The sequence below is a fragment of the Pseudophryne corroboree genome, chromosome 1 (assembly GCF_028390025.1).
Source record: "Pseudophryne corroboree isolate aPseCor3 chromosome 1, aPseCor3.hap2, whole genome shotgun sequence".
Lineage (NCBI taxonomy): Eukaryota > Metazoa > Chordata > Amphibia > Anura > Myobatrachidae > Pseudophryne > Pseudophryne corroboree.
Window position 1 is genome coordinate 191,121,255 of NC_086444.1, and position 144,179 is coordinate 191,265,433.

Here is a 144,179-nt window from a genome sequence, read left to right on the forward strand (position 1 = left end):
AAGTTATACTTTCATATGAAATATAATGAATTTTCAAAACCATATGTTTTTTACTGCTTTTTTCTTATCATTGATTACAAAGAGAAAAGAGCTACTAAATTTAATGATTGACTAAGTTTTTTTTTATTTCTCTGAGGATGATTTCTCTTGACGGGAAGAAAATAATGTATTATCCTGTGTTTTGAAAGTCTGAACAATTTTTGTGATTTTTTTGCAGTTGTCTGTATGGGATATTGGAGAGAGAGAGTTAAATTTAATTGAGTGTCTCTGAAAAAGAGACATATCCCACAAATTACTTATTACAATATAATTAAATGTATCATTAGATATAATACTAGGATTTGTATTTTGCTACTGGCAGGAAATAGGCACATTCCACTATGTTAGACGTAATGTAGCCCATACACTTGTGAGATACCAGGTACAATCCTTCGATTTTGACAGCATCTGTGAGATAAATCAAAGGATTGCATGCACATTTTAGGTACCATGCGACGCGATGCGCGGGCACGTCGGTCAACTGTCACGTTGCAAGATATTAAGTGTTGCACTTAATATTTATCGCATTGCAGTGTGATTGCATGTGTTTGTAAAAATACATGCGATATATTGCACTGCGATGCACGGTGGTCACCCACCCCGCTCCCATTCAGCAGTGACATGTCCAACACATGATTACCATGGAATCTATCACATGATCGCATGGTAATCACTTTGGCAGTTCAGGTGTTATTTCATCGCACCTGCACTGCCTGTGCGATGCCCCGTGATGTCACGTTGCGGGGCATCACACAAGTGTATGGGCACCATTACTGGAGTAGACGCTAGATGGCAGAAGCTACTTGATGGGAATTCAATTAAAAAATCCATGTAGCAGTGGCATGTGGCTCTTTTCCACTGAGCCTCACTTTTGTTACACCCAAAATGAGTATAGCTAAGTGTCCACCAGTTTACAATATGTTAACATGACAATAGACCCATCTGAGTCTACAAGGGTGATATCCATTAAGTTGATATAATGAGAATCAAATTGCTCATGAAATTTAGGCCATGTGAATCAGGATTCATGTGTTGAATGCAACCATACAAAAGAACTAGAATCCTCTTTCCAAATAAAAATCACAGATGAATCGTGCATACAGGATGAACTTGCTCTGAATTCACTTGTCCAAAGATATTGATTTAAAAAATTTCCCATATTTTTTTTTTATAAATCTCTGAGTGAATCTTGTCCCCATTGCAGTGCCTTGTGTATACAACTTAAACATTTTTATTACACAAAAAATAATTGTAAGATAAAATGAAGTGAGTTGCGTGTAAAATAAATTCCCGGTGTGGGCCTTATATCCTACAATTGGTAGATAAAGCAGTTTTTGCTACCTTCATGGTCTATATTGATTTATAAGGCCTGTACATCTAACATGAAAAATGTATAGCCATCCTACTGTACTATACAACATTTTGGATTCAATTCAGAAAATGAGTTGTAACTTGAATATGTGATCTCAAGCCCACTTTGTATGCTTGTGAAAAGTGATCTATGTATTTTAAAACAAAGGATGCTAAAGAGCCCACTTCCAAAATAATAGGATAACCCGGTGGTTTTGATAGACATTTGTGTATCTTGGTCAGCTGATAGGGTGCTGGGGAACCAAACAATCATCATTTTTCCTGTATTTCACCACTTGTCAAAATCCCTTATTTTAGAATACCTTACGTTTTTTTCTGGAATTCCTCTATGGTGTCATTTCATAGAGTCATGTAAAAATGAGTATCTCCAAGTTGGCAATAGGCCTCATCCATATAATCACTAACATTTTGTATGACCAAGATTCATAGTCCAACCCAATCTTATCTGCTAGCTTGATTATTACATTTCTTTCCTTTGTTAGTATCTACAACACAGTGCATTCATCTTTACAGATTTTTTTTCTGTGATTCTCTATCTCACATAGTGGTATATTCAATTAGGGTCGGATCCATTCCGACATGCATTTGTCGGAATGGATCCGACAACCCCTATTCAATTCCATCTCAATTTGACTTTAAAAAAAGTTGAATTGAGATGAGACCTGTGAGCTGAGGAGAGGGGGAGACCAGCGGGGACAGCCGCGGGCAGACAGGGGAGGGCAGCGCTACAGCAACACTGCAGAAGGATTTCTCACAGCCGCCAGACCTCACGGCAGCGTCCACCCGGCTCCAGCAAGCGTGACCTCACTTGCTGGAGCCAGGTGGTCGCTGCCGTGAGCGGCGCGGCTGTGACACATCCTCCTGCAGCGCTGTGCTTTAGCGCTGCTCTCCCCTGTCTGCCCGCGGCTCTCCGCCCCCTCCTCCTCTCGGGACCCACATCTCAGTCCGACATTTTTTTATGTCGGACTGAGATGGTCGGAAACAGGTCCAAATCCTGCTGAATTTGGCCCCGTTTCACTCAAAAGTACGTGAATCGGCAGCTATACCGCCAATTCACTTACTAATCGACAAGTCGAATTCCCCGACTTGTCAAATAAAAACAGCTGGGATTGAATAGGTCGATCACGATTCGACCTTAAAAAGTCGAAAACTGCTGTCTTTTCGACAGACGGCAGCTTTCGACCCTAATTGAATATACCCCATAATGTCGTAAAAGCTATGGGGGATTTATAGAATGCATCTATAAAAGTGATTTTTGAATGAGTGGAAAAAAAAGGACAACTTCCTCTTAAATTTAGAATTTAGTTCCTATTTGCAAATCAAAGATATATACTAGTGAATCATTATATGTCTCAGAGTCATTTCCCTTCAATAGACTTCCCATATCTTAAATACATTCATTTATGTATTATTAAGAAACATAGGTTGCACATTTATTTATTTATTTTTTATTTTTCTGTACATTGTTAATAAAGCATCACTTCAGAGACCTCTGATTTATTTATTCATATTGAAATAGTCTTGTTTGGATTTGGGGCAAAGTTGAGACTGTTTGACAACAGCTTGAGTTCAGCTACAAATGGTGTTTTTTTAAATATTAAATATACCAGTGGGTCTACAGTATTTCCTTTTTTTTTGTAAGTTGATCTTTTGGAATTTTTTTCTTCCTCCTTTTGTTCCCCAAAATCAACGTTTCTTTCTCTATTTGGTGTATTGCTGGTGAGTGGTTGATAGTGGTTTCAAGTTCTTAGTGGTTTTATTGACTGGTGATTTAAGTCCACTTAGTCTCATCTGAGAAAGGACAAATTCTATTAATGCATATCTGTTGTGGGCGGGAGTCTTCATGATTTATAAAGGTACAGTAAAGGGGAGATGTATCAAACATCTATAGAGGGCAAGTGGAGAAGTTGCTTATAGCAACCAATCAGATTTTCGCTATCATTTTATAGAATGACCTTGCTAAATGATAGCTAGAAGCTAATCAGTTGCTTCGGGCAACTTCTCCACTTGTCCTGTTTAGAAGGTTTGGTACATCTCCCCCCATCATAATCTCCATAAGAGCCACTATGCATTCTCATTGGTTAAATGTGGGAAGGAGAAGTGTAAATAGATCTTTGTAGCTGACTCTGTATTCTACAGGTTCTTCACTTACTTTATTTTCTCTAATGCCGCATTCATATCGCAATGCCAGAATGCACCCGGGATCTGGAAACGGATCCTTCCAGGGTGCAACCTGGCATTGGACCCTTTCACATTGGCTTCCCGATCTGGCAATAATCGTGTTGCCATCACGGGCGGGGAGTGGAGCCGGTACTGATGACATCGGGGGCGGGTGTGGAGATGGTGCAGGGAGATGAGATCATCTCCACGCCGCCTCTGCCTATACTGTGAACGGATCCCAGGTCACTTCAACCCAGCAACCCGTTCACACTGCACCTGACCTAGGAATAACCCTTCTTTATTCCCAGGCTGAAATACAGAGTCAAGCGACCCGGGAATTTGGGATTGACCCGTTTCACACCGCACAGCGACCCGCGTCAACCCAGCAATATGCCTGAGTCGATACCGGGTTATTTGCGTGGTGTGAAAGGGGTATAGGTAAATCACTCTGAATGGCTACTATAATAATGTGGTTTCTGTTTGTCATAAATGCCAAACTAATTTTCCTGAAAATCTTTCATCAGTTTGTTGATTTTCCTACCAATAAGTTACTGTATTTTCAAAAGTTTCAAGTCTCCTATTTATAAGTGTAGTAAAGAATGGATGATCTATACACTTCTCTTATTTATGTTGTATTAAAACAAACTCCTGTTATATATCACTTATGTAATGAGTATAATATTCTATAAAATGTTCCACCAGTGGATGAGTGAGATGATCATGGCAGGTTCAAAGTATCGAGAAACCTGCCACTGTGGTATACGGATGATAAATTCTCAATCCTCATGACATATAACAACTTTTTAAATATATTTTCAATACAGGTTGAGTCTCCCATAATTTTAGACAATATTTTCAATAATTCTGTGCATGAAACAGTTTGTGTAGATTGAACCATCACAAAGCAAAGGTTTCGCTATCTCAGTCATGCTAAAAAAAAATCCATATTTGGACATTTTGGATATGGGAGACTCAACCTCTACAATCTTGCCCCTTAGGAGGCGAGGGATCACAAAGAAGACATTATTGTAAGTCTCTTTGAACATCGAGTGTTCAAACCTTTACTGATAAGAACCATTTTGCATCACTGTATTCATCAGGGACTACTTTTGCTGAAGGACCAGAATCCTGGAAACAGTTTATAAGTTTTCTCCCATGCTTCATTACCACAGGAATACTCCACAAACATCATGAGAACCTTTGCAATTTGGTGGCCCATTATGCAACGAATTGCACATACCCTTGAGTCTCAATGCCTATTTCCCTATAGATTGTAAGCTTGCAAGCAGGGCCTTTCTATCACTATGACTGTCTGTTATACCCAGTTTTGTTTTATCACTGTTGTTTCCAATTGTAAAGGGCAACGGATTCTGCTGCGCTATTTAAGAAACTGTAAAAATATAATAAATAATTACCTCTTCCACAGTACAGAGTTCCACATGGAGTCATTACTAACATCTCTAACCAGTTGGATGCAGCAGTATTTATGTTTACATTCAGCGCTTTTTTTTTTTACAATAGTGAATGTGTGCACCAGTATTGGATAATGTTTGATAAGTGTATGCTCAATATACTTTTATGACATTGAATTATTAATATTTCTGATTGTCTATATACTTATTTACCATTATTTTTTATTTTTAAAAATCAGTCTTTTTAAGCCAGTTCTCCATTCAGATCAATAAACAGATCAATCAAAACTAACAACACTACTGTATCCACAATAGGATTGTTTGAAAGTTATTTTTTTTTCTTTGCCCTCTATTTGGTACAGCAGAGTCATGTGATACTTTACAAATCTAAGATAAAATTACTAATGAGTCATTTGGATCAATTGTACACTAGATCACCCCAGCTACGCATCACCCCACCCCCTGGCACTGGAACTGTTATTACACTACCCTATTTGCAGATTACTGGGTACCCAGCTCTCCTCCACCCATCCCCAGCTGTTGGTGCTCCCATTGCACATCAGAGATGTGACAGATCTTGTAAAATTGTTATTGTAATATGAGTCACAGGTGTGATAATCACGCGTTGGTGGTTTTAGAGGAGGGTGGCTTCCATACTCAGAAGCTCAGTCTGAGGAGTGCGGCAGTCCGGACTATCCCACACTCCAGGTCTGTGGTTGAGTAACACCTTTTTCTTCTTGAGTTGGAGCTTTCCCTCTTTTTATTCAGCTGCACTTTTTATGTCAATTTTATTCAATAAATGGATATACTTTTATAAGCTCCTTTCTTTTTTCTGGTTATTCTGTCATTATATACCACTACTGAGATGGAATATGAAGAAAGAAAGGAGGAACGTTTAAAGAAACCTTGATATGCATATCCTACATCTTCTGAACGTGAGTTGGGGTACGCCTTATCCTTTGAATATTCTTGTATATATGGTTGATTTTATAAAAGATACCTTTATAGGAATTGGTTTTTACGTACTTACGTAAGTACGGTACGTTTTGAGCATTTACAGGATTTTCATTGGGGGATGCAATTACATTGAACATATTACACTATTGGTTCCTATCTTTTTTCCTCCCCCTTTTTGCTTAGTACTACATGAGACACAGTCTACGGTGAAGAACACGTACACCAAGATCCTACAGGATCATCGAGATAAAGATACCTTTATGAATTGATCACACGCATCGTACATGTAAGTACGGTACGTACATCCTGATAACTGAAAATTTACCATTGAACTTTATCATCAACAAGAACATTTGAATCATATGGGACATTATATCATCATATACTTACCTTGGAAATTTATTGTTTTCACGGACCCTTGTTTAGTGCGATAGAGGGTGGTACCCTTTTTTTCTTTCTGCTTAGCATTTGTTGGAGATTGAGTGACTTCTCTGTACACACCTTGTTGCAGCCATTCATCAGCGCAGTGATCCTTCCCCATCCATTTTGTACATTGCAGAAGAGCTGAAGGCCGCTATTGAAGTATCCTGGTCTTCCATAACACCTCAGCAGTGCCACAGGCTGATAGAATCCATGCCACGCTGCATTGAGGCAGTAATTCATGCAAAAGGGGTTCAGTGGGCTGACATTTCTGTATTTAAAATCCTTTTTAAATTGATTTTATGTAATATTCTAACTTTCTGAGGTTTTGGATTTGGGGTTTTCTTGAGCTGTAAGCCACAATTATCACAATTTTAACAAGTAAAGGCTTGAAATATCTCACTTTGCATGTAATGAGTCTATATAATAAATCAGTTTCCTCTTTTAAGTTGAATTACTGAAATAAGTGAACTTTTGTTTGGGTAATGGAATAAGAAGATAGATGAGCGTGGCTACATCTGTAAGTGGGACTTATACTACCTACATGGGATTTAGGGGACACATGGAATTTATTTCTGACCTGTCTGTGAGTATCAAGTTGTCTGTGTATTGAAGTATGAAAAGTGTCACATTTTAGTGTTAATGCTAATGTGGAGGAGCAAAGGTGTGTGTGGGGGGAATGAGTATTCCTAGTATTGCTGTGAGGAAGACTACATCTCTTTAGTTATATACAGTGGCAGCTCCTACCTTTTATCTTTGGGGTGCTGGCCGAGCTGTTGGCGGCAATCTGATCCACTTGTCTACCCTATTTATTGCACATGCAGCTGCCAATCAATATTCATGCATTCACATTAAAACAACTTCTAGGGACTACATGGGAGCAATGTAAACCTGGGGAGTTAGCTTTGTGGGCTTCCTGCTGGAAGCTCTTGCTTTTACTCACACACCAGTCTGGCATTCCCAGGGGAGGAGTTGCCGACTGTCAGTCCGGCAACTGAATAGCATGAAGTACTTCCAGTGGGGAGCCTCTACTAGGCCCTCATTCTGACCTGATCGCTAGCAGGCTACTTTTAGCACTGCTGCGATCAGGTAGTCGCCGCCTACAGGGGAGGGGGAATCGCTGTGAAGGGCTGCACTCGCTTGTGCAGAGAGCTGCACAAACAAATGTTTGTGCAGTTTCTGCACAGCTCAGGACTTACTCACCCGCTGAGATCATCCAGGACGGAGCTGACGTCAGGATCCCTCCCTGGAAATGGCTGGGCATGCCTGCATTTCGGACGGACACTCCCTGAAAACGGTCAGTTGACGCCTCTGGCCGGCCTCTTCCTGTCAATCTTCTTACGGTCGCGGGTGCGATCGCTTTCTTCGTTAGTTCTGTCGCTCCCTGGCAATGGCCGTCGCCAGGGAGCAACGTGCCTGCGCATTGTGACCCATGCGCAGGTGCACAACAGACCTGTTTGCACCGCTGCGAAAAACGGCAGCATGTGATCAGGTCGGAATGACCCCCCTAGTCCAGTTCTCCACATGTAGGGATGCTCTTTACATCAATCATATGCAAGGTCCAGGACCATCTCATGCTGTAATACCAATTAGTGATTGTAATCACTGTGTAAGAAAGATAGGGGGTTGGGTAGCAGCATATTTTTAATGGGGGGAAAATCCATCATATGTGTTATAATGATGAATATGATGGAGAAATCATGTGGGAACATGATAAGTACTGTATCTAGGGTGGTATGTTGAAAAGATATTGGGCAGTGTTACGGGAAAGTCATTTGGCATGGTTGGAGTGGATGGCAAGTGTTATCATGCTAAGTGCATCATGTGGTCTTAATGTGGCAGTCAATTGAATTCTCCAATTCTTTCAAACATCTTTTCGGTAATCACTACATATAATGTAGCAGCATTTACCGGAAGTGTCCAACAGGTTTTTCATTATTTATACAATGTTACATTTTGTGTAATGGAAGCTGGTCTGATGTCCTCAACAGATATTCTGTGTTCTTTATGCTAAAGGAAAACAATATTGGAAATGCTAAAATCATCAATTATATTCTGCTCTTCAGGTAGCTCCTGGAAAATCAGGGGTTCAGGAAGAGCCAGTAATCCAACTGTATTGAAGATGATTGTGTTTAAGAAGTGTCTTTATACTGCAAAGGATGGAGATTTTCTTTAAGACACATTCAGGTAGACACAATTTTATAAGTGGGGTGATAGGTTCAGTTTTCTATAGTATATATAAAAGCAATGCCTGCCTGGAATTAAAGAAAACTGAAATTTAAAAATATTTGGAACTCCTGCAACGCATCATAATGAATGCTAAAGGAATTTAAGATGTTTATATGAAAACTGCTGAAATGAGATTGAGTTATTCAGCTCATTTTATCACACTGAATTAGATATATGCTTAGAAAAATAATGGGAACATTAATTTGTAATACATGTACACACCTATAGCACATAAAATGGCAAAATGAAGAGTTGATTTGGAACTGGCGGGAGGCTGTAGATGTTTTGCAGGTTGGGTATGATTAGAAAGTGAAATCCTCTGTGGTGCTCTCAGTCTGCCCTTTGCAATCAGTCTTTAGACTCATGAGGGTCTGATTGTAGGACTTGCCTTATTTGCATTGATGAGGCTAAGGCAGCTGCTGAAGCATACAGAACTGCACCTGACACAATCACTAAACTCTGGATTAGCACAGGGAATCCAGAGCACTCTGTTCTGTGTGGCAGGAAGTTCATCCCTTTATTAGACTCACTCATGCAAAATGACCCAAATTTCCTATCAACCCAATTATGAATGCAGAGATGCATATTAATTAATATAGAATTTTACCATGTTTTGCATGTTGATTATAATGGCATAAAAAGCATTCATTTGAAAATATGATCAGCTCTGTTATTTTGTCGCATTTACTACCAATTAAAATGGATGCTTGCATTATTCTAATACAGTCTTGCAATGACGTTCATGAAGATTGTAATGAAATGTAATGTGAGCAATTGCAGACAAAGATCACTAATAAAATATTGGAGACTGATCCAGACTTAGGAAACAAGGGTAGAAATGTCAAAGTTAGGCGCTTTTTACGCTAAATATACTTAACATGTGTCTTTTATAAAAAAAACTACCTTGTATTTAGCAAATAGATACGCTATAGAGATAATATATTTACTTATTAAGGGTTTATAGTACTAATTAAGTACAAAATGATAAAGCCTTCCATACTAAATTTTGTAAAGTATTTAATTCTCATGACAAAAATGGTGCACATTTATTGCCACCTGATAAACACACTGAACAATGAAAAGTACAATGTACAGTACAACCTACTGTGCTGAAATAATTGAAAATACACCTTTGTCATATATTTATTCTGCTATGATGATTTACGATTAGACAGTAAAGCCAGGTACTGAACACACCTAAAGTTTTATCTGTCCAATCTTTCTTGTGAGAACAAAAAAATCTGTCCCATTAGAAATTGTATTATCTCTAAAAAACATAAAGTGTATATTAAACTATTCAATTGTCTCACTGTGTCCCAGGTGCAACAAATGAAATGACAAAGACATATGGGCTGAGAAATTGTGTCCGGGCAACTCTGTGTATAGCACTTTGTAAGTGGTGAGCATTATATATAATAAATAAAAAATATAAATAGTAGTAAAGTATTAAATCAATTCACAAGTAAATAGTGACACAATGGAGGAGTGGGACATGAAATCATGCTTTCTCAATAATATTGGTGCAGGCCACAAAATGATCACCTCCACTGTATGTGGGCAATAGATACAGTATACATTAAAGTCTAAAAATTTAGGGCAGAACCATTATAACAGTGTTTCCAACCTTGGTCCTCAAGGCACACTAACAGTCCAGGTTTTAAGGATATCCATGCTTTAGCACAGATACATAAATAAAAACAACTAAGGTGTCAATTAACTGACCAGTGCTCAAGTATGGCTAGCCTTAAAACCTGGACAGTTGGTTTGGAAAATGCTGCATTATATTTTGATCCAGCAGTTGCCCCAATGTTTGCTATAGAACATCAATGCTCTCCTCGCTTACACCAAGGTGAGCTTTTGTCATATATTATCAACAAAGGATCCCAAATAAGTTATATTTTATTTTTTGTTCTAGAAATGCGTTTCATTTAACCTCTCCTGCATAAGAACCCCAACAAAATTAATATCAATCCATACTTGTGCTTGATCCTAGTGTTTATGCTCAAACTGTGCAACACTACAGAAAGTGTTGGAACTATGGTTCAAGGCGTAATAGCCTTTGTGAATATGCGAAAATATATAATAGCAAGCATATGGTCATGATTCCAAGGCATTAAACTGTATTCCCAATCACATCCTTTCCAATCACCTTTTAAATCTTTTGCAGTTGTCATTAAGGAAAAATAGATTGCTTAGCGTATGATTATTTGTGGATCTGTAAATTTCTAGTTATTTGAAGAGAAAATACATATTTTTGTGAAAGTGAAGAGATAATTTCAGCTAAAAGAATGCATATCCAACCAGAACCCTCCCATTGGAGAAGAGAAAATTTAATGAGCTTTTAATGGAATGCAATGCTTGGAGTAGTAAATTATTTGTTAGTTCACGATGCAATCAGCATGCTGATTAAGGCTGCTTGGTGTTTTTTTTTAACTAAACATTAACTGAATGAAGACAGTTAGTCCTTGTACTTCTGCTTGGGGGCTTTTGTGAAACAAATGGACTTCAGAAAACAGAATGACAATAAAGGTGAGTGCATTCCAAATGTCATTAAAATATTTGTGATAAATATTTAAAATCATATTTATATTTGCCTAGTGCATTTTTAAACTATGTTTAAAGGAACAGTCATGCTTGAAAGGCCTTAGAATAATGCATGACATTTTATCTCTCTCCTCTCGGTTCTTTCATTGTGACTTACAGCAGTTGCTTACATATAGAATACAGCTTTACTTCATTACATGAGTATTTGTCTGAGACTCTGAATCTTATATGTAATTCCCATTAAGATAATCGCGGTCAAGATGCAGAAAAGTAGGGAGCTATTAAAAATTTGCTTCCGCTGATTTATATACTAATAAGGCTAGAAAAAAATGTTAAATTAGATTGAATAAAAAAAAAACATCTTTATGGTTGCTAAAGCATATAGCGAACCCTTTTTAAAACTTGTCACAGAAAAAGCTGCATTAATATTATAAAGGGGATCAAAATCTGCAGGCAGTTTTATTGTTCAGTTGTGTAAACACCGAACCTTTAACATAGTTCTTATTTTTTCTTAAAAAATACAAATTATTTCATTTTTATAGGGTTATACTTGCTAAAGATGTATATCATTTTCCAAGTGTCTGTATCTAAAGCTTGCAATATTTAAGCATATACTTATTTCTCATTTTATGTACATGATCATGCCATGCATTACTTGTGATCACTGGTAGCTTCTATATAGTGTTTAATAAATAAAAAGGAAACAGTAAATAAATGCACTTTAAAAGCCAATGAATAACTTGCTTTCTTTTTTAATACGTGTTCCTGTTTATGACCCAGGAGGTTAAAAGCCTCTGACTGGCATTTGACTTGTGACCTCCTATAAATGTTGTGTTATCAGTTCATGCTTGTTAACTTGTATTCACGGCTTCTCCCTGATGGCTGTCAGATAAAGGATTTTATTATATTTCCTAATGGTGCTACTGAGCCTTTGTTTTTGTTTTAGGGTGTATGTGTCATCCTACACGTTATCCTCACAATTTATTTTTCTTATTTGGCTAAGATCATAAATTTCAATCTTCATCATGATAACAAAGCCTACTCAGAATACAGTTTAGGACTACATTTAGACATAAGATATATAAAAATGATTTTACCGTAATTTTCCCTATGAGTTCTCTCTACTGTCTGTCTGTCTATCTATCTATCTATCTATCTATCTATCTATCTATCTATCTATCTATCTATCTATCTATCTATCTATCGTATACAGAATTTGACATGTGCGACAGAGGGAATTTAGATGTCATATCCTGAAATAATAGCTATAAACATGATAGATATATATATATATATATCAAAAATATGCTGTCACTTAATACAGCTTTTCATACAATGTACAAGTCACACACTACAAAATTTAAAGCATAATTGATTAATTTTTCTTACATAGCTGTCTAACATTTGTAAAATCCTAAATATCAAAATTATAAAATGAAAAATATACCAGGTTTTAAATCTAAATAGGGAACCAAATAACTGTATGTTGATAAATTGCAATTTTTAATAGTTTAAGAATGGAATACAAACATTTGTAACTGACAAAACTTACATACTTATTGATATATTTGTAAAATACACCTTTTTGTAATTCAGCTAAAGAAATCAGTGACAAGATAAAGTAATATTTATATACAAGTTTAGTCTAAAAGAGTATACATAGAGAAAAAAATGTACTGTATTAGGAATTAAATTCTGTAAATACCAATCATGATTGTATCATACAGTATATCTCTATTCATTAATTGCATTTCATTTTCTAGACATTATGTAATAAAAATTGTATTATATAATACAAAGTATTTTATGCTGCAATATAAAAAGTCTATCATGCTGAATTGTATTGAACAAATAGGATTTTTGTGTTTTACATATCATGTATATCATCATAAAATACATTTAGAAACAGTGATGCCATAGGTATGGCAAAGAATGGAGTGAAAGAAAAGTATCACAATGCTTAATTTGTGCACTAGGCATAGACAGCCTGCAACAAAATAGCCTATTAAAAATGGTGGCAGTAAGATGTAGATACAATTAATAAGTAAAGTGTATGAAAAGCAATTAAGACCGTGATTTTAATGTTTGTGATGCTATATTGCGACAGAGAAGAATTATTTTTATGTATGTATTATCTCAATGACGTTAATGAAAACTATAAAACTTGGAAGCACAAATGCGTAAAAGAGGAATATATTTATGCTTTTTGTGTTTTATAATATAGATGATGAAATGAAAGTTAAAATTATTAAATAAATACAAAACTCTATAACTATCTTTAAATGCATCTCTTTTATTGGTATTTAATTAAGAAATACACAGTATACACTTTAGAAATATCCTGGGATGTTCTTATTTATCTCTTCTTATTGCTTTGTGTCTCATAGGTAGATATGCCAATTGGCATTATCCATTTCCATTTTTCACACTTCAGGTGAATAATGGAATTCATTAAAAGAGGACCAAACAAATAAACAATTGATACATTAGCGCTCATTGGTTATATAATGGTGCAATGTTAGTTATTTTTTTCATAGCCAATATTATTATGTTAGTTATTTTACCTGTTAATGACATAATACAAACATGGACCTTATGTTCTGTAATGTGTACTAACCAGGTATCTATCTATCTATCTATCTATCTATCTATCTATCTATCTATCTATCTATCTATCTACCTATCTATCTATCTATCTATGTGTTTCCATGTATGTATATATATATATGTGTGTGTGTGTGTGTGTGTGTGTGTGTGTGTGTGTGTGTGTGTGTGTGTGTGTATACTTATACTTTTTGGATTTCTAAATATGTTTTGAATTCAAAAAGTATGGGTGTATTTATTTCATTTTTAATTTTTTTTGTAAATGTCATATTCTTTCCTGCAATCAATGAAATTGCATGCACATTATTTTTATTTCTCTCTGATGTCAATGTTGGGGATTAATTAGTATGCCTCTCCCTTTCATCTTTTCTTTTTACTAGCCCAGAATGAAAACAGCACTTTCTTATAGAGCAATTTATTTCTAGAAGTATTGTTAACCCTTTCCTCTCTGCATCTATATCTCAATATAGTGTGCACTTCCTAAAATTTAATTTCATTCACATGAACCCATATATAGACCTCCAATAGGTAAGATCTCATCTGATGCTGTATTGTTACATTATACTGTAATTATCTTTGTATTTCATTATACTATAGATGCATCTTGTAGTAGACTCATGTTTGCCATTAAAACTCTGGGATACCTTTTTTTTCCCAGTATGCAAATGATGTAAATCACAAGCATGGGAACAGAATGCAGTCTAGACCTAGATGGGGTGCTGTCTAGATTGTGACTGATATTTTATGACCTCTCTTCCTCACAGGAGGGGAGTCATGTTCTTTGCAAAACAAGACACCCCCCCCCCCAACCATCCACCCCTCAAAAAAAATATTTCCTTTAAGTTTTTTATTACTATTTATTTTGCATAATAAAATTGGACTTGGAGGGATTTTAGGCATTTTCCTTGAAATTAGTTTTGAAACCAGATATTTAATCAGCAGACCAGCAATAATGATAAAACAGAGTTTGCAATAAATGATCAGACTGTCCTGGTATTTGGTGAGGAAAAATGACAACTTATTGGAAGTTCTCAAGGAATCATTTATATTTTACACTCCACTTGGCAGCTGATTTGAGATTGTCTGTTAGCATAACAAAGGCTTTGAGCATGTGAACTTCAGAAACCTTTCGACCTCTGCTGCTTGTATGAATAGCTCCCAGTCTTTCCTATACAGATTTCCCAAAGCTCCCCTGTTCGTGGCTAAATTGTTAATCAGGGTAATTTAATATAGTTTTCAATATGCCTCATCTCTTATTGGGAAGGTATTCAGAGCTTCATTCCCTCCCCCTTAAAAAAAAGTCCCGTCCCCCCCTCTATTCAAATTCTAAGAAGGGCAGCTGCAGACAAACCCCCATGAACTGTATATGAAGACAGGGCAGGAGACGAAATTCTCAAAACTAACACTTTTCCTCATACTTCAATGAATCCCAGACTATTTACCATCGCACAAAACAACAAAAAGTGCATGTCATTGTCAGATAGCAAATATAATAGCCCAAGCTTCCACAGACGTTACATAGAAAACAACAGCATCTCCTCTCCTTTACACTGCACCACACACACACACACACACACACACACACTTCCCAGACATAAAACCATCTTATTGTAATTTATCACACACAAAACAACTTTGTATCAATTCAAATGCACATTAGTTGGCTGGAAAAAAAGAAGAAAAACCTTTTGCAAATATATTCATTTTAATCCAGTTAATACCTAAAAGCCCTCATAGGGAGACATTCAGTGTGCTGAAAACATCTATAAGGTTCCGATTTGAGGAAAAATTGATTGATGACAAAGACGGTGAAACACGTATCTTTCATTTTTTTAATGCTGATATAAAGACGGCTGCTGGCAGCTGTTCTCTGAGATGTAGATCTTTAGAAAATGGATTTTTAGGATAAATCAGGTTTACTCTTAATACAATCAATTTAGAGAAGCCATTTTAGAAAACAAAATTTTTAAATGACTGTTTGCATTGTATAAATGTGGTAATCCAGGCTCCTAACTGCGTTGATGATCTGGAAACTAAACCATATTCATAGCTTGCGAGCAGGGCCTTCCTACCTCTGTCTGTCTGTCTGTCTGTCTTTGCCCAGTTTTGTTCTATAATTGTTGTTCTAATTGTAAAGCGCAACGGAATATGCTGCGCTATATAAGAAACTGCTAATAAATAAATAAATAATAAATTCATAATGTTTGTTCACTTACATGCTTTGACCATAAGAGAGTTTAAGTGCTTATTTGTATACCTTTCTTCTTTTTAACTTTGCAATTTTACATTTGGTCCCTTTGTATTCATTTAGAAGCTGGGGCCGCTTTCATTGGGTTACATAAAAAATTACATCCATTTCAAGTTTGCTTTCTTTGATATGATTAATATTTCTTGAGATTTGCCTGAGAAGGGGAAGAACATAAAAGCTTAGATTCCATACTGACTTGTATTTTTTTTATGTTGGCCCAACTTAAAATAATTTTAATTCCTGCAGGACCAACAAAATGACTACAAAAATATCCCTCTGAAGATATATATTGCTGGAATTTTAGTCCTACGTGGTTAAAATCAACAGCTTTGATGTGGGATCAGCAAGAAATACACACTTTCTCTGAAAGTTTTTACATTAAAATTACTATTAACCAATTTCTTCAGAGCTAGCATTTCCTAAATCCTTGTACAAGCCAAAAAAGCATTTATGCGTAAAAATTAGGCCTACCGGCAAATTCTAAAGGACGGACCTAATTCACAGTTTTTGCCATTCAGTTGATTACTTTCTTTACTCAAAACAGGTAGTTGCTCCTTAACTTTGATGCGCATAATAAAACAATTTGTCCTCTGTGTTGTAAGCTCCTGTGAACAGAACTGTCTCTGCCTATTAGTCTTGATGCACATCTGTCAATCCATGTAGCGTGTTATTTTACATTGTTACAGAATATGCCTTACATGAGGCCCACTGTGTATTCATTGTTGCATCTAACTGTAAATACAAAAGTAAATGCAGCTATTATCTTTTTAAACCAAACAGCTGTCATAATTACAAATTTATTTTATAATAGGAAGATTTTCTTCAGCGATGAGCAACTTTTTCAAATGCGTGTGCAATTTTTTTGCGTTTTTCTGTGAAATCTTTCATGTTTCATTGGCATATTTTGGATCTACTTAACATTATATACCAAGAGGAATTGCCCCTACACAAAATGTTGAAGCAGAGGTAGAATGGCAACTAACTTGGCCACAGTTTGCTTATCTCCAGTTCTTGTGAATACTTTTCACTGTAAATCACGCCCTCTATGGTTGATTTTTTTGCTCCTCCAGGAAGGCAGACTATTATCTGTCTAAATCGTATTTAAACACCTTTTGTCTGTTATTAGATTTATTTTCTACATAGAGTACATGCTGTTTGTGCAATGGTTTATGTACCACTGGTTTAGAGTGTTTCCGCATTTGTTTTGTATATATTTTGCTCTTTTGTGTGGCAAGTTTCTGGTGTTTATTGTTTATTTGTTTACTAAGGTTTTTGATATACTATCATTTACAGAAAGCTTAAATATATGAACAGAAAAATGTAGGGCTGGGCTTAGTATATTTAAATAAAAGGTTGCCTATTTAGAATACCATTCGACAAGGAGAATGAACACAGACACCAGAACAATTATATTATGATCCCTTTGGGACTGCCAGCACCAAATTTAGCCAGACTGATAGAGCCCTGTCTAGACGCTTTCTTTTGTGTATCAGCTGTGTCTTTCTTGTTTTATTGTCCCGCTTGAATGTGTCAGTTCAAACTGCATATGGATCCCAAGCATTACTATCCCTAGAACCATATTTTACAATGAAAAAAAACTTTGTTGTCAAGGTGATAATTAAAAGCTGTCTCTTTCGGTGTAATATATTACAGTATTATTTTGGAATGATCCAAATGAATCAGTCATTGTACTTTCCCTCTTTATAATTACAGGTTACAAAGGCGCTGTCTGAGATTGCATTTCCTACTAAAGGAATTAACAAAATAAAAATGCATCTTATTTTTGTCACCTTTAAAATTAGAGAAATTTATAGAAAAGAAAACATGTAAATAAAAATAGGCACATTTGATTACATTATTATTATTATTATTATTATTATTATTATTTATAGTCTATATAACTTAAAATATTAACTCTCTGAAAAAAACATTTCAATGTGTAGTCTATATTCATAGAAATATGTTTACTTATTTATGCTTATGAATAGCCTTTGCTATATTTTAATTTGTCATATATGTGTATTACATACAGCATACGGTACATATTTTTCAGTCTACAGTCTAAACGCCAATTCTCAACAGCGACAAAGCAGGTATTGTATTGCTTATTCAGATATTAACATTACTAAGGGATTTTGTCAACATGGGATGACAAATAGTACACATTAATAGTAATGCTACATATTGATATGTAGTTTAGTGGTATCAAGCTCCCCACTAAGTAATGTAGCTCTTATCATACACTGGATCATAATATGAAATTCCTCCTGTGCTAATGATAGAAAATGTGATAGCTACTTTGGTGTTGAGGTCGCTCAACATTTCAAGTATTCCTGGCCAAACCAGAATCAGTGCAATAAGAATAATACTGTATGATGTATCTGATAATTACAATCCCGCCCTACCCCCTCCCCCCCAAAAAAAATAATAATAACAATAATTATATATATTTCTTTTTGACCATATGAATGGGTACCCGATTGGTAGTAATTGTTCACTATTCAATCAGGACATAATATCTGTGGATTTCAAGCTGGGATCATGTATGATTTCTGTATCACAACAGATTCTGGCATTTGCAACATGTCTTATGACATGTTTGTCATATATGTATATATATGTGTGTCATATATTGTTTTTTTTGTATGTTAAGTGTTAGTCTGTCTAGGTCTATACCCACATGTTGTGTTGCTTTGTGGGCCTCTCGTGAATTCTGACCAGTAATCTGACCAGTACCTACATTAGTTTGATTAATGAGTATAGTGAGTCCGTTGGACACTTCTCTTGAATTTGTGTATTTATATGATAAATGTAGGCAAGCACTAGTTGGATATGTGGTTGCCCTTATTGCTATATACTTAAATCCTGTTTTTATTAGTACCTAGGGACTGAAGGGTCATATTATCTGTTTAATACTCATTGTCTATATAGGCTTCTGTTGTACGGGGCGTGGCTTCACGGGGATCCGTGGAACGCACGGACTTCTGGTGAATGAAATGCATATATGCGGTGTTGTTTACTTCCGCTTATCTAGTTGGAACGCAGAGTGGCGTCACTTCCTGTCCTGTGAACTGCATCATGTGTTGGACAGCATGGGACAACGTGGCTGTACCTCTGAGCGCCTATATTGTGTCTCGTATACTGGGATAGCCAGAGAGAGTATTTCCCTGATGGGCATGGTAATTCATGTTTGCGACTGAGTGAACTCCTTTTGAGTGACTTCCGGTCACGGAGGCCACTTCCGGCAGGCACACTCTAAATAGCTCGGCATTTGCTTGTTGATCTATACAGCTACTAATGGGATGTGACCTGACCCATGTAAGTACTCAGTGCAGTATAGTTTTTTATGGATTGTTATATATCTTTGACCGTTTGATATGTGGCTGTTATTAGATTGGTACTTGATTCTATTATAGAAGGCATCGCTTGCTTCTGTTGATGTGAGTAGCTGTATCCATCTACTGGAGAAAAACTTATCAGGTAACTGCTGGTGGTGGTGATCTTACAGGTGTGCTGGTTTTTGGAAGTTAGCATTTCTATAATCTTCTTACACTATTAATGTAAATTATGTGTTTTTGGCAGCAGGCAGTATGTTCTGTCTCCACTTCCATATGGCTAGCGAGTTGGTTTCTCCATGACTGTTAAGTCCCGCAGGTACTTATGTTTTGGGGCTGAGGGATTGATGATCACATGAAACTAATAGGATGCACCACTCTTATCTATGTTAAGGTGGTGGGTCTGTTTTACTGTGGGTTAGCATTCACGTAGGGGCCGGCAAGGCTTGTGATTGTAATTGTAAAGATTGTCCTTTGAAGATGAACCCATGTATGTGTATTTAACTCTAGTGGAAAATTGATCCGATGTATCACCTGTCTTGAGAAAGGTCTGTGAACAGACCGAAACGTCGACAATAAAGTAACCGGTGGTAAAGAAGAAACTATGGCTCATTGAATATTTACCAGCGAGAGTGCACCCTCCACAGTGTGGAACTTTTTGTGATTTATGAGTGGACCTGCCACAGCCCATTGGGAGCACCCGCCATCTTCTTTCCTGAATACTAGATGAGAGTGCAGGATTACAAACGTATATATATATATATATATATATATATATATATACGTATATATATATATATATGTATATATATATACATATATATATATATATATATATTTCAACTCAGGATATTAAAATGAGCTTCAAAGGGCTTTGTCCTACACAAATCTCAAGCTTTTTCATTGTAAGTAAGCCAAATGTTTACACAAGCTTGGAGGTGGCATACCGTAAATGCATACTGTAAATACCAACTTATACACTCTTTTCATTGGGATTCTATTTTCTCATTTGAGGCACATAAATATAAACTGCACATGATTATGCAAATGTAAATCAATGTGTTTTTAATTAAAATAATTTACATTTTAACACTTGAAATGCAGAAATCCCCAAAGATACAATTAAAGTCGATTATCCACATTTGGAAGAAGGCAATACTTCTAGAAGCCATTTTTATTTTGTGGACAATTTGCATTTTAATGTCCAAAGTCAGCACATGTGGAGCAAAGTGTCCCAGAAGAATAGCGATATTGCGGTTTGAAGTCCTGCACCCATTTATGTGTTTTTACATAAATGGGCAGTTGGACATATATATAGATGTAATAAACCAACAAGTTCTCCTTCTTATAAATTATCCCAAGTGAAGGTCATTTATGAAGAAAAGAAAGTGAGGACAACCTGGGACAGTAGGCAGGATTTTCAAGAGATGTTTTTATGGCATGCGTATTCCCATCTCATTGTCCCAAATATTCCTGCAAAACATTTGCACAAAAATGCTACCCAAATTAAAAAATGAACTTGCACATACAGTATATAAGTGGTCTAATAGGTTCATCAACAAAGGTGTTCAAGTAGGTATATTCGAAAAAAGGAGCACCCAAATTTTCTGTGGTCCATAAATTCACCCTTATTGTTCTTACAAACACAGTGTTGAGGCACGCATAGAATTCATAATTGTCTTGTTTTCTGCTTCTGTAAAGCCAATAACTATTGGTAGATTACAGGTCCAAACAAAGTTTTGCTATGGTTTATAAATTCAAAATAATCATATCAATCATACTTTTTTTAGTTTAGTTTCCTGAGATACTATTTGCACTTTAACACATGTGTGTGTTATTGCTCTAAATCATAGGCTCTCAAACTCGGTCCTCAGAACCATACATGTTTTCCAGGTAACCCAGCAGGTGAACAGGTGTATTTATTGCTCACTGAAACTTTTTGAAAGGTCCACAGGTGGAGTTCATTATTTCACTTGTGATCCTGTGAGGAGACCTGCAAAACATGCACTTTGTGGGGTCCTGAGGACCGAGTTTGACAACCTGTGGCCTAAATCAGTGGTTCCCAACCTATTCAACTGCTAGGTGACCTGGAAAGCATGAACTGTTGGGGGTACTTGAAGACCGAGGTCTGGAATCACTGCTCTAAATTACATACTTTGTTATGGCTAATGGGCCGGATTCAGATTGAGGTACAAAAAACGCAGCAATTTGCCAAACCATGTTGAAATGCAATTGGTGCAATGGCATTTATGTTTTTTGAATGCAGGTAAAATATTGACTGTTTTTGCATGTGGCATACAATACTGCATTTTTACACTGAAATTTAGGACACACCCCATCCCTTCTGCATACCTCCAAACTGTCCTGATTTTGTCGGGAAAGACCCATTTTTTGCACCCGTCTTGCTGTCCCACCTGTGGCCTGCAGTGTCCTGCAGTAAAGGAGTAGTTTGGAGGCCCCCTCTTACTCACCGCACTGCTTAGCAGAGCAGCGGTGAATAGATGGTGTGCGCATGCGCACTTCATTTATTCACGGAAGAGAGAGACTGAGGGCATGTCCAGTAGCTCCTGGAGATTCCCTCGCAGTGTTTCCAGCAAAGTTATGCCACTAATTTCAGGGTGTACGGATGTCCCTCTTCATACAGGCGGAGACTTGTGAGGTATGCTACTGTAAATCCACTCTAACCCACCTGCATTACAATACGGTTTTGCCAAGCTGAAAATTGCTCAGTTTTTTCTCCATTTTCTTTTCCTTACTCCCAACTCTGCATCAGGCTCAAGACTTTATCCCTCTGAGAAAGAACACATTGTTCTTTTGTACAATCTGGGACAGATCAGAAGAACTGGTATGATTTTTACAGCAAATGTCCCAAATAACAGAAATGCCCTGCAGAGATGATAGAAGTGGATTCATACAGTACTCATGGACATACCCCAATAGTGCCACAGCAAGTATAACTGACATGCTATGAGTTAGCATTTAAGCCTTTTCACCTACATCAGCATAGAACCAATTTAATTAGTCTTTACTGTACCAAATTTGTGTGATGTAAAGTCAGGATAAAACTGATTCTTTTTGTTATTTTTCTTTCATGTGTCATCTGTCATTTTCAGGATAAGTTGACTTTTAATTGAAAGAGAGTCTCTGGCTTTGTGGATTTTAGAAGGTTCCTTGTTCACAAAAGCATGTTATTGGCTCACTGTTTAACACAACATATTATGAACTTTCTAAATGATTTCTTAAGGAAAAGAATGTTTTTATGATATAACAATACATCATTGAAGATCAAAATTATTTTCATAGCACATTATTTATTTAGTCCATATGTTCGATTACATTTAGGTCCATTTAGAACATGGGTCTTCAACCTGCGGCCTTCCAGCTGCTATGGAACTACACATACCAGCATGCCCTGCCACAGGTTTGCTATTAAGGCATGCTAAAACTAAGGTAGGGCATGCTAGGATGTGTAGGTCCACAGCAGCTGGAGGTCGTCAGGTTAAAGACTCATGATTTAGTACATCACATTCATCATATATATGCCTGTTATTTTTCTGGTAGTGATAATGGGCATAATGTCATGCAAGGATTATATGATGTATTTAGAAAGGACAGAATGGGAAGAATCGGAGGAGGGGTAGCAATGTATGTGAAAAATAAGCATAAATGCTACTTTAATACCAAATATTTAAGACAAAACAGAGGCCCTTTGGGTCACTATAGAAACTGGGGAGAAGGACATTATTCACACTGGGGTGATCTATAGACCACCAGGCCAGGGGCAGGATTTGGACAGGAACCTATTGCTGGACATCACTAAAATGGCTTTACAAGGAGAGGTCATAATCATGGGTGACTTTAATCTACCTGATGTAAATTGGGAAATTGGGAGGGGTCTTTTGTTCAACAACAAGTAGCAAATTTCTAAATTCCCTACAGGGATTATCTCTCTAGCAACTGGTGAGGAAGCCCACTTGCAAAGACTCAATATTAGATTTAATACTCACAAATGGTAATAGGATAACAGACATATATGTGGGTGAGAACATTGGGGTAAATGTAAGAACTGTCGATATGGGGAGGAAGTGGTATCAGTGCACGTTATGTGTGCTATACCGCTTCCCCCCATGTATGATAGCCATGGTCTGCGCCCCTGTCTATATCGGCGCTGCTATCTTTGAGATAGCAGACTGGTATGCTTTGGCAATGTATGCCCAATCGATGCTGAACATTCCAACACCCACAGTTGTCGATTTTGACAGCTGCATGGTGTCGATGCCCATACACCACAGTAGGAGCAGAGCTGTCTCTGGCTGTGATGGGTGCCTGCTCCGGACTGCGCTAGGAATCTCACATGAGTAGTGAGATCCCACGCATGCGCAGAGGAGCCAGCCGGGCAGGGAGACACAGTGCATCAGCACTAAACTGATGCACTGTGTGCTCAGGGGGCATTGCCGGAGGGGGGAACTTTTGCTCCCCCACTTCGGCAGACAGGATGTTAATAAATCTTGTCAATGTCCCTTCCTGCTTCACATCATTACTGAGGCGAAGCAGGAGGGGACATCGACAAGATATATTAACATCCCATCTGCCGAAATGGGGGAGCAAAAGTTTGATACATTCCGCTATGATACATTTACCCCATAGGATCCAGTGATCATCAAGCAGTATGGTTTAAAATATAAAGACAGTGTCCAACTCCTGTCACACAAAACAAAGATGTTGGAATTTAGAAATGCTGACTTTGCAAAAATGGGGAGATGTTTAAGCAACTCATTGGCGGATTGAAGGAGCTTGAAAGGCATGCAAGAGAGGTGGGAAAAACTAAAAAGTGCAATACTAAAGGCAACCGACTCTTGTATCAAAAGAGTTACTTAGACTTTAGTAAAGCAGTAGACAGTGTCCCACATCGCAGACTGCTAAATAAACTTGAAAGCTTAGGATTGCATCATAAAACAGTTAAATGGATAAGAACCTGGTTGCAGGATATAGAATAGACAGTTGTAATAAATGGAGTGCATTCTATGGAGAGAAATGTTACCAGTGGAGTACCCCAGGGATCTGTACTTGGACCAGTGCTCTTTAAGATCTTTGTTGGTGACATTGCAAATGGTATTGAAAGGAAAGTATGCCTTTTTGCAGATGATACAGAGATATGCAACAGGGTAGACACACCGGGAGGGGTAAAACAAATGATTGATGACCTAGGTAGACTTGAGAAATGGTCATGAACGTGGCAACTGGCAACTACAGTTTAATGCCAAAAAAATGCTTAATCATGCACTTGGGTTTCAAAAATCCAAAGACTAAATATAGTTTCAAGAGTACTATAAAGGAAACTACTGAGGAGTAGAGGGATTTAGGAGTCACTATTTCAAATGACTTGAAGGAAAGCAGTGCAACAAAGCAATGAAAAAGGCAAATCAGATGTTTGGTTGCATAGGGAGAGGAATCAGTAGCAGGAAAAAAGAAGTAATAATGCCATTGTATAGGTCATTGATAAGGCCTCATCTGAAATACTGTAGCCAGTTCTGGAGACCATCTCCATAAGTTTATAAATACATTAGAGTGTACAAAGAAGGGTAACTAAAATGCTGCATGGCCTACATCACAAAACTTACCCAGAAAGACCAAAAGATCTTAACATGTATAGTCTGGAGCAGAGAATGGAAAGGGTGGACATGGTAGAAACTTTTAAATATAATAAGGGTTTTAATAAAGTACATGAGGGAAACAGTCTTCAAAGGAATAGAAGTTGAGGCAGATTTGAGCTGCCAGAGGTTTGATATGTTTGCAAACACAGATTCACTGGAATTTGAATTTTTTTTCAAGTTTTAACATATCAATTTCTGTTAAACTTAACACAAAGAAGTTATTTTTTTTTAAAAGATGGACTTAAAATCAAAGTGCCTAATTAGTAGTGATGTGCACCGGACATTTTTCGGGTTTTGTGTTTTGGTTTTGGATTCGGTTCCGCGGCCGTGTTTTGGATTCGGACGCGTTTTGGCAAAGCCTCCCTGAAATTTTTTTGTCGGATTCGGGTGTGTTTTGGATTCGGGTGTTTTTTTTTTAAAAACCTCAAAAACAGCTTAAATCATAGAATTTGGGGGTCATTTTGATCCCATAATATTATTAACCTCAATAACCATAATTTCCACTAATTTCCAGTCTATTCTGAACACCTCACACCTCACAATATTATTTTTAGTCCTAAAATTTGCACCAAGGTCGTTGGATGACTAAGCTAAGCCGACACAAGTGGCCGACACAAACACCTGGACCATCTAGGAGTGGCACTGCAGTGTCAGACAGGATGGCACTTCAAAAAATAGTCCCCAAACAGCACATGATGCAAAGAAAAAAAGAGGTGCACCAAGGTCGCTGGATGGCTAATCTAAGCGACCCAAGTGGCCGACACAAACACCTGGCCCATCTAGGAGTGGCACTGCAGTGTCAGACAGGATGGCACTTAAAAAAATAGTCCCCAAACAGCACATGATGCAAAGAAAAAAAGAGGTGCACCAAGGTCGCTGGATGGCTAAGCTAAGCGACACAAGTGGCCGACACAAACAACTGGCCCATCTAGGAGTGGCACTGCAGTGTCAGATAGGATGGCACTTCAAAAAATAGTCCCCAAACAGCACATGATGCAAATAAAAAAAAGAGGTGCACCAAGGTTGCTGGATGGCTAAGCTAAGCGACCCAAGTGGCCGACACAAACACCTGGCCCATCTAGGAGTGGCACTGCAGTGTCAGACAGGATGGCACTTCAAAAAATAGTCCCCAAACAGCACATGATGCAAAGAAAAAATGAGGTGCACCAAGGTTGCTGGATGGCTAAGCTAAGCGACCCAAGTGGCCGACACAAACACCTGGCCCATCTAGGAGTGGCACTGCAGTGTCAGACAGGATGGCACTTCAAAAAATAGTCCCCAAACAGCACATGATGCAAAGAAAAAAAGAGGTGCACCAAGGTCGCTGGATGGCTAATCTAAGCGACCCAAGTGGCCGACACAAACACCTGGCCCATCTAGGAGTGGCACTGCAGTGTCAGACAGGATGGCACTTAAAAAAATAGTCCCCAAACAGCACATGATGCAAAGAAAAAAAGAGGTGCACCAAGGTCGCTGGATGGCTAAGCTAAGCGACACAAGTGGCCGACACAAACAACTAGCCCATCTAGGAGTGGCACTGCAGTGTCAGATAGGATGGCACTTCAAAAAATAGTCCCCAAACAGCACATGATGCAAATAAAAAAAAGAGGTGCACCAAGGTTGCTGGATGGCTAAGCTAAGCGACCCAAGTGGCCGACACAAACACCTGGCCCATCTAGGAGTGGCACTGCAGTGTCAGACAGGATGGCACTTCAAAAAATAGTCCCCAAACAGCACATGATGCAAAGAAAAAATGAGGTGCACCAAGGTTGCTGGATGGCTAAGCTAAGCGACCCAAGTGGCCGACACAAACACCTGGCCCATCTAGGAGTGGCACTGCAGTGTCAGACAGGATGGCACTTCAAAAAATAGTCCCCAAACAGCACATGATGCAAAGAAAAAAAGAGGTGCACCAAGGTCGCTGGATGGCTAAGCTAAGCGACCCAAGTGGCCGACACAAACACCTGGCCCATCTAGGAGTTGCACTGCAGTGTCAGACAGGATGGCACTTCAAAAAATAGTCCCCAAACAGCACATGATGCAAAGAAAAAAGAGGTGCACCAAGGTCGCTGGATGGCTAAGTTAAGCGACCCAAGTGGCTGACACAAACACCTGGCCCATCTAGGAGTGGCACTGCAGTGTCAGACAGGATGGCACTTCAAAAAATAGTCCCCAAGCAGCACATGATGCAAAGAAAAATGAAAGAAAAAAGAGGTGCAAGATGGAATTGTCCTTGGGCCCTCCCACCCACCCTTATGTTGTATAAACAGGACATGCACACTTTAACAAGCCCATCATTTCAGCGACAGGGTCTGCCACACTACTGTGACTGAAATGACTGGTTGGTTTGGGCCCCCACCAAAAAAAGAAGCAATCAATCTCTCCTTGTACAAACTGGCTCTACAGAGGCAAGATGTCCACCTCCTCCTCATCGTCCGATTCCTCACCCCTTTCACTCTGTACATCCCCCTCTTCACAGATTATTAATTCGTCCCCACTGGAATCCACCATCTCAGGTCCCTGTGTACTTTCTGGAGGCAATTGCTGGTGAATGTCTCCACGGAGAAATTGATTATAATTCATTTTGATGAACATCATTTTCTCCACATTTTCTGGAAGTAGCCTCATACGCCGATTGCTGACAAGGTGAGCGGCTGCACTAAACACTCTTTCGGAGTACACACTGGAGGGGGGGCAACTTAGGTAGAATAAAGCCAGTTTCTGCAAGGGCCTCCAAATTGCCTCTTTTTCCTGCCAGTATACATACGGACTGTCTGACGTGCCTACTTGGATGCGGTCACTCATATAATCCTCCACCATTCTTTCAATGGTGAGAGAATCATATGCAATGACAGTAGATGACATGTTAGTAATCGTTGGCAGGTCCTTCAGTCCGGACCAGATGTCAGCACTCGCTCCAGACTGCCCTGCATCACCACCAGCGGATGGGCTCGGAATTCTTAGCCTTTTCCTCGCAGCCCCAGTTGCAGGAGAATGTGAAGGAGGAGCTGTTGACGGGCCACGTTCTGCTTGACTTGACAAATGTCTCACCAGCAGGTCTTTGCACCTCTGCAGACTTGGGTCTGACAGAAAGAGAGATACAACGTAGGATTTAAACCTAGGATCGAGCACGGTGGCCAAAATGTAGTGCTCTGATTTCAACATATTGACCACCCATGAATCCTGGTTAAGAGAATTAAGGGCTCCATCCACAAGTCCCACATGCCTAGCGGAATTGCTCCATTTTAGCTCCTCCTTCAATCCCTCCAGCTTCTTCTGCAAAAGCCTGATGAGGGGAATGACCTGACTCAGGCTGGCAGTGTCTGAAGTGACTTCACGTGTGGCAAGTTCAAAGGGTTGCAGAACCTTGCACAACGTTGAAATCATTCTCCACTGCACTTGAGTCAGGTGCATTCCCCCTCCTTTGCCTATATCGTAGGTAGCCGTATAGGCTTGAATGGCCTTTTGCTGCTCCTCCATCCTCTGAAGCATATAGAGGGTTGAATTCCACCTCGTTACCACCTCTTGCTTCAGATGATGGCGGGGCAGGTTCAGGAGTGTTTGCTGGTGCTCCAGTCTTCGGCATGCGGTGGCTGAATGCCGAAAGTGGCCCGCAATTCTTCGGGCCACCGACCTCATCTCTTGCACGCCCCTGTCGTTTTTTTAATAATTCTGCACCACCAAATTCAATGTATGTGCAAAACATGGGACGTGCTGGAATTTGCCCACATGTAATACACGCACAATATTGGTGGCATTGTCCGATGTCACAAATCCTCAGGAGAGTCCAATTGGGGTAAGCCATTCTGCGATGATGTTCCTCAGTTTCCGTAAGAGGTTGTCAGCTGTGTGCCTCTTCTGAAAAGCGGTAATACAAAGCGTAGCCTGCCTAGGAACGAGTTGGCGTTTGGGAGATGCTGCTACTGGTGCCGCCGCTGCTGTTCTTGCTGCGGGAGGCAATACATCTACCCAGTGGGCTGTCACAGACATATAGTCCTGAGTCTGCCCTGCTCCACTTGTCCACATGTCTGTGGTTAAGTGGACATTGGGTACAACTGCATTTTTTAGGACACTGGTGACTCTTTTTCTGATGTCTGTGTACATTCTCTGTATCGCCTGCCTAGAGAAGTGGAACCTAGATGGTATTTGGTACCGGGGACACAGTACCTCAAGCAATACTCTAGTTCCCTGTGAATTAACGGTGGATACCGGAAACACGTTTAACACCGCCCAGGCTGCCAAGGCCTGAGTTATCCGCTTTGCAGCAGGATGACTGCTGTGATATTTCATCTTCCTCGCAAAGGACTGTTGGACAGTCAATTGCTTACTGGAAGTAGTACAAGTGGTCTTCCGACTTCCCCTCTGGGATGACGATCGACTCCCAGCTGCAACAACAGCAGCGCCAGCAGCAGTAGGCGTTACACTCAAGGATGCATCGGAGGAATCCCAGGCAGGAGAGGACTCATCAGACTTGCCAGTGACATGGCCTGCAGGACTATTGGCGTTCCTGTGTAAGGAGGAAATTGACACTGAGGGAGTTGGTGGTGTGGTTTGCAGGAGCTTGGTTACAAGAGGAAGGGATTTAGTTGTCAGTGGACTGCTTCCGTTGTCACCCAAAGTTTTTGAACTTGTCAATGACTTTTGAAGAGTGCGCTCCAGGTGACGTATAAGGGAGGATGTTCCTAGGTGGTTAACGTCCTTACCCCTACTTGTTACAGCTTGACAAAGGCAACACACGGCTTGACAAATGTATTTTTTTTGTCATTTTACCAGGCATGTCAATGGCCATATTTGTCCCACGAACAACAGGTGTCTCCCCGGGTGCCTGACTTAAACAAACCACCTCACCATCAGAATCCTCCTTGTCAATTTCCTCCTCAGCGCTAGCAACACCCATATCCTCATCCTGGTGTACTTCAACAGTGACATCTTCAATTTGACTATCAGGAACTGGACTGCGGGTGCTCCTTCCAGTACTTGCAGGGGGCGTGCAAATGGTGGAAGGCGCCACCTCTTCCCATCCAGTGTTGGGAAGGTCAGGCACCGCAACTGACACAATTGGACTCTCCTTGGGGATTTGTGATTTAGAAGAACGCACAGTTCTTTGCTGTGCTTTTCCCAGCTTAAGTCTTTTCATTTTTCTAGCGGGAGGATGAGTGCTTCCATCCTCATGTGAAGCTGACCCACTAGTCATGAGGAACATAGGAGAGGGCCTCAGCCATTCCTTGCCACTCCGTGTCGTAAATGGCATATTGGCAAGTTTACGCTTCTCCTCAGACGCTTTTAATTTAGATTTTTGGGTCATTTTACTGAACTTTTGTTTTTTGGATTTTACATGCTCTCTACTATGACATTGGGCATCGGCCTTGGCAGACGACGTTGATGGCATTTCATCTTCTCGGCCATGACTAGTGGCAGCAGCTTCAGCATGAGGTGGAAGTGGATCTTGATCTTTCCCTATTTTACCCTCCACATTTTTGTTCTCCATTTTTTAATGTGTGGAATTATATGCCAGTAATATATCAATAGCAATGGCCTACTGTACCGTACTGCTATATATTATATACTGGTGGTCAGCAAAATTATGCACTGTCCTCCTACTATATATACTGCGCACAACAACTAAAATGCACCACAGGTATGGATGGATAGTATACTTGACGACACAGAGGTAGGTAGAGCAGTGGCCTACTGTACCTTACTGCTATATATTATATACTGGTGGTCAGCAAAATTATGCACTGTCCTCCTACTATATATACTGCGCACAACAACTAAAATGCAGCACAGGTATGAATGGATAGTATACTTGACGACACAGAGGTAGGTAGAGCAGTGGCCTACTGTACCGTACTGCTATATATTATATACTGGTGGTCAGCAAAATTATGCACTGTCCTCCTACTATATATACTGCACACAGCAACTAAAATGCACCACAGGTATGGATGGATAGTATACTTGACGACACAGAGTTAGGTAGAGCAGTGGCCTACTGTACCGTACTGCTATATATTATATACTGGTGGTCAGCAAAATTATGCACTGTCCTCCTACTATATATACTGCGCACAACAACTAAAATGCACCACAGGTATGGATGGATAGTATACTTGACGACACAGAGGTAGGTAGAGCAGTGGCCTACTGTACCGTACTGCTATATATTATATACTGGTGGTCAGTAAAATGATGCATGGTCCTCCTACTATATATACTGCGCACAACAACTAAAATGCACCACAGGTATGGATGGATAGTATACTTGACGACACAGAGGTAGGTAGAGCAGTGGCCTACTGTACCGTACTGCTATATATTATATACTGGTGGTCAGCAAAATTCTGCACTGTCCTCCTACTATATACTGCGCATAACTAAAATGCAGCACAGGTATGGATGGATAGTATACTTGATGACACAGAGGTAGAGCAGTGGACTACTGTACCGTAATGCTATATATATATACTGGTGGTCAGCAAAATTCTGCACTGTCCTACTATATACTGCGCACAACTAAAATGCAGCACAGGTATGGATGGATAGTATACTTGACGACACAGAGGTAGGTAGAGCAGTGGACTACTGTACCGTACTGATATAATACTGGTGGTCACTGGTCAGCAAAATTCTGCACTGTCCTCCTACTATATACTACAATGCAGCACAGATATGGAGCGTTTTTCAGGCAGAGAACGTATAATACTGGTGGTCACTGGTCAGCAAAACTCTGCACTGTCCTCCTACTATATATTACTGGTGGTCCCCAGTCCCCACAATAAAGCACACTGAGCACAGATATTTGCAGCACTCTGAGCACAGATATGGAGTGTTTTTCAGGCAGAGAACGTAGATATTTTCAGCACACTGAGCACAGATATTTGCAGCACACTGAACACAACTGAGAGAACGCTGCACGTCCTCTCCCTATCATCTCCAATGCACGAGTGAAAATGGCGGCGACGCGCAGCTCCTTATATAGAATACGAATCTCGCGAGAATACGACAGCGGGATGATGACGTTCGGGCGCGCTCAGGTTAACCGAGCAAGGCGGGAGGATCCGAGTCTGCCTCGGAACCGTGTAAAATGGGTGAAGTTCGGGGGGGTTCGGATTCCGAGGAACCGAACCCGCTTATCACTACTAATTAGCTTATTTTTAAGATAGGAGAAAAATGTCTCCATTATACCCAACACAATATCACAAAATGTAGTTGTCACATATGGGACAAGACAAGTCCACCACCAAAATTCTAAGGCCTACACCATAATTCAGCATTGCTCCAGTGCAGGATAGCTGATCAGAAAACTTTGGATGAATACTAGACGATCCCATCAAGTCCCAAATATAGAACTAGCTCATTATTAATAACGTATGGAAACTAGTGCTTATGCATATGTAAGATGGCCAATCAGGGATCATGAATAGGCCTCTTAAACACTTTGAGAGCAGCATACCAACAGAAACTCTTGGATGTTGGGCAGCAGAATTCTGCTTTCTGGATGCTTTGGAGTTGGCATGTAAAAATTTAGGGAAATATGGATCATGTTATTCACAGGCACAGAGGGAATCCCATTCTACCAAAAAACTGTGGTAAAGTAATGGATAAAAATCAATTCATATGACCATTAAGTGGTATGATTCAAATTTTCAAGGAAATAATTCAATTTTAAATTTAGAAAACATGATAATTATGATAATTAAATCTTTACACATAAAAGTCACTAGTGAATCTCCAAATGAGTATTGTACAAGAAGGCATGTGCAGGAAAATGGCACATGTGCTGTGTATAAACTAAAGCACTCATATAATTCAATGAAAGGTCAGATATGTAGACAACTGTGCTTTGGCCATCAGGTTGTGACTCAGGTGTATATTTTTATGTGTCTTTTATGGTTATTTCCTCATTATTTCTATATGTTGTGGTCTAATAAATCCTTCTAAAGATGGATCTGTTCATATAATGTATATTTGTACCATAAACATTTTTCCTACCTCCTATTTACATTAGTCACAGAGAGATAGTAAGATTTCTCTGAGGGTGGAGTAAACTCACATGACAGAAATTACATTTTAGCCCCCAAATCAATAAGAATAGTTGACACATTAAATTTTGTGTGATTCAATCATCTCTAAGCCTGGAAAGTATTACCTGACTTAACTCTTAGGGGAAACATAATATATCATAGGGGAGAAATCGGACACTTTACATATTTGTACTACCAGCTACGTACTGACAATCCCTTAAGACAACCCCCTGGTGGCTGTACATCCTGGAGTGTGAGCAGGAGGATCAATCACAAGTTACAATCTCTGATACTTCATTCCACCCCAACACAATTTTAGGCCTGGGGTCCTACAGGAATAGAAATTTTCAAAAACAAATGCACATAGCAGCTCCTTGAATTATGAGTCAACTTTAGTAAAAAAATGTTTTCCTAGGCGATAATGCAACTTTAAGTTATGGACTTTTGATGCTAATGGTGGTTAAAACCATCAATTTTGTCATTTACACCATCTATCAGTTTACGTAACATTACATATAAAGTAAGAACTGTCATATACTGATGGGTATATATGCTGACTGAATGTATGCTTACTTCGGTACAGTGTCGGACTGGGGCATGAAGGGCCCACCGGGGGATGCAGTGATAGGGGGCCATACTTAGGGGTGTGGCTGAGCTTGGCTAACCATTAGAGTGTGCATAACCTGGACCCCTTTATAAATATAACATATACAGTATATAGTAAATACTTCTAGTGCACGCATGAAAATATACCAAATTAATAACAGGAATGCCCTTTAGAAATACGATAAAAGTCCTGTGCAGTACATGTAAATGTAACATATGTATAACTAAAGTGCACAGTCTGAATCCTGATTCCTAGAGGATGGATGGGGCCCCCGGGCAGTGGGGCCCACAGGGGGTTTTCCTCTCTGGTGCTTTGGGCCAATCTGACCCTGTTTTGGAATAATATGCCTTGTTTAATTTGACATACCCAATTCATATAATAAATAGCTAAGCCTCACTCTTTCCAGTGACCCTCATAATAACTGAAAGGTTACTAAAACTAAACTAGAGTTTTTTTTTTCATTAAGAACAATTTACATTTCACTAATTTACGTGTGTATAAGAAAATCTATATATTTTCTCTCTCTCTCCTTTTGGCATAAGTCTTTAGAGGGTAATATACTCTGTGTCCTAATTGTGTTTTTTAAAGTTCCGTTCCAATGAAGTAATGATCAGCTACACATCCAATTCCGCAATTTACGCAGCAAGCAAACTTTAATATTTATAATTTGACTGAAATAGAAAGATCATCACTCACAGACCTTGGTGAAATACACAGAAAAGCAATCGCTCTCATCCATACTGGCTGATTACACACACGCCCACTGATCAAACCGACAACTGAGAGATAGACAGGGAGAGAGAGAGAGGCTGAGGAGGACATAAAGGATAAAATGACATGGAAGTTGGAAAATTACAATGGTAGATAGAGTGCTATTGGAACTATATTAACTTTCAAATATTGCTTTCAAGCAGATGTAATTTTCTTGCTGTTGATATTTACTAAGCTGCCCCCCCTTAAATGGAAAGTCTAGATGTACCTGTTTATAAACATTTTTTTAAATGTAAGTCAGAATTAAAAGGTCTCAGTAAGAAATGTGTATAAGCAAAGTTCAATAATAAAAAAAAGTCAATAAATATGTGAAGGATACAATTAGCAGAATAATAAATTCCTACCTTTCTGTTTTTGAATGGAGCTTTGTGTTAGCAATAGTTCATTTTAGTGATTTTAAAGCTGATATAGCACATATCAGAAAATAAAGATTTCAGGCACATTTCACAACTAATATTCAGGTTAGTATAACATAAACAATTCGATTTGTTGCCACTCTTTTATAATGGAACATAAAAAAACTTTTGCAGGGGTCAAAAATTTTCTCAGGAAAAACAGGGGGATCGGCAAGAATTTGAAAAGTAAAATGTTCTTTCTCAAATGTAACTCTTTTTAGAATATGATAAGTTATCTACATAGCCGATGTTTTTGAATTTTTATATCAATACTACTAAAAATATATTGTGTGGATTGGAGTCATTCAGACAATTTATATCTTGAAATTCATTGATAAGTTTTGCGTATATCCTTCATTTAATTTACATTTCTTGTAGACATGCCATTTGTCAAGGGAGGCTCTTTTGAATTAATTTGTCATTGCAATAGTGCATACAATGTTACTGCCATTTATCAAGATTTTTATGAGCACTGATATTTAGCTTGGATGCCCACTTGTATATGTTTTACAGAGGAAGAAATATGGGAACCTTATTGATGAACTGTAAATTAAAGGACAGTCAATCTTTCTCAAACTACAGTACTTTGTAATGTAACATGTATGAGCATATTCATATATTGGCTCACAAGTTGGCCTTTCTTGTAGAATGCCAAACTATTAAATAAGCACAAAACTTGGGAGCAACGGACATTGGTCCATGGCACTGGTGTGCTGATTTATTTTAGGCACCATTTATTGAATAGCAAGACATGCACCTCTGAGTTTGTGATGGTTTAGCTTATTAGCTATGGGAAAGATTGATATGCAGCATTTCAGTAATATGCATTTAACTTTTAGTTTACTTTTTAATAGATTCTTTATTTTTGACCCTTTTTCAAATTGTAAATTTCAACCATAACAGAAGAACATATCAATGGTTAAAAATATAAAAGGCATTCAACTAATAAGTACACATGTATCAAGTACAACAACAGTTTGCAGTAATTGGCATATAAATGAACCTCTTTGTCTCTTTGTAACATAAAATTCATAAATAGATAACAGTTTGTTCAATTCATCTGAGACATATAGTGTTACCATTTTAAAATCATGTGAATGTATTATATTACAGTATGTTTACCTTTGTAAGGTGAGAAAAGGCATTTTTTCAATCAATATCAATCATGATGTCTTTTTTATATAAATTCTTTATTTTCAGGTACAAAAAAGAATAAAAACGGGTATACAAAAAACAAAACAAAACCAAAAAAACAATAATAAAGCCAAACATCAAAGCCTTTAACACAAAGTGTTCTTTTTATCCAAATAGTTAAACACATATATGGTGTAATACTCTTTGCTTTAGTATGGAAATTCAACTTGCTATAATTTTTCTCACCTGAAACGGCAGATTTTCAAGAATAATAAATAATGGTCTTAAATGTCTTTCATTCAAAAGTTATCTATTTACTGCCTTTCTGGTGAACAGCATAAATTTTGTGAAAAATCTAGAACTGCTCTACAGATGCAGATATCTTCAGATGCACAGATAGCGAAAAAATAAATTATGTTGTTCCATTTGTGAAGTAATGTAGTTCATATACCAGACCACCCCTTATGCATGTCAGGAAAATTCTTCTCAATAATGGATTTTTCCAAAATTTACAGCATCATGGCTACAATACTAAATTACATATATACAAAATATCCCTGTTTCCTCATACTGCAACAGATTTATACTCATTAAATTGTATGTCTATGCTCCTCATAGTAACCTTAGTTGCTATGTGTATATGATTTACTAAATAACAGCAATCAGTTTTTTGTGTTGTTCCATTTGTCGTCATTTTCTTGGTAACAAATTTCCATATATGAGATCCTATGACTGTATATTGTTAAGTGATTTTTAAAAATGTTATTATTTTAAATCCACCTTATCTGATTACCAGGTTTAGTATTACTGTATATATGAATGGGACATTCACTGTTTTATTTTCAAGTAATTGTTGAAAGTGTGGATAATTAAATATTTGTGTTAACATATACGTTTAATTGTTGAATTTATCACAGGGTATTATATTTGGCACTTATAAGCCTTTCAGAGTTTTATATCATGGCATGCCATTGCTTTCTATTTTTTAAATTCTTTATTTAAAGAGTTCACATAAACAATGATGAGAAGATACAAGTACAATGAGCACAACAAATGAGCAATGTTTTGGTGAAAAAATTAATATTTTAAGATACAAAAAATGTACGTTGAACAGAAAATAAGATAGAAAGGGGATGGTAGGAAAGGGGTAAGGATATAGAGAGAACAGGACTACCAAAAAAGTGAAAGTACCATGAAGAGTACCAAATATTGGGCAGGAAATATTAGCTTGAGGAAGGAAGCACCAAAATGAAATAGAAGATAAAAGATAAGAAAAACAAAGAAAATAACCTATCCAAAGATGTTCAACAAGGAAGAGTTGGAGGAAGGAGTTCTAACCCTCCCATCATGCTTGGGTCAAACAGAGATAGTAAGTGCAGGAATCAGAGTTGATAGGGTGCCCTCGTAGGAAAGCCATGTAGCCCACACCTGACAGAACATATGGCCTCTGTCAAGAAGATAATAGGTCTTATGTTCCACTGCCGCTATTTCAGGGCAGAGAGGGAGGATGGAAGAGGGTTCTTCCCGCTGTGAGCTATCAAACGTTTAGCAGCAATTAGGATGTGGGACAACAATTTAACAAAAGGTTTACAGAAGTCAGGAGGTGGGTAACTTAGGAGGAAGATCCAGAGATCCTTTGGGACAAGAGCTTTAAATAGATTATTCAAAAGAGTATGAACTGAGGTCCAAAAAAAAGGTTCAAGGAATAGGCAGATCCACCAAACATGAACAAGGTTACCCCAAAGCCCATAGTTTATGTCAATACATTCACTCTATTCTTTGACTAAATTAAATCAGTCATCAGGGAATTTGGGAATAGCTGTAGGAGATATCTGTAATAAATGTACAGTGGCCATGAATTTCAGCTGCTTTAGATAAAGAAATCTTACCACATTACACACCTCAAAGTTTGACCATGTTTCTGCCAGGCACCATCTTACAACTGATGTTGAGACAGTATGACTGATATGAGGCGCAGTGGCCGTGAGGGGAAGCAGTAGTCTACCTGCTCTGGCCTGTTGGGAAATTAGAATGAAAGAGAGAACATTACAAATGTGAGTGGTCTTGTTACCTTCCATATTGAACCACCCTCATATATGCAAAATACATACTGTAAGTCCAATGCAACAAAAAAGTTAGTCCACAACGAAATGTATAAACTTTTACTGATAATAAATAAGGATGGATTTGTGCATACTGTATAAATCAGAGATACGTTATTCCACTCTCTTATCATCTCTGGATTTATGAACTAGACCAGCCATGTATAGACAGAATATGGAGCATCTGTGATTTACTATCACTGATCTATCCTATTTTATTATTAGCAAGAAATTATACACTTCTTCTACACTATTTTATTGTGTTGCAAGAAAGAACAAAAGCGAAAGTGCTGTCTGACAGACTATTTAATTATATATCATAATTCCATAAATAACATGAACTATTTATACCTCTATTCTACTGAATATAGCATAAAATTACAGAAAAATGATATACACAATATAACAATACAATGCAATGCAGACTATAATCATAGTGTCTGAAATGTTCTAAATAGTTGCATAAATGTGCTGCTTCCAAAGTGATTATCCAGGTATCAATGTTATTAGTGTTGTTTAGTAGGAAGCTTTAGGTCAAAGCAAGCATAACAGTAGCTGTATTAATTGGCAATAGTACCACCTTAATGCATATATCCAATCCATAGGGAAGCAAACAGTGTTTGTAATATTAGATGGAATGTTGCTGAATCTGAAGCATGTGTTGCTCTAATAATTGGAAATGCCACCTTAGGTTAGTATGAACTACAGTGTGCAGGCACTATTATAGCACATGTCCATCCTGGTCATACTGTATGACCAGTCTCTTACTCTCGGACAGCTGGGGCTCCTTATAGTGCAAATGTAAATCCAAAAAGACTGGCACTGGAACAGTACTGTAAAGCAGACTCTGATATATCCAACCCAATCCAGAATCCCACACTTAGTGCATTTCTCTGCCTATAATTCCTTTTTTTTAGCAGCTTCCGCACAATCTCTGAGAGTGTTACCTCTTTACTGGAAGCAAACTGTCCAAAGTCTTGCGCCCATTTTTTCCCTCTTTTTATTGTGTTGCACTAGTATGAGAGTTTATGATATGCATTTAAATTAGGACCTATGTATAATGGGTGCAGTGTGTGTCATGCACATGGACCCCAAGGGGACCAGAGGGGCCAACACCGCACACCCTGCAACCATTGTTTAAATAATCACCTCTCCAGAGACCCCCACCTGCGGCAGCATCTGTCGCAAATCTCCAGGTAAATAGAGCGGCAGCCATTTTCCCGGAGTTTTGTGTTTGCGCAGCAAGGCCGTCGCACCATTTACTCTGAGAATTTCACATGTGCAGTAGAGTCTGTGCTCCTCTAGTGCTCAGACTCTATTGCGGTTACCAGGCGCCGGCTGCAGATGAGGGAGCTGAGAGTGAGGAGGTTGCATGGGACTCCTATGTTAAAATGCAGCTGATTTATGTTTACATTTTTCTACTTATTGATATGAATAGGAAAATGTGATGAATAAATAGGTAGTACATTTCATTCACCAACAGAATTTTTAATTTTAGTATATTTTTTTAAAGTATATGTTTATTAAGCAATGTTATAAAAAAGAATACATTTTCATTGCTGTCTTTTAATCTCTTCTAAAAGGCAGGAGGATACAGCCTCCCGTGACAGCAGTGCTACAGTATAACCTATCATATGTTTCTACCTGATAATTACCTGTATTTATGTATTTCTTATGAAATCTGTGACATTTTATTTTCTTGTGACTTTTAGTTGAATATGGAAAATAACTTACACTGCACATTCTTTAGACCTCATTTTGGGGGTGATTCAGACTTGATCGTAGATGTGCTAAATTTAGCACATCTATGATCAGTTTCTCAGATATGCGGGTGGACGCCCAGCACAGGGCTAGTCCGTCCTGCATGTCAGGCCCTACCCTACCCCCTGCATGGGATTCTAAAGCATCGCACGGCGGTGATGCATTTGCACCTGCTGATTAGCTCCCTGCCTGCACAGCCTAGCTGTGCTGGCAGGTGGCTACCCGCCATGTTCCAGGTCGCAGCAGCTGTGACCCCGCAACGGTGTCCTAATGCCGTTGGCACGCCCTCTCCCACCCTGCGACCGCCTCTGCCTGTCAATCAGGCAGAGGCGATTGCAGCCCTGAGATGCTTTCGCATCTCACTGGGCTTCACGAGGTGCACACGCGCAGTGCGCCTTCTGCGAGAGCTCATTCCCCAAAGGGCTTCAGACTGCAATCACTGCCGTTGCAGCGATCAGGTCTCAATTAGGCCCATTGTCTATAGTGGATCAACAATAACAATTCTTAATGAAGACCTTGCAAATTAATTTATTAAATAAAGAATACTGGTCCTCCCTGTTCATTTTTGCATACTGACAACACACAGTGTTTTCTTATTTATTTAACACACACTGTACACACGTATAAACAATGATGGGAAGTGGAAAGTTCTACAAGTGTAATAGTCTAGGGTGGCCAAAACCCTTAATCAGCCCTCTAGGTAGGTAGGTAGGTACTAACACAATTATGACAGAAATCCAGAAAAACATAAGTAGGTACAGAAAATGTGCTCTGTAAGATAATGTGATATCTGTTATAAGTGTAGTACGCAGGGCCGGTGCAATATCTTTCTGCACCCTAGGCAAAGCTTCAGCCTAGCACCCCCTAACCTGTAAACCCCACCATCTCTCGGAGGGGAGGTGCTGCAGTGAATAGCCACTAGGTGGGCTGCAGTGAATAGCATCATTATACATATACAGAGAAAAGGGACGACACTCAAGGACTTTTAAAGTGATAAAGTATATTGTAAACAAAGTCACAAAAAGAGTTTATTCGGGTTTATTAGCAAACCAAAAAAACACACTAATGGACAAAATTATGCTGCCCTGCAGGTGGGGCAGATGTAATGTGTAGAGAGTCTAGATCAGTGGTCTCCAACCTTAATTGGGGTGTGGGCTACTTTCAGAAAATAAAACCTCTGAAGGAGCTACCCCCAATGCGCGTGCGTTCCTGTGAAAGTGGGTGTGGCCTCAAAAAAGTGGGTGTGGTCTCACAACTACAAATAATGCCCCCCCCACGTAGTGCCAGATACACATATAATGCCCCTCAGCAGTGCCAGATGTTCAAATAATGCCTCCCAGTGGTGCCAGATACACAAATAATGCCCCCAACAGTGCCAGATACACAAATAATGTCTCCCAGCAGTGCCAGATACAATGCCCCCACCAGTGGCAGATACAATTCCCCCGCAGTGCCATTTAAAATGCCCCCCGCAGCACCAGATAAAATGCCCCCCCCCCCTCCCCCGCAGTGTCCAATACAGTGCCCCACACAGTGCTAACCCTTGCTGGCTTCTTCTACTGCCGCCGGTGCTGCTCCTCCTGTATGAGGGACGGAAGGGGAGGAGAGCGCAGCGCACGCCTCTCCTGTGAAATCCGGAGAGCGGCTGCGGTGAGGGTGACAGAGTCTCCAGCGGCGGCGGGCATTTATAATATGGTGTCAGTAAGTGAGCCATTCAAAACTCGCGGTCCGACAGCCAATCAGGTGCCACCACTGCCGGTCCACGAGCTCTGATTGGCTGACGGCTGGCACCATATTAAAAATTAAGGTAGGATGAGTGCCAGTGATTGCCCAAGCCCGTGCGCTCTGTGAGCTAACGAAAATACTACGCTACGGGTTGGAGATCACTGGTCTAGATGCTACTATGTGGTACAGCTTGATAGCGGCAGGTGCACCTGATTAGATCTGCAGCAGCCGGCATAGCATAAAACGAGGAGGCCGCATACAGATACATCCTGCAGATTTTGCTAGATGAATTTAGTGGTGTTCTCCAGGAGCTGGCGCCCCTAGGCAGCCACCTAAAGCTGCCTAATGGTAGAGCCGGCCCTGGTAGTATGTGATAACAACGGGCCTGATTCAGACGCACATGCAATGTCATTGTTGGACGTAATGGAGTAAATTTTTGGCCACTGCACATGAGTAAAAGCCACACTGCGCATGCGATGCAATTAATTAGCGATAATGGACGCACAGAGAATTTATTCACAAAGTAAGTGACAAGTAGTGTTTGAGGGAGGTAACCAGGAGTGCTTAGAAAAACGCTGGCATGTCAGGACCATTTTATGGGTGTTCCCTAGTCAGCCACTTTAATTTTGTTTGCAGCTCTTGGGGCCCAGGTGTCTTATGTGATATGATCAGTCTGACACTACATAGGATTGCTCAGATGTCCAATGGTGTGATCGATGTGCGACCAATGTTCTCCATCCAGGCCTCCTCCTCTGTAACCAGGAGTCCGCGTGCACTGCACCCATTATAGATACGCCATTGAGTGGGCATCTCTGTGCATAAGATGACGGCTGAGTCATTAGTATATTTTTGCAAGTACCCTGCAGGCAAACTCACAACTGCACATGTAACTCTGTGCACCTCTATCTCAGGTCTAATGTCTCCAATAAATACTAGAAACAAGGTCTTAAAGCCTGACAATCAGACTTGGGGTAGGCGCACCTTGCCAAAGGCTTATATGGTTACAGAAATATCTCCCATAACATACTAACTTAACTCCAATAACAATTTCATACTTATTTTTTAATAGGTGCAAAATACATAAATATTCTCTAAGTTGTAGTGAGCTAGTGAACAAACAAACAAACAGACAAACATATACTGTATGTGTAATAAATTGTTCAGGGAGTGGATATACTGTATATGTTTCTACCACATGTGTGAAATGCAGTCATTAGAGTAATTAGGATGTCATGTAAACTGATTACTATGGGCAGGGCCATAGAGAGCAGTAGCGGGTCCAGGTATTCTGGAGGGGAGTGGTCAAAACAAGAGAGCATGCCCATATCCCCAAACATTTTTTTTCAGAAATCCTGCGCTTCACACCATTCAGATGCAAGGAGGGCAGGGGAGGCACAAGGTAGCACTGCATATTACCTTGCTTCCTTTTCAGCCGGCGCCATCTTTCCAGTGATACTTTCCAGTGCCATGCATGTGCACTAAAGAGCAAAGACTCTGTCTTAGCACCAGAGTCTTTGCTTTCAATGTGCAGTGCCATCTACCCAGATACTCAAGGGGGTAGCAACATACCCGGACCCCTTCAGTAATTAGTAACCCCCCCTATCTCGGCATCACCTACTACGAGCCTGATTCACCATTGAATGTAATACGTCTGCGGATGGATCTCCCCCTATGTTCTTTACGGACACCAATTTTACTGACATTGGTAATTGCAATACATCCATGTGCTCTCTAAGTTAGTGCCTGGGACCCCCCACATGAACTCATTGATCATATAAGGGGTTGTAGTAACTTCTGTTGCTCTGGAGTCATTTATGATTAGTGTTGCTACACAAACACCTTTCATGGCCACTAACCTCATCTTTGTAAAAGACCACTGTTATGTTGTAATAAATAAGGTATAGCATACCATATTTGAGAAATGTCCATAGTGTGTTTCACAGGACAGCCATCAGGGGGCGACTGTGGGGACTGGTGTCCCGGGTCCTTACAGAAGGGGCACCTACCCCTGGCTCCTACTGCCAATACCGGTAGAGCCAGGGCTGCCAAGAGAAATCCTGGTGCCCCCTGCCTCCCCTGGAAGGGGTGTGACCACAGCATGCTGGGGGCATGGTCACACCTCTTTGGGGCAGTGTCTAGAACATGAGAAGCACCCACTCATAGGAGCATGGCATGCCTACCAGCCAGGGCAGTAGGGAGCCTGGCTGGGCCCAGGAACTTTTCAGGGAATATAGCCTAATAACAGGAGACATGGCAATGTACCCTTAGAAAAAAAACACAGAAACAATTGTATGTGTGCTGGGCTGTGAAGAAAAGATGCAACTGTTGTGTCCAGGTAAGGGGGGGAGTGGACCTGGGCCCCTACTGGGCCCCTCCATCAGTCCTGGGCCCAGGTAATTCGTACCCTCTCCCCCTCTCTCTTGACGCCACTGGGTAGAGCTGCACCAGTCTGTAAATCAACAGTAGTCTGATGTACAATAAGGACTTCTTAAAACAAGCCTTATCTGCGCATCAGCTCTCTGTAAACCGTTCCTGTAGGTCCGCAACACTCCACCTATATGTAACATCACAATGTATGACATCACATAGTGGGGGAACAGAGCAGCAGAATCTTTTTTTTGGGAGAGAGGGCCCTGTCTATTTTGTAAGTCCCAGGACTGTCTGACGTGCCTACTTGGATGCGGTCACTCATATAATCCTCCACCATTCTTTCAATGGTGACAGAATCATATGCAGTGACAGTAGACGACATGTCAGTAATCGTTAGCAGGTCCTTCAGTCCGGACCAGATGTCAGCACTCGCTCCAGACTGCCCTGCATCACCGCCAGCGGGTGGGCTCGGAATTCTTAGCCTTTTCCTCTCAGCTCCAGTTGCTGGAGAATGTGAAGGAGGAGCTGTTGACAGGTCATGTTCCGCTTGACTTGACAATTTTCTCACCAGCAGGTCTTTGAACCTCTGCAGACATGTGTCTGCCGGAAAGAGAGATCCAACGTAGGTTTTAAATCTAGGATCGAGCACGGTGGCCAAAATGTAGTGCTCTGATTTCAACAGATTGACCACCCGTGAATCCTGGTTAAGCAAATTAAGGGCTCCATCCACAAGTCCCACATGCTTAGTGGAATCGCTCAGTTTTAGCTCCTCCTTCAATCTCTCCAGCTTCTTCTGCAAAAGCCTGATGAGGGGAATGACCTGACTTAGGCTGGCAGTGTCTGAACTGACTTCACGTGTGGCAAGTTCAAAGGGTTGCAGAACCTTGCACAACGTTGAAATCATTCTCCACTGCGCTTGAGTCAGGTGCATTTCCCCTCCTTTGCCTATATCGTAGGTAGCTGTATAGGCTTGAATGGCCTTTTGCTGCTCCTCCATCCTCTGAAGCATATAGAGGGTTGAATTCCACCTCGTTACCAGATCAGATGATGGCGGGGCAGGTTCAGGACTGTTTGCTAGTGCTCCAGTCTTCAGCACGCGGTGACTGAATGCCGAAAGTGGGCCGCAGTTCTTCGGGCCACAGACAGCATCTCTTGCATGCCCCTGTCGTTTTCTAAATAATTCTGCACCACCAAATTCAATGTATGTGCAAAACATGGGACGTGCTGGAATTTGCCCACATGTAATGCACGCACAATATTGGTGGCGTTGTCCGATGTCACAAATCCCCAGGAGAGTCCAATTGGGGTAAGCCATTCTGCGATGATGTTCCTCAGTTTCCGTAAGAGGTTGTCAGCTGTGTGCCTCTTCTGGAAAGCGGTGATACAAAGTGTAGCCTGCCTAGGAATGAGTTGGCGTTTGCGAGATGCTGCTACTGGTGCAGCCGCTGCTGTTCTTGCTGCGGGAGGCAATACATCTACCCAGTGGGCTGTCACAGTCATATAGTCCTTAGTCTGCCCTGCTCCACTTGTCCACATGTCCGTGGTCAAGTAGGCATTGGGTACAACTGCATTTTTTAGTACACTGGTGACTTCTTCTGAGGTCTGTGTACATTCTCGGCATCAGAAAGAAGGTTAATTTGGTGCCACACAGGACTATGGAAATTTCAGAACAATGGGCTCTTATAAAATTTGTCCCTTGTGAACCAACAGTGCATAAGCATAAGAAATGCCTGTATAGGTAATCAAGGAGTTACTGTTGTTGGTGGTGCACCCAGAGTCAATAGTACATATCGTAGTTACAAAGAAAAAGAGAGACTCTGTGTTGGGGCACGCTTGAAAAATAAAACTTAACTTTTAATTAGAATCTAAATAAAATCATGGTACACAGATAAACACACATAAATATATTTATGACACTATAGGAGAAGGCCATAAAATTGTTATAGCCTTACTCCACTTGTGTTCTTTGTTAAGAGAAATAATTCTCACACATGAGATAATTGGGAGTGAATAATCTCAGTTGTTAAAGCTATTAGAGGTGACAGTGACACCCAGAGTGAAAATATTAGAAATTAAATTACAGCATAACAGGGTAGTAAATTTGTTAGCCTGTGGTACATAGGCATTAGATATAGTAAAATTTGACTAAGACTTTAGTCCATATGTTAATGCCTATTATGGTGATGTGTCCTGGTAAAGGTTAATCTGCTATTTTAAATTTAAGACAACCAAGTGCAGTGAAATGAGAAAACAGAAATATTTAGAATATAAACAATAATCAGAAAATAATTTTTTTGAATAAGAAAAGAGGAATGTAGGTGAGAAATCGGTATAGGTCAAAGGTTGCTCCAACACCTCTGCTTGTCACATGAATACAGGGGTATTTATTACTACACCTGATATTCCCTAGCAGTCTCCCATCTAGGTACTGATCAGGCTGTTCACTGCTTAGCTTCCAAGATCAGGCGAGGTTGGGCGTAGCCAGTGAAATATGGCAGTAATATCACATAGATTGTGAGTACAATGGTGTATGGTTATTGGCATGTACCAAAAGAAGTACTTCTGCTATCCATTATTGTGCGCAGTCTCTCTGTTGCCTTTGCATTGCAGAGTAGTTGTATACTGGCATCAGGATGAGAAGATACTGAAAAGATAGAATCTAGGAAACGTATAGGTTCAGAGCCCGTCTTCTCCTGTCCAATGTTATATATAAAACTTATATAGTGGACATAGGATGAGAGAGGTGGGTTGTCTGGGCCTATTGAATATAAGTGTGAAATTACAGATATCTTAAGTCCTAACAACAGGAATTTAAGAGAAAGAAAGAAGAATTTATCGTGGATTCGCGGTGGCTTTAGGATGCAGTGAAGATGAATCGAGATCAGATATTAAAGATATCACATAAGCATACGTAATAAATATAATTGTAAATTTCACTGCTTGAAAATATGAAAATGAAAAGTGAAAAATATGAAAAATATGAGAATTATTTTTAGGAGTATTGAGACATTTGACATTGTAAAAATTATTGATCAATAGCAGATTGAACAAATCTTAAACAATTAAATGACAAAAAAAATTTAATGTTTTTTTATCATAGAAATATACGATACCAGGAGGTGAGTGGGCTGAGCCGTGCACTGCTCAGCACCACTAAACACAGACGGCCGTTTCACCGGAAGGTGGCTTGTTCACTGTGTGAGGAAATGGTGGAAGACAGTCTATTTAAGGCAAAAAAGGGTGGTGGTCTAGATGTAAGGACCAATCCTATGGAGGGGAAGGAGTGAGTAATATGGTGTCAGTGAACATCCTGTGCATCACTTCCGGTCTAAAAATCCGGAAGTAAGATTTATGCATATTAGTCAAAAGATAAGTATCTGGTTAAGTGGGGATTTAAGGTTTTGAATACTTAGAAAAAGATTTTGTAGAAAACGAGAATGTAGGGGCCAAGATCGGAGCAATAACTCCGTGACCGGAAGTCCATTGATCACCGGACTTCTCGGAGGTGCGTCACTGGACATTGACGCGTCACTTCCGGTTTCAAAGGCCGGAAGTCTGATGGAGCCGTCCCTTATGAATTTTATGTGCGGCTGGATAATAAATCATATAAGGCTGGGAATAGTTATATGAACTTAGAACGGGGTGTGAAAATATTCAATAAAAAGTCTTGATAACAGGATCGTAATCGGAGTAAAAAGTCCGTGGCCGGAAATGACATATGAGCATTCTCATACATGTTATACTTGTCTACATCACTTCCTGTTTTGAAAGACGCAGGCAATAGTGTGTACAACCTGATTCATATGTATTTCGTTAACGTATATTGACCATAAGGTCTATATGTAGTTAGCTAGGGATTAAAGTTTACAATATAGTTAGATGAGGAAATCTTTATTGGAACGAGAATGCTAGGACCAAAATCGGAGCATCAGCTCCGTGACCGGAAGTCTGTGAATCACCTGACTTCTTAGGGATGCGTCAGTGGGTATAGACGCATCACTTCCGGTTTCGAAGGCCAGAAGTTTAGTAGAGCCGTCATCTATGAATTTTATATGCGGCTAAGTTAGGGATCATATAATGCTGGGAAAAGTTAGGTAGACTTAGGGAGGAGTGTTGGAATACACAATGAGTGGTCCTGATAAAATGGTCACAGTTGGAGTGGAAGCTCCGTGACCGGAAGTGACGTCGGAGCATCCTTTACTGGCAATATCAGTCTATGTCACTTCCTGTTTTTGGGAAAAACAGGAAATACTGTGTGCAACCTGAATACTGGAACAAGCGATAATGTTTAAGTTAAATTGGTTGCTAGGTAACCATGAAATTAGGGAAAAATAAGGAAAAAATAATGATATTAAGGCTGAAATAAAGATTAGCGTGAAATGCTTGTCTGCATCACTTACTGTTTTAAAAGAGGCAGAGAGTAGTATGTACAACCTAAATAAAACATATTTGGTTAACGTATATTAACCACAGTGTCTGTATGTAGTTAGCTAGGGATTAAAGTTTACAATATAGTTAGATGAGGAAATTTTTGTTAGAACGAAAATGCTAGGACCAAAATCGGAGCATCAGCTCCGTGACCGGAAGTATATGAATCACCTGACTTCTTAGGGATGCATCAGTGGGTATTGATGCGTAACTTCCGGTTTTGAAGGCCGGAAATTTGATGGGGCCGTAATCTATGAATTTTGTATGCGGCTAAGTTAGGGATCATGTAATGCTGGGAATAGTTAGGTAAACTCAGGGAGGGGTGTTGGAATACACAATAAGTGGTCCTGATAAACGGGTCACAGTCGGAGTGGAAGCTCCGTGACCGGAAGTGACGTCGGAGCATCCTTATACTGGCAATATCTGTCTACGTCACTTCCTGTTTTGGAAGAAACAGGAAATGCTATGTGCAACCTGAATATAGGTTTAGAAAAGGGACCAAGTGATAATGTTTTAGTTAGATTGGTTGCTAGGTAACCATAAAATTAGGGAAACATAATGATATTAAAACTGAAATAAAGCTGAGCGTGAAATACTTAGGTTATGCATTGTGAATCTATCATTGTGAATGGCTAATTAAGGAAAAAAGAGAGGGGGAGAAAGGAGGGGGGAAGAAATAAGTAACAAGCCACCTTCCGGTGAAACGGCCGTCTGTGTTTAGTGGTGCTGAGCAGTGCACGGCTCAGCCCACTCACCTCCTGGTATCGTATATTTCTATGATAAAAAAACATTAAATTTTTTTTGTCATTTAATTGTTTAAGATTTGTTCAATCTGCTATTGATCAATAATTTTTACAATGTCAAATGTCTCAATACTCCTAAAAATAATTCTCATATTTTTCACTTTTCATTTTCATATTTTCAAGCAGTGAAATTTACAATTATATTTATTACGTATGCTTATGTGATATCTTTAATATCTGATCTCGATTCATCTTCACTGCATCCTAAAGCCACCGCGAATCCACGATAAATTCTTCTTTCTTTCTCTTAAATTCCTGTTGTTAGGACTTAAGATATCTGTGTAATTTCACACTTATATTCAATAGGCCCAGACAACCCACCTCTCTCATCCTATGTCCACTATATAAGTTTTATATATGACATTGGACAGCAGAAGACGGGCTCTGAACCTATACGTTTCCTAGATTCTATTTTTTCAGTATCTTCTCATCCTGATGCCAGTATACAACTACTCTGCAATGCAAAGGCAACAGAGAGACTGCGCACAATAATGGATAGCAGAAGTACTTCTTTTGGTACATGCCAATAACCATACACCATTGTACTCACAATCTATGTGATATTACTGCCATATTTCACTGGCTACGCCCAACCTCGCCTGATCTTGGAAGCTAAGCAGTGAACAGCCTGATCAGTACCTAGATGGGAGACTGCTAGGGAATATCAGGTGTAGTAATAAATACCCCTGTATTCATGTGACAAGCAGAGGTGTTGGAGCAACCTTTGACCTATACCGATTTCTCACCTACATTCCTCTTTTCTTATTCAAAAAAATTATTTTCTGATTATTGTTTATATTCCAAATATTTCTGTTTTCTCATTTCACTGCACTTGGTTGTCTTAAATTTAAAATAGCAGATTAACCTTTACCAGGACACATCACCATAATAGGCATTAACATATGGACTAAAGTCTTAGTCAAATTTTACTATATCTAATGCCTATGTACCACAGGCTAACGAATTTACTACCCTGTTATGCTGTAATTTAATTTCTAATATTTTCACCCTGGGTGTCACTGTCACCTCTAATAGCTTTAACAACTGAGATTATTCACTCCCAATTATCTCATGTGTGAGAATTATTTCTCTTAACAAAGAACACAAGTGGAGTAAGGCTATAACAATTTTATGGCCTTCTCCTATAGTGTCATAAATATATTTATGTGTGTTTATCTGTGTACCATGATTTTATTTAGATTCTAATTAAAAGTTAAGTTTTATTTTTCAAGCGTGCCCCAACACAGAGTCTCTCTTTTTCTTTGTAACTACGATACATTCTCGGCATCGCCTGCCTAGAGAAAAGGAACCTAGATGGTATTTGGTACCGGGGACACAGTACCTCAAGCAAATCTCTAGTTTCCTGTGAATTAACGGTGGATACCGGAAACACGTTTAACACCGCCCAGGCTGCCAAGGCCTGAGTTATCCGCTTTGCAGCAGGATGACTGCTGTGATATTTCATCTTCCTCGCAAAGGACTGTTGGACAGTCAATTGCTTACTGGAAGTAGTACAAGTGGTCTTCCGACTTCCCCTCTGGGATGACGATCGACTCCCAGCAGCAACAACAGCAGCGACAGCAGCAGTAGGCGTTACACTCAAGGATGCATCGGAGGAATCCCAGGCAGGAGAGGACTCATCAGACTTGACAGTGACATGGCCTGTAGGACTATTGGCGTTCCTGTCTAAGGAGGAAATTGACACTGAGGGAGTTGGTGATGTGGTTTGCAGGAGCTTGGTTACAAGAGGAAGGGATTTAGTTGTCAGTGGACTGCTTCCGCTGTCACCCAAAGTTTTTGAACTTGTCAATGACTTCTGATGAATGCGCTCCAGGTGACGTATAAGGGAGGATGTTCCTAGGTGGTTAACATCCTTACCCCTACTTATTACAGCTTGACAAAGGCAACACATGGCTTGACAAATGTTGTCCGCATTTCTGTTAAAATAATTCCACACCGAAGAGGTGATTTTTTTTGTAATTTGACCAGGCATGTCAATGGCCATATTCGTCCCACGGACAACAGGCGTCTCCCCGGGTGCCTGACTTAAACAAACCACCTCACCATCAGAATCCTCCTTGTCAACTTCCTCCCCAGCGCCAGCAACACCTATATCCTCATCCTGGTGTACTTCAACAGTGACATCTTCAATTTGGCTATCAGGAACTGGACTGCGGGTGCTCCTTCCAGCACTTGCAGGGGGCGTGCAAATGATTCAAGGCGCCACCTCTTCCCGTCCAGTGTTGGGAAGGTCAGGCATCGCAACCGACACAATTGGACTCTCCTTGGGGATTTGTGATTTAGAAGAACGCACAGTTCTTTGCTGTGCTTTTGCCATCTTAACTCCTTTAAGTTTTCTAGCAGGAGGATGAGTGCTTCCATCCTCATGTGAAGCTGAACCACTAGCCATGAACATAGGCCAGGCCCTCAGCCATTCCTTGCCACTCCTTGTCGTAAATGGCACATTGGCAAGTTTACGCTTCTCCTCAGATGATTTTGATTTAGATTTTTGGGTCATTTTACTGAGCTTTATTTTTTGGAATTTTACATGCTCTCTAATATTACATTGGGCATCGGCCTTGGCAGACGACGTTGATGGCATTTCATCGTCTCGGCCATTACTAGTGGCAGCAGTTTCAGCACGAGGTGGAATTGGATCTTGATCTTTCTCTATTTTACCCTCCACATTTTTGTTCTCCATTTTTTAATGTGTGGAATTATATGCCAGTAATATATCAATAGCAATGGCCTACTACTATATATACTGCGCACAACTGAAATGCACCACAGGTATGGATGGATAGTTTACTTGACGACACAGAGGTAGGTAGAGCAGTGGCCTACTGTACCGTACTGCTATATATTATATACTGGTGGTCAGCAAACTGTGCAAAACTGAAATGCACCACAGGTATGGATGGGACAGAGGTAGAGCAGTGGACTGCTTTACCGTACTGCTATATATATAGTTATACTGGTGGTCAGCAAAATTCTGCACTGTCCTACTTTATACTACAATGCAGCACAGATATGGAGCGTTTTTCAGGCAGAGAACATATAATACTGGTGGTCACTGGTCAGCAAAACTCTGCACTGTCCTCCTACTATATAATACTGCTGGTCCCCAGTCCCCACAATAAAGCAATTAGCACACTGAGCACAGATATTTGCAGCACACTGAGCACAGATATGGAGCATTTTTCAGGCAGAGAACGTAGATATTTGCACTTGCAGCACACTGAGCACAGATATTTGCAGCACACTGAGCACAGATATTTGCAGCACACTGAACATAGAAACTGAGAGGACTCCAGCCACGTCCTCTCACGATTATCTCCAATGCACGAGTGAAAAATGGCGGCGACGCGCGGCTCCTTATATAGAATACGAATCTCGCGAGAATCCGACCGCGGGATGACGTTTGGGCGCGCTCGGGTTAACCGAGCAAGGCGGGCGGATCCTTGTCTGCCTCGGACCCGTGTAAAATGGGTGAAGTTCGGGGGGGTTCGGATTCCGAGGAACCGAACCCGCTCATCACTATCAGTTACATTCGCAATCATACAATCACATGTGCATCACTGTTTGTTTGCACATACCCTCAAACAGCCACAAATGATATGGCTTGGACAGCGTATATGCATCTCTATTTACTAAGCCTTGGATGGAGATAAAGTACCAGCTAACCAGCTCCTAATGTCATTTTTCAAACACAGCCTGTTGTCAGGATTCTGATTTTGTCTGTCCCCGGCGGGGGCGCTAGTGGGTCAGTGTTGGTGTGACGTAATACACGAGGAGACCGAAGAATAGTCCTGCGCATAGGCGCTGATATTTATTATGTCACAGGGATCACAAAGCAATTGAATAACAGGTGCAATGGAATGCAATTGCAGTGGAATGCAAAACCAGAAATAACAGGAAATAAATATTCAAAAGTCACTGGTAACTATGATTGAAACAAACAGAACTCCGGTAATTGTAAAAAGCACACAGTCTCAGTATAACTCAGGATGAAATAACTTTGGAAAAACAGAACTCTGATAACTGTACAGTCTCTATGAAGCACAAGTCCAGATAACCTAACGGGCTTAAGCAGGAGACAGTCTCTAAGCAAATAGATGTTAACTGCTGAGATGCACAGATGGTAACTGATAATGAGTGCACAGGTAGATAATGATAAAACACCTGAGGAGAGTCTCTTACTGCTGGTGGATTGTAGCTGGCTGTGGCTGGAGTTTGTAGTTCCACAGGAACACTGGAACAGGGAGATGACTTGGAGATGCCAGAAATAGAAGACTGCTGGAAACAAAGGATTGAAGACTGGAACCTGGAACTGGAAACTGGAACGGAACTGCTGGGACCTGTAGTTCCACAGGTCCAATACACAGGGGTATCTCTGCAGACAGATGACTGCAAACAGGAGACGCCTGTTCACAGAATGTGACGTGTTGTCCAAGGCGATGAGACTGAGCCAGGAATTGGAGTTTATACCCCTTGGTCTGTGATGATTAGATGTTGCATCTGTGAGGACACACCCTGCTGGATTAGGTGTTCAGATCAGCTGTGGGTTAGCTGAAGCACTGTGTACTCCAGGCTGCAGTAGACTGAAAACTGGAACAGAACTGAACTGCTGGAACCTGTAGTTCCACAGTAGTGATGCGATGGAGAATGCAGATTCCTGACACCTGTGACATAACAGTTAGGAGCTGATTGGCTGGTACTTTATCACCGTCCACTTTATCTCCATCCAATGCTTAGTAAATAGTAGAGATGGGCGGGTTCGGTTCTCCGAGAACCGAACCCCGCCCCCGAACTCCACGTGGTTTACACGGGTCCGAGGCAGGCTCGGTTGTTCCCGCCTGACTCGGAAAACCCGAACGAGGGAAAACGTCATCATCCCGCTGTCGGATTCTCGCGAGATTCAGATTCCATACATAGAGCCGTGCGTCACCGCCATTTTCACTTGTGCATTGTGGAGAGAGCAGAGAGGACGTGGCTATGTTCTCTCAGTGGAAAATCTCAATATCGGTGCTCAGTATCAGTGCTTACTTATTGCTGCTCAGTAATACCCCTTTCACATCGCACAAATAACCCGGTACCGACACGGCATATTGCCGTGTCGAACCGGGTCAGTGTGCGATGTGAAAGCACACTGGGCGATTTAGCGGGTCGCCTGACCCGGTAAATCAACCCGGTAAAAAAGAAGGGTTTTACCCGGGTTGATTACCGGGTCAGGTGCGGTGTGAATGGGAGCCGTGTCGATGCGACACGGTTCCCATTCACAAGATAGGGAGAGGCGGCGCTGGAGATGAGCTCATCTCCCGACGCCGCCTCCACCCCCGCCCCTGCTGCTGCTGCGGCCTCCGTTGTCATGGCAACCGACCCGGTATATTGCCGGGTCGGGAAGCCTGCAACGGAGCGCAAATGCCGGATCCCACCCGGTAAGTACACGTTTGTCTTACCGGGTAGGACCCGGCATTTGCGGTGTGAATGCAGCATAATACTAGTAGTGTGTCTCTCTTGTGCTGCATCTTGCTGCTCAGTGTCAGTTCAACTTCTCAGTAGTATCCTCATCAGTGCTCAGTATCACTGCTCATTGTCTTGTGCTGCAGTGTGGTGCTCAGTATACTACAGTACATTACTAATAGTCCAGTGTCTTGTGCTGCATCTTGCTGCTCAGTGTCAGTTCTCAGTATTATCCTCATCAGTGCTCAGTATCACTGCTCATTGTCTTGTGCTGCAGTGTGGTGCTCAGTATACTACAGTACATTACTAATAGTCCAGTGTCTTGTGCTGTATCTTGCTGCTCAGTGTCAGTTCTCAGTATTATCCTCATCAGTGCTCAGTATCACTGCCCATTGTCTTGTGCTGCAGTGTGGTGCTCAGTATACTACAGTACATTACTAATAGTCCAGTGTCTTGTGCTGCATCTTGCTGCTCAGTGTCAGTTCTCAGTATTATCCTCATCAGTGCTCAGTATGACTGCTCATTGTCTTGTGCTGCATTGTGTGGTGCTCAGTATACTACAGTACATTACTAATAGTCCAGTGTCTTGTGCTGCATCTTGCTGCTCAGTGTCAGTTCTCAGTATTATCCTCATCAGTGCTCAGTATCACTGCTCATTGTCTTGTGCTGCAGTGTGGTGCTCAGTATACAACAGTACATTACTAATAGTCCAGTGTCTTGTGCTGCATCTTGCTGCTCAGTGCCAGTTCTTAGTATTATCCTCACCAGTGCTCAGTATCACTGCTCATTGTCTTGTGCTGCAGTGTGGTGCTCAGTAATACTACAGTACATAACTAATACTAGTCCAGTGTCTTGTGCTGCATCTTGCTGCTGTTGGGTGCTGTGGTAGTGTCCTGTCACTGTGCATAGGTCATCATCATTCCAGTCACAGTGGTATCTGGTATCTATCTAGTGGTATCTAATTCCAGACATTACTGCCGTCTAATTCCAGATATATTACTGGCATATAATTCCACACATTAAAAAATGGAGAACAAAAATGTGGAGGGTAAAATAGGGAAAGATCAAGATCCAATTCCACCTCGTGCTGAAGCTGCTGCCACTAGTCATGGCCGAGACGATGAAATGCCATCAACGTCGTCTGCCAAGGCCGATGCCCAATGTCATAGTAGAGAGCATGTAAAATCCAAAAAGCAAAAGTTCAGTAAAATGACCCAAAAATCTAAATTAAAATCGTCTGAGGAGAAGCGTAAACTTGCCAATATGCCATTTACGACACAGAGTGGCAAGGAACGGCTAAGGCCCTCTCCTATGTTCCTCATGACTAGTGGTTCAGCTTCACATGACGATAGAAGCACTCATCCTCCCACTAGAAAAATGAAAAGAGTTAAGCTGGCAAAAGCACAGCAAAGAATGTGCGTTCTAAATCACAAATCCCCAAGGAGAGTCTTAATGTGTCGGCGGGTGCGATGCCTGACCTTCCCAACACTGGACGGGAAGAGGTGGCTATTTCCACCATTTGCACGCCCCCTGCAAGTGCTGGAAGGAGCACCCACAGTCCAGTTCCTGATATTCAAATTGAAGATGTCACTATTGAAGTACACCAGGATGAGGATATGGGTGTTGCTAGCGCTGAGGAGGACATTGACGATGAGGATTCTGATGGTGAGGTGGTTTGTTTAAGTCAGGCACCCGGGGAGACACCTGTTGTCCGTGGGATGATTAAGGCCATTGACATGCCTGGTCAAAATACCAAAAAAATCACCTCTTCGGTGTGGAATTATTTCAACAGAAATGCGGACAAAAGGTGTCAAGCCATGTGTTGCCTTTGTCAAGCTGTAATAAGTAGGGGTAAGGACGTTAACCACCTAGGAACATCGTCCCTTATACGTCACCTGGAGCGCATTCATCAGAAGTCATTGACAAGTTCAAAAAGTTTGGGTAACAGTGGAAGCAGTCCACTGACAATTAAATCCCTTCTTCCTCTTGTACCCAAGCTCCTGAAAACCACACCACCAACTCCCTCAATGTCAATTTCCTCCATAGATAGGAACGCCAATAGTCCTGCAGGCCATGTCACTGGCAAGTCTGATGAGTCCTCTCCTGCCTGGGATTCCTCCGATGGCTCCTTGAGTGTAACGCCTACTGCTGATGGCGCTGCTGTTGTGCTGCTGGGAGTTGATCGTCATCCCAGAGGGGAAGTCGGAAGACCACTTGTACTACTTCCAGTAAGCAATTGACTGTCCAACAGTCCTTTGCGAGGAAGATGAAATATCACAGCAGTCATCCTGTTGCAAAGCGGATAACTCAGGCATTGACAACTATGTTGGTGTTAGACGTGCGTCCGGTATTCACCGTTAGTTCACAGGGACTTAGAGAATTGCTTGAGGTAGTGTGTCCCCGTTACCAAATCCCATCTAGGTTCCGCATTTCTAGGCAGGTGATACAGAGAATGTACACAGACGTTAGAAAAAGAGTCACCAGTGTCCTAAAAAATGCAGTTGTACCCACTGTCCACTTAACCACGGACATGTGGACAAGTGGAGCAGGGCAGACTAAGGACTATATGACTGTGATAGCCAACTGGGTAGATGTATTGCCTCCAGCAGCAACAACAACAGCGGCGGCACCAGTAGCAGCATCTCGCAAATGCTAACTCGTTCCTAGGCAGGCTACGCTTTGTATCACCGCTTTCCATAAGAGGCACACAGCTGACAACCTCTTACGGAAACTGAGGAACATCATCGCAGATTGGCTTACCCCAATTGGACTCTCCTGGGGATTTGTGATATCGGACAACGCCACCAATATTGTGAGCGCATTACATGCGGGCAAATTCCAGCACGTCCCATGTTTTGCACATACAATTAATTTGGTGGTGCATAATTTTTTTAAAAACGACAGGGGCGTCCAGGAGATACTGTTGGTGGCCCGAAGAATTGCGGACCACTTTCGGCATTCAGCCACCGCGTGCCGAAGACTGGAGCACCAGCAAACACTCATGAACATGCCCTGCCATCAGCTGAAGCAAGAGGTGGTAACGAGGTGGAATTCTGCCCTCTATATGCTTCAGAGGATGGAGGAGCAGCAAAAAGCCATTCAAGCCTATACATCTGCCTACGATATAGGCAAAGGAGGGGGAATGCACCTGACTCAAGCGCAGTGGAGAATGATTTCCATGTTGTGCAAGGTTCTCCAACCCTTTGAACTTGCCACACGTGAAGTCAGTTCAGAAACTGCCAGCCTAAGTCAGGTCATTCCCCTCATCAGGCTTTTGCAGAAGCAGCTGGAGAGATTGAAGGAGGAGCTAAAACAGAGCGATTCCGCTAGGCATGTGGGACTTGTGGATGGAGACCTTCATTCGCTTAACCAGGATTCATGGGTGGTCAATCTGTTGAAATCAGAGCACTACATTTTGGCCATTGTGCTCGATCCTAGGTTTAAAGCCTACGTTGTATCTCTCTTCCTGGCAGACACAAGTCTGCAGATGTTCAAAGACCTGCTGGTGAGACAATTGTCAAGTCAAGTGGAACGTGACCCGCCAACAGCTCCTCCTTCATTTTCTACTGCAACTGGAGCTGACAGGAAAAGGATATAATTTCCAAAACCACCCGCTGGTCGTGATGCAGGGCAGTCAGGAGCAAGTGCTGACATCTGGTCCGGACTGAAGGACCTGCCAACGATTACTGACATGTCGTCTACTGTCACTGCATATGATTCTGTCACCATTGAAAGAATGGTGGAGGATTATATGAGTGACAGCATCCAAGTAGGCATGTCAGACAGTCCGTACGTATACTGGCAGGAAAAAAAAGGCAATTTGGAGGCCCTTGCACAAACTGGCTTTATTTTACCTAAGTTGCCCCCCCCTACAGTGTGTACTTTGAAAGACTGTTTAGTGCAGCCGGTCACCTTTTAAGCGATCGGCATAGGAGGTTACTTCCAGAAAATGTGGAGAAGATGATGTTCATCAAAATTAATTATAATAAATTCCTCCGTGGAGACATTTACCAGCAATTGCCTCCATAAAGTACACAGGGACCTGTGATGGTGGATTCAAGTGGGGACGAATTAATACTCTGTGAGGAGGTGGATGTACACAGTGAAAGGGGTGGGGAATCGGGGGATGAGGATAAGGTGGACATCTTGCCTCCGTAGAGCCAGTTTGTGCAAGGAGAGATTGATTGCCCCCACCAAACCAACCAGTCATTTCTGCCACAGTCGTGAGGCAGACCCTGTCGCTGAAATGATTGATTTGTTAAAGTGTGCATGTCCTGTTTATACAACATAAGGGCGGGTGGGAGGGTCCAAGGACAATTCCATCTTGCACCTCTTTTTTTATTTATCTTTGCATCATGTGCTGTTTGGGGACTATTTTTTTTTAAGTGCCATCCTGTCTGACACTGCAGTGCCACTTCTAGAAGGGCCAGGTGTTTGTGCCGCCCACTTGGGTCGCTTAGCTTAGTCATCCAGCGACCTCGGTGCAAATTTTAGGACTAAAAATAATATTGTGAGGTGTGAAGTGTTCAGAATAGACTGGAAATGAGTGGACATTATGGTTATTGAGGTTAATAATACTATAGGATCAAAATTACCCCCAAATTCTATGATTTAAGCTGTTTTTGAGGGTTTTTGGAAAAAAAACTCCCGAAACCAAAACGCATCCGAATCCGACAAAAATTCGAAAGGGAGGTTTTGCCAAAATGCGTCCGAATCCAAAACACGACCGCGGAACCGAATCCAAAACCAAAACACAAAACCCGAAAAGTGTCCGGTGCACATCTCTAGTAAATAGACCCCTCAGCCTGCATATGTTACACGGATGTGCCTTTACTGTACTTGCATGAAGCTGTCCCTATCCTCCCATGTCCTGCCTCTCTATGTGTAAGCAGATGTAAGGGTCAATTCCATGCAAATATGAGTGCAACTGTATATTGGGTGTGCACAGAGCTATTTTACATATTTTATGCTATGTAAAAATAAGATTTTACTTACCGGTAAATCTATTTCTCGTAGTCCGTAGTGGATGCTGGGGACTCCGTAAGGACCATGGGGAATAGACGGGCTCCGCAATAGACATGGGCACTTTAACAAAGAATTTAGATTCTGGTGTGCTCTGGCTCCTCCCTCTATGTCCCTCCTCCAGACCTCAGTTAGAGAAACTGTGCCCGGAAGAGCTGACAGTACCAGGAAAGGATTTTGGTAATCCAGGGCAAGATTCAACTTACCCAGTCAACAGTATGAACAACAACAGAGCATCAGTTCAACCCTGATGCAACAGTAACATAGCCCTTATTGCAGCAATAACTATATACAAGAATTGCAGAAGAAGTCCGCACTTGGGACGGGCGCCCAGCATCCACTACGGACTACGAGAAATAGATTTACCGGTAAGTAAAATCTTATTTTCTCTAACGTCCTAGTGGATGCTGGGGACTCCGTAAGGACCATGGGGATTATACCAAAGCTCCCAAATGGGCCGGAGAGTGCGGATGACTCTGCAGCACCGAATGAGCAAACACAAGGTCCTCCTCAGCCAGGGTATCAAACTTGTAGAACTTTGCAAAAGTGTTTGAACCTGACCAAGTAGCCGCTCGGCACAGCTGTAATGCCGAGACCCCTCGGGCAGCCGCCCAAGAAGAGCCCACCTTCCTAGTGGAATGGGCCTTAACTGATTTTGGCAGCGGCAATCCAGCCGCAGAATGAGCCTGCTGAATCGTGTTACAGATCCAGCGAGCAATAGTTTGCTTTGAAGCAGGTGCACCAAGCTTGTTGGAAGCATACAGGATAAACAAAGAGTCTGTTTTCCTGACTCTAGCCATTCTGGCTACATGAACCTTCAAAGCCCTGACCACATCAAGCAACTCGGAATCCTCCAAGTCAGTAGTAGCCACAGGCACCACAATAGGTTGGTTTATATGAAAAGATGAAATCACTTTTGGCAGGGATTGTGGACGGGTCCGCAACTCTGCTCTATCCGCATGGAAAACCAGATAGGGGCTTTTATGTGACAAAGCCGCTAATTCTGACACACGCCTAGCCGAAGCCAAGGCTAGTAGCATGACCACCTTCCACGTGAGATATTTAAATTCCACCGTTTTGAGTGGTTCAAACCAGTGGGAGTGGGATTTCAGGAAACTCAACACCACGTTAAGATCCCAAGGTGCCACTGGGGGCACAAAAGGGGGCTGAATATGCAGCACTCCCTTCACAAACGTCTGAACTTCAGGTAGAGAAGCCAGCTCTTTTTGAAAGAAAATGGATAGGGCCGAAATCTGGACCTTAATGGAACCCAATTTTAGGCCCAAAGTCACTCCTGACTGTAGGAAGTGAAGGAAATGGCCCAGCTGGAATTCCTCCGTAGGGGCATTCCTGGCCTCACACCAAGCAACATATTTTCGCCATATACGGTGATAATGTTGAGCTGTCACGTCCTTCCTAGCCTTTATCAGCGTAGGAATGACCTCATCCGGAATGCCTTTTTCCGCTAGGATCCGGCGTTCAACCGCCATGCCGTCAAACGCAGCCGCGGTAAGTCTTGGAACAGACAGGGCCCTTGTTGCAACAAGTCCTGTCTTAGTGTTAGGCGCCGAGGGTCCGCTCGTCAGTGCGGCCCGGCGCCTAGCAACTAGGGACGCCACATGCGGACAGCCGCCGGCTCCCTAGCAACGCTAGACGCCGGGCGCCCGGAGCCGCACAGACCCTAGCAACGGGGACGCCACTGTCGGACCGCGTTCCCCGTTGCTGGGTCTAAGTTAATCACCTCACTGGTTCCTGGCCGTGCAGCATGCAGCTGCACGGCATGTTGTAATTAGCCCTGTCTGGCTCCTGATTGGAGGTCTCCCATTTAAAGGCACTCTCAGGACTTCTCACAGACGCCGGTTATAGCTTCCTGTTTGCTGTGTCAGTTGCAGAGAGTTTTCCAGTCCTGTTCTATCCGGTCGTTCCTGTCCTCAGTGGTCCAGTACTCGGAAGTTGTCATCTTTTCCTGGAGTCCAGACCGAGCACCTTTAACATCCTGTGGTGTTCGTGAGTCGCGGCGTAGCCGTGTGTTGCGGCTTGACCGCTTACTATTTATTATTTGATTATATTGTGTTTCGGAGCTTTTGCGGAGGATTCCGCTCCCACAAATCCACTCTGGTATCCAGCGGTGCTGGATAGGAGTTACGGATTAGTGGATTTTTGGTTGTCCTTTTCCCTGGCGGTTGGTCCGCACATACTTCTGGTTTAAGTTAGTTAGCTTGTAGCCCCTGGCCTGGTTGCTTAGTCAGAGGGCCCCTTGTTATCACCCTGTCTCGGATTTCCCTTTGTCTCCCATTAAGACCTGAGGGGGCATCGGAGTTGGGCAGACATAATCCGCCCTTCAAAAGCGGCTGCCATGGGCTCAAGCAACCATAGTCTCGCAGGGGATTTCTGATTACACGGGCGAGACAACGGAGTTAGGGCGCCAGGGGTTACTAGGCTTTCCCGCTCCCGTAACCAGCATTTCCTTCCAGTACTCTGGCCTCTGTCATAAGATCTCCTCTGGTCAGAAGTACTGGAATCATAACATTATAACCGGCCCGACCAAAACTTAAAATTAAACAGGGTTTGATTTTTTCCCTTATTCAGTTTAGAAGATTTGTCGGCCTCATGAATCCCACTGGTTTAGGGCCAAATCCTGGCCAGCTTCTAGTTAGCCAGATTCAAGAACTTACTCAGATGGTTCAGGATCTTTCCCTTCGGGTGAAGTCGCAGGAAGATCTTTTACGGACTTCCCCAAGGGTCGTCCCTGAACCGAAAATGCATTTGCCTGATCGTTTTTCTGGTGATAGGAAGCAGTTTTTTAATTTTAAAGAGTCTTGTAAACTTTATTTTCGTTTAAGACCAATCTCCTCAGGTACTGAAGCTCAGCGGGTCGGAATTATTATTTCTTTACTTCAGGGGGATCCCCAGACCTGGGCTTTTGGTTTAAGAACAGAGGATCCGGCATTGTTGTCGGTAGACGCCTTTCTGGGGTCGTTAGGGCTTTTGTATGATGACCCTGATAGAGAGGCATCCGCCGAGAGTCAGTTACGTGCTCTCAGACAGGGTAGGAATCCCGCAGAGATTTATTGTACGGAGTTTCGCCGTTGGTCGAACGACTGTGGCTGGAATGACCCAGCCCTGCGCAGTCAGTTTCGCCTCGGCTTATCTGAGTCTATAAAAGACAGTCTCCTTCAGTATCCCGCTCCTGAGACTCTCGATAAACTCATGGAGCTTTCTATTAAGATTGATCGTCGCCTCAGAGAGCGGAGGGCTGAAAAAGGAACACCTGTCGGATCTACTCCTTGTGTTTTTTCCATTCCTGTGGACATAGAGGAACCCATGCAGATGGGTCTCTCCAAGCTGTCTCCTGAAGAAAGAACCAGAAGGCAAAATTCTGGTCTTTGTTTGTACTGTGGGGGTAAGGGACATTTTGCCCGTAACTGTCCGAACAAGTCGGGAAACGCCTCGACCAAGTGAATTGTGAGGGGGTTCACTTTGGTCTGCAGCTTATCTCCTCGAATAATTCCCTGTTAGTCCCAGCTAAAGTTTCCTTTGGCAGCCTCTGTTCTTCGGTGTCGGCGTTTGTTGACAGTGGAGCTGCAGGGCACTTTATGGACTTAACGTGGGCCAAGGCCTTAGGTATTCCTCAGTTAATCTTGGGTAGGCGTATCACCATGCATGGTTTAGATGGGAGTCCCTTGTCCAATGGGGTTATTTCCCTCTGTACACCCCCTGTTCTACTTTCGGTAGGAGCTCTTCACTCCGAAAAGATTGAATTTTTCCTTACCCATTGCCCAGCAGTTCCGGTGGTTCTAGGTCACCCTTGGCTGGCCTTTCATAATCCCATCATTGATTGGCAGTCGGGGGAGATCTCACAATGGGGTACCATCTGTAATAAGGAATGTATTACGCTTCCCCTCAGAATTGCTGCTGTCATTCCCGCACCCATTCCTGTGGAATACCAGGATTTTGTTGATGTATTTTCCAAGGGCAATGCGGACATTCTGCCTCCCCATCGGCCTTATGATTGTGCTATTGAGCTAATTCCTGGTGCCACATTGCCAAAGGGAAGGTTATATGCATTGTCCGGACCAGAAACTGTGGCCATGAATGAGTATGTTAAAGAGAGCTTAGGGAAAGGATTTATCAGGCCATCTAAATCTCCTTTAAGTGCAGGCTTCTTCTTTGTGGAGAAGAAAGATGGATCACTCAGACCCTGCATTGACTTTAGAGCCTTGAATAAGATCTCAGTAAAGAATACTTACCCTTTGCCGCTGATTTCTGTCCTCTTTGATCAGCTACGTTCGGCTGTGATTTTTTCTAAGATTGACCTGAGAGGAGCGTATAACCTCATCCGAATCAAGTCAGGAGATGAGTGGAAAACGGCATTCAGTACTCAATCGGGTCACTACGAGTATCTGGTTATGCCATTCGGCCTGTCTAACGCTCCGGCAGTTTTCCAGGATCTCATTAACGATGTGCTCCGTGATTTTCTTGGAAGATTCGTAGTCGTCTACTTAGACGATATCTTGATCTATTCTGACTCTATTGAACTACATGTTACCCAGGTGCGTCAGGTTCTTCAAAAATTACGTGAAAATCACCTATATGCCAAGCTGGAGAAGTGTGAATTTCATGTCACGGAGGTATCCTTTTTAGGGTACATTATTTCCCCTCGGGGATTCTGTATGGAACCAAAGAAGCTCCAAGCCATCCTTAGTTGGGCGCAACCCACCAACTTAAAAGCAATTCAGCGCTTTTTAGGGTTTGCGAATTATTATAGAAGATTTATTCATTCTTTTTCCGACCTGGTTGCTCCCATTGTGGCACTGACTAAGAAGGGAGCGGATCCAACCAACTGGTCACGTGAAGCTGAAGTATCTTTTCAGGCCTTGAAACAAGCCTTCATCTCAGCCCCAGTCCTCAGACATCCCAACCCAGAATTGCCTTTCATTGTTGAGGTTGATGCCTCGGAGGTTGGAGTAGGGGCTATCCTGTCTCAGAAGGATCCGGACTCTCTATAATTACATCCTTGTGCCTTTATGTCCAGGAAATTCTCTTCTGCTGAATCCAACTACGATGTTGGTAACCGGGAATTACTGGCTATTAAATGGGCTTTCGAGGAGTGGAGGCATTGGCTTGAGGGAGCAACACATACCATTTCAGTTTTGACTGATCACAAAAATTTTCAGTACATCGAATCAGCTAAACGGCTGAATGCCCGGCAGGCTCGTTGGGCTTTATTTTTTACTCGTTTCAAGTTTTTTATCACCTTCAGGCCAGGTTCCAAGAATACCAAGGCGGATGCCCTGTCACGCAGTTTTCTTCCAGTTCATGATAACAGTCCTGTTACTCCCATACTTCCGTCTTCAGTCATTCGGGCAGGTCTCACACAAGATTTATTCACCCAGTTAAAGCAGCTTCAACATCAAGCTCCTGGAAATACTCCTGCTGGTCGTCTTTATGTCCCTGAGTTTTTGAGAGCAACTGTTTTGACTGAGTTTCATGATAGCAAAGTTGCCGGGCATCCGGGGATCTCTAAGACTTTGGAATTAGTCTCCCGCTCAGTATGGTGGCCTGGTCTTTCCAAAGACATTAAGGAGTTTGTTTTTTCTTGTCAAGTCTGTGCACAGCATAAAGTTCCCCGTTCCTTGCCTATCGGTCAACTTATGCCCTTAAATGTTCCTCTCAGGCCATGGTCTCATATTTCCATGGATTTTGTGGTAGACCTCCCTCTGTCAGCCGGATGCCGAGTCATATGGGTAGTAGTGGACCGTTTTAGCAAGATGGCCCATTTCATTGCTCTTCCCCGACTGCCATCTGCCCAGGGATTGGCAGTTTTGTTCCTCCGCCATGTTTTCAGACTCCATGGATTACCCACTGATATTGTTTCTGATCGGGGTCCACAATTCATTGCACAATTTTGGAAGTCTTTTTGTGTCTCATTAAAGATGAAATTGTCTTTAACGTCCGGCTACCATCCCCAATCCAACGGGCAGACTGAGCGAGTTAATCAATCATTAAAACAGTATTTGCGTTTGTACTCGGCCAAACTCCAAAATGATTGGTCCGAGTTTCTTCCTTTGGCGGAGTTTGCTTACAACAATGCCTGTCATTCCTCCACCAATGTGTCTCCATTTTTTACAGTTTTCGGTTTTCATCCCAGGGCTAATTCCTTTTTTCAACATTCCTCTGTCTCCTCGCTGACCTTGACCTCTCATCTCAGACTCATTTGGAGAAAAGTGCACCTTGCTCTCAGAAAAGCGGCATTTCGGGAGAAAAATTTTTCTGACAGGCTCCGGCGGCCTTGCACTTTTAAAGTAGGAGATAGGGTATGGTTGTCGACTCGCAACATTAAACTTCGACAAACCTCAGCCAAATTTATTGGACCATTTCATATTATAAAAAAGATCAATCCAGTTGCTTTCCGGTTACGTTTACCAAGAACTCTCCGGATCGGAAATACGTTCCATTGCTCCTTGTTGAAACCATACGTTTCTTCCAGTAGATTTCCTCGAAAGGTCTCTCAGGGGAAATCACCAGTAGATGTACAGGGTCAGCAGGAGTTCTTGGTGGAGAAGGTTCTCGATTCCAAGTTGTCCCGGGGTCGGCTTTATTTTCTGGTACATTGGAGAGGTTATGGTCCAGAAGAAAGGTCTTGGGTCCTGGATAAGGATCTCCATGCCCCGAGGCTCAAGAGGGCATTTTTTCGAGAATTTCCTCAGAAACCTGGCTTTAGGGGTTCCTTGACCCCTCCTCAAGGGGGGGGTACTGTTAGGCGCCGAGGGTCCGCTCGTCAGTGCGGCCCGGCGCCTAGCAACTAGGGACGCCGCATGCGGACAGCCGCCGGGTCCCTAGCAACGCTAGACGCCGGGCGCACGGAGCCGCACAGACCCTAGCAACGGGGACGCCACTGTCGGACCGCGTTCCCCATTGCTGGGTCTAAGTTAATCACCTCACTGGTTCCTGGCCGTGCAGCATGCAGCTGCACGGCATGTTGTAATTAGCCCTGTCTGGCTCCTGATTGGAGGTCTCCCATTTAAAGGCACTCTCAGGTCTTCTCACAGACGCCGGTTATAGCTTCCTGTTTGCTGTGTCAGTTGCAGAGAGTTTTCCAGTCCTGTTCTATCCGGTCGTTCCTGTCCTCAGTGGTCCAGTACTCGGAAGTTGTCATCTTTTCCTGGAGTCCAGACCGAGCACCTTTAACATCCTGTGGTGTTCGTGAGTCGCGGCGTAGCCGTGTGTTGCGGCTTGACCGCTTACTATTTATTATTTGGTTATATTGTGTTTCGGAGCTTTTGCGGAGGATTCCGCTCCCACAAATCCACTCTGGTATCCAGCGGTGCTGGATAGGAGTTACGGATTAGTGGATTTTTGGTTGTCCTTTTCCCTGGCGGTTGGTCCGCACATACTTCTGGTTTAAGTTAGTTAGCTTGTAGCCCCTGGCCTGGTTGCTTAGTCAGAGGGCCCCTTGTTATCACCCTGTCTCGGATTTCCCTTTGTCTCCCATTAAGACCTGAGGGGGCATCGGAGTTGGGCAGACATAATCCGCCCTTCAAACGCGGCTGCCATGGGCTCAAGCAACCATAGTCTCGCAGGGGATTTCTGATTACACGGGCGAGACAACGGAGTTAGGGCGCCAGGGGTTACTAGGCTTTCCCGCTCCCGTAACCAGCATTTCCTTCCAGTACTCTGGCCTCTGTCATAAGATCTCCTCTGGTCAGAAGTACTGGAATCATAACACTTAGAGGAAGAGGCCACGGGTCCTCTGTGAGCATTTCTTGCAGATCTGGATACCAAGTCCTTCTTGGCCAATCCCGAACAATGAGTATTGTTCTCACTCCTCTTTTTCTTATAATTCTCAACACCTTGGGTATGAGAGAAAGAGGAGGAAATACATAGACCGATTGGAACACCCACGGTGTCACCAGGGCGTCTACAGCTATCGCCTGAGGGTCTCTTGACCTGGCGCAATACCTCTGTAGTTTCTTGTTGAGGCGGGATGCCATCATGTCCACCGACTTGCAATCTGTGTTCCCACCGACTTGCAATCTGTGCGAAGACTTCTTGATGAAGTCCCCACTCCCCCGGGTGGAGGTCGTGCCTGCTAGGAAGTCTGCTTCCCAGTTGTCTACCCCCGGGATGAACACTGCTGACAGTGCGCTTACGTGATTCTCCGCCCAGCGAAGAATTCTGGTGGCTTCCGCCATCGCCACCCTGCTCCTTGTGCCGCCCGGTCGGTTTACATGAGCCACAGTGGTGATGTTGTGTGACTGAATCAGAACCGGTTGACCGCGAAGCAGGGTCTCTGCTTGACGTAGGGAATTGTAAATGGCCCTTAGTTCCAGGATGTTGATGTGAAGGCAAGTCTCCTGACTTGACCACAGACCTTGGAAATTTCTTCCCTGTGTGACTGCTCCCCACCCTCGGAGGCTTGCATCTGTGGTCACCAGGACCCAGTCCTGAATGCCGAATCTGCGGCCCTCGAGAAGGTGAGCACTCTGCAGCCACCACAGGAGAGACACCCTGGCCCTGGGGGATAGGGTGATTAACCGATGCATCTGAAGATGTGATCCGGACCATTTGTCCAGTAAGTCCCATTGAAAGGTCCTCGCATGGAACCTGCCGAAGGGAATGGCCTCGTATGATGCCACCATCTTTCCCAGGACTCGAGTGCAGTGATGCACTGACACCTGTTTTGGTTTTAATAGGTCCCTGACCAGTGTCATGAGTTCCTAAACTTTCTCTATCGGGAGATAAACCCTCTTCTGGTCTGTGTCCAGAATCATGCCCAGGAAAGGCAGACAAGTCGTAGGAACCAACTGCGACTTTGGAATATTTAGAATCCAGCCGTGTTGCCGTAACACTTCCAGAGAACGTGCTACGCTGATCAGCAACTGCTCTCTTGACCTCGCTTTTATGAGGAGATCGTCCAAGTATGGGATAATTGTGACCCCTTGCTTCCGCAGGAGTACCATCATTTCTGCCATTACCTTGGTAAATATGCTCGTAGCCGTGGAGAGACCAAACGGCAACATCTGAAATTGGTAATGACAATCCTGTACCACAAATCTGAGGTACGCCTGATGAGGTGGATAAATGGGGACATGAAGGTATGCATCCTTTATGTCCAGAGACACCATAAAATCCCCCCCTTCCAGGCTTGCAATGACCGCTCTCAGCGATTCCATCTTGAACCGGAACCTTTTCAGGTACATGTTCAGGGATTTTAAATTCAATATGGGTCTGACCGAACCGTCCGGTTTCGGTACTACAAACATGGTCGAATAATAACCCTTTCCTTGTTGAAGGAGGGGAACCTTGACCACCACCTGTTGAAGATACAATTTGTGAATTGCAGTTAACACTATTTCCCTTTGTAAAGGGGGAAGCTGGCAGGGCCGATTTGAGGTATCGGTGAGGGGGCATCTCCTCGAATTCCAGCTTGTATCCCTGAGACACAATATCTATTGCCCAGGGATCCAACTGGGAGTGAACCCACTTGTGGCTGAAATTTCGGAGACGCGCCCCCACCGGGCCTTTCTCCGCCTGTGGAGCCCCAGCGTCATGCGGTGGATTTAGTGGAAGCCAGGGAGGACTTCTGTTCCTGGGAACTAGCTGTGTTGTGCAGCTTCTTTCCTCTGCCCCTGCCCCTGGCAAGAAAGGACGCACCTCGGACTTTCTTGTTTTTCTGTGATCGAAAAAACTGCATTTGGTAATACGGTGCTTTCTTAGGCTGTGAGGAAACATATGGCAAAAAATTTGACTTTCCAGTCGTAGCTGTGGAGACCAGGTCCGAGAGACCCTCCCCAAACAATTCCTCACCCTTGTAAGGTAAAACCTCCATGTGCCTTTTTGAGTCGGCATCACCTGTCCATTGCCGAGTCCACAGGACCCTTCTGGCAGAAATCGACATAGCATTTATTCTAGAACCTAGTAGGCTAATGTCTCTTTGAGCATCTCTCATATAAAGGACAGCGTCTTTAATATGCCCCAGGGTCATTAATATAGTATCCTTGTCTAAGGTATCAAGTTCCTCAGATAAGGTATCCGTCCATGCTGCTACAGCACTACACACCCAGGCCGACGCGATTGCCGGCCTCAGTAAGGTACCTGAATGTGTATAAATGGACTTCAGGGTACCCTCCTGTTTTCTATCCGCAGCATCTTTGAGGGTAGCCGTATCCTGTGACGGCAGGGCCACCTTCTTGGATAAGCGTGTCAAAGCTTTTTCCACCCTAGGGGAGGATTCCCAGCGTAACCTGTCCGTTGGCGGGAAAGGATACGCCATAAGAATCCTTTTGGAAATCTGCAGTTTTTTATCTGGAGATTCCCAAGCCTTTTCACATAACTCATTGAGCTCGTGTGAGGGGGGAAAAGTTACCTGCGGCTTCTTTTCCCCATACATATGAACCCTCCTGTCAGGGACTGGGGTTTCCTCTGTGATGTGCAACACATCCTTAATAGCTATAATCATATAACGGATGGATTTAGCCAATCTTGGCTGTAACTTTGCATCATCGTAATCGACACTGGAGTCAGAATCCATGTCGGTATCCGTGTCAATAATTTGGGATAGTGGGCGCTACTGAGACCCTGTCGGCCTCTGCGACATAGGATCAGGCATGGGTTGGGACCCTGACTGTCCTGAGGCTTCAGCTTTTTCCAACCTTTTATGTAAGGAATTAACATTATCATTTAAAACCTTCCACATATCCATCCAATCAGGTGTCGGTGCCGTCGTCAGAGACACCACATTCATTTGCTCCCGCTCTGCTTCCACATAGCCTTCCTCATCAGACATGTCGACACAAGTGTACCGACACACCACAAACACAGGGAATGCCCTTTTTGAAGACAGTTCCCCCACAAGGCCCTTTGGTGAGACAGAGAGAGAGTATGCCAGCACACACCCCAGCGCTATATAACCCAGGAATAACACAGTAACTTAATGTTAACCCAGTAGCTGCTGTATATTGTGTTTTTAGCGCCTAATTATGTGCCCCCCCTCTCCTTTTACCCTTTTCTACCATGAACTGCAGGGGAGAGCCTGGGGAGCTTCTTCTCAGCGGAGCTGTGGAGAAAAAATGGCGCTGGTGAGTGCTGAGGGAGAAGCCCCGCCCCCTCGATGGCGGGCTTCTGTCCCGCTAAAATACATATCTTTGTGGCGGGGGCTCATACATATATACAGTGCCCAACTATATATATGAGTACTTTCGCCAACAGAGGTCCATATGCTGCCCAGGGCCCCCCCCCCCCCCTGCGCCCTGCACCCTTACAGTGACCGGAGTATGTGAGGTGTGTTCGGAGCAATGGCGCACAGCTGCAGTGCTGTGCGTTACCTCATGTGAAGAACGGAGTCTTCTGCCGTCGATTTCGAAGTTTTCTTGCTTCTCATACTCACCCGGCTTCTGTCTTCCGGCTCTGCGAACAAAATACTTTCTTACAGCAAGCTCAGGGGAGCTCACTGAACAGCACTCAGCTCGTCCGGGCACAGATTCAAACTGAGGTCTGGAGGAGGGACATAGAGGGAGGAGCCAGAGCACACCAGAATCTAAATTCTTTCTTAAAGTGCCCATGTCTCCTGCGGAGCCCGTCTATTCCCCATGGTCCTTACGGAGTCCCCAGCATCCACTAGGACGTTAGAGAAATGATGTACGGTTCTGCACCAGCTCCCAAATGCCAATAAGTTTGTCTCATAAAAAATATCTGACTGTGACTGTGATGTCATACTTAGTTCATGTTTGCTTTAGGGCAAGGTCTTCCTTCTCATTATCTAGATCAATTGAGGATCAAAAGCTGTGTATAACAGAATTCTGAAATAATTGGCTTTTATATATGATCCTCCAAGACAGATTACATAACTATGACACTATTCCTCGCATGCATTATCATGTAGATTCCATTATAAAGAGTTTGTCGGAGACATACAGAATGCTATAGAGGACATTTTAGCATTTCCTCTATATTATTCTGGGTTACTGTGAGATTATCTCTGTTAAAGGAATGCCCATCCCAAAAAACTAATTAGCCACTCGTTAAGGAAAATAAACCATTTCATGTTTCAGTGTCACTGTGAGATAATTACGGATAAGAAAGTTTAGCAGCCTATTCGGCAATTTCTCTTTGTTCATATGGATAAAATACAGGAAATACATTATAATTCAGGAAAAATATCTGTGTTTTTAGAAAGAAGTGACAAGGGTAACAGAAGGGAGATGACCATGCTTTAGAAAGTGTACAGTATAATTAGGTCTAAGTTATATCTAACAGGATAACAGCAGACAAGCTACACACTTAGAAGAGCAGTACAGATTGTTGAACAGATGATTAATCTGATTCTCAATGCTCTAGTACTGTCTGAAAGGCTTCGTATTTATTGAAGGGGACATCGGTGCAAGATGTTTGACATATGATAAGTTTGAGAGGTTAGAGTTCCAGGGGTAAGAAACATGGTGGGAAAAGGGTTTGATGGTGAAGGAAGGTTATAATATAAATCATATTTATGACAGTAGTAGCTTTTCAGTTTAAAAAGATTTTCTTTAGCAGAATATGGGCCCGATTCAGACCTGTTGACTGCTGTGCGTTTTCGCACAGCGGGCGATTATCGATTGACTGAGCATGCGTATGCACCTCAATGCACATGCGTTTCGCCAAACAGCACAAGCTGGTGCGAAAATTTAGATCGTACAGCCATTTGCAAGCTGATTGACAGGAAGAGGCCATTTGTGGGTGGTAACTGGCCATTTTCTTTGAGTGTCAGGAAAAACGCAGGCAGGCCCAAGCGTTTTCTGGGAGGGTATGTGACGTCAGCGCCAGACCCGATCAGCCTGTTCTCATCGCACTGTAGGAGTAAGGGCTGTGCACAGACTGCACACACCTGAAAAACCATTCGATGGTGAGAGAGTTGCAAATGGATTTGCAGCTGTCCGTTGACTGAGGGACATTTTCGCACGGCGTACAAATGCGATCGCACACTTGCACAGGGCAAATTTACACTCCCCTTGGGCGGTGACTATTTGATCACAGGGCAACAAAATTAGCAGCACAGCGATCAAGTCTGAATTAGGCCCTATGTGGTTTATTTTCCTCCCCATCTAATTCATACATGCATATTTATCACCATGTGAAAGGAAATGCACATTTGACTTTCTCATTGTGATTTTTTTACATGAGAACTAAAACATTGTTTTTTTTTCATCATAAAATATTCCTGATTAACAAAGATGGGGGGTTTGCTCTGTTAATATATCTGTGTGTGACTGTGTAGTCCACACAGTATTTATTCTAATAAATACAAAATTATGTTTTCAGGCCAAATCATCAACTATAAAGCGCCAAATTCCAGATAATTCAAAATAATCTTAAATTTTGTTTTTACTTTTACCAACTTAACTAATATTTTTTCCAAAAACCGCTCAGAAATTTTCTGGATTTTTTTAATTATTGAATTATGGTTGTCATTCCGAGTTGTTCGCTCGTTGGCAATTTTCGCTATGCTGCGATTTGTTGCTAAATGCGCATGCACATGGTACGCAGAGCGCATGCGCTAAGTTATTTAACACAAAACTTAGTAGATTTGCTGGTGTTTGTGCGGCACTTTTCAGTCGCACTGCTGATCGGTGAGTGATTGACAGGAAAGGGCATTTCTGGGTGGCAACTGAGCATTTTCTGGGAGTGTGCTAAAAAACGCAGTCGTGTCAGGCTAAAACGCGGGAGTGTCTGGAGAAACGGGGGAGTGGCTGGCCGAACGCAGGGCGTGTTTGTGACGTCAAACCAGGAACTAAACGGACTGAGCTGATCGCAATCTAGGAGTAGGTCTGGAGCTACTCAGAAACTGCAAGAAAATATTTAGTAGCAGTTCTGCCAATGTTTTGTTCGCTATTCTGCTAAGCTAAGATACACTTCCAGAGGGCGGCGGCCTAGCGTTTGCAATGCTGCTAAAAGCAGCTAGCGAGCGAACAACTCGGAATGACCCCCTATGTTAAGAACATTTATTTAAAGTATGCCCAATACAACACATGGTACAAACATCTATGGTCGTAACATCGATACCATCGCGACTTCAGTTTTGCAGCACGTGATCCTCTCTGCAGCCCCCAGAAATCCTCAAGGAAGGTGAGTGCTGCTTTTTTTTTTACATTTCCTCAGTGGCTGCTAATGTATGCTGCTGCTGGGTGAGGGTGGAGGAATGGGGGGGGGGGAGGGGGAGGGGTGGATTTAGGGGTGAAGGCACTGCTAGGCCCAACAGTAACCTGCCCCCCCCCCCCTTGACTAATTTATTATTTTCATTGATTGATTATAAGTTCTTATTTAATGATAGCCAATTTAATACAATAATAAAAAAGCCACTATGACTTTTTTATTTTTAATTATTGTACAGTATGTATACATATTTATGAAGTAGGACAGCTTACAGGGGCAGGATGTGCATGTCCTACCCGTTTACACTCCATTCAAGATAGCATGTGGTACAATACAGTGGAAATATTTTGCAGTTACAGTACTGGTAAGATTCAGGCTGACAGTACCACAACATCCACCCCCAAACAAGTACTTAAAGGGAAATGTGCCACTGATCAAAGTACGGTTTATGTCATGCAAAGGCCATAGCTGCCATTTTACTATAAATATTGTACTTAAAATGTATCTTTTTGTTTTAAAATTAGATTTAACAAAAAAAAAATATATTTTTAAGAAATATAGGGCCAGATGTACTAAGCCTCGAAAAGTGATAAAGTAGAGAGTGATAAACTCCCAGCCAATCAGCTCCTGTCATTGTTCAAACAGGACCTGTTACATGGCAGTTAGGAGCTGATTAGCTGATACTTTCTCACTCTCCACTCCTCTTTTTTTTAACCTATCATTATTTATATGCCACAACTGAATCACTGTCAAATAACAAAATATGCAGAGGCATATACTGTATATAAGCTAAGAAAGCTTAGAAAATGTTCTACAAATGTAGATGACACTACTAACTATATACTATTAATAAAGATGTGTCTAAATAAATACATAAAGAATACTCTGTGTGCAGAATTTAGAGATCTTCCCAATATAAAGGGTTCTCTGTTAACTTGTAATGAAATCCAGCATTCTCTTTACCTTTTCTTAAATTAGTTTTTTCTCCAGCACAACAATCTACGATGGATTGAATTTTCAGCTTCTTTGAACCCTGTATTCCAAATGCAAAAATGTTTATTTCTTATAGCTTTGTGCAGGGACTTTGGTTAGAGCAGTTCTATAGAATAGTGAGTGTCTGATTCATTATGGATCACTTAATTGATCCCATGTGCAGTTTCCCGATGCGTTCCCAGGCAGAGGCGTTCGCGGGGACGGACATGGCATCCAGCGTTTGGGAAAACGGGGGCGTGTCACCCCCATTTATGGGAGTGGCAAGGCCATGGACTGTGTTGCAAGACACAGTTACCTTGGCCCCCACAAGCAGCACCACGTCGGCAAAGTAAACATCGCGACTGATGGCCGAGATGTTCATCTAATAAGCAATTGCATCGGAAATGAAGGGATTAGGTGGTATGCACCTCCTCCTGGATTTGCATTGCTAAGGACTACAAATGCAGCTTTGCATTTGCAATCCTTAATGAATCAGGCTCAGAATTGGTTATCATACTATAAAGGACAAATAAAAGACTAATAAAGGGCACAGAAATAAACACACAAAAAATCTATTCGAGGCATATGAAAAACATTTTAAGAAGTTGATAGTTTATAGAGTATACAATGAGGCATGGGCCATCCGATGTAGAAATATGTAAATATACTGTAACAAATGGAGCAAATTTTCAAAATAAAAAGGAAAGAAAGTTTTAAGAAATGTGAATATCATAGCATATTATGCTTTTATACTATCACACAACAAGCCTTATAATTCGATTTATTTTTGTATTTTGGTGATGCAGCTATTGCCAAACCACAAAAAGGTGTATCTGCATTTAATACCTTGTTTAGTCAAAAGTATAAATATTATAAATATGATGGACCTCTTGAAATGGACCCGTAACCTTTCTACACCAACAACTGAGACATCTGAGCTACATAGAAAAATATAATTTGCTGTGTGCTAGAACCATATTTAAAAAAAAAATCACTTATTTATATGTCTGTATATAGTAGGCCATCTTCTGTGCATGCACAAATATTCTGGAAATGTTAATGAGAAAGTGAACAGGCTCTGTTCTATCTGGAGCATAGTCATTTTGGTCCTACATCATCATCAAACTGTGGAAAGCCTGCCAGTTCCCTGCACATTAACCCTGAATTATTACATGTGATTAGTATCACAGTATCATCAATGCAAAGAAGAGTCCACAGGTCCTAAATAATGGCAGGGACTACAGTACAAAGAAAGAAAGTTTATTTCTGTGATGGTATACTATAACTATATGTTGCAAATAGACTTTAATGCAGGTCATACTACTAATGTTTGATTTTCAGACCGTAGACAGGCATACTTTCACATCTAATCAGATATTTACTATGATCAATCTAGAGCACAGGTTCTCAAACTCGGTCCTCAGGACCCCACATGGTGCATGTTTTGCAGGTCTCCTCACAGAATCACAAGTGACATAATTAGCTCCACCTGTGACCTTTTAAAATGTGTCAGTGAGTAATTAATACACCTGTGCACTTGCTGGGTTACCTGCAAAACATACACTATGTGGGGTCCTGAGGATCGAGTTTGAGAACCACTGATCTAGAGTAAATTTTGCAATAAAAGCAATTTTTTTGTTCTTGTGGTGGTAGGTATATCCTAAGCCCTATTACTTTGTTTATAAAAGAGCTACCTCCAAGGATGACACTCACCTATTGGCTTTAAAGAAAACCAGAGAATTATCATGGTGTTGATGGTTTTATGTTAGAACCCAGAATTTGCACCACATCAGATTTTAGTGTACTTTATCCTAAAAGCAATCTAACACTGTCATCCTGTGCATTGTAGTCCCGCTGTCTGCTCAATTCCATTACCATTCCACATGCTGTCACCAAGGGTATACGGTCGTTAGGTCGACCACGCTTAGGTCAACAGTCATTAGGTTGGCACCTGAAGTAGGTTGTCACGGTCTTTAGGTTGACATGAACAAGGTGGACATGGAAAAAGGTCGACATGAGTTTTTTTAAACAATTTTGGTGTCTTTTTTTTCGTTAAGTGACTGGTTACTATTCCCAATCGTAGTCCATGTGGATCATATAGTATGAAAAAGTTCAATTTTTTTTTTAAATGTGAAAAACTCATGTCGACCTTTTTCCATGTTGACCTATAGATCATGTCGACCTAATGCATGTCGACCAATACTGTTCAACCTAATGACTGTCGACCTAAGTGTGGTTGACCTAATGACCGTAGACCCTTGGTGGCAGCATATTCCCTTGGTATGGTGAGGGAGACGTTGAAAATTTAAATCCAGGACCTGACCCCAACTCTTAACCCTAACCCACACCTCTGTATCTCTGACTGTCCCCTCCCATAGCCTAACCCTAACCGCCCCCCCCTGCAGCCTAACCCTTATCTCCCCCACATCTTGTTTCTCCCCCTAGTACCTAACCCTAACACATGTACTTACCTGCAGGATTCTGACCGTTGGCATCTTGCTCTCGGTATTGTGGCTACTGGGATCCTGACCACATCCCAAGTAGCCAAGCAATCAAGTGGAGATTGTGGAGACTTGATACTATGACTCATGCTAAGTAGTGATGAGCGGGTTCGGTTCGTAGGAATCCTAACCCCCCCGAACTTCACCCTTTTTACACGGGTCCGAGGCAGACTCGGATCCTCCCGCCTTGCTCGGTTAACCCGAGCGCGCCCGAACATCATCATCCCGCGGTCGGATTCTCGCAAGATTCGTATTCTTTATAAGGAGCCGCGCGTCACCGCCATTTTTCACTCGTGCATTGGAAATGATAGTGAGAGGACGTGGCTGGCGTCCTCTCAGTTTTATTCAGGTGGCTGCAAATATCTGTGCTCACTGCTTTATTGTGGGGACTGGGGACCAGCAGTATTATATAGGAGGAGTACAGTGCAGAGTTTTGCTGACCAGTGACCACCAGTATTATACGTTGTCTGCCTGAAAAACGCTCCATATCTGTGCTCAGTGTGCTGCATATATCTGTGCTCACACTGCTTTATTGTGGGGACTGGGGACCAGCAGTATTATATAGGGGGAGTACAGTGCAGAGTTTTGCTGACCAGTGACCACCAGTATTATACGTTGTCTGCCTGAAAAACGCTCCTAATCTGTGCTCAGTGTGCTGCATATATCTGTGCTCACACTGCTTTATTGTGGGGACTGGGGACCACCAGTATTATATAGGAGGAGTACAGTGCAGAGTTTTGCTGACCAGTGACCACCAGTATTATACGTTCTCTGCTTGAAAAACGCTCCATATCTGTGCTCAGTGTGCTGCATATATCTGTGCTCACACTGCTTTATTGTGGGGACTGGGGACCACCAGTATTATATAGGAGGAGTACAGTGCAGAGTTTTGCTGACCAGTGACCACCAGTATTATACGTTCTCTGCCTGAAAAACGCTCCATATCTGTGCTGCATTGTAGTATATAGTAGGAGTACAGTGCATAATTTTGCTGACCACCAGTATATAATATATAGCAGTACGGTACAGAAGGCCACTGCTCTACCTACCTCTGTGTCGTCAATTATACTATCCATCCATACCTGTGGTGCATTTCAGTTTTGCACAGTTTGCTGACCACCAGCAGAGCCGGCCCTGACCAATATGATGCCCTAGGCAAGATTTTGGCTGGTGCCCCCTAGCACCACCGCTGGTTCCGCCTCTGACCTTGCACCTCTTTCCCAGCACCATCACCTCTCACCCATAGGAGTCCTTATTTTGGTGTTTGTACCCTCTATATTCTATTAGGAACAGTGTGCACATTTGGCGCACAGCCCAAAAAGGGGTGTGTTTTTGCTGGCAAGGGGCATGGCCACACAATAGTAACCCAATTCCAATTACGCCACACAGTACTGCAACTTTATTCACATTTGATCATGCGATAGTGTCCATAATTCATATTACATCCCACAGTAGTATCACTTTACCTTATAAACATTACACCTCACAGTACAGCCCCTTATTCACATTACATCACACTGAATTGCTCCTTATTCACATTACACTACACCCTATTGCTCTTTATTCACATTAGACAACACAATAGTGCCCTTTCTATACGCAATGCCACATAGTAGAGTACCTTATACACATAATGCCACATTAGTAATGCATTTATACACATAATTCCACACAGTAATGCCCTTTACACATATGAGACACATTATTAATGTCCTTATAAACATAATGTGCCTTACATATTATGACAACCTTTATTAATGCCCTTTTACACATAATGTCCCTTACACATATACCGCACATTATTAATACCCTTATACACATAATGACACACATAGTGCCCCCTACACATTTGCTGCACATTATTAGTGCCCCTATACACATAATGACCACATATAGTAGTACCCTGTTACACATATGCGCACATTATTAATGCCCTTATACACATAATGACACACATAGTGCCCCTTTACATATATGTTGCACATTATTAATGCATTTTTACATGACACACATAATGCTCCTTACACATATTTTCCGAACACTACTGCACAACCAACCCACTCACATGCACACAGCACTCACACTGCCACTAACACTGGGACCTCTGCCTCTGCTTGGATACAGATATGTCCTCATAAATCCTGCCTCAATGCTAATGTTGGGCACCTTTTTTTTAATGAAAATGCATCTTATTTGCATTGCTATGTGGCTAGGATGCACAAGCAGCTTCTGCTGATTAAAATTATATGCAGCATGCCTATATACTGTGTGAGTTTGTGGCTGTATCTGCATATGAAACGGTACACATAATATAGGCATGCTGCATATCATTTTAATCAGCAGAAGCTGCTGATGCCCCTAGGCATATCAAATGCCCTAGGCAATTGCCTAGTTTGCCTATACCTATGGCCGACTCTGACCACCAGTATATAATATATAGCAGTACGGTACAGAAGGCCACTGTTTTACCTACCTCTGTGTCGTCAAGTATACTATCCATCCATACCTGTGGTGCATTTCAGTTGTGCACAGTATATATAGTAGTAGGCCATTGCTATTGATACTGGCATATAATTCCACACATTAAAAAATGGAGAACAAAAATGTGGAGGGTAAAATAGGGAAAGATCAAGATCCACTTCCACCTCGTGCTGAAGCTGCTGCCAGTGATTGGCCGAGACAATGAAATGCCATCAACGTTGTCTGCCAAGGCCGATGCCCAATGTCATAGTAGAGAGCATGTAGAATCCCAAAAAATAAAGCTCAGTAAAACTGTAAAATGACCCAAAAATCTAAATCAAAATCGTCTGAGGAGAAGCGTAAACTTGCCAATGTGCCATTTACGACACGGAGTGGCAAGGAACGGCTGAGGCCCTGGCCTATGTTCAAGGCTAGTGGTTCAGCTTCACCTGAGTATGGAAGCACTCATCCTCTCGCAAGAAAACTTAAAAGAGTTAAGATGGCAAAAGCACAGCAAAGAACTGTGCGTTCTTCTAAATCACAAATCCCCAAGGAGAGTCCAATTGTGTCGGTTGCGATGCCTGACCTTCCCAACACTGGACGGGAAGAGGTTGCGCCTTCCACCATTTGCACGCCCCCTGCAAGTGCTGGAAGGAGCACTCGCAGTCCAGTTCCTGATAGTCAAATTGAAGATGTCACTGTTGAAGTACACCAGGATGAGGATATGGGTGTTGCTGGCGCTGGGGAGGAAATTGACAAGGAGGATTCTGATGGTGAGGTGGTTTGTTTAAGTCAGGCACCCGGGGAGACACCTGTTGTCCATGGGACGAATATGGCCATTGATATGCCTGGTCAAAATACAAAAAAAATCACCTCTTTGGTGTGGAATTATTTCAACAGAAATGCGGACAACTGGTGTCAAGCCGTGTGTTGCCTTTGTCAAGCTGTAATAAGTAGGGGTAAGGACGTTAACCACCTAGGAACATCCTCCCTAATACGTCACCTGGACCGCATTCATTAGAAGTCAGTGACAAGTTCAAAAACTTTGGATGACAGCGGAAGCAGTCCACTGACCACTAAATCCCTTCCTCTTGTAACCAAGCTCCTGCAAACCACACCACCAACTCCCTCAGTGTCAATTTCCTCCTTACACAGGAAAGCCAATAGTCCTGCAGGCCATGTCACTGTCAAGTCTGACGAGTCCTCTCCTGCCTGGGAGGGATTCCTCCGATGCATCCTTGAGTGTAACGCCTACTGCTGCTGGCGCTGCTGTTGTTGCTGCTGGGAGTCGATCGTCATCCCAGAGGGGAAGTCGAAAGACCACTTGTACTACTTCCAGTAAGCAATTGACTGTCCAACAGTCCTTTGCGAGGAAGATGAAATATCACAGCAGTCATCCTGCTGCAAAGCGGACAACTCAGGCCTTGGCAGCCTGGGTGGTGAGAAACGTGTTTCCGGTATCCACCGTTAATTCACAGGCAACTACAGACTTGATTGAGGTACTGTGCCCCCGGTACCAAATACCATCTAGGTTCCATTTCTCTAGGCAGGCGATACCGAAAATGTACACAGACGTCAGAAAAAGAGTCACCAGTGTCCTAAAAAATGCAGTTGTACCCAATGTCCACTTAACCACGGACATGTGGACAAGTGGAGCAGGGCAGACTCAGGACTATATGACTGTGACAGCCCACTGGGTAGATGTATTGCCTCCCGCAGCAAGAACAGCAGCGGCGGCATCAGTAGCAGCTTCTCGCAAACGCCAGCTCGTTCCTAGGCAGGCTACGCTTTGTATCACCGCTTTCCATAAGAGGCACACAGCTGACAAACTCTTACGGAAACTGAGGAACATCATCGCAGAATGGCTTACCCCAATTGGACTCTCCTGGGGATTTGTGACATCGGACAACGCCACCAATATTGTGCGTGCATTACATCTGGGCAAATTCCAGCACGTCCCATGTTTTGCACTTATATTGAATTTGGTGGTGCAGAATTATTTAAAAAATGACAGGGGCGTGCAAGAGATGCTGTCGGTGGCCCGAAGAATTGCGGGCCACTTTCGGCATTCAGCCACCGCGTGCCGAAGACTGGAGCACCAGCAAACAGTCCTGAACCTGCCCTGCCATCATCTGAAGCAAGAGATGGTAACGAGGTGGAATTCAACCCTCTATATGCTTCAGAGGATTGAGTAGCAGCAAAAGGCCATTCAAGCCTATACATCTGCCTATGATATAGGCAAAGGAGGGGGAATGCATCTGACTCAAGCGCAGTGGAGAATGATTTCAACGTTGTGCAAGGTTCTGCAACCCTTTGAACTTGCCACACGTGAAGTCAGTTCAGACACTGCCAGCCTGAGTCAGGTCATTCCCCTCATCAGGCTTTTGCAGAAGAAGCTGGAGACATTGAAGGAGGAGCTAAAACAGAGCGATTCCGCTAGGCATGTGGGACTTGTGGATGGAGCCCTTAATTCGCTTAACCAGGATTCACGGGTGGTCAATCTGTTGAAATCAGAGCACTACATTTTGGTCACCGTGCTCGATCCTAGATTTAAAACCTATGTTGTATCTCTCTTTCTGGCAGACACAAGTCTGCAGAGGTTCTAAGACCTGCTGGTGAGAAAATTGTCAAGTCAAGCGGAACGTGACCCGTCAACAGCTCCTCCTTCACATTCTCCTGCAACTATGGCTGCGAGGAAAAGGCTAAGAATTCCGAGCCCACCCGCTGGCGGTGATGCAGGGCAGTCTGGAGCGAGTGCTGACATCTGGTCTGGACTGAAGGACCTGTCAACGATTACTGACATGTCGTCTACTGTCACTGCATATGATTCTGTCACCATTGAAAGAATGGTGGAGGATTATATGAGTGACCGCATCCAAGTAGGCACGTCAGACAGTCCGTACGTATACTGGCAGGAAAAAGAGGCAATTTGGAGGCCCTTGCAGAAACTGGCTTTATTTTACCTAAGTTGCCCCCCCTCCAGTGTGTACTCCGAAAGAGTGTTTAGTGCAGCCGCTCACCTTGTCAGCAATCGGCGTACGAGGTTACTTCTAGAAAATGTGGAGATGATGTTCATCAAAATGGATTATAATCAATTCCTCCGTGGAGACATTCACCAGCAGCAATTGCCTCCAGTAAAGTACACAGGGACCTGAGATGGTGGATTCCAGTGGGGACGAATTCATAATCTGTGAGGAGGGGGATGTACACAGTGAAAGGGGTGAGGAATCGGACGATGAGGAGGAGGTGGACATCTTGCCTCTGTAGAGCCAGTTTGTGCAAGGAGAGATTGATTGCTTCTTTTTTGGTGGGGGCCCAAACCAACCAGTCATTTCAGTCACAGTCGTGTGGCAGACCCTGTCGCTGAAATGATGGGTTCGTTAAAGTGTGCATGTCCTGTTTATACAACATAGGGTGGGTGGGAGGGCCCAAGGACAATTCCATCTTGCACCTCTTTTTTCTTTCATTTTTCTATGCATCATGTGCTGTTTGGGGACTATTTTTTTGAAGTGCCATCCTGCCTGACACTACAGTGCCACTCCTAGATGGGCCAGGTGTTTGTGTCGGCCACTTGTGATGCTTAGCTTAGCCATCCAGCGACCTTGGTGCACCTCTTTTTTTCTTTGCATCATGTGCTGTTTGGGCACTATTTTTTAAATCTGCCATCCTGTCTGACACTGCAGTGCCACTCCTAGATGGGCCAGGTGTTTGTGTCAGCCACTTGGGTCGCTTAGCTTAGTCATCCAGCGACCTCGGTGCAAATTTTAAGACTAAAAATAATATTGTGAGGTGTGAGGTGTTCAGAATAGACTGGAAATGAGTGTAAATTATGGTTATTGAGGTTAATAATACTATGGGATCAAAATGACCCCCAAATTCTATGATTTAAGCTGTTTTTGAGGGTTTTTTGTAAAAAAACACCCGAATCCAAAACACACCCGAATCCGACAAAAAATGTCCAGGGAGGTTTTGCCAAAATGCGTCCGAATCCAAAACACGGCCGCGGAACCGAATCCAAAACCAAAACCCAAAACCCAAAAAATGTCCGGTGCACATCACTAGGGAGTTTAGTAACAATGAGCCTACACAGATCATGTTCTGCTGTCATTTCTCATGGGCGAACAAATGGCTGCTTTTTCCCTAGTGCACATCTTCTCACTTAAATAGATGACCTACAGCTGGCCACCCCATTTGTAATTTGGCAAATCAATTTTGTCAATGTGTCAAAACGGTGTTATCATTCTGCTGTGCTTTAACGGGATCGATATGAAATACCTCCAATCAAAATCCCGATGGTCAAAATCCCGAAAGCAATTGACCGACGGTCAAAATCCCGACATGGACAAAATACTGACATTTAAAATACCGACAAGGTCAAAATACCGACATGTAAAATGACGACAGATCAAAATACCGACATGCGGTTTTCATTGTTTTTTGTGTATGTTGACATAGGTCAACATGGACACCATATAAGTGTGCTGCGTTCGCCATGCCTCGGGCACGGTGCCTCACTGTGCTCAGCACACTACTATATTCCCCTCTAGGTCCACTTGGATGGTAAAGTATGAACAAGTCGGTTTCAATGAAAAAATCATGAAAAAATCATGTCGGCACTTTGGCCTGTCGACATTTTACATGTTGGTATTTTGACCTTGTTGGTATTTTAAATGTCGGTATTTTGTCCATGTTGGTATTTTGACCGTCGGTCAAATGCTGTCGGGATTTCGACCGTTGGGATTTTTATTGGAGGTAAATTGACTGCATCCCACTTTAACGTGACATACACTAACTAGGTTTGATCTAATTAGTGAAAAACATGGTAGAAAAATGATTTGAATAACAACCACTGTTACTGCTAGTGGGGTTTGTTGGAACTGGAAGTGCAGGAGTGATTGGCAGGATTGCAAAATGATCGTCACATTTCCTGAACTATTACTGAATCAGTGCACTTTGACCATCCATTTGTGTGGCAACATTATTCACCAAGTACTGCTATGGCACTGTCTACATGGTAAGAAAAATCTTTGAGACTCATTCCATTATTAAGCTTGAGGTCTGTTTTTACAATATGTAGTCAGAATATCGACATTCAAAATGTGGACACTAAGTACAGTATGTTGAGTCAGAATACCATCATGTTTGGTCAGTATGTCAACATGTTCACAATGTTGACGCTAATAAAATGTCGACATGCTAAGATGTCATTATTATGAATATAGGGTTAGAGATAGGCTGCAGTCATGGTTATATAGGAGTGTTGACTTCATTGCAGACATTCCTAATTTTAACATAATTAAAAGTGTTAACATTGGGAATTTTGACATGTCAAATGTCAACGTACCATGTAGATATTAGGGTGTCATAATGACTTTCAACATCTCATACCACACCCTTTGATTACACCTGCAAAAGCTGTTTTATAATCCATTCATTTTTCTATTAAAGAGATTGGATAAAAGTCCTACTTAATATTATTACTTCAAATGTCAAATTCTGATGTGATGTATGAAACAGAGAATGGTTGTGCATATTATACATACAACATGCATGAAATGTATACAGTAGTTTAAAGCAGAATAAAAAATAAATTAACAGTTTATGTTTAGATGTATACTGCACATTGCTATAATGTCCTACCGCTATGTACTAGAACGCTATAACAGAACTCCATACAATTAAATTTTTTGGGGGTTTACTGACAGTAGGCAGCAGATAATTATTTTGTTTTGTTTAATACATCTTGTCTGCTGATTCCAATTCATGAGCTTTAGTTTGTTGGACATAGCCCTTGGTGTTAATGGCTTGGCGCTCCCCCAAGGGATGTGTGAGAAGACTATTAAAGATTGGTAACTACTCTATTTCAGGGGAAGTTGTTAAAATGTCACATTAATCTTAGAGGTTTAACATAAGATTTCACATAAAAGCTTTGCATGATAAGAAAACACCTTACATATCTTTGATTACCAACATAGAACAACTGATACAACAAATGCAGTCAGATAAACACAACATTTTTAATAATTCCTATAAACAGATCTTTCACACGTCAAGCTTACTAACCAACTTTGCTTGGCTTTACACATATTACAGCGGAATAATATCAGTATAAATCCATTAGCCACGGTCCTTGTTTCTTGATGTCATTCAGCGATCATGGTAATCACCAAAAGAGATTGTTTACATTGTGTCATGTAATACCTTGGCATTTCCTAAAAACTAAGACATACACATTTAGTGTCACTGTAACCGCATTTGGATATTAAGAATTAGATGAATGATGATGAGCTGAAGATAAAAGCCTCTTTTTCTGCAGAATTTGCATTTATGTGTCTGTTTTCTTTCAGATAAAAATGTTCCAAAATATTGTCTTTTATTAATTCTTTCTTTAGCATATAAAAAAAATAACATAAGACACTGAAAATAGCTTGTACAAAACACTATAACCCAGATAGGAATGTGATTTATGTGAAAATGATTATATAAATATTATTGTATAAAACTAACAATCACATTGATTTGTCTATTTATTGTATTACCATTTGTAAGGGTTGCTGTTAGCCCCTATAAGAAGAAGGGGTGAGGTCACAGTGTATGGGTCTGACACATTAAGTTCTGCTTTTCAGAGCTCCATCCATATATGCTGCACTTTCTCCTCCAAAGCCTTGTTGCACTTCAGCAATAAACAAATCAATTCTTATTTCCTTTGTTCTTGATTATTGTATAAATGGGAACACATCCTAAAATATCCTTTAAAAAAATCCCATTACCACCAGCCAATCACATACAGCCAGCAACTGAAGATTATTCTTAATGCTGATGGTAAAGAAATGTATAATCTGCCCTGTGTTGGCCGTGCCCCTGAACATGTGATGTCATGATGTATTGATGAGGCGACTGGACCATATCCTAAGGATGCACCTGGTCACTCTGCGGCAGCTCTACAGACTGTAAGGTACCATTTAAGGCAACTTGCAATCCACAAGCAGGTGACATGGCAAATCAATGGTGCCACCCTTTATGCCCTGCTCCCTAGGTGGCGGCACTGCTCACACACTCTTAGTTACGGCCCTGTGTGAAAGACACATCAGTGCACTTCTTCTGTAAGGTATGTTGGTGTGAACAGCATCACTCTGTCGGCTCCTTCCGTCTGCTCTTCTGTAAATGCAACCATATTGTCTAATCAACCTATGGAAATTAAGTTGTACTTGATCAAATCACAGTGCACCATGGGTCCATAGCTGTATGTAGGCAGGACAGTGATCATTTTGCCATTCGGAAACTACTTCCCCAGAGAGATACTAACATTGCTTTAAGGTACCAATTTGCACCAAACCCAGAGCAAACTATCAGACATACACCATATAACTTGCACTGGACATAGATAAAATCCAAGTTTGTTAAAAAAAAAATCTTCTATGATTTGACTGATAAATATGCTGTGAATTCATATTTTCACCCATTCCCTTATGGCACATGGTACAGTAGCTGTTTGCTACTGTGGGCGAATAGAGAGGAAATAAATTCTCACAGACCAGAGAACAGACTGAGCAGAAAGGAGAATTGGGAATGATGTCTGAGTGGAGCATTTTGTTCCCATAGAAACAGGGGGATTATTTGATGTCTACTATACATACTCAAATTCTTAAATTGATTCTCCAAAACCTAGATCCACTGCTTATCTCCTAAAGAAATATACAGAACTAATGGTGAATTTATTAAAGTTCTCTTCTTGCTATTACTGCTATGTTGAGACTATTGCTGTTTGCAAAGACAGTGGCTTTACATGCAACATTCAGCAAACAAGAACACAAGGCTCCGTGTAGCCATATTTTTAATCATTTTTGCTATTTAAAGATTTATTTCCCTGAGCTCAGACTCTTGATAAATACAGTTTCATAGAGTAGTTTGGAAACAGGGATGCAACTGCTTAACTGTTTTTGTCCACCTAAAGGAATCAATGGATGAGATGAAGAATGAGCAGATGTAGCATGGAGGCAAGAGATGCAAGTAAAGTCGATTTCTCTGAAAGATATGAATGATATTATTCATAAACGAACGATACATCGTTCATATCTTTTAGTGTGGATTCTTCAACAATTAACTATGCGCATGCATGCAATCATCCATCGTTGAACGATCATCGTTTAAACATGCAAGTCAATTTGGACAATAAAGATGTAATGTACTCTTATATCATCCAAATTGACCATCGTTATCATCCAGTGTTTAGGCAAAATCGACCATCGGTGTATCATTGAACGATATATTGATGGTCGATTACATCACCCAGTGTGTAGGGCCCTTGAGATTGGCAGCCCAATACCATTTCCAAACACACTCAAAATACCTTTTGATTCCATATTTTGAAGGATATTATTTATAAAGTTGACATTGTTTGCTGTATATCAGAAATTCACATCTGTTCAAAAGTGACAGCATAATATAAACTTTAAATAAAAATAAAATAGAAATAATAATAATATACCACTATAGAGCTCTACATCTGCACAAGATCAAATATTGAAAACATGTGTATGTATTGTGGCAGTATGAGGGTAAATTGAATTACCGTAATGAGAAATGCATTCTGTGTGTAGCAGGAGGGATCCGCTCACACAGGGAAGAAAAGGCAGGTGTGAGAAGACCTAATTTCTGCAGAGAGAGTTAGTCTGGAAGACTCTGCAGTCAGGACAGGCTTTGAGCTGTGTATTCTGCCCTTCTGGGGTTGGGAGAGCCAGTCAGAGCTCGATATGGTAGGAAGCTACTGAGGGCCAGGAGGCCTTAGTGTATACCTGTAGGATACAGCGAAGGCCACCAAACACTGGGACTGAGCTACATGTTGCTGAGAAGAAGACAGGCCAGTTAGTCCTCTCTCTCTCTATCCCTGATACCCTCTTTTTCTACTTCTTGCTCCCCCTCTCTCTCCTCAGTTCTCTACCTGACACTCTATCTCTTGCTCCCTTTTCTCTCTGTCTCCCTCCCTCCCTGGCACCTTCTCTCCTGCTCGTTTTCCCTCCCTCTCCGTGTGTGTGTGTGTGTGTGTGTGTGTGTGTGTGTCTCTCTCTCTCTCTCTCTCTCTCTCCCCTCTGTCTTCTTGACTCTCTCCCTCTCTCTTGCACCTCTCTCTGTCTCTCTCCTTCCCTGACACCCTCTTTCTCTCTCTCTTTTACTCTGTGTCTCTTGCTCTGTCTCTCCCTCCTTGACACCTTCTCTCTGTTCCCCCTCTCACTCTGTCTCTCTCCCCCTGGCACTCCCGCTCTCTCCCTCCCCTCTCTGTCTCTCCCTTTGTCTCTGTTTCTCTCCCTAAATCACCCTCTCTCTGTCTCTCCTCTCTCTCTCCCTTACATGCTCTCTGTCTTGGTCTCCTCTCTCTCCCTATCTCTGTTCCACTCACCCTGACACTTCTGTCTCTCTCTCTCTTTCTCCCTCCCTGACACTTTCCCTTTCGTCTCTCTTCTCTGTATCTTCCCCCTCTGCCCCTCTCTCTCTGTCTCTGTCCCTCCATCCTCTGTCTCCATCCCTGACAACCTCTCTTTCTGTCTCTTTCTCTCTCTCTCTCTCTCTCTCGCTCTCTCCCTGACACCCTCTCTCATCTCTCTCTCCATCTCTCTCTGTCCCTCTCTCTCTTGCTGCCCCCTCTCTATATTCTCTGTCTTTCTCTACCTCACTGACACCCTCTATCTCTCTCCCTCTCTCTTGTTCCTCTGTTTTTCTTTCTCTGACACCTCCTCTATCTCTCTCCCTCCTCTCTCTCCCTGACACCCTCTCCTCACATTCTCTCTCTTTCCTTGACACCCTCCCTCCTTTGCTCTGACACCCTCTCTTCCTGACCCCCCCTCACTCTTGTTTTTTTTCTCTCTCCATCTCCATTGCTCCACCCTCTCTTACTCTCTCCCTGACACCCATTGTCTCTCACTCCTCTCACTCTCTCCTACTCCACTAAGGGGCATATTAATAACAGCAGTGGGGTGCAGAGACAATGTTATTGATTGGGGGCCCCCACACCTTTGTTTTCCAAGTCTCCACTACCACTAGTCTTAATCCAGCTCTGGTGTCGGGTTTGAATTTCCTCTTCCTGCAGTTTCCTGTAAGGATTGCAACCTGCAGATTTACTAAGCTCAAACCAGGTGCATAATTCTCAGAGGCAATTGACACATCTGCTTCTGGGCTCCAAGCCCAGAAGGGGAACCTACATGTACAGCAGCACCTGTGTGGCTTGCAGCAGGACCCAAGTGTGACCGCTGCTCTTCCAATTTAGCTCTGCGTCACACTTGTTGCTGCAGAGTCAATCAGTTCTGTCCCAGGAGCCCTGCTAACACCTGCAATAGGGGACAAGATGACTCCCACCTGGTACCGCTCAGCCTGCACCCGCCGCTGTTGCTGGACCGTGAGATGGGACCCACCAATGAACACTGATTTTGTATGCTGCAGACGGATGAATCTCATTAATCTGACCCTGACCCACTGGCCGATGTCACACAGTGTAGCTGGAGCCGTGCCAATTCGCTGTGGGCTCCGGTCCCTGTAGACCAGTTAAGAGTGCTGTCTATATAATTCTGTAAGTTGTGTGTCTGCATATACACTATATACTATATATATTCACACATTCACACTGACCGTGTATGTTTTCCCTTTTTTTAAGGTTGGGGGACACACACCAAACTCCAACTTACCTCCAGACAACTGGGATGAACTTACACCCCTGGGTCAAACTTTTGTAGAAACCCATCACAAAACTACAGATAAACCAGACTTTGGAGTACAACTGAACATCAAAGCAATATCAATGTTTTTTCCATTAGAAGAGATACCTCTGATTTACTCAGCAGTGGTTTAAGAACCTGCAAACCTGCTGCAATCTTGACAAAATAAATGACCTCCCTCTAACAGGCTGGTTTAGCCTAATGCATAAATTTGCACACAAAAAAAAATAGCATGGAGTTCCCAGTGACTTGGCAACCAGCTCCAGGAGTTATGGCGTCCACAGTGAATTGGTTACCAGCCCTAGGAGTTATGGAGTCCCCAGTAAAATTGATAAGCAGAACCAGGAGTTATAGAGTCTCCAGCAAATTGGTACCCAGCCCTATGAGTTATGGGGTCCACAGCAACTTGGTAACCAGCCCTAGGAGTTATGGAGTTCCGATCAAATTGGTAACCAGCTCTAGGAGTTTTGGAGTTCCCAGCAAATTAGTAACCAGCCCTAGGAGTTATGGAGTCCCCAGCAAATTGGTAACCAGCCATAGGAGTTTAAGCCTAATGCTTGTAGTGAAAAAATTGGAGTGACAAAAAGCATGGGGGTAACCCTGATTTTACACTAACCAACACTAGGCCTGACTAGACAATGCACGTAGAACCTTAGAGGGGAGACCCAGTGTGGGATCCCCAGCCATCATTCTTCCAACCCAAGACTAGATGGCACCAGGGCTGACCTCCTCAGGAGGTTGGATATACAAAACAATTAGGTATAGGATTAATAAGTGGTTAATAAGAAAATAATGTAATTTTGATTGTGTTGTGCTAAATGTACCATCATGCCTGGCTGGCTAAAATGGCTACCAGGGCCTGTTATCTCTTGTAGAGCTACAAGTACCAGCTTGCCCTGAAAAGATCTTTAATAAATCAATAATTCTGACCCTAACTCTCTCTCAAACTACCGCCCTTTCTCTCAGCTCCCTTGTCTCTCTAAGCTACTTGAGAGACTTGCCTACACTCGACTCACACACTTTCTTAACTCACACAATTTATTGGACCCACTTCAGTCAGGCTTCCATTCGCAACACTCCATAGAGACAGCACTGGCTAAAGTGGTTAATGATTTGGTCACTACGAAGTCTAAAGGCCATTACTCACTACTTATTCTTCTACTAGATCTATCTGCTGCCTTTGACACTGTTAACCACTCTATTCTCATACAGCCAGTTCTTGGTTCCTATCCTACCTATCTAATCGCTTATTCAGTGTTCACTTTTTCTGAATCTACCTCCTCTTCGCTACCTTTTTCAGTTGGAGTACTGCAAGGCTCAGTCTTGTGTCCTCTGCTTTTCTCTATCTATACCTCATCTCTTGGTAAACTAATCAGCTCTTTTGGATTTCAGTATCATCTGTACGCAGATGATACTCAAATCTACCTATCCTCCCCTGATTTGTCCCTATCTGTACTGGGCCATGTCACTGAATGCCTTTCTGCCACTTAATCTTGGATGACATCTCGCCACCTCAAACTTAATATTTCAAAAACAGAGTTAATTATATTTCCACTGGCCAATAGCAGGTACCAACCTGATATCTCTATCACTGTTGAAAACTCGACTATCTACCCTACCCCACAAGCTTGCTGCCTAGGTGTCATTCTTGACTGTGATTTGTCCTTTGTTCCCCACATTCAATCTGTCTCAAAATCATGTTACATGCATGTAAAAAACATATCCAAAATACGACCATACCTTACAGAAGACACTGCTAAAACTCTAATCCATGCTCTCATTATCTCCTGCATTGATTATTGCAACAGTCTCCTAACTGGTCTTCCCAAAACGAGACTCTCACCACTACAATCCATTCTGAATGCAGCTGCGAGGCTAATCTTCCTCGCTAGACGTTCATCGTCTGCAGATCCACACCGTCAGTCCCTCCATTGGTTACCTGTAGTCTACCGTATTCAATATAAAATACTTTTACTCACACACAAGGCCATTAACCAAACTACACCAACATACATCACTTCGCTTATCTCAAAATATCTCCCAACTCGACCTCTTTGCTCTTCACAAGATCTGCGTCTCTCATCCACACTCATTACTCGCTCTCACTCATGAATGCAGGACTTTCTTCGTGCTGCACCCACTCTGTGGAATGCCCTACTATGCACAATAAGACTTTCCTTTAGTCTCCAAACCTTCAAACGTTCCCTGAACACTCACCTCTTCAGGCAAGCATATCAAATTCCAGAACCGCCCGCATAACTTTCATAAACCTTCCAATCAAATTGCATCCACTCTGCACAGTCCACACATGTCCTCACATGTCTTCTCATTCTTCACTTTCCCTTCCTCTCGACCCCGGTTCATCATTGCTGTGTGACCATATCATACAGCCCACCAAGAACCTTTGCAATCTGGTGGACAACTATGCAATAGATAGACAACAAAGAGAAATTCACACAATTCTCCACATGCGCTCACATATAATGAACAATCTAAATCCTTATACTTAAATGGAAAGGGAGTTCATCCACATCGGTCACAATAAGTCCAAGAAATTCCGTTGAAACTTCCTCTGGCCCGTTGAGCAAAAGGAAAAAAGAAAAGAAAAAACAATATGGTGTAGTATGTTTTTCTAATGTTCAAGAAAAAGTCTTATCAGCGGGTTATGAATAATAGAGGCGTAGTGCTTCACAAAGGTTATTCTTCCACCAGAAATTATTCGTACCGTACTCACACCCAAGTGCAGTAGAGACCACTCATAAAGGTATCTTTATCTTCCTCCACCTTCTATAACTTCTTTCTATTTTAGTAAAAATAAGAGGTAATGGCGTACCTTACTTACAATGAGTAAAGATAACGCTTGCACATAAAGGTTTCTTTATCTGTATGTGTTTCTTCCTCTATTCTCGGCACTCAAGTTATTCTTTCTGGCACTCCAAACGATCAGTCATGTATGGAGGTGAATATCACGATCAAGAAAAAAGACGACAGGGGAGCAATATAGTGTAGTATGTTTCTAAATATATACAGTTCTCATATATGAACAGTCGGTGGGTAATATTTAATATTCCACCACCAAGGTTCTATAAGGATTCTTATAGAACCTTGGTGGTGGAATATTAAATATTACCCACCGACTGTTCATATATGAGAACTGTATATATTTAGAAACATACTACACTATATTGCTCCCCTGTCGTCTTTTTTCTTGATCGTGATATTCACCTCCATACATGACTGATCGTTTGGAGTGCCAGAAAGAATAACTCGAGTGCCGAGAATAGAGGAAGAAACACATACAGATAAAGAAACCTTTATGTGCAAGCGTTATCCTTACTCATTGTAAGTAAGGTACGCCATTACCTCTTATTTTTACTAAAATAGAAAGAAGTTATAGAAGGTGGAGGAAGATAAAGATACCTTTATGAGTGGTCTCTACTGCACTTGGGTGTGAGTACGGTACGAATAATTTCTGGTGGAAAAATAACCTTTGTGAAGCACTACGCCTCTATTATTCATAACCCGCTGATAAGACTTTTTCTTGAACATTAGAAAAACATACTACACCATATTGTTTTTTCTTTTCTTTTTTCCTTTTGCTCAACGGGCCAGAGGAAGTTTCAACAGAATTTCTTGGACTTATTGTGACCGATGTGGATGAACTCCCTTTCCATTTAAGTATAAGGATTTAGATTGTTCATTATATGTGAGCGCATGTGGAGAATTGTGTGAATTTCTCTTTGTTGTCTACCAGTTTCTTAGCACGTTAGGTGAACGTGTTCACATAATTTACCATTTGCAGCTCCGGAGTGCGCAGTAGGAAGATATCTATTCGTTTTTTCTATGCAATAGATAGCACCTATCCTTGTGTATCCATGCCTATTTCCCTATAGATTGTAAGCTTGTGAGCAGGGCCTTCCTACCTCTATGACTGTTTGTTATTACCCAGTTTTGTTATATCATTGTTATTTCCAATTGTAAAGCGCAATGGAATTTGCTGCACTATATAAGAAACTGTTAATAAATAAAATAATAAATAAATAATAATAATCCACAAAACACACTTTAACAGCCATGTTTTATTTTAGACTAAGCTAGGCATCCTGGGATTACCTGTGTTAAAAGAAGCAAAAAAAAAAAAAAAAAACTCAGCCGTTCATTAATACATTTAATATGCGGAGAATGGCTGGACCAGTTTGCCTATCTCTAGTATATGCAGCTCTCACAATCACTTCCAGTCTTTAGACAATGCACAGTGCATGTATAAGACAAGCTCACTGGGCATCACATCCTGCACCGGAGTGCGTGGTGAGTCGGTGACATCAGAAGACGCATTGGTGAGAGAGTAATTGCTATCGATATGCCATCACTTTTACAAATGTGATTCATAGTCCTTTAGTCATTGATTACCAGCATTTGTAACTGTATTTGTATATCACTGCAATGTAAAATAATCTTAATGATACAGTCTATGGTATCGTTAAGAACAATGGGTCTAATTCATGTTTGTACGCAAAGGCAATTTTATAGGTTACGGACACCCACAGGAGCCATCTCAAACTCATTCACACTTGCGTAAACATTAGCAGACCATACACAAATACGGGGGTCATTGGAGCTGTTTTTGTATGTATAAACTCACGGCTGACGGCACATAGAGGCCCCAAAAACTTCCATGACATGCCTGCATTTCCCCAAGCACTCCGTTTTACACCTCCAAACGGTCACTACCTGTCAATCACTTTCCCATGAAATCCTCATTGTGAGTGAGATAGCAGCGGCACCTTCGTGCATGAGTATTGGGATCGCAGCACATGCACAGACTGCTGATAATAGCTCCATTGCATGAAAATCGACCATTGTGTAGTAACTTGAATTAGGGGCCTAATGCGGCAAGGATCGCAAATCAGCAAAATTAGCAAAAAAAGCGTAAAAATGCAAATTCTGCAACTTAAATAGCAAAAACTGAGGAAAAAAATCCAATTTCTGAGACTTACCAAAAACTGCGTATGCACTATGAAAAGTAGGCATGTAGGGGGCGTACTAACGGGCTGGACTCACAAAAACTACGATCAGGGGCGTGTTGCGGGGGGTGTTGTGGGTGTATGCTGATGGTCGGTGAGTGGTGCATTAGCAATTTTTTACAACAGATCGCACATTTCTGATGTGCAGTTTCTGAGTAGACCACCTTAAAAATTGCACAAGCTGACCTCAGTTGTAGACTGCGTGTATACTGCAATCATTGCTTCATTACACCCAGCTAAAGAAGTTCACACCTCAGACCACAAATCACTTCATTCAGCTGTATTGGAACTTAGAAACATGTAAGGTATTGTTTAACTCTGTAACATATGTTGATTGTGAAAATATATGTTACTAACCGATTTGTGTTTACACTTACTAACAATTGAGGTTTGACAACCACACTATTTGATAGAAGCAAATGTAAAATAACCTTTACAAGCATTTTGCTTATTAGTATCTGCTGAATGACATGAATAGGCCCTACACACTGGCCGATTTTCTGAAAGATATGAACGATCTCGTTCATAAATGAACGAGAACTCGTTCATATCTTTCAGTGTGGAGACTCCAGCGATGAACGATGCGCGTCCCCGCGCTCGTTCATCGCTGGTCTCCCGTCGGCTGTGCATGCAGGCCAATATGGACGATCTCGTCCATATTTGCCTGCACTTCAATGCAGCCGCGTGACGGGGGGAGTGAAGAAACTTCACTCCCCCCATCACTGCCCCCCCGCCGCCGGGTCGCTCGTCGGCCGTATCGGCCATCGGGCACCTCTGCGGCGCATCGGGAAATGTGTAGGGCCCCTTAGCTTCCTAACATTTTTTTTTTAAACAGCCAACATTTTTTTGTTAAACAACATACCCACATACTTTTTTTTATTTTTACTTTTTATTTGTGCGCTACACACATAGACATATGTTGAAGAACAGCAACACCATCTTTTTATTTTCAAGTTTTGCAAATTCTACACCATTTGTATAAATATGAAACACATATTTACACATAATTCCTTAAAGTAAGGTATGTAAATAAAAGCAAAGAAACAATAATATGTAATGTTTGACCACTTCACAATCAAAAAAACACTATATTTTTTTTTGATAAAAATGTTACTGTTGTTTCCAATTTAAAATATTTTGACTCCAAAAAAGTGTGTTTGTTAAAACATATACCAATAATTGCTGTTGTGTAGGGTTTAGAGGCTAGAATTCACACTCTAGTTGAATATATTTGAACACAGTTATGGCATACTTGCCTACCTGACCCTCTCCATGAGGGAGAAAATGCTCTGTTCCTGGACTTTCCTGGTAATGTATGATTGCCATCACCTGTGGTGAAACACCTTTCTTATCAATTAACTAGCTCACCACAGGTGATGGCAATCATACTTACCAGGAAAGTCCAGGAACAGAGCATTTTCTCCCTTATGGAGAGGGTCAGGTAGGCAAGTATGCGTTATGGGCATTAGTCAATGTTTGAAGAAAAACACTATGGTGTCTTTAAGATAATAATTGCTAAATTACCACAAGATCATTTGACCAATTAAGTGATGATTGAATTGATTTACAATTGTTGAGTAGTTTCTTTAATTTGGATACTGGAAAGTAAGTTGTGCAATTTTTAAGGGAAAAAACACTGTTGTTAGCAAAAAATGCAACATCAGAAAGAAACATGTATGCAAAAATTGAGTACATTTGTAATATGTATGCAAAAATTGCGATTATTAAGATGGTTTTCGCAATATTTGCACATTTCACAAGGCCACCTTCTTTTTGGTAAATTAAATTAGTGTTGCAGTTTTTCCGTTTGGGCGTGCTTTTGCTCGCAATTTTTGCTAATTTGTAATTTTTGCAATCCTTACTGAATTTGCCCCTAAACCCAGTAGTTATGGGACCTTTATGACTGAGTATGTACTCTTTTTTTGATTGTGATTCATCTGCAAATTTTGTAATAACTGATTAACACGAGTATTACCTTTACTTCCAACAGGAGATTATTGTGTACAATAAGTCTGTATAGTCCTTGTGTTTTGTATTAGACACATATATATGCCTGTATAGGATATTGGGCCTAATTCAGTAAGGATTGCAAATTCTGTGCCCTGTGACAGCCTTGCCTGATTTACAGGCAGAGGCGATATCATTTTCTGCAGCCCCCCGCACACTGCGATCCAACCTGAATTAGGCCCATTATTAATACATTGTTTATACTGGAATACATTTTCTATGTTAGAAAAAGATGGACACAGTGCATTTTTTAGTATAATGTTTATTTTATAAAACAGATGATGCATATGTTATACATTTAATTCACATTTCTACAATTTACTGGCCAGCACAGTCATTTTCTTTGTGTTCCTTTAGTAGTAATTACAGGTGGAATAGTCACATGTGGCAGCAGCAGTGATTAACTAAAGTTTATTCTTATTCTTTTTTTTTGTAATATAAACTGTTTGGTAATTTCTAATAACTTCTAATTTACAGTAAAGTTGTGATGTTTGAAGCAGGGAAAAGAATGGAGAAATAGACCAGTGGAAACCTATAATAATCAATGAGCTTTGAGGTAGTATTATCCAGCACATTCTATAAAATGCTAGGTAGGACCTGATTGGTTGCTATAGGCAACTTCTCCACTTCTCCACTCTTTTCAAGCTTGATACATTATTATCCCCTATGTATTTGGTGCTAAATGATCGCCTGTTTCACATGGCTCTTTCTGAAAATGTTTTATAATGGAATGCATAACTGTTTGATGAACAAAATATAGACTTTGTTCTTCCATGTTGTTTCACGCACATTTACACACAAAATAAATAATAAATAATTATGAATGTCTAAGCATAATTTATAGTGCTACATTGCTAATTAGAAAGAACCAAAAGTTTTCCTACAAATCTAATTACATGTTATATATTTTACAATTAAAAAAGAAAAGAAAAGAAAATGACAAATAGAAATGGACTTAATTACCATTTTGTGATGTTACACGGTTTATTAGTGAGACGAGACGATCGGTGACAAGGGCTTCACAACAAAACTCTTACACATTAATATATTTTGTGTTCAAGCAAAAAGAAAATACATTTATTTTTTGTTCTGTTTTATTGACTTATATATTTTTCTCTTTTCTTTTGTAGGTCAATGCCGTCTTTTGTGTGGATGGCACTTGTTCATAGTATTATCAGATCCAAGTTGGGTGACTTGAGAAAGTTCAAATTGGACCAATACGTTGTATCAATATTTCTGTGCAGTGAATGAATAAAATTGAGAATGATTCAAGAAGTTATGTTTCTGCAAGCGGGCTTACTACTCTGCACATTGGGCTACATCTGAGACGGATGGTCTGGTTCTGAGGGGTATATTTACTAAGGTCCCGATTTTTTCAGTGTTTTTTTTTTTTTCTCTAAGTGTCATCTCGGGAATTTACTAAACAAAAATCTCGGCAGTGTTGGGGCTATTCGTATTTTTTCCCCCGGCTGAGTTCACAAATACGAATGAATAGACCATCTGTCAAACACGGCTGTTATTTGATACAACTCAAGCGCATCGGCTAGAATGGATCTTAGCACAGCTCCATTCTGGCCTATGATGGGAACTTTGCGATCTGCGGTTAACCGTGAAGTTAATTGTTGTCAGTCTTGTGGGTCACCCCAATTATCTTTGCGGGTAACCGCAGACCGCAAAGTTCCCATCATAGACCAGAATGGAGCTACGCTAAGCTCCATTCTAGCAGCTGCGCTCTGCCTGATTGGCTGTGTGCTACTAGCCTGTCAATCAGGCAGAGCGCCATGACATGGCGCACCCTAATTGGCTGGCGGGATCTCCAGTGACATGTGTAAACATGGGGGGACCCCAGTCATTTCCCCCCCGGTATTTAAACAACCAGGGCCGGCTCAAAGAGCCAGAGGCTGGTTAAGCTTAAGAGAGGGGACCCCACGCAATTTAAAAAAAAACTTTTAACTGTTTAAATACTTCTCATACTGTACACAATAAAGCCCTGTGCGGATCTCACTGATCCGGCCGGGATTCATTGTGTTATGTCCGGCAGTGTTTTACTAATCACTCCCGTAAAACACTGCCCGACAATACGAATAACATTGACATCGGAAATACGAAAAACAAAAACTCAGCACTTTAGTAAATAATCGAAAATGAATTCAAAAAGTTGCAGAAAAATACGACCGATAAAATTTGAGTTCAAACTCCCACCAATTTGGCAGAAACACAAATCTTAGTAAATAAACCCCTGAGATGGACAGATCTTTTTGCATGGATGCAAATGGCGAGTTTTAGCATATAGTACATAAAGCTGATGCCATGTTAAATATTTTTGCATATGGCCATCCTGTTGTGAGATCTTTGCCAGACCTGCCTCTGTGTGATATGGTCATTTTGGTGCAGGAACTAGGTGGCAACAATGCAATTGCACGGAACTCTTCTGTCTTGTGGGATTGTCTTGGGCATATACAGTATCTAGTGTTCCGTGCTACGCGGAGTCATTTGTATGGAGAAAGGAAGCCTGTTTCTGATGGATCTCTTCACCTAGTATAGGGCAGGACAAGTGCTGAATGATAACAGTTGTACCTCAGATGGAAAACAGTGGATGGAGTGGGTTCCCAATTAAAGGTGCACAGATTTTCGCAGTAGCCTTACAGAAATTTGCACTAGCATAACATAGTAAATAAGATTTGCACAACTACTTGTACATGCAGCCACTTTGTGTCCAAATCAGCTAAGAGCACAGCAGCTGCATCTTCGGACGCAGATGCTGTACCAAAATATGGCAATGCTATAGGAGAAGGCTGAAAGCAAAAGATGCCCACTGCTGGCACTGCAAATCCAAGTGCTGCATCCGATAAAGGAGCACTGGATCTCCATCACTACTATTGGTCGCAGCATCGGCAATCTGAGTGAACCTAAAGCTTCTCAGAATGGCTGCATCCTCACCGCTGCCAAAGCCTATACATTTGCATTGGAAGACTCAGACACTTGCCTTTGCACCACTGGCATATCTATATACACACACCGTACACTCTACATCCATATATATATATATATATATACTTACCACTTCAACGGCCTGGTGCTACCTGCAGTGTTGCAGAAATCCCAGAGAAAATGGCTGCCACTGCCATTTTTCCTGTGATTGCACATGCGCAGTACAGTTGAACCTCCTGGAACTAGGCACAGGCGCCATATTCCTGAAGACCTGCACATGCGCAGTAGACTCCGGCACAATACCAGAGTCTACACCGGAGAAAAGAGGGGGCCCGATCAGAGCCTGCACATAGGGCCCCCTCCTCTATTAAATTGCATTTGCTTGGCACTCCCACAAAAGAAAGGCAACAAACCTCTATTTAGGGAAATGGTTCCCGTCACTGCCCCCTTCCTGCCTCCAAACAGCCGCAGCATGTCAATCATTCTGTGGCTTAGGGAGCATTGCGAGCAATACCGCAGAACAAGAACTGTGTATGCATTAGAGATGCTGAATTAAAACCTCAGTAAGGGTCATCTGACCCACCCAGCTCTTCCAATCACGTTGTTGTTGCCACTTTGACCTGAGTGTACAGCCGATATATAGTGAGATTCTGGCAATGAACGATTTTGCATGCACGGTCTATTTTTTCCAGCGATGACGATCTGCTCGTATCGTTCATCGTTGGTTCTATACACATGGAAAGATGAGCACTAATTTTTCTAAGGATTTAGACTATATAGAGCATATCGTTAGCTAGTATCGCTCCATGTGTAGGCCCCTTAACATATGAACTGTGTTAAAGATAGATTTATTATTTATTCTACTAATATGCAGCAGTAAATAAAAAGGAAATATGCAGCTTGATGTGTGTATATTACCAATTATTTTCGTAAATATATTACACTGAATGGAAAACAGATAATAAATGTTATTAAACTTGATTACACAGAATATTGTGTACTGTTTATTTGTTCATATTGATTACACAGAAATCATTTCTAATATTTCTTTTATGTAATATATTTATGTATATGACATATAAAGTACATGCCAGCCAAATAAAAACACATTCAAGCACAAAATGTAATTGCAAATTGGTATAATTATGACTGCCTGAACTACTTGAGACAAACATAGGGGCACAGTAGTTAGCATTGTTGTTACTGTATATCACTTTGGGAAAATGGGTTTAAATCAAACCAGTGAATAATTGGTATAATATGTTGGATTTGCCTTTTAAATTATTGCCCCTGGCACTCTGGAACATTTCAGGGTGTGCAACATTGTTGCATTACTGAAATACATTGGTGGACATTTAATAAGCTCTCGATTTGATTCAAGATTGCATTTTCATACAAAAATGAAACTCGGAAATTTACTAAACACAAATCTCAGCAGTGTTGGGGCAATTCGTATTGAGGTACACTGTCGTCCACACAAATACGAATCAATAGACCATCGGTCAAACACGGTTGTTTTTTCACAGACACCTCATACAACACAGGAATTTACTAAGAATTCTTATTCTCAATCACTGCCGACAATAGCCATACACTGGATGGAATTTGTACACAAATAGAACTTTCAAATAGTTTTCTGGCTGGCGTGTTTGGAGAATCATGCATGGATAAGTGAGATTCGTGCATGCTTCTCTATTTAAAATGTAGTAGAGTTAAAAATAAACAAAAAAATGCGTGAGCAGGTCCTGGTTGTTAAAATACCGGGGGGAAAAATGCGTAGGGGTTCCCAGTATTTTAAAAACCAGCACTGGGCTCTTGGACCAGTCCTGGTTCCAGAAATATGGGGAAAAAAGAATTTAGGGATCCCCATATTTTTTAAACCAGCACCGGGCTCCACTAGTCAAGGAGATAATGCCAAAGCTGGGGGACACATTTATATTGGTCCCCGCGGCCATGGCATTACCAACTCAACTAGTCACCCTTGGCCGTGGTTCTCTGAGGTAGTGATGACCCCCCAATAAAGTAGTCCCCTCCAGGCATAGTCAGTAATGGTGAAAAAATCTACGTCCTTTTTCCCCCGTATTTTTTTAACCAGGATGGGCCCAAGAGCCTGGTGCTGGTTTCTAAAATACTGGAAACTCCTACGCATTTTCCCCCCGGTATTTAAACAACCAGGACTGGCTCACAGAACCCGGGGCTGGTTATGTTCATGAGGGAGGACCCCACACAATTTTTTAAAATTAACTATTTAAATACTTTACACATTGAAGCCCTGCATGGATCTCACTGATCCGGCCGGGCTTCATTGTGTCAAGTCCGGCAGTGTATTACTAATCTCTCCCATAAGACACTGCCCGATAATACGAAGGACATCAACATTTGTAAAGTCAAATTGAAAAAACACAGTAGTTTAGTAAATTACCGTGGTTTTTTTTCTTCAAAAAGTTGCAAATCCAAGCTGCCGTTGTGTTGAATTCGGCAGCAACACAAATTTTTGTACATTTACCCCATTATATTGGTCCTCTATGGTACACCATCTGAAATAGATGGTGAACAGGAATACATACGTATTCCGGTGGACGGTATGCCAGCTGTCAGTATGCCATCAGCGGCATCCCACCCGCCAGAATGCCGGCAGCGGGGCGAGCACAAAGAATCCCCACAGGTTCTAGTCCCACTCTATGGGTGTCGTGGACATCTACAAGTGGGAATAGCCCCTGTGCGCCGGGATTCCGGCTGTTGGCATTGTCGGCTGTCAGGATTCTGGCGTTGGTATCATGACCGCCTGGATCCCGACAGACGGCAAATTAACTGCATACCGGTAAACATACAGTACAGCAAATCCATTTAGTATAGAAAAATATTTAGCTGAATAATAAAGTTTTTAAGAAGGATTTAGACTTACAAACTAATGAACCTTATTTTCGCTTTGCATCTTTGCAGTCCAAACCCATTTAATAGAATATGTTTGGTTGCTTTTCAGAAGGTTTGATAACCCCCTTGATGTGTTTCATTAAAGGATTATTAAATCTAAAACAATGTAACACTGGAAAATAGAGAGCGCATACAAGTTGGCAATTTCAGAATAATACTTTAATCACAATGAAAACACATATAAAAAAATACAAAATATACAGTATATAATAATAGATCTCTTTGAATGAGAATAGACACTTGTTCCGTATAATAAATATTAGTTCCAGACTTAGATAGTTCAGAATATGTGTATATTAGTCTGTGATCTCCAACATAGGTAAAGCCACAAGAAATTACACAGCAATGCTATGCTCAGCCTCCATAATTGAGTTCTCTATACAGCTGATAAGCGGCACGCCCCCCCTCCTCCTTGCGTGCTCCGACACTGACAGTCATGGTATGCTTTAATGCAAGGTATTTCCACAATGCAAAGTCTTTAAAGAAACAATTCGATATCCGTAGCCATATTAAATGTCAGACCAGTTATATCCTTTTCACACTGACAATAGCCAGGTCACACCCGGGAATGTGTACACAGGTGCTTCCCAGGTGCGACCCGGCTTGAGACCTCTTCAGACTTGCGGCCCGACCCGGCATCCAAGCACCGCCTCCTCCTATGCAGAGAACGGGTGCCGGGTCACCTTGACTCGGCATACCTGTTCACACTGCACCGCATCCCGGGATGATTCCGGATCAACCCTGGTCGAGACCTGGGATGAAATGCCAGGATGCTCGTCCCTTTCCCACTGAGCAAATTCCCGGGTTGATGCGCGTTCATGTGCAATAACCCAGGATTTTTTTTGTCAGTCTGAAAGGGGTATAATTTGCACTCTCTTATGGTAGTAATATTCTGTATACGGGATACATGTGGTATCCTGGCAGACGGGATACGGGCTGTCACCTTACCGACAGCGGCATCCTTTCTACCGGAATTCCAGATGTACTCACCATACATCGGGCCCGGTGGCGAGCTTCGGTTCTATTCCCACTCGGTTTGTGGCGTGGACCCACCAACCGAATAGGAAATTGTTATGCACACCAGTGCCTGCAGGAAAGTACTGGTGTCAGAACTGTTATGCACTCCAGTGCCTGCAGGAATGTACTGGTGTTTGAACTGTTATGCAAAACAAATGGACTCACAGACAGACTGGGGAATATGACATAACGTACACAGAAGGTGATAGGGTAACAAAATACACACAAGGTGAACAGAGAAGCCCAGAGGCTAAGGAACTGGGTATCTCCCTTGTATTAGAACTGCTCAGATGGGAAAAGCAAGATGTTGTGTTTTAATACGTAGAGAACCCGAAATGCTGTTGCTAAGGGCAACAGCAAAACCCTAAAGGGTTACCAACGGGTGTGGCAGTAAACTCCTTGGTCAGAGATGGAATGATAGACACAAGGAGAGTCTCCACAATCCTAATTCTCACTTGCAGTGCACAGGTTCAGCTTACTGCCACTAAACTGACCCCTGACACCTAGCACAGTGAGACAGGATTAGACAGGCAAGTCTTAGGGGTATATGCAATAGCGGGCGAATTGGCAAAATAGGCGAATTCCGGGCCGTTTTCGCCTCCAAAAATCAATTCGCCTATGCAGTGCAGTCATTTTTCGCAAAAAAACGGCCCGTCAAAATTCGCCTTTTCTCAATTCGCCTTTTTCCGAATTCGCCTTTTCTGCAATGGTACAGATGCTGCAATTCGCCTCCAGCATATTCAATTCAAGTTTGGAAATTCGCCTGCAGTGCTTTTAGACAGCAAATTCGCGATTTTCACTCAGCCACACTTTGGAGGGTGAAAACAAATAAAAAATTTTTAAACATGTTTTTTTTTTGTGTTTTTTTTTTTAGGAATAGCAGATCTATTTATATTAGAAGGGATTAGGTTTTTTTTTTTTTTTTGGGGGAGGCACAAATATTATTTATATATTTTTTAAAATAATATTTTTATTTTTTTATTTTTTTTATTGCTGGAACGGTAAAATCCGGGAAAAAAATGGCGTGGGGTCCCCCCTCCAAAGCATAACCAGCCTCGGGCTCATTGAGCTGGTCCTGGTTCTAAAAATGCGGGGAAAAAATTGACAGGGGATCCCCTGTATTTTTAAAACCAGCACCGGGCTCTGCGCCTGATGCTGGTGCCAAAAATACGGGGGACAAAACGAGTAGGGGTCCCCCGTATTTTTAACACCAGCATCGGGCTCCACTAGCTGGACAGATAATGCCACAGCCGGGGGTCACTTTTATACAGTGCCCTGCGGCCGTGGCATCAAATATCCAACTAGTCACCCCTGGCCGGGGAACCCTGGGGGAATGGGGACCCCTTCAATCAAGGGGTCCCCCCCCCCCAGCCACCCAAGGGCCAGGGGTGAAGCCCGAGGCTGTCCCCCCCCATCCAATGGGCTGCGGATGGGGGGGCTGATAGCCTTTGTGTTAAAAAAAAAAAGATATTGTTTTTTCCATTAGTACTACAAGTCCCAGCAAGCCTCCCCTGCAAGCTGGTACTTGGAGAACCACAAGTACCAGCATGCGGGAGAAAAACGGGCCCGCTGGTACCTGTAGTTCTAATGGAAAAAAAATACCCAAATAAAAACAGGACACAGACACCGTCGACAGTAAAACTTTATTACACACTGCCGACACACACATACTTACCTATGTTCACACGCCGACATCGGTCCTCTTCTCCATGTAGAATCCCGGGGTACCTGAAAATAAAAGATCAATTATACTCACCTCAACAGGCTCCAGAGATAAATCCACGGACTTGGCAAAAAAAGAAAGCGCATTTACCCGCACCAAAAACGGACTGAAAGGTGTCCCATGCTGACACATGGGACACCTATCCACGATTAAGATCTGTCAGTGACAGTTGTCACTGACAGGTCTCTAAGCCAATCAGGAAGCGCAACTTCGTTGCGCTAACCTGATTGGCTGATCGCTGTGACAGCGCATCGCACAGCTCCCTCCATTATATTCAATGGTGGGAACTTAGCGGCTAGCGGTGAGGTCACCCGCCGGTCAGCGGTGACCGGCGGGTGACCCCACCGCTAGCCGCTAAGTTCCCACCATTGAAAGTAATGGAGGGAGCTGTGCGAGGCGCTGTCAGAGTACAGACGGCGTCCAGCCAATCAGATGAGCGCCACGGCAGTAGCGCTTCCTGATTGGCTGAAGGGACATCAGTGACAGGAGTCACGTGATGTCCCGGCATTCGGGGAGAGGGGTCCCATGTGTCAGCATGGGACCCCTTTCGGTCCGCAGGTCCGGTTGTTCGTTTTCTTTTTTTGCCAAGTCCGTGGATTTATCTCTGGAGCCTGTTGAGGTGAGTATAATTGATCTTTTATTTTCAGGTACCCCGGGATTCTACATGGAGAAGAGGACCGATGTCGGCGTGTGAACATAGGTAAGTATGTGTGTGTCGGCAGTGTGTAATAAAGTTTTACTGTCGACGGTGTCTGTGTCCTGTTTTTATTTGGGTATTTTTTTCCCATTAGAACTACAGGTACCAGCGGGCCCGTTTTTCTCCCGCATGCTGGTACTTGTGGTTCTCCAAGTACCAGCTTGCAGGGGAGGCTTGCTGGGACTTGTAGTACTAATGGAAAAAACAATATCTTTTTTTTTGAACACAAAGGCTATCAGCCCCCCCATCCGCAGCCCATTGGATGGGGGGGGACAGCCTCGGGCTTCACCCCTGGCCCTTGGGTGGCTGGGGGGGGGGGACCCCTTGATTGAAGGGGTCCCCATTCCCCCAGGGTTCCCCGGCCAGGGGTGACTAGTTGGATATTTGATGCCACGGCCGCAGGGCACTGTATAAAAGTGACCCCCGGCTGTGGCATTATCTGTCCAGCTAGTGGAGCCCGATGCTGGTGTTAAAAATACGGGGGACCCCTACTCGTTTTGTCCCCCGTATTTTTGGCACCAGCATCAGGCGCAGAGCCCGGTGCTGGTTTTAAAAATACGGGGGATCCCCTGTCAATTTTTTCCCCGCATTTTTAGAACCAGGACCAGCTCAATGAGCCCGAGGCTGGTTATGCTTTGGAGGGGGGACCCCACGCCATTTTTTTTTCGGGTTTTTCCCCGTTTTTTCCCGTTTTTTAAAATCGCGGTAAAATCCGCAAAATCGGCCGATTTTCGCCCGCGACTCTGGCGAATCCGTTTTTCATTGCATATGGTGAATTCCGGAAGCCACCTTCCGGAATTCACCTGGCGAATTTGGTCGAATTGAAAAAACGGCGATAATTGCCGCGATTTCGCCCGCTATTGCATATACCCCTTAGAATACAGCCGCAAACTTGCTAAGTTCACAGAGTAGTAACAGAACCCCAGCAAGCTAAACGACTGACTCCAGTCTTACTGCTAGGTCTGGATTGGCAGAGTGTAATACCAAATCCCCAGGCCTATTTGCAGTAAGCAACAAACAAATACAAAGCTACACAGTACTGGTTAACTTTCAGGAACTGACTAACCAACAAAGAATCAGCAGCATCTGCTTACCCTGAGAAGAGGCCTTATAAAGCAGGTGCTGTCCACGCCCCACTCAGACCTCACAGACTGTGAGCACAAAAACCAGCACCGGATCCCCTGCCGTGCACAGAGCCTATAACCACTGCACAGCAAAAGACCCGAACCGGAGTATCAGCTGCGCTCAGGTTACTCCGCTAGCACTTGTCTCCCAGTTGCCATGACGACGTGGCAGCACAGGGCAGGAGACCCTAACAGTACCCCCCCTCTGACGAGGGGTCAAAGAACCCCTACCACCGGGTTTATCGGGGAACTGCGAGAAGAAAGAGCGTATCAGTCTGGGGGCATGAAGATCACAACTGCGCACCCACGACCGCTCCTCCGGGCCATACCCCTTCCAGTGCACCAAAAATGACAGCCGACCCCGAACCACCTTGGAGTCAAGAATCCTTTCAACAACAAACTCCCTCTGGCCACGTATCAGAAGAGGGGAAGGTCTTCCACTGGAAGAAGGATTACTAATCGCCCGTTTTAAAAGGGAACAATGAAATGTTTTATTGATACCCAAAGAACGGGGCAGATCTAACTGAAATGCCACCGGATTGATAACCCTGGTGATCTTATAAGGGCCGATGAACCGGGGGCCTAACTTATGAGATGGCTGTCTCAACTTCAAATTCTTGGTAGACAACCAGACGAAGTCTCCTAATTTGAAGCTGCAGGGTCTTTTCCGCTTATCAAAAACCCTTTTGGTCACTAATGACACAGACACAAGGGCTTTCTTCACTTTCCGCCAAATACCTCTAAGGACCGAAACCACAGAGGAACCACCAGGCGTGGAGTCCAGGGGGTCAAAAGAATTGGCCTTAGGATGATGCCCATACACACAAAGGAAGGGAGAGATCCCTGTAGCAGAGTGAGCAGCGTTGTTATAGGCAAACTCCGCCATGGACAGATGAGCAACCCAGTCAGTCTGACACTTGGAGACATAACACCTGAGGAACTGCTCCAAGGACTGGTTCACCCTTTCAGTCTGCCCATTAGACTGCGGATGGTAGCCTGACGACAAGCTGACAGAAATCTGGAGATCGGAACAAAATGCCCTCCAGAATTTGGCCACAAATTGGGATCCGCGGTCAGAGACCACATCAAGTGGCAACCCGTGGAGACGCACAACATGCAGCATAAATAATTCAGACAGGCGTCTGGCCGATGGCAGCCCAACCAGTGGAACGAAGTGCGCCATCTTCGAAAACCTGTCAACGACAACCCAGATGGCTGTCATCCCCAAGGATTTGGGCAAGTCCACCACAAAATCCATTGAAATGTGGGTCCATGGCTTAGATGGGATAGAGAGTGGATGTAATGGGCCAACAGGAACCCCTCTAGGAGTCTTATTTCGGGCACAGATGTCACATGCCCGAACCCACTGATCCACATCCTTAGCCACCGAGGGCCACCACACCGCCCTAGATAGCAACTCCCGAGTTCTGGCAATACCCGGGTGACCTGCCGACTTCTTGGCATGGAATTCCAGGAACACTCGCTGTCTTAACCTAGGAGGCACAAACAAAAGACCTACCGGAAGGTCTGGAGGAGCCTGCTCCTGTGCTCTAAGGACTAATGATAAGAGGTCCTGGGTAATGCCCACTTTAATACATGATGGGGAAACAATGGGCAACGGCTCCTCGGTGGTCTCCTGGATTGGAGCAAAACTCAGCGAGAGCGCATCAGCCTTGATGTTTTTTGACCCAGGGCGATATGTTATCAAAAAATTAAAGCGAGCAAAAAACAAAGCCCATCGTGCCTGCCTGGCATTGAGACGCTTTGCTGACTCTAAATATGCCAGATTCTTATGGTCAGTGAGAATTGAGACCACAAACTTAGCCCCCTCAAGCCAGTGTCTCCACTCCTCGAGTGCATCCTTAATAGCCAACAATTCCCGGTTACCCACGTCATAATTCATCTCGGCAGGCGAAAATTTACGGGAAAAGTAAGCACAGGGATGAAGGCGATTATCAGACACTCCCATCTGAGAAAGCACTGCCCCAATACCCATCTCAGAGGCATCCACCTCCACCACAAAAGGACGCTCTGGATCTGGGTGTCGCAGCACCTTGGCCGAAACAAATGCCCTTTTGAGACGGGCAAAAGCCGCTTTAGCCTCACAAGACCAGTGAGCAACATCCGCCCCTTTCTTAGTGAGTGCCACCAAGGGCGCCACTATAGACGAAAATCCAGCGATAAATCGTCTATAAAAATTTGCAAAGCCCAGGAAACGCTGAAGCGCCTTCAAACTAGTGGGCTGCACCCAATCCAGGACTGCCTGTACCTTGGAACCCTCCATTTGGAAACCTTCTGGGGAGATAATATATCCTAGAAATGCGATTTGCTGAACTTCAAATTCGCACTTCTCCAGCTTCACCCCAAGCCGGTGGTCTCTGAGTTTCTGGAGGACTAAGCGTACATGCTTCCGATGTTCCTCCAGGCAATGGGAGAAGATTAGGATGTCATCTAAGTATACAACTAAGAATCTATCCAAATATTCCCTGAGCACATCATTCATGAAATCCTGGAAGACTGCCGGGGCATTACAGAGCCCAAAAGGCATCACCAAATATTCATAATGCCCTGAGTGGGTATTAAAGGCAGTCTTCCATTCATCCCCCTCTCTTATTCGGATTAGATTGTACGCACCGCGTAGGTCAATCTTAGAAAAAATGGTGGCAGTACGAAGCTGGTCAAACAAGACCGAAATGAGAGGCAGTGGGTATGAGTTTTTAATCGTGATACGGTTCAATTCCCTGAAGTCGATGCAGGGTCGCAACGAACCGTCCTTTTTACCCACGAAGAAGAACCCCGACCCAACTGGAGACTGTGAAGGTCTGATAAATCCCTTAGCCAAGTTCTCCTGAATGTACTCTGCCATAGCCTGAGTCTCAGGACGTGACAGGGAGTACAACCTGCTCTTGGGAAGCTTAGCATTTGGCAACAAATCAATGGCACAGTCATAGGGGCGATGGGGAGGTAGTACCTCTGCAACTTTTTTGGAGAACACGTCCGCAAAATCTGCATAACACCCTGGCAATCCTGGCAAACTTAGCTGCGAGAGCCTGACTGGAAGGCTCAAGCAACTCCTGAAACAATCAGTACCCCAACTAAGAATCTCCCCAGAGACCCAGTCAAATTGAGGATTGTGGGCCCTTAACCAGGGTAACCCCAACACCAATGGGGCAAAAGTACAGACAGTCACATAAAAGGACAATTTTTCAGAGTGTGTGGCTCCAATAAACAAAGAAATCTGGCTAGTGCAAGAGGTAATTTTACCTTGGGATAATGGTTCCCCGTTTAACCCACAAATCTCAATTTCCGATGCCAAGGGTACTAAGGGAACAGAGTGTTTCAGGGCGAATTGGCGGTCCATAAAAACCCCGTCGGCCCCACTGTCCACAAAGGCCTCAGTCTTGACAGTTTGACCGAGGATCTTCAAGGTCACCGGAATGATAAAAGTCTTCTTGGGAAATTCTGACTTCTGGCCTGACAGGATATTTCCCAACACCCTCAGGCCCTGAAGTTTTCCGGCTTTTCTGGGCATGATACTACCACATGACCTTTATTCCCACAGTACAAACACAACCCCTGCTGTCTCCTCCGCGTCTTCTCACGCGAGGAGAGGCGGGTAGCCCCAATCTGCATAGGCTCCTCGGAAAATTCCTCAGAGTCTGAGGTTCCCTTGGGAAGGAAGGAAATCTCAGTCTCCCTTTCAAGCCTACGCTCTCTCAGCCGTCTATCCACCCGGATGGATAACTGCATGAGCTGATCCAAGCTATCAGGCAAGGGATATTGTACCAGTTGGTCCTTTATCTGGTTAGAAAGACCTCTTCGGTACTGGTGTCTCAGGGCTGGGTCATTCCACTGGGTATCATGGGCCAACCTCCGAAACTCCGTACAGTAAACCTCAACTGGCCTTCGCCCTTGCTTAAAGATCGAAATCTGAGCCTCGGCTGAGGCCGTCTTGTTAGGGTCATCATACAACATGCCCAGTGCCGTAAAAAAGCATCAACACTTTTAAGCGACGGACAGTCAGGCTGCAACCCATATGCCCAGACCTGTGGGTCTCCTTGTAGCAAGGAAATCACTATGCCCACCCGCTGAATCTCCGACCCAGAAGACTGAGGCCTAAGCCGGAAGTATAGCTTGCAGCTCTCCTTGAAACAAAAGAACTGCGAGCGATCTCCAGAAAAACGATCCGGGAGATTTACTTTCGGCTCCTTAACCCCTGCAGGTGCTGCTGCTGCGGGAGCTCCGCCAGCAGCCTGGGAGGTGTGCATTTTAATGGACAAATCATTAAATTGTCGAGTCAGGACCTGCACCTGATCGACCACCTGTTGCAACGTATTTTGAGGGGTATGCTCCATATTCCCACAAAATTTCAACAGGAGTATTAGGCTGCTGAATATGTTATGCACACCAGTGCCTGTAGGAAAGTACTGGTGTCAGAACTGTTATGCACTCCAGTGCCTGCAGGAATGTACTGGTGTTTGAACTGTTATGCAAAACAAATGGACTCACAGACAGACTGGGGAATATGACATAACGTACACAGAAGGTGATAGGGTAACAAAATACACACAAGGTGAACAGAGAAGCCCAGAGGCTAAGGAACTGGGTATCTCCCTTGTATTAGAACTGCTCAGATGGGAAAAGCAAGATGTTGTGTTTTAATACGTAGAGAACCCGAAATGCTGTTGCTGAGGGCAACAGCAAAACCCTAAAGGGTTACCAACGGGTGTGGCAGTAAACTCCTTGGTCAGAGATGGAATGATAGACACAAGGAGAGTCTCCACAATCCTAATTCTCACTTGCAGTGCACAGGTTCAGCTTACTGCCACTAAACTGACCCCTGACACCTAGCACAGTGAGACAGGATTAGACAGGCAAGTCTTAGAATACAGCCGCAAACTTGCTAAGTTCACAGAGTAGTAACAGAACCCCAGCAAGCTAAACGACTGACTCCAGTCTTACTGCTAGGTCTGGATTGGCAGAGTGTAATACCAAATCCCCAGGCCTATTTGCAGTAAGCAACAAACAAATACAAAGCTACACAGTACTGGTTAACTTTCAGGAACTGACTAACCAACAAAGATTCAGCAGCATCTGCTTACCCTGAGAAGAGGCCTTATAAAGCAGGTGCTGTCCACGCCCCACTCAGACCTCACAGACTGTGAGCACAAAAACCAGCACCGGATCCCCTGCCGTGCACAGAGCCTATAACCACTGCACAGCAAAAGACCCGAACCGGAGTATCAGCTGCGCTCAGGTTACTCCGCTAGCACTTGTCTCCCGGTTGCCATGACGACGTGGCAGCACAGGGCAGGAGACCCTAACAGAAATCCGCGTGTGTGACAGGAATCCATGGGTTGGCATTTCACCGGCTGTTGGGATTTCGGCATCGGTCTCCTTGTCTGCATCCCCTGCATACTATCTATATTGTTTAGTTTGAGACATTCTAGGGCTGCATATAATTGCACACAAGTTGATAAGCACTTTTAATAATTAGTATTTATATTTAGGGCACACAAATTGAACTGTGCTTTGCATTATACAGTATAGATATTCTGCAAGTCATGTGTAATGATAATTCATTACACACATCAACTACAACTTAAAATGTTGGCTATTTGTTATTAAGTGCTTGATATGCAATTTCATGAGTTTGAGATTCATACTTTGAATATCACATTGAACTAGCAAGAAAAGGTCTGATAACTCCCGGGCATGCGATTGTGTTGTCATGGAAACATAAGTGTGGCACATTGCCTGTATAAAAAAAAAAATGTATTTTTAGAGTGTGTGGTACAATTTAGCCTTGTTGTATTATGAAGAATTGCACTGATTGTTTGAATTGTTGAAAGGCGCAAATTATATCATAGTGGCAGGGAAACATAGGACTTGATGGCAGAGAAGAACCTTCAGGTCCATCCCCTTTTTAAATACAACACAACGCAGCTGTTGAACACTTTTACAGAAAAAGCAAAAATGACTCATTTTCTTTTCACATTTTTATGCTTTTTGTTAAATCTTACAATGACGAGGAGCCACTAAATAGTATCCAATATTCTATTTCTTTAAAATTTACTTTGAATAAATGTCTGACATCAATACATATCTGAATTAAATAATAGAACTGCTGAGTTATGATGTCAGAATCCGAGGGTATAAAGTTATTGGGCATGTCCACTTCCCACACCGCCACAGACCGGGTCAGTGCAGGCCCACTGCTCCCAACCACACCCTCAGACATTGCTCACCATGGCAGGCAGGAGATGAGACGGCATCCTCAGCTCCTTATACCGGGAGTGGGCACTAGGCCTAGAAAACCACCTACCTTTGCCTGAAGGTAGTTCAGCTCTGGCTGCAGATGCTCTGTCAGATACATTTAGATTTACCCTGATACATGTGCATTCTGATGTAATGTACTTATTGAGAAACCACACATATGACATCTAAATCATATTTTACAAAGAGCAAACAAAAAAAAATCCCCAAAACCACATCTTGCATCTATTGAAGCAATCTCCTTCTTTGCTGTCAGGGTTGTCCCTCTCCCACAATGCACTGTGATTGTATTTATTTATAATCTTTATTTTATCTTATCTTTATTGCTTTATCAGTAACACAACACAATGCAGTTCATTCCAGCATGGCCTATTTATTAAACTCGTACCCACCCCACCCATGCATTTAAGTGTCAATGCTACTTAAGAAAAGCTGAACTCAGGAGATACGGTATCAGAAATATGGCATCAGCCATTGTAGTGTACAGTCTACAATAGCATACATTTTTACAGAGAGGAAATTTCTCATCCTCCTTCAGAATTTCTCATCCCCCTTCCTTGGCGCATTTATGGCCCCATGATGGCGCATTTTCTAAGCCAACCAGGCCCAAATTTAGCAGTAAAGTGAGAGGTTATGCTATCGCTTTACTATTTACTACTTGCTGGGATGGGCTGTTATCAGAGCAATGTCCTGGCAAAGATAAATTGCCCTGAAAATGGATTCCATATTGCCATGATAAGAAATGTTTTTTTTGGGGACTATACTGGGAGTCAGGTAAGTCAGGTAAGTGCAAAGTAAGTTTGTTGCCTGTGATACATCTATTTTCAGTCTGCTTAACAAACAGCATTCCCAACCAGTTTCTGAATTTTTAATAACTGCTTTTGTATCTGTAATTGTATAATGTATTATGTGGTAATATTCTGCATTATAAATCACAGCCAGTGTAACAAGTGGCAATGTTTATCACAGCTTATTTACTATGGGCCTGATTCTGAGTTGGTAATAAAGCAATTAGAGTAAGTAGCTTTCTACCTTGGTAGAACTATGGGGGTAATTCAGACCTGATCATAGCAGCAAATTTGTTAGCAGCTGGGCAAAACCATGGGGGTCATTCACACCCAATCGCACGCTACCCTTTTTATGCAGACGGGGGTCACCGGACAGCGACGGTTTCTATGACGAAGGCGATGTAGGGGCGATCGCAAGAAGATTGACAGGCAGAAGGCGTTCCTGGACGGCAACTCACCATTTCCTGAGAGTGTTGTAAAAAACGCAGGCATGTCCACCCGTTCCGGAGGAGGGTTCCCGATGTCACCAGCTGCCTGGATCGTCGCAGTGTCTGAGTAAATCCTAGGCTGTGCAGAAACTGCACAAAATGTTTTGTTTGTTCAGCTCTCTGCACAGCCGTTCGCACCCCTGCGATGCACTTACCCCCTCCGCTGTAGGCGGCGATTACCTGGTCGCAGTAGTGCAAAAATTCGCCTGTGTGCGACCAGGTCAGAATTAGGTCCCATGTGCACTGCATGTGTGGCAGATATAACATTTGCAGAGAGAGTTAGATTTGGGTGGGTTATATTGTTTCTGTGCAGGGTAAATACTGGCTGCTTTATTTTTACACTGCAATTTAGATTTCAGTTTGAACACACCCCACCCAAATCTACTCTCTCTGCACATGTTATATCTGACCCCCCTGCAGTGCACATGGGCTAAAAAATTTCCTGCTGCGATCAACTTGGAATTACCCCCAATGTTCACATGCTTACACCCATTGGTATAATTAAAAATCGCAAATTTACTAAGCATCGTTTTTGTCAAATTGCTTAATACCACACCAAAATCATAACAAAGTCGCACTTCAATGCACTGATTTTTTTTTCAGCGTGTTCACATGGAACAACCATTTTTCTGTTTAAGACCCATCGAAAGCATCAACAAAATTGCACAAAAATCGTACAAAAAATGCACCGAAATGCATCACTTCCAAAAAAGCAACATGTGAAATCCATCCTCGTTAAAAACACTAAACCAACCAGAATATTAATAAAATCCCACCCACTCATCTGCAGCCTCACTGTCTGCCCTCAGCCATGGCACAGTCAAGTTTTGGAGTAGCCTGGAGGCATTCAGTGATTTCATGTGGGCTGCACCAGCTGACTGAGAGTGCCGAGGAGCAGGGGCGGGTGAGGGCGCCCTTAGGCACAACAGTAGCAGCCGCCCTCCGTCTGCCTAATTTTATTATTTTTATTATTTGATTATAGCCAATACCTACCTTCCGTGAGCCGCTGGCCGCGGCTAACTGTAGATGTCCCGGCTTTGGCTCCCTCCTGCAGTGAGTAGCGGTGTCCGTGGGCGCCTATTGCTTGGTGCTCAGCAATTGGCGGTGATGTCCACTTCCGCGTCTCTTCCCTCCGTCTCTCTCCAACGCGTATCGGGCTTGCAGCCCTTTGTCAAGGCTTGAGATTGTTCCAAACAGTTTATTTTTATACCAAGCCTTGGATGGAGATAAAGTGCACGGCCAATCAGCTCCTAACTGCAATGTTACAGGCTTAGGGGTCTATTCATACACAAAAGTACACAAAAGAGCTGTATACATTATACACTAATTAACACATTTCCTTTTCCGGTATGAGCATTCTAATTTTATTATAAGTGCTTCTCTTTTTTAGAACTTTAAATAGATTACATTTTATTGAAGCTGCTACAATATACACAAGCACAGTATAAATTGTATTTATCATGTATACATAGTTACTTATACCCCTTTCAGACTGACAACAGCCGGGTCACACCCGGGAATGTGTACACGGGTGCTTTCCAGGTGCGACCCGGCTTAAGACCCCTTCAGACTTGCGGCCCGACCTGACATATTGCCGGGTTGGTGACGTCATCGCCGATGCTACCGGAGGCTGTGCTTGGAGATAATCATCTCCAAGCACCACCTCCTCCTAGGCAGAGAACGGGTGCCGGGTCGCCTTGACCCGGCATACCCATTCACACTGCACCGTATCCCGGGATGATGAGCTGGGATGAAATGCCGGGACGCTCGTCATGGGATATTCTTACAGGACCCTTTCACACTGAGCAAATTCCTGGGTTGATGCGCGTTCATGTGCAATAACCCGAGAAATTTTTGTCAGTCTGAAAGGGGTATAAGTAGGACAGCTTACAGGTGCAATAGGTGCATGTCCTACCCATTTACACTCCATTCAAGGTGGTGTATTGTACAGTACAGTGGAAATATTATGCAGTTACCGGTACTTTGTGGGCTGACAATACCAACACAAGCATCCTAGTGCTGCCCCCAAAGAAGTGCCACCCCTATGCACGTGCCTCATGTGCCTAATGAGAAATTCGTCACTGCCGAGAAGCAAGCAACAGAAAGAGGAACCAGCAGGTTGGAATAAGTGTGGGGACATTGTCGCTTTACTGCGGCTTGTGGTGCAAATCAAGGCGTGATTAGCTTTGCGTTGGCATGCGTTTTCTGAGTCATTCTACTGCGAATTCTAACGCATTCAAATGTGACTTATGGAACGACTTCCCATACAAAAGCAACGAAACTGACACAAAGCACACATGCCCAGTGTCGGACTGGGGCATGAAGGGCCCATCGGGGAAATGCTGTTGTAGGGGCCCAAGCTTAAGGGTGTAGCCAGGCTCCCCTGGGGGGTGGCCAGCCACCACAGAGTACATGTTCTGTGCCCCTTGGTAAATGTATAAAAAAACGAATTCTTGTGAAGTATAATGTAACATATGTATAATGCATAATTCAAGTGCACTAGGATAGAGTGTTGAACCTGATCCCTAGAGGAGGAGGAGGAGCCACAGGCAGTGGGGCCCACCGGTGGTTTCCCCTGTTCGCCTGTGGGCCAGTCCGACCCTGCACATGCCACAATGTGACTAAACACACTATCAGAAGACAAAGGTGCAAGTAAAAACGCTTGTTAGTAAATCTGCACTTTTTGTTTAACTGATTAGGGGCTATTAGGGGCTATTAAAAAAAATACAATTCTTAGTAAATGTTCCCCTCAGTGTCTATTGTGTATTACCCAGGCAGTTCAATGTGGTTCTCTCCAATTCCCATTATCCACAGTGTGCCTCTTACACTCAGGCATCTGTAATTGTGTGTGCAGTAAGGCATTAGTCAAGTCATCAAGAAGGCATCTCTCTTATTACAGTCACAGCACACATTTATTACAAAATTCTATATACCAAGAAAAATGGAATTCTCAGTATCCTTAGCATGTTTCCGTAAAAGATTGCAAATTTAATAGTGTTATATAGCAGTGCAAAGAGCACATTGCTACACAATAATAATGTCTAAAATTACCTTTATACATCATTCACATGTACAGCATTCTAATATCTCTCCTGTGTTATTATCTAAGCCACATCCCAACATCCATGACCTAATAATTATACAGCCGGCAATGGTTACTTACTAGGTCTGTCACCTCTTGCAGTTTACACAAACCTTAATATACATTTGTATCAGTGCAATATATGTGATAAGAACAAGAGCGCAACTCAAATGCATGTTGTACTGTATAGAATGTTCCAGAAATGTTTGAAACACTGCTATAGGAATTTGCCTGTTGCATCTTTATTTCAAATAGTATTCAGACTAAGGGTGGTATCCAATTAGCCCCAAACCATTTTCGGGTGATAAAAACAGACAGATATCATGATTAATGACTGATGGTCATTATCGCGGAAACCAATTAGAGGTTGTTGTCATCGGCTGAAAACGGACCCGCAATCGTGCGATAATACATGGGATCGTGGATAACTCCCCAATCCCATGTGTTATCGCGGCTGCGGCTGTCCGCTTATCGCCCGAGGCACCCGAAGCATAATCCCCGATAAGTGCCGGCATCAGGGGGAGGAGCGTGCCGCATTTGGGCTAATAGGATAGTCCCTGGCAATGCAGTTACCTGCGGTCATTGACCGCAGGTAATTGGATATACCTCTAAAGGGGGTATTCAATTTGAACTGATAATTTACTGGGTGCTGTAAAAAAAGGTGGTAGTCTCGGCTTTAACAGATGGGGCTATTCAATTACAGCTCTTTTTTCTTACCTGGAAACTTAACTGTTAACGGGCGTTAACACATAGATTTCATGATAAATTCCAGGACCTATGTGTTAACGGGTTTGCGACATCCGAATACAGGTTATTTACTACAGCTAATTGAATTCCCCCTAGGAGAAGAGAAAGAAAGACTTTGTGTTGGGAAAGAGAAAAGTTTATGATACAGGTTGAGTATCCCATATCCAAATATTCCGAAATACAGAATTTTTTTGAGTGAGAGTGAGCTAATGAAACCTTTGTTTTCTGATGGCTCAATGTACACAAACTTTGTTTAATACACAAAGTTATTAAAAATATTGTATTAAATGACCTTCAGGCTGTGTGTATAAGGTGTACAGGGCTGTTTCTAGCCAATTTGGCTCCCAGTGCAAAATTAAAAAATGCGCCCCCCCATGACATAAAAAATGTGCCCCCCCACACACACACCTAGATTAAAAAAACAACTTGCGTGCGCACCCAGCAAGGGGCGTGGCCTCATCTAAATGGGTGTGACCTCATTTAAATGGGCATGGCCTCGTCTGAAAAGACTACCTCACAATCCAGTTTTTGACCCTGCTCCAACAGATCACGACCACCACAGGAAAAAAAAATTCTACCATATTAAGCCCCACACAGTAATGCCCCCTGCACCATATTATACCACACACTGCAATGCCCTTGATATATTAAATCCCCACACTACGGCAGGCAAGAGTCCCCATTTCACACATTACGGCAGGTGTCCCCATTTTACACATTGAGAGAGAGAGAGAGAGAGAATACTTACAGAGGCGATTACCGCTCTTCGGCCCGCCTCACCAGTCGCTCCTCGTGCCGGCCTTTCCCTCTTCCTAACTTGGAGCGCCCTCTGTACTCCGCTCGGGGGGGGGGGGGGGGGGTTCGCGGAGTGACGGGGTTGCATCGTTGCAACCGCGTCATTCCGTGAAACTCCGCCCCCCCCGAGCGGGAGAAATAGGAGGGGGAAGCAGGGAGCCACAGTTAGTGCCGTGGCGGCCGCCCAGTGCGGTTGCACTGCTCGCCTGCCCCAAGAAACGGCCCTGTATATGAAACATAAATGAATTGTGTGAATGTACACACACTGTTTAATGCACAAAGTTATTAAAATATTGGCTAAAATGACCTTCAGGCTGTGTGTATAAGGTGTATATGAAACATAAATGCATTCTGTGCTAAGACTTGGGCCCCATCGCCATGATATCCTATTATGGTATGCAATTTTTCCAAAAAAATCTGATATCCAAAATACTTCTGGTCCCTAGCATTTTGGATATAGGATACTCAACCTGTATATTCCTACCCCCCACTCAATTCCTGAAAATAACAGTTTTATTAATTGTCCAATGCACTGTAGTTTTATTTTCTAGATTTATTACATCATAATGCTATTTACATACTGTTGTGGGTTTGTTTTTGCTTACATTTGTAACCACTTTTAATCACATTACACTGTAATTGACAATTATATGTGTTTCTGTTTCCAGAATTCATATGTTTACCTTGTTTATATATGATTTCAGAGCTAAAACACACATTTACTAACATTTAAAATGTAGCATCAAAAATTGTTAGTAAATGTGTGTTTTAGACTTGGAAACCCAACATCGATTTAGTTTGATTTTCATCGATTTGGAATCAATGAAAATCAATAAAAAATTGATCTTTTGTCAAAAAAACCCTTGCAAAAATGGATTATTCAATAAAGATTATTAGCAATAGTAAATAGGCACTCCACTGATTTTTGTTTAGCTATTCCATATCTATTTCTGCTGCCTTTTTCAGAAAATGTAAACACACAAGTAGTTTTTCTAAACTATGTACTTGTGAGCTGGAGATTAGGACAGCCACGTATTTAGTCATTTTTAAAAATAGTAATCTAGTCTTCTCCATTTCTCTCCCACACCTATTTCTACAACAGAACTTGGCAGATAGCCCAGACTACAGTTAATTTATTCGTTTTTCATTTTAATCAGTATTGCTGTAACCTGCGAAAGTTAACCCTTAGTGCTGCAGAGAAGGCGATCCATTTAAAGACAGGAAAATGTATTGATGCTTGCAAATCAGCATATTAACAATTGGCGGCATGCAAATTTGAAAAAATATGCAAAGAGATTACTTTGCAGTGCATTTGTACATATAGGAGTCTATTCAATTCAAGCTGGAATTCACGACTTGTCGGAAAAACTAGTTTCCGACAATTTAAGGCCGAATACAGATTCAACCTATTCAATCAAACTGCCATTTATCTGACAAGTCAGAAATTCCGACTTGTCAGATTCACGTCCAAATCCGACAGGTTTTAGCCCCGTTTCCGACAATGTCAGTCCGACTTTAAAAAAAGTTGGATTGGCATTGTCGGGAATGGCCAAAACCTGTCTGATTTGGTCGCATAATGAATACTGAAATGTTGGATGCTTTCCATCGGAAAGGATCCAACATCATTTGAATAGACCCCATAGCATGCATTGGCTAATGAGCCTTTTGGAATACTAGGCCTGATACAGAAGTAGGCCCAGTATCGACATTTGCGCAGTTGAGCAAAAAGTCTAGTAAATCCTTGTGCAATAGCGTACCCAAGTGCATACAACATCACTATCACTTGAGACGGCTTCTGCAATCCATGGTCAGTTCAGGGTGGAAACTGGGAGGTGACTTACAGTTTACACAAAAAGAGGACGTGTCATTGGCGTGTTGTGATAGTGTCATAGGAGTGTCATGGGAATGTTCTGGGAGTGTCATGGGCGTGTATCAGCATGCGACTGTAATCCTTTTCAAAGCACCTCAGTCAGAGTTGCCATATCTTAAGAAAGTTGCAAGGGAGACTTTGCACCAGGCAGGGGCTGCTTGAGGAGTCAATGTTGGGACCAATGGTGTGCCAATAGTGGAGTGACTGGATCCACCAGTGCACTAGAACATTTATCAGATATACAAAGTATACCCTCACACGAAGGGTCGGACTGGTCCACATGGGTACATGGGAAATCCCAGCTGGGCTCCACTGCCGGAGGGCCCCACCCCTTCCTCTAATGTCAGGTTCCAGAGAGCGCCCCAGTCCAACACTGGTCACACGGTAACACACAAGGGGAATGCTTAGAATTCAATTACAAATGTTTGCACTTGAGAATCCATGAGAAGTTGCAGCTGTGCATGATCTTCGTGCAGGGGTGTATCTCCCTATTGGCCAGGATGGCACTTGCCAGGGGCGCCATCCAGATGTGCCACTCGTGGGCAGTAGGTAGATTGACTTTTAGAGGCAGCAGCTTTCCCCCCACCCCCGTGTAGTTCCTCACCAGCAGGGATGCCCAGTAATGATCACGGTGTGCAGCAGTGGCTGCTGGGGGGTGTAGTTTATGTAGAGTTTCTTGTCTGAATTGTGGTGCGGTGCTGGACTCCGTCGCCAATAACAGTGCTGCTGCTGCTGCATTCTTTGATCATTAATGGGCAACCCTGCTGTTGAGGAACTACACGGGGGTGGGGGGATAGCTGTCGCCTCTAAAAGTGAATCTACCTAAAAGTGCTGCATTTAATAATAAAATAAACATGGGGGCATATGTGTGTCTGGCACTGTGGGGGCATACGTGCATCTGACACTGTGTGGTCATACGTGTATCAGGCACTGTGGGCGCATTTGAGTATCCGGCACTGTGGAGGAGTTTGAGTGTGCGCCACTGTAGGGGCATACAAGTGTCCGGCACTGTAGGGGCAAACGCATGTCTGGCTCAGTGGGGGCATATCTGTATCTGGCACTGTGGAGGCAAATGTGTATCTGGTACTATACTCGGAGGCATTATGTGCATCTGACACTATACTGGGGACATTATATGTAAGGAGAACTACTGTTCGAATGGTGTGTAAGGCTGCTAATTGTGTGTGTGCGCATGTGTAGGGGATGTGATTACATATTTATAGTTTGATATCATTATATAAAATTGTGAGGCCATGCTCACTTTCCCAGGAGCGTGCACGCCTTCCCATATATATATATATATATATATATATATGGGCACTACTGTGTGGCATAATGTGTATAAGGGGTACTATTGTGTAGCATAATGTATATAATGTACCTTACTGTGCTGTGTAATGTGAGTAAGGCACTCTACTGTGGTGCAATTTGAATTGGGGTACTATTGAGTGGCCACACCCCTTTTTTGGCACACGTGCCTTCCCTATTTCAATATGTGGGAGGGCGGGACCAGTCCTTTACTTTGCCAGGGGCGCTTGGACCCCTAAATACACCCCTGTCTGCGCGCACCTCTGTATCAAGACCATTGCCATGTGATAAACTCTTACATGCCTTCCTACATGTATACTTATGGTCAGGGCCGGACTGGGACTAAAAATAGGCCCTGGCATTTTTGAAGCACACAGGCCCACCTTGTGACTCCTCCCCTTACTATTCCTGACTCCTCCCACTTATTAGTCTATGCTCTTACAAATATAATCAATATTCTAACAACATACAAGCGTACATCATTCTCTATTAAAATACACACAACCAGTGGTTGAAGTGGAAATTTTTAAGTGGGGGTATGGAAATGTAAAGTTTGTAATTAAGCAGAAAAGGGGTCGTGGCCACTCAAAAGGGGGCGTGGCCTTCAGTGTAGTTTACCACACCATACACCCCTTATACGCATTATGCACCACAATAGTAGGACCCTTTATACTATCTAGTACTGGTGCCTCTTTCACATTATACCACACAGTATGAGCCAAAATTCACATTATAGCACCAGGTATGAGCCGAAATTGACATTATAGCACACAGTATGAGCCGAAATTTACATTATATGCCCCCAATAGTGCAGTGCCAGATCCACAATTGCCCCCACAGTGCCAGGTATACAAATGCCCCCACAGTGCCAGGTATACAAATGCCCCCACAGTGCCAGGCATACAAATGCCCCACAGTGCCAGGTATACAAATGCCCCCACAGTGCCAGGTATACAAATGCCCCCACAGTGCCAGGTATACAAATGCCCCCACAGTGACAGATCCACAAATGCCCCCACAGTGCCAGGTATACAAATGCCCCCACAGTGCCAGGTATACAAATGCCCCCACAGTGCCAGATCCACAATTGCCCCAACAGTGTCAGATCCACAATTGCCCCCACAGTGTCAGGTAATACCTGACACTGTGGGGGCAATTGTGGATCTGACACTGTGGGGGCAATTGTATACCTGACAGGTATACAAATGCCCACACAGTGTCAGGTAAACAATTGCCCCCACAGTGCCAGGTATACAAATGCCCCACAGTGCCAGCCAATTGCCCCCACAGTGCCAGGTATACAATTGCCCCCACAGCAGCCAGTGCTGCAGCTGCTTACCGCTGCTTCACTGCTGCTGCTGCTGCTGCTTCTCCTCCGGGCTCCGGCTGTGAGGGACGGGTGAGTCAGGAGAAGAGAGCGCCCGCCAGCGCGGCTGTGTCTGGCGCGGCGGCGTATAGCAGACTTCGTTCAAACCAGCCGCCAGTTCGTGAGCCAATCAGAGCTCGCGGACCGGCGGCTTCTGATTGACTGCCGGTCCGCGAGCTCTGATTGGCTCACGAACCGGCGGCTGGTTTGAAGTCCGCTATACGCCGCTGCGCCAGACACAGCCGCGCTGGCGTGCGCTCTCCTCTCCTGACAGCTGAGACACGCTGCCACCGGACTGAGCGGCAGCGTGTATCAGTGAGCGCTGGACCGGCCCACGTGGCCATCGACCCTTCTGGCATTTGCCAGAAGTGCCAGATGGCCAGTCCAGCCCTGCTTATGGTACTTTGCTCCAGGATTGCCCATCATTGCATTGAAGAAAATATGACAAAAGTTTACAGTGTGCAATCCTGAACATTTTTACCTCCTATAGGGGCCAGATTCTGAATTGCAATTTGGACAAATCTTGTCCAGATCTCTTCATCTGTGGATTGGGTGCAGATGGGCGGCAACATTGTGGTCAAGAGATCGGTCTCCTGTGAGTGACATAGGAGTGTTGTGGACATGTAGCTAGCGTTCCGTACTATTCTGAGGAACATGTATAGCGAAGTGGCTCCTGTTTCTGATGTATCTCTTGTACCCGGCAGGTGTACAGTAAGTGCCGATACCTGCATTAGCATAAAGTAGTAAGTCCGCAACAGTCAACAATTACATCTGTTTTGCATGTTACGCAGAATCAAATCTGTTGTCCACAAAAGTCATTTTATTATTAATATTTTTTTATAAATTATATTAAATGTGGTCTGTGAAAATACATACTTTCTGACTGTGAAACAATGTAACAGGACATGCCAATGCACAAGAAAAAGGCAACACTACTATCTGATGATCTTTGTAAAGTTGAGTACTGTGTAATACAGTATATTAGAATAAAGAATAATGTTCAAATGTTTCCTCTGAGTATTAACATTATATTTTTGCTTCCTTAGAATGACTAACCATTCATATTTTGAAAATTATGGATGCTGGGGCACACAGAGTTAATTATTTTGTATCTACCATTGGGAAATGAGAGGATGAGCAATGGGTTAACCAGTCTAGGCCATTTCTCTATTATGCCCCCCCCCCCACCCCCCCCCCAACACACACACACACCACCAAAAAAAAAATAAAAAAAAATGGCTGCTTTGTCTGTACACACGCCAGTAGCAAATGTCTTTCTGTTTTTGAACAGGCAATTTGATATAGCGAGTATTTGTATGCTAATGGCGGTACAGTTTTCCTCTTTTTTCCCCTCAAATTGTAAAGATTGCTGCAGACGGTAAAACACAGAAATGAGGCGCTTTTATTTTAGAGACGATAAATTACTTCCCATTCAAAAACGACACATGCTGCTGACCATTTTGTGTCTCTTCCAAAGAATCTTCTGTCTCGTAAGAAGATACTTTGCAGGAATATGCTGCTTTCCGACAGTTTATATACCAACACTTATGTTATATTTAGATCATAAAACACATTGGAAGAAATGTATATTAGTTACTATATAAAGAGATATAATAAATACATAAATAAACAAACAGGCAGCACAGATATATAAATACAATAGATTTCATTTAGGGCACATGGAGTAAACTGCATGCATTCTGAGTAGCAGGAAACCAATTAGCATCATTCAAAACAAAAAAAGGTAAAACATAAGCTAATGTGCGTATTAGAATTCACTGAGAATACATACATAGGGCCACGCCAAGTTACTGATGTTGGGAAGTGTATACATAGAGCCATGCCAAGTTACTGATGTTAGGAAGTGTATACATAGGGCCACGCCAAGTTACTGATGTTAGAAAGTGTATACATAAGGCCACGCCAAGTTACTGATGTTAGGAAGTGTATACATAGAGCCACGCCAAGTTACTGATGTTAGGAAGTGTATACATAGGGCCACGCCAAGTTACTGATGTTAGGAAGTGTATACATAGGGCCACGCCAAGTTACTGATGTTAGGAAGTGAATACATAGGGCCACGCCAAGTTACTGATGTTGGGAAGTGTATACATAGGGGCACGCCAAGTTACTGATGTTAGGAAGTGTATACATAGGGCCACGCCAAGTTACTGATGTTGGGAAGTGTATACATAGGGCCACGCCAAGTTACTGATGTTAGGAAGTGTATACATAGGGCCACGCCAAGTTACTGATGTTAGGAAGTGTATACATAGGGCCACGCCAAGTTACTGATGTTAGGAAGTGTATACATAGAGCCACGCCAAATTACTGATGTTAGGAAGTGTATACATAGGGCCACGCCAAGTTACTGATGTTGGGAAGTGTGTACATAGGGGCACGTCAAGTTACTGATGTTGGTAAGTGTATACATAAGGGACACACCAAGTTACTGATGTTGGGAGGTGTATACATAGGGGCACGCCAAGTTACTGATGTTGGGAGGTGTATACATAGGGGCACACCAAGTTACTGATGTTGGGAAGTGTATACATAGGGCCACGCCAAGTTACTGATGTTGGGAAGTGTATACATAGGGCCACGCCAAGTTACTGATGTTGGGAAGTGTGTACATAGGGGCACGCCAAGTTACTGATGTTGGGAAGTGTATACATAGGGTCACGCCAAGTTACTGATGTTAGGAAGTGTATACATATTGGCACGCCAAGTTACTGATGTTGGGAAGTGTATACATAGAGCCACGCCAAGTTACTGATGTTGGGAAGTGTGTACATAGGGGTACGCCAAGTTACTGATGTTGGGAAGTGTATACATAGGGGCACACCAAGTTACTGATGTTGGGAAGTGTATACATAGGGGCACACCAAGTTACTGATGTTGGTAAGTGTGTACATAAGGGACACACCAAGTTACTGATGTTGGGAAGTGTATACATAGGGGCACGCCAAGTTACTGATGTTGGGAAGTGTATACATAGGGGCACGCCAAGTTACTGATGTTAGGTAGTGTATACATAGGGGCACACCAAGTTACTGATGTTGGGAAGTGTGTACATAGGGGCACACCAAGTTGCTTATGTTGGGAAGTGTATACATAGGGGCACACCAAGTTACTGATGTTGGGAAGTGTATACATAGGAGCACGCCATGTTACTGATGTTGGGAAGTGTGTACATAGGGGCACACCAAGTTGCTGATGTTGGGAAGTGTATACATAGGGGCACATCAAGTTACTGATGTTGGGAAGTGTGTACATAAGGGCCACGCCAAGTTGCTGATGTTGGGAAGTGTATTCATAGGGGCACACCAAGTTACTGATGTTGGGAAGTGTATACATAGGGACACACCAAGTTGCTGATGTTGGGAAGTGTATACATAGGGGCACACCAAGTTACTGATGTTGGGAAGTGTATACATAGGGGCACGCCAAGTTACTGATGTTGGGAAGTGTATACATAGGGGCACACCAAGTTACTGATGTTGGGAAGTGTATACATAGGGGCACGCCAAGTTACTGATGTTGGAAAGTGTATACATAAGGGACACACCAAGTTGCTGATTTTGGGAAGTGTATACATAGGGGCACACCAAGTTTACTGATGTTGGGAAGTGTATACATAGGGCCATGCCAAGTTACTGATGTTGGGAAGTGTATACATAGGGGCACGCCAAGTTACTGATGTTGTGAAGTGTATACATAGGGGCACGCCAAGTTACTGATGTTGGAAAGTGTATACATAAGGGACACACCAAGTTGCTGATTTTGGGAAGTGTATACATAGGGGCACACCACGTTTACGGATGTTGGGAAGTGTATACATAGGGGCACACCAAGAAGCTGATGTTGGGAAGTGTATACATAGGGGCACACCAAGTTACTGATGTTGGGAAGTGTATACATAGGGGCACACATCAAGTTACTGATGTTGGGAAGTGTATACATAGGGGCACACCAAGTAGCTGATGTTGGGAAGTGTATACATAAGGGATACACCAAGTTGCTGATTTTAGGAAGTATATACATAAGGGCAAACCAAGTTGCTTTACTGAGTTGTGTTGAATTGAGGTGAGCTTGGGTTTCCTCACTTGGCACCCTTACAAACATGCGTTACATACTTTCATTACCTACATGTAAGCTGTAAAGTAAGTGCAGTTTTCTCATTTTCTAGCACAGTTGTCTGTACTGCTATCACCTTACCCGACACCTGGCAGATAATATGTTCCACCCGCCAGGAGGTGAAAAGTGACATAAAAATATTGACTTACAAAGCAGTGAAGACAAAGGAAAAGTGGTCAGAAGAGTTAGCATATATTTGGGGGGTGGGAGCCTTGATCTCAAGAGTAACAGGGAATAGGCTGGGCTTCCATGGAAGTGGTAATTCCAGACAAAGGGCTGGATGTAATGAAGTCCGAGTTGGCCAGAGGTCCGGGTTCCCATCCCAGTTCGTCCAGGAACTTGCACCTCTGGCCAACTCGGACTTCATTACATCTGGCCCAATGTTTCTAAATATTTTTCCATCAAAAACATCTTCAAAGAGTGGTTTGTGTGAGATCCCTTATATGGTGCTGAGGGCATGACTCAAGTCCCCCAAGTGCTTGCGCACCCCTCTCCCAGTCCTCCTGCAGTGTTGACAGGCAGTGGTGAATACATCGAAGCACAATGCTGAGCCAGCCAAGAGTAAAAGACATTCCAGACTTTAAAGGAAACATCTGCCACAAGAACCACTGAAGATGACTCCCAGGCACCCGTTTTTTCTGAAATTAGGTGATGTGGTGCATAGACACTTTCTACGAGTTCCCACAAGTTTTTTCCCACTTCATAACCATTCCACTTAACTAAGAACAGGTACTTCTGCCTCATTATAGAACTTGTTCTGCAATACATTTATCTTGGCGTTGAATATTAACCTCAGGAGCTTCAAGTGTAAACTTAACTTGTGAGTGTGGAAAATAGGATGAATCTCTGTCACAGAGAAAGGCAGCTTCAATTTAACATTAACAAGAACTGTGTAACCAGTTTTGTTAATGTTAAAATTTGTGTGTCCCTACTGATAGTTAGTGTATAGGCTGCATGTTTGTGTGCTTTTGAAGAGAAAATTTTGCCTGTCCCCATGGGTTCTGTTCAGACTGACATGCGCAGATGGCTTGTTATTGGGTTTAAGTAGTGCTGACAGCATAGAAAAGCAGTTCTCATAGCATACAGTATGTGGCCTAGATATGTTATTTTGGAGAGATGTACTTGGCAGTGAAAAGAGTGGAGAAGTGAGCCAGTGGAGAAGTTGCCCATGGCAACCAATCAGCTGCTCTGTATAATGTAAAAGTATGCAAATGATAAATGTTACTTCAATGCTGATTTGTTGCCATAGGCAACTTCTCCACTGACTTACTTCTCTGCTCTTTTCACTGCTTAGTACATCTGCCCCAACAGTTATAACCATAAGTGGAGCAATACTGCCACTTACCACTAATAAAGTAGAGCATCAATGTATAGATGCTATATAGTTGTAGACATTTCTGGGAAGACACAGCCCCTAATCTCAAGAAGGATAAGAGGTTGTGATATGTGACACATCTTGGCCTCTTTGAATGATATGAATGGAGATGTTCAGTTTCCACGTACTTCAATCTGGGTGTCTGATTTGGACAGAAAGGGCCTCCCAGGGATTGCTGACGTCTAAACAATAGTTAAGTATATGCTTAGTCCGCCTCCACTTAAATATGATTATATCTGTTATACATTGTTCAATACCTATTGTTTATCAATAAACTGCTGTTCACATAAATTACATTATAGCAACATTGGGGGTAATTCCAAGTTGATCGCAGCAGGAATTTTGTTAGCAGTTGGGCAAAACCATGTGCACTGCAGGGGAGGCAGATTTAACATGTGCAGAGAGAGTTAGATTTGGGTGGGTTATTTTGTTTCTGTGCAGGGTAAATACTGGCTGCTTTATTTTTACACTGCAAATTAGATTGCAGATTGAACACACCATACCCAAATCTAACTCTCTCTGCACATGTTAAATCTGCCTCCCCTGCAGTGCACATGGCTTTGCCCAACTGCTAACAAAATTCCTGCTGCGATCAACTTGGAATGACCCCCATTGTGCAGTGTCCTTGAATTAAGTACGCTGTACTTTCATGGACAGAATGTATGAACCCAATGTTAACATTCTCAAAACATTACACACTTGAATAGCTAGCAATGGAAAGTAATCAATTAAAGTGAAAGTGATTTTTTATGAATTTAATAGAGGACTGTGGCAATCTTACATTTTTAGTAGACAGCTAGTGTTTATCTCCTATATTCAGACCTGATCGGGGCTAATTCAGACCTGATCGCTGCTGTGCGTTTTCACACAGCGGGTGATCAGGTCTGAACTGCGCATGCATATGCACCGCAATGCGCAGGTGCGACGTTCCGCAGCAGCGGAGAGCGCCGGGAAGCGATGGGATGGTGTGAAAAATCCGATCGCATTGGCGATCGCAAGAAGATTGACAGGAAGAGGGCGTTTGTGGGTGGCAACTGTCCATTTTCAGGGACTGTCAGGAAAAACGCAGGAGGGACCCTGCGTTATGTGGGAGGATTCGTGACGTCAGCTCCGGCCCGATCATCATATCGGCTGAGTAAGTCCTGGGCTGTGCAGAGACTGCACAAACTTCTGTTTGTGCAGCTCTCCTGCACATGCGATCTCACCCCTGCACAGCGAATTCCCCCTCCCCCCTGTAGGCGGCGACTACCTGATCACAGGAATGCAAAAAACGCACAGTTTATCGATCAGGTCTGAATTACCCCCATAGATGGAGCTGGACACTGTTTCTTGTCTGCTCACTTCTAGTTATGTCTAGTGCAAATGATCATCAACCTACTGTATTACCATACTGAACTGCATCACAAGTAGCTTCAGTATTTAAAGGACTCTGGGTGGAATGCATAGGTAATAAAAAATTAACTCTGGAGAGAAGACTGTTGAGAATTATTATAGACATAATATAGTCAATGCCAGGTTCTCAACTCAGCCCATTCCTCACAAAAGTTGGCTTGTTGTGGTGATTACTGTAAATACTGTTATAGGCACTGATTAACTTGCTCAGTTTGGCCCGGTGGATGGTGCCCTGAAGTCATCTTGGGATTTATTTGCAGGATATTTCAAAAAGTAACACTATTTGGGGAACTATGGGCCTAATTCAGATCTGATAACTGGACTGCGTTTTTTGTGGCCCTGCGATCAGATAGTCGTCGCCTACAGGGTAAGTGTATCGCATGTGTAGCTGAGCTGCACAAACTGATTTTGTGCAGACTCTGCGCAGCCCAGGACTTACTCTTCCAATGCATTTGAATCCTGCTGATCGGGGCCGGAGCTGACGTTAGACACCCTCAAAACGCTTGAGCCCGCCTGCGTTTTTCCGGACACTCCCCTGAAAATGGTCAGTTGCCACCCACAAATGGCATCTTCCTGTCAATATCCTTGCGAACACCCGTGCGAATGGATCATTCGCATCATCCCGTCGCTGACCGGCAATGCCTGTTGCAGCCGTGCAACGCGCCTGCGCATTGCTGTGCATGTGCATGCGCAGTTCGGATCTGATCAGCCGCTGTGGGAAAATGCACAGCAGCGATCAGATCTGAATTAGGCCCAATGTCTGTAAGTATGTTAAATAAACAGACAAGCAGTTTAAGGTGTATAACGTATCTGAAGTAAAGGTACAAAATGTGCCATTTTAGAACAGCAGTAAACAAAGAATAGCGTTCTATCCCTTCACAAGCAGTAGGTCAGGAATGAAATTCAAGGACATATTTTTCTATGGTCCAGAAGGTGCAGAGAGAAACTGAAGCAAACCACTGCAAATATACCGCAGCAAAATCATCAAGCTCTCATTAACGTTTAACTCCACAGTATTATGGGCACGTGCTACAAACAGCCAGATATTAGCATACATGAGGAAGAGCTATTCTTGCAGCAAATTGAAAGGGCTGCGGGATTGGGGGACACCCTAGTGATTGGGGATTTTAACTATCCTGATATTAATTGGAGTTACGATTCATGTGTTAAAGCTAGGGCCAACAGGTTCTAAAATATGTTAAACGATCACTACTTGTCTCAATTAGTCGAGGACCCAACTAGGGGTACAACTATTCTAGATCTAGTAATTACTAATAATATAGACAAACACTAAAGTTGGGGAGACTTTGGGTAACAGTGATCACTATATGATCACATTCGACATCAGTTTCAGGAAACATAGATATAAGGGTTCAACAAAAACATTTAACTTTAGGAAGGCTAACTTCAGTATGCTGAGATGTGCATTAAACGACATTGACTGGGAAGTTTTGTTTCATGGTAAGAACACTTCGGAAATGTGGGATGCTTTAAAAGGGTTGCTAGATAGCAATATTCACAAATTAATTCCCATGGGCAGTAAGCGCAGGAGTACCAAACTCAAACCGATGTGGCTTTACAAGAAGGTCAAGGCTGAAATCGATAAAAAGAAGCGTGCTTTCAAAGCATTTAAATCTAATGGAAAGGAGGAGTCATTCGAGTACTACAAGGAATGCAATAAAAGATGCAAAAATGCAATAAGAGCAACTAAAATTGAAAACGAAAAGCAAATTGCTATAGAGAGTAAAACCAATCATAATTTTTTTTTTAAATACTCAAACAGTAAAAGGTTAAAACAGGAGAACATAGGTCCATTAAAAGATGAATTTGGAGTATTGTTAAATAATGACAAATCAAAAGCAGAAATACTGAACAAATTTTTTTCGTCAGTGTTCACCAGAGAAGAACTGATGGTGGGAGTAGTGCATAGTGATAGTGACAGTAAGGATTCGTGTTTAAGTGAAGAAGTAGTCAGGGAGAGATTACGCAAAATAAAGATGAATAAATCACCTGGCCTGGACGGACTTCATCCGTGGGTTCTTATGGAGCTTAGGTCACAACTAGCATGGCCCCTATACTTGATTATCAATAGTTCAATTAGATCTGGCATGGTACCGAAGGATTGGCGTATAGCAGAGGTAGTGCCATTATTTAAAAAGGGATCCAAAAATCATCCGGGTAACTACAGACTGATTAGTTTGACATCAATAGTGGGGAAAATATTGGAAGGAATTCTAAGGGATAGCATACAGGAGTATCTGCAGACCTCTAAGATTATTAGCAAGAACCAGCATGGGTTTGTGAGGGACAGATCATGTCAAACTAACTTAGTTAACTTCTACGAGGAAGTGAGCGACAAGGAAAAGCAGTGGATGTGGACTACTTAGATTTTGCAAAAGCCTTTGATACAGTGCCTCACAGGAGACTAAACATCAAATTAAAAGAGCTTGGCTTAGGAAAAACTGTTTGTACATGGATAAGTAACTGGCTGGAAAACAGGGTACAGCGAGTAGTGGTCAACAGGAAGTCCTTAAGCTGGACACCAGTAGTCAGTGGAATACCACATGGGTCCATACTCGGGCCACTACTGTTCAACATATTTATCAATGACCTAGAAATAGGCCTGGAAAGAACAGTGTCAATCTTTGCAGATGATGATACTAAACTGTGTAGGGTAATTAATTCAGAAACAGATGTGGAGTCTCTGCAGAATTATCTATCTCAACTTTAAATCTGGGCATCTAAATGGAGAATGAGGTTCAATATAGAAAAATACAAAGTTATGCATTTCAGGACTAAAAACAAACTTGCATCCTACATATTAAATGGGGAAAGTCTAGAGGTAACAGTTCAGGAAAGGATTTGGGGTACTCATCGATAATAACCTTAATAACCATATTCAATGTCAAAGCGCAGTAAAGAAGGCAAGAAAGGTGTTAGCGTGCATAGGGGGTAATTCCGAGATGATCGTAGCTGTGCTAAATTTAGCACAGCTACGATCATCACACTGACATGCGGGGGAACACCCAGCACAGGGCTATCCTGCCCCGCATGTCACTGCCGCCCCCCCATAGAAGTGCAAAGGCATCGCACAGCGGCGATGCCTTTGCACTTCAAGAGTAGCTCCTGACCAGCGCAGCTTTAGCTTGCTGGCTGGGAGCTACTCATCGCTCCCCGGCCCGCAGCGGCTGCGTGCAACGTCACGCAGCTGCTGCGGCCTGCCCCCCTTTCGGTCCGGCCACACCTGCGTTGGACGGTCCTCGCTCACAAAAAGGCGGCCAAATGCCGCCGTTCCGCCCCCCCCCCACGCCCAGCGACTGCCTCTGCATGTCAATCAAGCAGAGGCGATCGTAGAGGCCCGACAGCCTTTGGCCGTCTGGCATGCGCCGGCGCACTTGCGGGCTCAGTAGTGACCTATTCCCACTCTATGGATGTTGTGGACACCCATGAGTGGGAATAGTCCCTGGTAGTGGCATGCTGACAGTCAGGATTTTGAGGGGGCGGGATGCAGGTGTCAGTATTGTGACCGGCGGTCTCCTAACCGCCGGTCATATAGCTACATCCCCAGGTACTGGGTGTGTCTAGGTGAACACCCCAGTTGGTCATCATTATGTTACATATATTATTCCATAAAAGACATTCAATTAAGATGTGCTCTTGGCAGATCCTTCATGGATACAGCTCACACATAGAGGGTCCTTTTCATGTGAACTCCTATCTCAGCCTACAACCAAGACCAAAGTCCACAATCAATTCGCGTTTGTCAGGTTCTATGTTATTTGTTATTGGTTGAGACACTTTTTACCTTTCACCATCTGCATAGGGGTGTAGAGAATTAAAGGTCCATCGTTGGAGAACAAACTTCTTTCTTTTCCGGTTTTACCTTGCTTTGACCTGCCCCAGCCATTTAGGTTTACTCACTGAATGTCATTGTTGGATCTTGTACTTCTGTGATTGTTGCACTTATATTCTGTTCCTTTGATTGCAGCAATAGACTCCAGCATTATAACCTCAGTTTTTACCTTGGCTCTTCAGTTTCTGAAAGTTTCTGAGGTTCCTGACAGCTTCATTCTATTGTAAGAGTGACTAAAATGCTAAACACAGAGCTCAGTATGTCAGTGCCAAACCAATAACTTTCTAAAACATATAGGGGCATTTTTATACAAGCTGCATCACGGATGCAGATGGGATGTGATAAATTCACCCAAATTTGCATTGCTGTATTTGAATATAAACAGGGATGTATCAAATATAGCTTGCAGGGACAGAGCTTGCGCGAACGCTCTGCCCCATCGAATCCTCTCCCCACAACCATTAGGGTATTTTTTGCAAAAAAATTCATAAAGCCACGACCGCGCATGCAGTGCCATCTATCCTCCGCATCGACGTCTGACCCCCGCTGAGATAACACTTCCCGGCGCTCTGCTGCAGCCTCGGATTGGTGCTTGGCTCCTTCTCTGTGTATCCCCGGTTAGCTGCTGCTATGAAGCAACCGGTGGCATCTCACTTTACAGCCCTGATGCCAGTCACAAATTTTACAGCATCAGATGACTGAGAACACACAAAGAAGGAGTGGGGCACCGATCCACCGATCGGCTGCAGCTGCCTGTAGGTTAGGTTTTTTTGTTATTTTCTTATTTAACTTTTTTTTCTTTGATCAGCCTGTGATCTATTTAGACACACATGTCTGATCACAGACATCATCTCCAGCCTCAGCCTGCTGAGTTAGAGTTGGGGAAACATAAAAAGCCCTAATCTCAAGATAGCATTATTATCACAGGGCATCCTCTGGTATTTTACATTTTTATAGTATACATTTGTAAATTCAGCTAGATCGCATTTCTCATTATAAGTATAGTAAATACGATCTGCTTACTAAAAACAATTAGAATTTTCAGGGCTTGGAGGAGAATTTTGCTAATTCTCCTCTGATTGCCCTTTAGTACATTTAGGTGATACTAAAATAATGTGAACTGTGTGTGAAAACACCCTTTCTCACATTGTTAAAAAAAATTTTATTTTAAGTAATATGCCCTATGAATGCCAAATTGATTTCTCACAAATATTTAAAATGCCCGCTCTAATATATATTGTAAATGCTTGCACCTCTTACTACCATATATGATAAAAGTGCGCTGTACATCGCAAAACACTGTATCCCATAAGAGAAAACAATACACCCACACATTATCTGAGTTTCAAAGCTCATTGATGTATATATTTGTTGTTAAAAGGATATGGATTCAATATATATTACAAAGTACAGTATACCTATAGTTTCATGAATACAACTCACACAGTAAACAGTTAGAACATAGTTAAAACACAGTTACATATAGTTACAGTTAAATGCCAGCGATACAATTACCAGATCTTTCTCATATAAGTTTGTCCCTCCATATGACTCTCTATTCCTCTCTTTCCTCTGTAAAATCATGCAAGACCTCCATCTCTGTCTGAGTCCAAAAAGCAAGTAAGTCTGAGCCCACAAGAGACAGGAACTACCTTCCTGTGTGACTAGTTCCTGGGGGAGGGGTCTCTCTCTCATTCATGATTGAGTCACTATTCTCTTTGTATATGCTGATCAGGTTCAGCCCTGAAGACTGCCAAAGGGGCTGGCCTGAGTTCTCTGTCCACTGTATCATTCATTGTTCTAACAAAGTGATTTTAGCTTTTATACATTCAATCATAATTATCTGCTGCAATGTCCTACAACTTAATAACAAGTATCAAATTAATCTACACACCAATCTGCTTGTTTTAAAAGTAAACATGACAAGTGTATCTGGTTCCGTTCAAATAATACACATTCATGACATTAATTCATTAGGTGATTTTAAATCACCATGATGTCTGGCGCTTGATATTATTATAATTATGTACTGTATGAAATAAGTGTCGAATCCATTTCTGTGGCATGTCCGTGTAAATGCGTGTGTTACCATATATTGCTGTGCTCGCTGCGCATATTTGCAAGTATAGCGACTTAAATGTGTGTGGTTTGTATGTTCTCTTTATGTAATATTTTTGACTTTGACAGTACACCCTTTGGCAGTAAACAATAACTGCCATCAATTATTAACATAAGAAAAAAATATTTTATACCATTATCGGTGACCTAGACACAAGTATGTATGCATTTCGCAAATCAGACACTTGACTATATTTGGGGAAGAGAGGGAGGAGGACGAGACATCCCCTATATGCACTCTGCGGTCACGGGACTACTGGTTGGGTGTGGGACAACATTCAACCTATAGAGTATGCTGGGACAGTGCTTTGGCCTATAATGTCAGATTTGCGGTGAACGTTTCACACATACATGTACCTACGTCTTTGTACACTGATGTTTGGATTCTATTGAGGTTCTGCTGGGTAGGTGAAAAAGACACAAACAAATCGTGACAGTGACATAAAATTTTCGTGATCTACATATTCCTATCATTTTCTGAACATTGTTTCCATTTCTGGAACGTATGCTAGGTCTGTTTAATCATTGAATAACATAAACCTTCGGAGTTCAGGAAGAGCCACTCATAAACCTTTCTTCCACATATGTTAGTGAGCTCTTTATCTGCAGTGTGTGAATAGCCATTGTCTGACTGTTCCTGATTACCTCTGAACTCCATAACTACTAGACCTTTGATTTTTCTCTGATTTTAACAAACTGATCGGCTAATCCTGGGATCCTATAAGGAAATCACTCCTTCCTACAGAACCAGTTCCAGTCCCACACTCGGCTCCTCATAAAAAAACCTCGCAAAAATAGAATATCTTGAAAGAAAATGTTTGTCAGCGGGAAAGAGAGAAAAGAGAAATAGAACAAAACAACTCTCGTTCATAACAAATCAATTACAATGACTGGTCTTTCTGCAGTCCTTTAGTACGCTCAGGTAGTGTCCAACAGTGCCGTCTCTCAGTCTTCATGGAACAGAGTCTCTGGTGATACTTTTGCGATCTCTTTGCCTTGCTCTTTGAATACACAGTTCACTTGGAACACACAGTTTACTTCAAACACACAGTTCACAAACTCGATGAATGTGAGCAATAAACTACTTTGTCACGAGTTCTCTCCGGGTCAGCGACCTTCTTGCAGTGGGACGAGTGGACCCAAGTCTTTCTTTCGGCGACCTTTAGTGCTGTCAACAAATCTTGGAATGGTCCTTCCCACTTGTCTATTAGGCAACCTGAGCGTAAGAACAATCACACAGTCTCTTGGTTCATAATAAAGACAGCATTTGGCATACCAGCAATCAACAGTTTCAAGTTCTTTGTCAAGTTCTCAAATGCTGGCTCATCTCAATAAGGTACTGTACTGTCACCTCATTGGTGTATTTCTGATCATTGTGCGGATCAATCATGACATGAGGTTGTCTTCCAAAAACAACCAAAAAGGCACAAATACCAAAACAAAAACAAAAACAAATTTCGAAGAGGGTGATTCGTCGAGTGAAGATCTGGGAGTGGTTCCGAAGCTACATAATACTAGTGGCAGTATCTATGATCACAATAGTACAATTTCAAGCTTTGCTAAACCTTTAGGGGTACCATTATCTACACACAAATTTCTGCGCAATTTTTCTTTGCGGTAAACACAGCAGCATCCGTGGCGGCAGGAAATGCCTCTACCCAGTTTGAGAAAACATCAGTGCACACCAATACATAACAATAATGCCTAAAGGGTGTTAACTGTACGAAGTCGATTTGTATTTCCTGAAAAGATCCGTCTGCAGGAGGGATATGGGATGGCTCTGTTGGTATTGCTTTACTAATATTCTTCCTCAAGCAAGTAAGACAGGTCATTGCTCTCTTACCTGTATGAGAATAGAATCCTGGCGCACACCAGTAGGCTCTCATCAGCCTGCACCTACCCTCTTTGCCTAGATGAGTCAGACCGTGTGCCACCTCAGCTAGACTTGGAAGGTATGCTCTGGGGCTACTGGCTTACCGTGTCCACCTGCCCACAGTCCTGAGGACTCCTGGCCATACCCCTTTGTCCTCCAGACTGCCTCTTCCTTCAGGGAACACAAATTTTTGTATCTTAATTTAACTATCGTGTGTTTGCAATGTAGAGTACCATGAGCATAACTCAAAAAGAAAAAAAGAAAAAAGAAACATCTCTAGAGGAGAGAAAGAAGAAGAAACTGAAAAAGAAAATGTCAGGTTTGCCATTCACCAACAGACATATTAGTGTCTATACAAAAATTCCCTTCACCAGTATTCCCATTCTCCACCCTTTGTGCATGACAAGGCACACTGCAGTAATACTGGTGTCATCGTGCTGTTGAGATATACTGGGTTTGGGCAGAACTCTGAAGGACCTAGGCATGTGGAGTTTGAACTGTACTTGTTTCCATGTATTGTACCACCCTGTGTGAACGCAAAAGATGAAGAGGAAACTGTAGAGAAACAGAATAGAGGTTGGTGACAGATGAGTTTGTAGAGGTGAAGAAGATTTTATAAAAATTTGACAACTGGATTGAGCAATACGGGGAAGTGATTCTCTACTTGGTCTATACCCCTTAAAAAAAAAAATTCTGTGTGTCTTATCTCTGCTGGGACGATCCCTGCCATCAATACAGTGTCCTGTCCATCCTACTGTGAGTTAATTTCCTCTACCTGTGATGGACATGCATCTAGAACAGTGATATGTAACATTAGTAAGTTGCATTTATTCTGTTCTTCCCATTAACCGAATCTGTGTTTTCTATATGGCTTATGATTCCTTACTATATGTCCCTTGGTCCCGTCTATGTGTTTAATAATGTGGCTTGTGTTTTCTGTCTAGGGGATCTATATTGACTATGTTTCCTACTACTCCTACAATCTCTGGCAAAATGCCCTTCCTTCCTACAAGTGTAACATATTATTGACAATTAGGGATCTGGGGTTTGGACTGATGGGTCTTTCCTGTATGTGCCAGTATACTTACCGTCCTCAACCCCTCCACCTGTTGTTCTCTGCGCCTAACACTATTCTTGTGATGTTCAATAGCACACTATCTAAGATTAGCTACTGTGACCTTTCAATTTTGCAAAGAAGTCTGCACCCTGACACTCAATGCCTTATTGAGCCCGTCCATTTGCACAGAGACAGCCATCTCCCATTTGCCGAATTAGTTTTTACCAGTGGTCTTATCCAGGTGGAGAGTTTTCTATTTCTGCAAGAGACAAAAACGAAAAAAAAGTTTAACAAGCTTCTAGGTCATGCAAAGTATTCATTCAATCCTTCTCATCCCGGGTTCACTACGGCTGGCCGGCGGTCGGGCTCCCGGCGACCAGCATCCCGGCGCCGGGAGCCCGACCGCCGGCTTACCGACAGCTTGGCGAGCGCAAATGAGCCCCTTGCGGGCTCGCTGCGCTTGCCACGCTACGGGCACGGTGGCGCGCTACGCGCGCCACACTATTTTATTCTCCCTCTATGGGGGTCGTGGACCCCCACGAGGGAAAATAATTGTCGGTATGCCGGCTGTCGGGCTCCCGGCGCCGGTATACTGAGCGCCGGGAGCCCGACCGCCGGCAAACAGAAGACCACCCCTCATCCCGTATTAAGGGTCTGTACATGGTCCATCAAACATTTCCGAGCTCATCTTTACTAGGGGCATTACTAGGAACAAATACTTCTTATATGGTAACTGAAAGAAATAACCTGGGGTTACCTTGTCTCTGTCCGCTTTCCTGCTGGCAAATACTAATGTGCGGACAGGTTTTTCTCCATTTCTGACGTTACTTTCTTGATTTTTTTTGTTTAATTTTTGGATTTTACTATATATGTACACGAATGATACCATACTTACCTGTTCCACTGGTCTCAGCCACTTCCCCCACAGGCTACTGCTGTTCTTTTACCGGTTGGATACTCCTCTGGGTGCATGAGAAATGGCTGAAAACGATCAGGTCACCTTCTCCTCCTAAATAAAACTTCAACATTCATTAGTACATATATAGGTTACAGTCATATTTTTTCATATTTTTATTATTTTCTAAAGTTTGTATGCTGGCCGTAACTGCTTCCACATCTAAGTAAGGTGGTGTACTTGCATTCTCTCTTTTTTTTTTTCCTACTTATTTATTGTTGCTACAAGTTCAAACAGTTCTTATATTTCCATCCTTGTCTTATATGACTTTGGTTAAACATACCACCTGCAAAACCTTAGGATCAAACTCACCAACCCCTCTTGCTGTCACAGGTTTAAACAATTTGTATGTCTGACCCTTTGTTTTTGGGATTTTATCAGTCATATTCTTATCCTTAAGTTCTGCAATACCTCTGGTTCAAAGCTGCCCACCTTAGGGAATGGTTCCCTATCTTTGTCTGTCACACGTTCCCATTTAGACAAAAAGTCTTCAATACTTTTTCCTTTAAACTTCGCTGACCCCATGGGCCGCGGCTCTTCAACCTGAACCCTGGTTACAAAACGTCCCTTACTTGAGCAACTGGCTCACATAATTGTGGGCCTTTTCCCACAAACACCAAAATACTCAATATAAGGTAACGGTGAAAGTTCTCCGAGCGCTCTTCACCCGCTCACCGCCCACGTTGGCCAGTACTACCATACACTGTCGATAGCGAAGGCAATGTACCCAACTTAGGGCCCTATGTGACCTATATTTACTGGAAGTTTTTAGGAATAACTTACCCTTTCCAGTAAAGTATCGGCCGTTGGAGATCTTCCTGAGAGAGACCAGCGAAAACTCCCTATGCCCTTTATTATACACAAATCACGCTTGCGTATGCTCTATACAGCGCTGATGATACCGCGATTTTACGCAAAAGCTCGTAAAAAGGATATCACGTTGAGCTATATATCGCACCCACAAACGCGCGGTCCAATCGCACAGCGTATAGGTACTTGTTACTTATCTGCCGTACGACCACTGGAATCGAATCACAAGCTGCGAAACCTCAGCCGGAGCGTATAAAAAAAACTACATGGGTCACAGTTCATAATTCACAATTCCCTACCACGCTCCTGTGTAAGTCTCCTCACGACATACGTATTAAACCTTATACTAACGTGAGTCAGCCGCCTCATGCCACCAAGCCTCCACTCACTTGATGTTAGGCGCCGGGGTCCGCTTGATGGTCTGCGCGGCCCGGCGCCTAGCAACTAAAGACGCCGTGCACGTACAGCCGCCGGCTCCCTAGCAACGCTAGATGCCGGGCGCGCTGAGCCGCACGGACCCTAGCAACGGGGACGCCACTGGCGGACCGCGTTCCCCATTGCTAGGCTTTAAGAAATTAAGATATTCACCTGCTCTCTGGCCGTGCAGCAAGGCAGCTGCACAGCATTTATTCTAATCAGCCTTTAGCAGCTGATTGGAGGACTCCTTGTTAAATACACTCCTAGGGCTTCCCACAGACGCCGGTAATAGCTTCCTGCATGCTGCCTTTGTTTGCTGAGAGTCTGTTTCCAGTCCTGCTGTATCCGGTCATTCCAGTCCTCAGAAGTCCGGTATTCGGGAGTTGTCATCTCATCCCAAGAGGTCGTTTGGTTCCCTGGAGTCCTGACTGATCACCGTTTATATCCAGTGGTGTTTGTGAGTAGCGGCTCTGCCGTGTGTTGCGGCTCAGCCGCTTTACCTTTTATATTTTGTGTTTGGAGCATTTGCGGAGGGTTCCGCTTCCACAAGTCCTCTCTGGTACTCGGCGGTGCTGGGTAGGAGAATTGGACAAGTGGATATTTTGGTTGTCCTTTTCCCTGGCGGTTTCTCCGCACATATTATTGTTTTGAGTTTGCTTAGCCCCTGGCCTGGTTGTTTAGTTAGAGGGCCTCTTGTTATCACCCTGTCTCGGGTTTCCCTTTGTCTCTCATTAAGACCGGGGGGCATCGAAGTTGGGCAGACATAATCCGCCCTTCAAACGCGGCTGCCAAGGGCTCAAGAAACCATAGTCTCGCAGGGGATTTCTGACAACACGGGTGAGACAACAGAGTTAGGGCGCCAGGGGCTATTTTCCTGTCCTGCTCCCTTCCCCAGCATTCCGTTCCAGTGCTCCGGTCCTTGCCATAAGATCTCCTCTGACCAGAGTGCTGGAATCATAACACTTGATGTACCACATGACGAGATTCCGAATTCCAGGGTTCAAATTTCCACTCGCTCCTACGTTCGCTCACTCAAATACACTTTGTTTTTGTTTTTCTGTACAGAAAATTATCATTCATTCAGATAAGCAGTTTTACTCCCAGAGGCAATACAGTAAATAAGAGTTTTATACTAAACTTTGTTTTTATACTAAATTTCTTTAGAAACCGGGTAGTTTGGTGCTATTGTAGCGTGGCTACTGTCCCACCTTTAAACTAAACGAACTATTGTGTAATTTGTACTTAGCGACCGTATTCTTATGCAATTTGTGTAAACACGCGACCGTGCTTACGCCGCGTGTGCAGTTCGTACTTTGTCCGAGACACGTGTACAAAACCGTACGTCCGCAATAGCACAAATCATACAATTTCTATAAATTTGAGCAATATTAACTATACTTGCTCACTTAACACAACACACATTCTTTCTGTACAAACCTTCTTTCTACTGGGCCAGAACTGCGTTTTGTGATTTTACTCTTACTTCCTTAAATACTTATTTTAGTTTTAACTATATAGTAACAAAAATATCTCCGGTTTCACACAGATCTATAATGACTCTAGCAATAATCAATAATTTAAATGATATGATTCAGATTGGATAGCCATCTTGCAGAACATACACTGATATAAACACCCACATAATTATAATAATATTGTATATAT

The 144,179-nt window shown here is 42.7% G+C and overlaps 1 long non-coding RNA gene and 2 pseudogenes across 1 annotated transcript; 2 read left to right on the plus strand and 1 right to left on the minus strand.

The window, feature by feature from the left end:
• Positions 1 to 10,727: 10,727 nt before the first annotated feature.
• Positions 10,728 to 98,656, plus strand: LOC135049912 (uncharacterized). The gene is made up of 2 exons (XR_010241512.1): positions 10,728 to 11,117; positions 98,512 to 98,656. It is a non-coding gene; the product is annotated as an uncharacterized LOC135049912 (long non-coding RNA).
• On the minus strand, positions 46,250 to 46,368 carry LOC134946156 (5S ribosomal RNA; annotated as a pseudogene).
• LOC134946167 (5S ribosomal RNA) lies at positions 49,658 to 49,776 on the plus strand (annotated as a pseudogene).
• Positions 98,657 to 144,179: the final 45,523 nt, after the last annotated feature.